The sequence below is a fragment of the Megalobrama amblycephala genome, linkage group LG14 (genome assembly GCF_018812025.1).
Source record: "Megalobrama amblycephala isolate DHTTF-2021 linkage group LG14, ASM1881202v1, whole genome shotgun sequence".
Classification (NCBI taxonomy): Eukaryota; Metazoa; Chordata; class Actinopteri; order Cypriniformes; family Xenocyprididae; genus Megalobrama; species Megalobrama amblycephala.
In genome coordinates, this window is record NC_063057.1 from 15,211,091 (window position 1) to 15,332,986 (window position 121,896).

General features: G+C 37.7%; 5 protein-coding genes across 9 annotated transcripts in view; 3 read left to right on the plus strand and 2 right to left on the minus strand.

The window, feature by feature from the left end:
• pah (phenylalanine hydroxylase) overlaps positions 1-11,944 on the minus strand; it is a 14,699-nt gene extending 2,755 nt beyond the window's left edge. Inside the window, exons 1-10 of the mRNA XM_048155353.1 lie at positions 11,788-11,944; positions 10,599-10,715; positions 5,653-5,836; positions 3,139-3,227; positions 2,564-2,631; positions 1,669-1,865; positions 665-800; positions 472-541; positions 322-378; positions 93-188 (exon numbers count right to left, since the gene is read on the minus strand). Of these exons, the coding sequence (XP_048011310.1) occupies positions 93-188; positions 322-378; positions 472-541; positions 665-800; positions 1,669-1,865; positions 2,564-2,631; positions 3,139-3,227; positions 5,653-5,836; positions 10,599-10,715; positions 11,788-11,832 (1,059 nt within the window). The 5' untranslated portion in view covers positions 11,833-11,944. The remainder of the gene's footprint in view (positions 1-92; positions 189-321; positions 379-471; positions 542-664; positions 801-1,668; positions 1,866-2,563; positions 2,632-3,138; positions 3,228-5,652; positions 5,837-10,598; positions 10,716-11,787) is intronic.
• Positions 11,945-14,793: 2,849 nt separating this feature from the next.
• On the plus strand, positions 14,794-18,967 carry ascl1a (achaete-scute family bHLH transcription factor 1a). Of its 2 annotated transcripts, XM_048157371.1 has the most exons (3): positions 14,794-14,881; positions 17,503-18,028; positions 18,137-18,967. In XM_048157371.1, exons 1-2 carry the CDS (start codon positions 14,795-14,797, stop codon positions 18,013-18,015), a joined length of 600 nt encoding a protein of 199 aa, XP_048013328.1. In that variant the 5' UTR covers position 14,794; the 3' UTR covers positions 18,016-18,028; positions 18,137-18,967. The 2 variants fall into 2 exon arrangements, with proteins under 2 accessions (XP_048013328.1, XP_048013329.1); XM_048157372.1 differs by lacking the exon at positions 14,794-14,881 and having other exon boundaries at positions 16,502-18,028.
• Positions 18,968-19,932: 965 nt separating this feature from the next.
• Positions 19,933-106,591, plus strand: recql (RecQ helicase-like). Of its 3 annotated transcripts, XM_048155482.1 has the most exons (16): positions 19,933-20,077; positions 23,403-23,673; positions 99,799-99,849; positions 100,272-100,490; positions 100,655-100,834; positions 100,927-101,033; positions 101,104-101,302; positions 101,379-101,545; positions 101,636-101,711; positions 102,069-102,217; positions 102,311-102,428; positions 103,002-103,140; positions 103,587-103,678; positions 103,800-104,016; positions 104,094-104,223; positions 105,870-106,591. In XM_048155482.1, the coding sequence occupies exons 3-16, from the start codon at positions 99,834-99,836 to the stop codon at positions 106,479-106,481; spliced, it is 2,421 nt and encodes an 806-aa protein (XP_048011439.1). In that variant the 5' UTR covers positions 19,933-20,077; positions 23,403-23,673; positions 99,799-99,833; the 3' UTR covers positions 106,482-106,591. The 3 variants fall into 3 exon arrangements, with proteins under 3 accessions (XP_048011439.1, XP_048011438.1, XP_048011440.1); XM_048155481.1 differs by lacking the exons at positions 19,933-20,077; positions 23,403-23,673 and adding an exon at positions 98,980-99,280; XM_048155483.1 differs by lacking the exons at positions 19,933-20,077; positions 23,403-23,673; positions 105,870-106,591 and adding exons at positions 98,980-99,280; positions 105,376-105,496.
• On the minus strand, positions 23,163-83,084 carry LOC125245049. 2 transcript variants are annotated; one of them, XM_048155479.1, is made up of 16 exons: positions 82,820-83,084; positions 72,028-72,093; positions 64,322-64,508; positions 61,249-61,716; positions 60,680-61,132; positions 56,824-56,979; positions 52,833-53,048; positions 51,682-51,767; positions 50,978-51,074; positions 47,134-47,199; positions 41,179-41,403; positions 30,649-30,719; positions 30,410-30,520; positions 29,683-29,780; positions 27,458-27,527; positions 23,163-23,648 (listed from the first exon to the last, which is right to left on the minus strand). In XM_048155479.1, the coding sequence occupies exons 1-16, from the start codon at positions 82,970-82,972 to the stop codon at positions 23,397-23,399; spliced, it is 2,775 nt and encodes a 924-aa protein (XP_048011436.1). In that variant the 5' UTR covers positions 82,973-83,084; the 3' UTR covers positions 23,163-23,396. The 2 variants fall into 2 exon arrangements, with proteins under 2 accessions (XP_048011436.1, XP_048011435.1); XM_048155478.1 differs by having other exon boundaries at positions 50,966-51,074.
• Positions 106,592-107,294: 703 nt separating the features above from the next.
• itfg2 (integrin alpha FG-GAP repeat containing 2) lies at positions 107,295-120,945 on the plus strand. The gene is made up of 12 exons (XM_048156795.1): positions 107,295-107,571; positions 107,740-107,835; positions 107,934-107,975; positions 109,473-109,647; positions 109,729-109,868; positions 109,948-110,096; positions 110,186-110,280; positions 111,735-111,788; positions 112,115-112,206; positions 112,426-112,543; positions 117,313-117,486; positions 120,796-120,945. Exons 1-12 carry the CDS (start codon positions 107,476-107,478, stop codon positions 120,873-120,875), a joined length of 1,311 nt encoding a protein of 436 aa, XP_048012752.1. The 5' UTR covers positions 107,295-107,475; the 3' UTR covers positions 120,876-120,945.
• The last annotated feature ends 951 nt before the right edge of the window (positions 120,946-121,896 follow it).

Below are 121,896 nucleotides of genomic sequence, written 5' to 3' on the forward strand. Positions count from 1 at the left end.
GCTCACAGCAAGAACCTAGTTTACTTTATTGGGTTATACACTATAGCACAGGGCATGAACCAGGAACAAGTAGAAAAGCACCACGTGCGCACCTGCAGTTCGCCAAAAGATGAGAGCAGACCTGCACCATAAGCCTTAACTTCATTTCCTTGCTTGCACAGACCAAATTCCACAGTGAACCAGTAGACCTACAAATAATAATAAAAATAAACATTTTATAATAATGCAGTCCTTGAAAGAGCCAAATATACTGTGTGGTCTTATAACATGGTCTCAGTTAAAACATGGAAAATTATTCTTATTGTAATCTAAAGTACTTACTGTAGCCAGTTTCTCTATGAACTCATCAGGGGCGCCCAAAGAAGCAAGTCCAATTTCCTGATCAGAATGAAAACACAGTCATATTTTGATATTAAGTATTATATTATATTATATTATAGTACAGTTACATTAAAGAATGTAATATCAAACCTGTGAGAACAGGGCAAAACTTGGGTCAGCAAACAGTGGGACATGACCCAGCAGCTCATGACAGATGTCCCTGTGGAAATAAATACATATTTTAGCCACTTTTATGATCACTTTCCACAATTATGAAGTATATTTGTGACATTTATTTAAAAGATAGAGCTGTGTATAACAGCCTCTCGGTGTGTATACTCACGGTTCAGGTGTGTACATGGGTTTGGAGCTATGGCGAATGTACTGGGTCGAGTGAAACACACGGAAGGCGAGACCAGCTAAGAAGTCACGCGAGGAGAGGAGACCGGCCACGGGACGCAGACGGAAACCAGTGCATGCTGGGAAATCAACAAACGGTTTTATATATTTTATTTTATTTTATTTTATTACACACTAAATCCTCATTTTACATCCCCAAATAAAACTATTTCATTTAAAGGATTACGTTACTTTCGAATTAAAATTTCCTGATAATTTACTCACCCCCATGTCATCCAAGATGTTCTTTCTTTCTTCAGTCAAAAAGAAATTAAGGTTTTTGATGAAAACATTCCAGGATTATTCTCCTTATAGTGGACTTCAATGGACTCCAAACAGTTGAAGGTCAAAAGTTTCAGTGCAGCTTCAAAGGGCTCTAAATGATCCCAGACGAGGAATAAGGCTCTTATCTAGCGAAACAATTGTTCATTTTTTTAAAAAAATGTAAATTATATACATTATAACAATAACCGCTCGTCTTGAACTTGCTCTCTTCTTCTTCTCTATTAGAATTCCAGCAGTGTAGATGCTGCTAAGTGTATTACTAAAGACGAGCGTTTATGGTTAAAACATATATAATAAAATTTTCTTTTTTTGAAAATGACTGATCGTTTCGCTAGATAAGACCCTTATTCCTTATCTGGGATCACGTAGAGCCCTTTGAAGCTGCACTGAAACTGTAATTTTGACCTTCAACCGTTTGGAGTCCATTGAAGTCCACTATAAGGAGAATAATCCTGGAATGCTTCCATCAAAAACCTTCATTTCTTTTCAACTGAAGAAAGAAAGAACATCTTAGATGACATGGGGGGGTGAGTAAATTATCAGGAAAATTTAATTCAAAAGTGACCTAATCCTTTAATTTAAATAATGTTTTTACATGCTAAATCTTTATTTTTACACCTGACAGAATGACTTCAAACAAGCTCTACTGGAAGATGATCTTACACTGCAAGTAGCGTGAGATGTCCTCTAGCTGCGGGATGTTGTCCTCACGGTACCCGCAGTACTTCTCCAGCAGCGGAAAAACACGGTTGTGTTCACGGCAGGCATGTGTGGGGTACAGAGTCTTCAGCTCCCTAAAAACCTTCCCCCATGTGGCCTTCTCGTCAGCCGTGTATTCAACTTGTGGAATAATCTGTCCACTAACAGAACAGAGAGATGCTTAGCTCATTTTTAGGACACATACTTTTGTCTGAACAGTATCTATATTTTTATTATTATAACTCATACAGGTTTGGAACGACATGAGGGTGAATAAATAATGACAGAATTTTCATTTTTGGGTGAACTGTCCCTTTAAGATTCCAAATGCTTGTTGGATTTCATTGTATTTTTATACCAAAACCACACTGAAACAGGGGTGTAACTAACTAAACAAGCATAATGTTGTAGCAGTTTGTTCCTAATACAGTGTAATCAAATTTTAGCTTTAAAAATGTTATAAGCAACTGAAATGTCAGGTCATGTCAAAACACTAAGCATACACACGCAAGCTTGCACGTCATATCTGCGTGAGAATAAGTTCAGGAGTGATGAGTGGTGTTATTATTGATGGAGCGTGTATGTAAATGTGAGCTTCCTCAGGGGGCGTAGCATTCAACGCTCCTGCCCTTTGTAGTGGCCGTGTGAATAATGCATCTCAATTATGATGACAAAGCTCCCGGCGCTCCGGACTGCGCTGGGACCCTGTAATTTAGCCCTTTTGTTAGGCGGTAGGAGTAATTTTCCATAGAAAGCACAACAAAACAACAGGGAAAGCACTAGAGGTGGGGACGATCCCTGCAGCCCATGGGAAAATGGGGGAGAAAGAGAAAGAAAGAACGGTGAGGGCAATAGTTACTGTCTGTAGTTGTAGGCAATGTCAGCAAATTCCTTCCTCCTGGCGCGGTACACGGGGTCCGTAAAGCCCTGCGAATGAGAGCAAGGTTAGGGTGTGTGTGATCTGTGATCACAAAGTGGATCTATACGGCTAGTTCTGATCTCTCAGTAGCCTTTGACAGTATTACTCAGCCTCATGCAGAAGACTCATTCAAATGAAGCCTTTGTAGAGTGTTTACTGCTCATGATGAATGCATTTCAGTTTAATGACGGCTGGAAAGGGGCAATTATTTATAATTACAGGGGCTCAATTAAAGCGATGACATCAATTTGAGGGCCCCCGCCCGTTTCCATTAGAATAGAGAGTGATGCAGACTGTGGGCTTTTAGCGTCGCATGGACCAACTACGCGTCTACAAAAGTACACCCACGCACGCATGCGTTTGAAATAAAAATGAAGAAGTTCCTCTCACGCTCACTTTCGCTCTTTTCTCTGATCATACAGACGGTCACTTCAAAAACAGACGCGCACACACACACACACACACACACACACACACACACACACACACACACACACACACACACAGTGTCTTACAGGATGGTCTGCATCCAGCTCGGACCCGTAACTGAGAATCTGATTGGCAAAGCGGTCCAAGTCATGGATGACATTGGGAAACCATGGAACTTTAGATGAGAGGGGAAAAAAAGAAGAATGTTAATTAAAGGAATATTCAATGTGAGTTAAAGGATTAGTTCACTTTCAAATGAAATTTTCCTGATAATTTAGAGTTAAAGGATTAGTTCACTTTCAAATAAAATTTTCCTGATAATTTACTCACCCCAGTGTCATCCAAGATGTTCATGTCTTTCTTTCTTCAGTCGAAAAGAAATGAAGGTTTTTGATGAAAACATTCCAGGATTATTCTCCTTATAGTGGACTTCAATGGACTCCAAATGGTTGAAGGTCAAAATTACAGTTTCAGTGCAGCTTCAAAAGGCTTTAAACAATACCAGATGAGGAATAAGGGTCTTATCTAGCGAAATGATCGGTCATTTAAAAAAAAAATGTAAATGTATATGCTTTAGATAAACAAATGATCACCTTCCAAGTGGTTCCGCCAAAACCGCACTTTTGTATTCTTCACAAATCTTACGCTGTATGTCCTACACCTTCCCTATTCTACTTACGGAAAAAACGAAACTGGCGCTGCATTCATTCTGTACATTTTTTTAATTTTTTCCAAAAATAACCAATCTTTACACTAGATAAGACCCTTATTCCTCGTCTGGTATCGTTTAAAGCCCTTTGAAGCTGCACTGAAACTGTAATTTTGACCTTCAACCATTTGGGGTCCACTGAAGTCCACTATAAGCAGAATAATCCTGGCATGTTTTCATCAAAAACCTTAATTTCTTTCGACTGAAGAAAGAAAGACATGAACATCATGGATGACATGGGGGTGAGTAAATTATCAGGAAAATTTTATTTGAACGTGAACTAATCCTTTAAGCTCTATTGACAGCATCCTTGTGAAAAAAAGCACACTTTTAAAAAGAAATAATATTTAAACTGAAATAATATATGTGTACTTGTAAGTGTGAACTGAATGTAATGTTTCTTGGACACTTAACTGCATGCTAATACATAAAAAAAATGTATTATAACCTAAATTAAATTATTTTTTTGTCCAATTAAATACATATTTATGTGTAATTTCATCATTACCATTACCCATTGTCTTTTAAATATGTTTAGTATTTCATTTAGCTTGAGTCAACTTCTAAGTACACAAAAAAGGGTTATTAAAACATAATGATTTAAAATGTAATTTAAAGTAAAACTTTGACTTTTGCCCTTTTCAAAAGTGTACTTATGTGTGTTAAACAGTGATAAAAGTGTACTCTCTTTAAATACACTTAAGTGGTCTTTTATTCCATCAAAATTACATTATCTGCTTTTTTAAGCAGACTACAAGTGCACATTCAATACAATTAAGTGTACTTCTTTTTCACAAGGGTAATGAACTTACAATGCAAGTCTATGGGTTAAGACACTGCATAAGAATAAATGCTAAAATGAACTCTGCTTCAAATGTATTGCCATAAGACTAACATATTATACATGAAGAGTTTAATGAAATTACTGATTATATTCGTAACTATCCACAAATTTCACTCATTGGAGTCATGGGAAAATCCACTTAGAACACTAGTCCCACTACTAAAAAGACAACTTTACACCTCAAATAACACACGTTTCTGTATTGATGAAGTTGTCAACTGAAGAAGAAGCTGTCTTCCTCTTTTAAATCTTCCAATTACTCGCCCCAAACACTTCCACTGAAATTCCTGATTTCGGTTTCAGTGAGACCCATAGTGTTTCCATTCTCTGAGTTTTTATTAAATTGAGATTTATTAACTAAGTTCTGGATATGTGAACTTGCTAATATCGATTGGTCGCTAACATTGGCATGCTAACAGAGATGGATGACACAGTAGTAAACAGAAAGCATTGTGTGAAGAAAGAGCCAGTCCAGACTATGAGGCTAAATCTTGCTCTACAGCAGCCAGAGCTGTGTATCGTCTAGATTTATGACAGTTAAACTCTTTGGAGGTCCAGCCATCAGTACATAGTTCAACAGTGAGCCTGAGGCGGTCTGAACAAAAGGCCAACAACTGAAGACCCTGACTGGTTTTCCTCATCAGCCATAAATATCCATAAATGTCCCCTGCTCTGTGTTTTCTTATTGTATAGAGGGGGAAATTGTGATGGGTCTGTTGCTCTGTCAGTCTTTGTATTGAACTTTGACCCCCACCCTGCTGAACTGACTCTTGGAGAGAAACAAGACATTTCAGTCCATCTCTATGAGTCTGTTTGTCCTCAAAAACTAAACTAATGTAATTCTGGAAACAACCATAAGAGGGGCTGAGTGCAAGGGTCTTTGCCATCCATCTGCACAGTGACATTTATGAGCGATTACAACATGTGTTCTATTTCTGTTCTTCATATTCCATACTATCCTATTCTTGCTTGTTTCTCTCTGACCTCGAAACGCCTTTTCTCATAGGAAGTGATGAGTTATTCCTCAGACTGTAGACTTTGTCTCACCTGTGTCTTTCTGTTTGTTGCGAGATAACTCATGAACTTGGCCACTGATCTGAGTGCGCAGACTGTCAACAACTTCATCCATAGCTTTAGAGGAGGCTTGATCCACGCTGATGAAGAACTCATATTCTTCTTTGTTCTTGCGTGATGGACGGGACTCGATGTGCGTCAGGTTAATGCCTTTCTCCTGCAAAGTACAGACACTATGTTTATGTATAAATGTTTCATTATATTACATCATTTTAAATTATTCAATGTGCTATATTACAATATCTGAATATCTCTATTGTCTATTGCTCGTTTTGCTTATTTCAGAAGTTTCATATATTCTTGCTTTATGATGACATTATGATGATCATTTTTAATAAATATATTTATATGTGTGTGTGTGTTTGTATATATATATATATATATATATATATATATATATATATATATATATATATATATATATATATATATATATATATATATATATACAGTATATATATATTTTTTCAAAATGATCATGAGAATATATATATATACACAGTACAGTACAGTCCAAAAGTCCAAAAGTTTGGAACCACTAAGATTTTTAATGTTTTTAAAAGAAGTTTCGTCTGCTCACCAAGGCTACATTTATTTAATTAAAAATACAGTAAAAAACAGTAATATTGTGAAATATTATTACAATTTAAAATAACTGTTTTCTATTTGAATATATTTCACAAAGTAATTTATTCCTGTGATGCAAAGCTGAATTTTCAGCATCATTACTCCAGTCTTCAGTGTCACATGATCCTTCATTAATCATTCTAATATGATGATTTGCTGCTCAATAAACATTTATTGTGTACAATTGTACAAAATATTTGTGTACAATATTTTTTTTCAGGATTATTTGATGAATAGAAAGTTCAAAAGAACAGTGTTTATCTGAAATCTAATCTTTTGTAACATTATAAATGTCTTTACTGCCACTTTTGATTGATTTAATGCATCCTTGCTGAATAAAAGTATTCATTTCTTTAATTTCTTTTCAAAAAAATAAAAATAAAAATTCTTACTGACCCCAAACTTTTGAACGGTAGTGTATAATGCTACAGAAGCTTTGTATTTCAGATAAATGCTGTTCTTTTGAACTTTCTATTCATCAAGGAATCCTGAAAAAAAAAGTACACAACTGTTTTCAACATTGAAAATAATCATAAATGTTTATTGAGCAGCAAATCAGCATATTAGAATGATTTCTGAAGGATCATGTGACACTGAAGACTGGAGTAACGATGCTGAAAATTCAGCTTTGCATCACAGGAATAAATTACTTTGTCAAATATATTTAAATAGTACACAGTTATTTTAAATTGTAATAATATTTCACAATATTACTGTTTTTTACTGTATTTTTAATGAAATAAATGTAGCCTTGGTGAGCAGACGAAACTTCTTTTAAAAACATTAAAAATCTTAGTGGTTCCAAACTTTTGGACTGTACTGTATATATATATATATATATATATATATATATATATATATATATATATATATATATATAGTAGTGAATAAACTGTATTAATGAATGAAGTGTTCAAGGTTTGACACTATATATATATATATATATATATATATACACAGACATGTTCAATGTTCAAGGTGTCTTAATAAATTTTGTATACATATACACACACACACACACACACACACACACACACACATATATACACACATATATATATATATATATATATATATATATACATATATACATATATATATACATATATACATATATACATATATATATACATATATATATATATATATATATATATATATATATATATATATATATATATATATATATATATATATATATATATATATATATATATATATATATATATATATATATATATATATATATATATATATATATATATATATATATATATATATATATATATACACACACACACACTCATTTTTATTACAGTAAGTTTTAAGGGAATCTTTTTAATATTTACTGCTGTTTTAGAATGTTTGAATTTGTTTGATTTTACCTCAATTTTTAGTCACAATCAAATTGTATCGTCTCTATGCATATAGAGAATAAACACTAGGTGGCACTCCAAGCTAGTCCATCTAAGGAAAAAGCTATTTATTAAAAATGTGTAAGACATGCATGAACATGACATGATTAAGAGTGTTAGGCTTCTGTGCAGTGTCGTCCTCTCTTTTCATAACTAATTTGGCATTTAGTAAATTATCATAATGCATCAGTAACCACACTGTACTAAACTTGCATACACACACACACAGGTTTGTTTTTTGGGGACATTCCATAGACGTAATGGTTTTTATATTGTACAAACCGTATTTTCTATCGCCCTACACCAACCCTACCCCTAAACCATCACAGGAAACTGTGCACATTTTTACTTTCTCTCACAAAAACTCATTCTGTATGATTTATAAGCCTTTTGAAAAATGGGGACATGGGGTAATGTCCTCGTAAGTCACCCTCTCCTTGTAATACCTATATCATACCCATGTCATTACACAAATTTGTGTCCTGATATGTCACAAAAACACGCACACACTCAAATTTTGGCAGCAGCTAGGACTTACTTGTGCAGCTTTTCTTCAGCCAATAGGAGAGAGGGTGTTTTTGCGCTTTTTAAGCCAAAACATGTTTGTATTTATGTGATTTTACACACGCACACACAGAGGGAGGACACCCATTGCTGTTTGCCATAGGCCCGCAGAGGAGGCGGATAGGGTTTACAATGTTTTGGACCCTCTATGGTCCGTTTTCATCTTAAAAATTTTCCCTCCCTTTCCATGTGGTACTGATTGAGTCCATATGAATCCACATCCTTTACCACTCAAAACAAAACACAGCAGAGAATTGCAGCATTGTTTTTCTGCACGCTTGGCATTTGTTTTGCAATGCTGGGTTATTATAACTGTGTCCAGCTTGTCAACAGGTTCATTCAAAACATTTGTCGCATCAGTTTTAAGATCAACGTCAAGTGTCTGCATATGTTTTGTATATGTATAATGCCACAAAGCCTATTTCGTCCACATAAACTAGTTGATTCATGCTAGTCTATTTGTGGTTATTTCTGGTTTGTGTTTTATACTGTCCTAACCATCTAAAATATAAAGATATTAATGATATTAATTAATAGTATTATTGATATTGTGTTAATTTTGAATATAACAGCATTATATTATTAATTAATAATAACATTACTCACTATAATTATTCACTACAACTATAATCAACCAATCAGTCTTTCATAATGCATCCTTTCCCCTCACAGCAACTTCAATGTGGGCTGCAGGAAATTGCTTTTAATTAACTCTGAAGGAGAAGGGGGTGTTTTAAGGGGGTGGAGTAGGATGGTACAGAAGAACCAATCAGAATCCACAGGGCAAGCTTTTATCTTTATAGTAGCATTAGGGGGTGAGAATTTGGCCCATATCCATTATTGACTTGCACGAAAGCACCAGAGAAGATTCTAGACTCATTAGTTTGGTTGCTGAGTTTCAGGAACGTACTGCATACATTGGTATGCAACATGTTGTGTATACTGAAAAAAAAAAATTATAATAATAATTTGGACCAAATTACTCTTTTTCTGTTAATTTTTCTTACATTATATTTTATATTTATATGAATTTTGACTTAACATTAATCATAAATACAAATTTTCGCAAAGACAAAAAACATTTATTAATTATTATCAAGACCACCATACTTAATCAATCTTTAGACATAAGCCAGAATGTTAATGTAGGTCAATATAATAATATTTTGGCATTTTACAACTTGATTTCACCATAACCAAACACTAAATTAGCTATAATATTAAATAAAGGAGTTTTTACTTCAGATAAAACTAATAACATTTTGTTAGTTTAATTTAGTTTACTTATTAACTTCAAAAGACCTTAATGTGATGTCTGAAAATACTATGCATCATATTCTGTTATGTTTAAAACAATAAAAAAAAAACAGAAAAATGAATAAAACCCACAACAATTTCTGCACATCAACACTCTGGAGTCAACAGAAAACACTACTTGATTTTTTTATTTTTCTATGTGGCGCATTGTTCGCTTTTAATATAAAATAACTAGAATTAGACCACCTATTTCATTAGATTTAGACCACTGACTTAAACCAATTTACAGTGCAAATGCTTGCTTTACATAAATGGCACGGATGGTTGTTTCACTTTTTTTCAGTGTGCTTATATAGTTATAATTTCTTTAAATAAATTCAGTAAATAAAACCTGTCATCTGTTTCATTGCACGTAGGCAGAAGAAAAGTCAATATCAAAAAACAAAGTGTACTGAACTTTGATACAAGTAGGGAAGAACTTTGGAGATGATTCAAGAAATCTTGGCATTCTTACAGGACACATGTGCATGTCTATGTGTTTTTGTGTTCTGATAACTGCATCATTACTCCATTCTTTAGTGTCACATGATCCTTCAGAAATCATTCTAATATGTTATTATATATATATATACTCTTAGGACTTCTGCTGACAATGTGCAATTAACATGGAGAAAGAGTACACATTGGTCATGTACATGTACTAATGGCATTTTAATGATACCGCAAATTTGTCTTTTAATATATCACTGTGAGATCAACATTCCCTTGCTGTTTTATCAACTGAGGGCATGTCATAAACTTCATTAACCCTGCTAAAGTTACATCATGTACACAGTATTGCCTAATCCCCCACAAATACGTCTGTTCAGTGTTTTGCATTTCTACAAATGTCCTACTATCATTCCGCGGTCCTTGACCCTCACGTTTTGGCTTTAGATAAATGCAAGTGTATATTAGAGAGAAAAAGAGTGAGAGAGGTACACAACCAGACAAAGAGACACTGAAAGAAAAAGGGACAAATTATGCAATTCAAATGTGTTGTGTCAAGATACTAACCCCAAACAGTCTCAGAGCTTTTACAAGAGCGCCAACCTCCTCTTTCAGAGAGAAAATGCAGGACACCACTCCTGATTTGTTTAATGGTTCTTCCAGGTAGGACGAGGTCAGAGAGCCCTGGTAAACAAGCAGAAGTCGAGACACTCTTCATTATCAACACGTATCAAAAGAGTGCAGAATTGTCATATGTAATATTATGGGATTATGGGATTTTTGAGGGCTTTGCACTTGTTTTGTTTGATCAGTGCCCACATTAGTTAATCTTTCCCATAATGCCAACTGTCAAGGGACCCAGAATGACCCATCTCTGTTTGTGAATATTACCGCGTGTTTTTTTGGTTTTTTTGCAACCGTGTCTGTTACACATTAGCAACTACTCTACTGATGACTAACTTTCAAGGCACACTCACCTTTCTAAGGAATTGCCCACAATGGAAATTAATGTAGAAATAATAAATGCAAATATTGTTTGTTCCAAATCAAATAATGTAAATAGTATAATTATATTACTATGAAAACATTGCATGATCCTAATGTTGCATCAAAAGTGTGTGCGTGTGTGTCTGAGCAGAAGGACTTTAAAAACTCATGACTAAAGTCACACTCACATTCCTGTGAACCCACATTCCTGTGAATCAAAGTGTCGATATCATAATGTTCAGCCATATTTTGCCATAATACATATAAAATAGAATATACCTTCAAATAAAAATAAAACAAATATTAAAGCAATTACTGTATTATTGACTTGTTTGACAACATCAGATTAATATTTCTGATACTTCATAACTTTCAACCCTATTTTGCCATAATACTCTTTCAAGTACAGAATAGGCTGCTACACCTTGAGGCACCCAAATATACCTTCAAATAAAAATTCATATTTCTGATTGCTTAAAATTTGATCATTTTTAACCAATTTAATAACTGTTTCATGGACTTGCCTTTATTTTTGTGGTCTGGAGAGAAATTTCCAGTCAGGTCTGACAATAATAAGAGTGAACTGGACTGTCATTGACCAGATCCACACAGAATTTACACTTTGACTTGTTTTCTGCATTACATAACCAATTCTAATTTGCAACCATTTTCTCATGGAAGTGCTATAACAAATACATTATTTTTTAAATAGGCCTAATATAAGCATAACAATACTTTTAGAACAGTCTAGCAATAGAAATTCGCTCACCTTTCTCTCCAGATCCCCGTTCATCGGCTTGAGACCTGCGTCCATTCTTGCTTCAGTCCTCAGGTGATGTTGATTTGTTGGATGCTTCTGTGCACTTTGTGCAGCCCATCCAAAACTCCAGCAATTTAAAAGTACCACGTGACACCACACCCCCTGAACGGCCCGTGTGCCTGTCACGCGACGAGATGCCCATAAACCACTAGGATGTTTGGGAAGCTGCCACCACAGCGCATCTGGTTTGTGTTGTCCAGTAGGAAAGAGTCTCCCAGAGGGAGTTTTGGGTGAGGATGAGTGAGTTCAAAGACCAGTATTTCATAACGATTACTTTGCTTGTTTGTTTTTCTTCTTACTTGATGTAACAATTTTATTAGTTACATAATTGATTTAATAATTAATAAAAGTAGAAGGAACTGAGTTTTCAAGAATGGAAAAACTTTTGCAGGATCCCGTTATAAATAATAAAATCTCCTCAACTATCTATACATTGATGTTCTGTTTATGACCACAAGATGGCGCCATGTTAATTGAGTCCAGCAGGTGAGTGAACATTAGTTTTCTACATTGATTTTAGAGAGGTCTACTTAATAAGAGGCTTATATATAGCACAGCTATTTAACCGTCAATTAGGTAAAATACTTTCTAAAACCTACACTTGGTTATATATTTATAATGTAGCTTGTCAGGTTTTGTCGACGTATTGCATAAACTAGGCCTCTATACCCAGCAAGCAATTTTATGTCTAATAGACGTCTAATAGCCGTCAAAACATAGCCCGGCCCTCTAGGCTACAACGAGGCAAAATTTGGGCTGTCAGTGAAAATCTAATAGACGTCTAACCATAACCCAAGAGTAGACTAGTCATCAAATATACAGCTAATGAATGACTACATCTATACACGTAATAGACAACAAAATAATGGCTAAAGGATTCTTTTCACTTAAATATAACAGGTTCACATAAATGACAATCCGTCCAAACAAATTAAATATAAAGGTTTTATTTAGAAAAAGAACTCAAGATAATACAAAATGATAAAAAAAATAATGACAATTAAATTTTACAAATACAATACAAATAAACGTTTATTTAAAAAAAAAAAAAAAAATGGAACATTTTACAACTTAAAATAATAAAAATATAAAAAATTGACAAAAAAGGTTAACAATGTTTTTTGGTTTATAAAACAACCTGATTAATTTCCGGTTCCATAAACCCCATGTTTTATGTAAAGCACTTTGAATTACATTGAAAATTGTTGATGAAATGTGCTATAAAAATCAAAAACTCATATTTTCATATCATAATAATCAAAAGATTAAAAGATATATGAGGCTTCCGTAACAAATAATAATAGGGTGCACATGTTTCATGTTTACCCCCTTGTATTTAGATAATTAGAGAGTTTTAGGGCACAAGTAAACATGTACATGTGCATGTAGCATGTTAATCTAACCACAAAATGGCTTACTCTGAGTCCCGTTAAAATGTCATGGTTCCTACACATGATAACACATGATGTACGCATGTACTATAATGAACGCATGTCAAAATGAAAAACACAGATACTTACAAGACCAAAATCAGGAAAGAATTTGCTTTAACATTTGCTGTTGCTTGCTCTCCAACAGTTGTAAAATGCCGGAAATGTTTATCGCGAGATCTGGCAACAGTGATCGAGAGCTAACGTTCAAGTCTCGCGTTGCCAGTGGTCATGTCTCAGTAGAGCCACAGTTGCCATCTAGCGGTTGAGAATTGTAATTGTAAATTTTTATTTAACTTAAAATTAAAGACAGTCATATATGTGTGTGGTATATATATATATATATATATATATATATATATATATTATCATAGAATGTGTAGGACTGTGTGACAGCAAAAATATGCTGTTTCAAATCAAATTTTTTAAAAAAAAATCAAGAAATCATTAAGTAAAAAGGGAAAAACACTTGAAAGAGATTGATATATTGAATTTGATACATGCATAGCTCTGTATCCTGTAGTGTGCTATGCAATATAATGTACTATAAGATTTCATTCCGTACGAAACTTCAAAAAGCAGTTCTTGTCTGCTGTGAAATTATGGTGTATGTTACAATTTTTGCACATCACTTTGGGTGTTCCTGCGCACACAGGAACCCTGCATCTTCCCTTCTTATAATACATTGTTACCAATTTGAGGTATTGTCCAAAACATCCTCGAAAAGTACCCCTTATCGCACAACGTTGCCCTAAGGCAACAAAAAGAGAAACTGAATTTCTTAACATGCAAAATAAAATAAAAACTTCATAAAACCTGACAAAAGGCTTCTCTACACCTTCACACACACACACACACACACACACACACACACACACACACACACACACACACACACACACACACACACACACACACACACACATTTTTTATGTACAGTTCATGTTTTTTTAAATAATATTACTAAAGCAAATAATATTGCCTTTTTCTCACACCATGTGCTCCTGTGACCATGTGTCAGAACAGGATGTCCCACCTTTAAATGGTGCTTGATATTGACTCCAACACCATACTCAACTGTTCTTTGGTACTTTCTCGACCTTTCTAATTGGCTGTAATCATTTAAAGAAAAATTTACTAAACATGGGGCTTAAGAAAACTTTCCGTAGCCTGAGGACAACGCTGTGCTGTCATTGTATTGACACCTTTGGCACACACACGTCTTATACTAAAGCTTATACAAACCGTCCACTAGATGGCAGTAGGTGTCTGTACAATTTACGAACCATTCTGATAACTATTATAGCCTACTGTTCAAAATATAATAGCCTAAAGATAATTAGATCTACACTATAAGTAAAAAAAAAAATAGTACCATAAACTCAGACCAATACAAAAACACTATTCATTTCGTCACTACAACCGAAATTGACATTAGATTAGTTTTGATCACTGGATATAGGAATATTGCAATAGAATGTCTATTTACACAGTGACCCATCTTCTACCTGATCTACTTAGACATGATGAAGTCCTCAGAAAGTGCACAACAGCAGACAAAGAACGAACATCTGGACACCACCATTCAACATCTGCAAATGTTTTCAGTTAGGGTAAGTTTAGGATACAGTATATTTCATCTGTAAAGAAATGTTATCACAATAACACAATAAGGTATGGTGGTAGTTAAGCACATACTCAAGCGGAATGAAATGAATGGATATGACCAACACATCTGGCCTTTGCCTTATTGGGTGTTTTCTCGAAAAATCATAACCGTGGTTTGTTTATTTCAAGGGGTTTACATGGAAATCATGCATTTAAAAAGAAAAATATGTCACTTTATGCACTTTTACATAAAAAAATTTGTACAAACTTTCTGATCTTAAAAACAAAAGTTCTTTGTGGTTCCATGAAGAACATTTAACATCCATGTAACATACAAACAGTTCTTTATAGTGGGGAAAAGGGTTCTTTAGATCATTCAAATTTTCTTCACAATAAAAAATTGACCTATTAACAACTATTCAGAAACTTGTAGATCTTCTATACCGCGAACAGTGTGTTTTCCTATGTATGCATTGTCTATACAGTCGCTGCATGACTGCAGTGGATCGCGCGCTGCAGACTTTCACGCTCGTGCACATGGCTGTGATGAAGCATGCGCACGCAGTTAACAAGGAATCATCGGTGTTCGATTCTTTCACGAATCGTTTCATTTGCTTTAACATGCTCTCATCCACTAACATCAGAAATAGTTGTGCATAAACGCCACGCATCTTCTCCAAACAGCAGCAATGAATCATTGAAGCGACAGAAAACAACTTTACAATGTAGTTTTAACAGCTTACAAATTGAAATATAATCCTGCATATCAAAACCGGGCTTATAGGAGAAAACAAAACGGCTTTGTATGGAGTTGTTTTGTTTTTATTATTTTACAGCAGCTCTCCGAGTTGTAAGATAGGCAGAGGTGTTTCAATAGAAGTTCAGACGCCCAGATGTCATATTAATTATTACACCCGGGAATGACTGGAACCTTCCCTGAGCCTAGAGTATCATGAAAAAAAGAGGGGCTTACAAAACGCTAATTGGACTCTGCAAATGCACTGACAGAGCATGGTGGATATGTTTCAGAGAGTCCCAGCCGGAGTGAATAGAACCCACGCTTCTTTTCTAAACGCCCTTGCTGCGCTAAAAAAGGAGAAGGGGAAAAAAGAGAGAGGGAGAGAAAAGAAAGTTGGAGGGGGCTGGGTGCTTGAATGCTGGCCTGATCTTGAATGCCTCAGCCAACTAAGAGAAATTACACAATTTATTGCCCCCCTCCCTCTCCACTCCACATGCATCGCGCGCGCACACACACAACACTGGCGCAGGCAAAGTCATTCAAACAAAGTTGGTTGAAAGTAATGTGCCATTATCATGCTCTATGAAAGAGGCGAAATTAATCGAGAGATATAATGTAAGTAAAGGGAGTGAATAAGGTGTCAGGCGCTTTTCTTAATGCGCGTCCACAAAATAACCCATCCGTTCCGCCTTTCCAGCTGTGATGATTTCTAATAATGACTGGCCAAATTCATCTTGCTCTGATTCCCTATATGGAACAATCTTATATGGCTGTAACGCGTTAACAATATAACCGTTACCGTGACAAGCGTGAATTCATAACTAAACTATGCATTTGAGTCCAATGAAAGCAAAGTGCTTTGAATGAGTTTATTCGCCTCTGAATGGACGTGAACGCGTGGGTCTTATTCACAACAGTATATATACAAATTGTTTGCTATATTTGCTTAAGATCTGATTTATTTGATGATGATCGACATTTTAGAGCAGGATTCTGTGATTTTAAAGCAGGATTCTGTGAAAGTGATTTCAAGTTCTCCAAACTACAATTCCTGTTTTATTTTACTTTTTTTCCGTAAATTTCAGGTCAGGGCAAGTTGTCAAATATGTTTCAAATATTATGAATTGTTATTATTGGTGCCAGTATTTGATGGTCAAAACAATAGTTTGATATTTTCTCTGTTTCTAAACGTTTTCATCGTTTAATTTTTCTATTCTGCCATTATTATAAAAGAATTTGAACAATTTCATGCTATTTCGAATATATATTTAGCTGTAAATACAGTCCAATGTCTCGGTAAACATGCTTGGTTCTTGTATTTTTCTTGCAGCTTTTTCCGTGTTTTAAAATTATTAATCGAAAGTTTAATGACTCGTTTCTCAAAGCGCCATGAAGAAAAATCGAAATGCGCCCTTGTTAAATTGGACAAGGTCACGGGATGCCTTCATTGCAGCTCGAAGTTCGATGTCTGCGTGTGTTTGTTCTTCGAGAAACACTTGTCATAACCGAAAAACACCTCTAGTCATCCTTTACTAGAAGTTGTTTACTCAGTGGCAGGAGCGGCACGCGCCTGGCGTACGCAACGCAAGCGCATCTCAGGGGGCGTGGTCAGGGGAACGCGCGGCGGGCCGTCGGCGTATTGAAAAGGCCGCGCTGTTTCCATCTCCCAACTCAGAACAGGTCGAGAGTCCGGAGCACCCCTGCCCATTGAAGCCACACGTGAACGCCACGAGCAAGACGCACGGCCACTGGGCAGTCCAAAGAAACCTTTAGTGCTTTTCCTCGCTCTTTTTTTTCCTCATCCGCGAAATGGACATCACTGCCAAGATGGAAATAAGCGTAAACCAGCAGCAGTTCATGCCACCTGCCTGCTTTTTTGCCTCTCAGAGCATCCAACTCAGTCCGACCGACAGCCAGTGCAGCAACAAGTCCGCATCGAAGCAGGCGAAGAGGCAGCGCTCATCCTCTCCGGAGCTGCTCCGGTGCAAAAGGAGGCTCAACTTCGCCGGCTTCGGGTACAGCTTGCCTCAGCAGCAGCCGCACGCGGTGGCCAGGCGGAACGAGAGAGAACGCAACCGGGTAAAGCTGGTGAACAACGGCTTTGCTACTCTCCGCGAACACGTTCCCAACGGAGCGGCGAACAAGAAGATGAGCAAAGTGGAGACGCTGCGCTCGGCTGTGGAGTACATCCGCGCGCTCCAGCAGCTTCTGGACGAGCATGACGCGGTGAGCGCGGCGTTCCAGTCGGGCGTCCTGTCACCCACCATCTCCCAGAACTACACTAATGACATGAACTCTATGGCCGGTTCGCCAGTTTCCTCTTACTCCTCAGATGAGGGCTCCTACGACCCTCTGAGTCCAGAAGAACAAGAGCTCCTGGACTTCACCAACTGGTTTTGAACGTTCGTGAAAGGTTCGTATGAATCAAAACCACATTATTCCAGCTATAAGTGTGCTTTTTTTTTTTTTTACGAGTTTGTTGTTCATGCAAGATATTCACCATGACATGTTCTCTTTCTAGGAATCTCATAAAAATCGCAGCACTCGCTTGGGAGGAACTCGGATGTCCTCCAAGAACACAGAGCACTGCGTTTGCGCTGCAGTCCGGTTCGGATAGACTCGAATCCACACCCAGAGATGGCCCATGCAAACCGGCAAACCACGGGTCCAGAGTGTCAAAGAGCCAAAGGACTAAAAGGGAAGAGCGGGAGACCAGTCCTTCCAGCGCATTCGCCCAAGAAATATATTTTAAAATGACTTTCCACGACACTGTGGCATAAAAACAACAATAAGCAAACGTTGTTCTTTACCTATGCTAATGTAATCAAAGAAAGTTTGCCCCCTCACAACTCTAATATGCTTCCAACTTGGCGAATTTTATTATATGAAGTTCTATTTGTATAAAATGTTGTTGTTTTTAAATATATTAAGCTATTTTTGTATGTAAGAGATTTATAGATGTTTTTGTACACATTCATTTTAATATGTATATATTTTTGATCTATAGCCTGCCGTAAATTGCTCATTACCTCTCGCTTATTCAGACTTATAGTCTCAAATGCATCGCAGCTGGCAATTCCCTTTACGGTTGTGGAGGTTTTAGAGGAGTTTAATACTCAAGAGTTTAAATTTCAACACCAACGTGTCTTATTTAATAGGAATAATAATTGCAATTGTAATATGACTCGAAGTGATCAAAGGTTATTATGCAGCTATTGTCCAAACGGAGGTGTTTTGTGTCTCCACACTGTTCCACTTTGCCTTTACAATGCTGGGGTTTGCAGCTTTCAGAATATGCCTTATCTCCATATTTTCTACAGTTTAGTCTCATAATAAAAGTTTCTAAAAGAAATGTGAGTCTCTTGAGTTTGCTTGTGCATTGCAACCTATTATCTTGTTGATTTACTGAAAGCAATTTTATGAGAACACAATCAAGTGTCAAGTATTTTCGTTGCACATTTTCTTTTTAATGGGCAACAAAAGTGATAAGCCTGCTAACCCTCGGCAGTCTGCCTGTTGTCAGGCAGGAGGAGACGTGACCAGCATACTGGACCGTTTCACAGACTGCGCTCATAATGAATGCCAATTTGGAGAAGACAGCACTTTTGGAAAATAAACATATTGTTTGCTCACCCAACTCACACTTTTGTGGGTGAGAATGGCAGAGAGAGAGCATACAGGAACAAGTAATCACACGAGAGTGTAAAAACGTAAGATGGCTATTATTATTTTTAATAATTATAAAAACAAAGTTTTACTTAAAACGAGGGAATAAAATTATTTAAATACTGAGAAATAAAAAGACATGCACAGGGCAAGATGTTAATAGATTTTTATATAATAAAATATTTGTTAAGAAAATATTGTTTACAAATATGATGGTTTTCTCTAAATTTTCCTCCAAGAATATAATTTTCTTTCTTTTACAATCTGGACAGTTACACAACATAGGGCATTTTTAACTTTACGCCACGCAAAAATAACAAAATAACTTTTAAATTAGAAACTACAAACGTGTTATTCATAGAAAATGTGTATTTAAGTCATTTTGTACAGTCTATTGCGTTTTAGCTAATAAAAGATCCGAAAATACGAGCGTGACGTCACTTACCCAAAATACAAACGTATTTTGTAAAGCACACTTTTGTTAAGATTACGCATAAATAACTCACAGTCTTGAAGTTTAAATAACAGTCGTGGAGTTTGACAGGTAAAGTGTGTGTGCGCGGGGCGGGCGCGTGCCTGCTGTAATGAATTGAAAGGCTGTGCGCGCGTGTGTGGCGCTCGAGTGGAGTCGGCTGAAGGCGCGTGTGCCTTTCTGACAACAGCTCGCGACACGCACTCAACAACTGCCCCTTTAAAAACACACGGCGTCTGGAAGCGAGTGCTGTATACAAGAGGCAGGTGTTGAAGAAGAAAAAAAAACTTGTCCCAGACGAAAGTAGCGCGAGCATTGTTTAGGGTAAGACTAAGTAGGCCTACCCCAGCTTATCAGTCAGTCAAAGTTTTACGCTTATCTTTGATTCAAAACGATATTTTTTACTCAACCAGACGGTTGTAGTAGCTTGTGGGTTTAAAGGTGGGAACACACTCTCATGGCAATTCGTAACTGTTTTATATTTTTGACTAATTGGTGGCTAACCGAATCTCGTTCTTACGTTTTCGTACTATCTAACGTTTAGGCTACGCTACTTTTAACGATTCAGAATTCAAAATTTCACAATACAAATTGATACGAAACTGCCACGTCGTAAAATAGTAGGTTGTCTCATGATATTGGTCCAGAGAAGCCAACAACAGTATTTAAATTTTGTTTTTAAAAAGATAAAGTTAGTTGTCCCAGAATTCCCTGCAACTGTGTGATTCACTGTGACCCACCTTCTATGACATGTTAACCCACCATCCAAATTGGAAGGGTCTGAACTGTCGACTAGCTTGGGAAATCAATTTTTGCGCTTTTCCATCAGTCGCTTGACCAAGCATCGTCTTATTGTAACGTACTGGACCCATTTGTTACATTTCAATATATCTCTGTTCTGGTGTGTAATTAATTTGGGGAAGATAGGCAATGCTTTTTTTTTTTTTTTTTTTTTTTTTCTCCAAATCCTAAAAAAAAAAAAAAAAAAAAAAAAAAAAAATCAATGAATCAGGATCTCTGAGCACATTTTCCACTTGATTTTCTGGCTTATTGTGCCTGTCGGTGAAAGATTAGCCGAGAAAACATAATAAATGATGGCTTCCCTCCAATAAGTTTGTTCAAGGACCTTGTTATTATCAAGAGGCATTGCGGAAATCATTACTAATTGTTCGTTTGTAGTTTACTTGGTAGTTTGTTTAGTTTTTTGTCCACAACTAAACACACATACAGAAAGCAATGGAAATTTCTTGCTTAAACTTTTCCATTCACCTGTTGTGAATGCGCTTTGTGTGTCTAACCTGAAAATACAATCCACCAATTCCCTTTACAAACTATTCATGCTCAATCTGAACTGTGTCCAAGGGAACGGTTGCAAGCAATGCAGTGTGTGTAGTTGTGCCCGTCCGCGTGTCCATCCCTTTGTGGCAGAATGTTGCCTCCTCATTATGCCATGCCTGAATAGAACAGGAGCGGCAGCATGTAACCCACACTGATTAGTGATCCGGGCCCCTCTGATGTTCTCCCTGTTGAAATTCATGGGGACTTCTTGTTATCACTCCTCTCCAACCTCCTTTCATTCTCTTTGAAAGTGCTGCCATCCTTGCCTCTCAACTTCTTCAACAGACTTTGTAAATCTAAAGACGCAGACTGTTAGACAGCACTCACTTCCTCATGAGTGCCCAGAGAGCTTTTCACAACTGTCCAATCTCGAACAGAGGGCTGCGGTCATTTCTTTAGGCTAAATGAGACCGGTCGGTTTTTCTCGCTACCTCGATCCTTTTCAGTTTTTCCCCCTCTCTCCTCTTTCTTATACAAATGATCACTTTTGTTATGTCTGAATGTGACGGTGCTCTCCATGCTTGTCAGAGCTCTTCTGTCCCCTTTTCCCTTGAGTCCTACAGTTATTATCAGTGATGATAGGATGTTTGACGACCGTGTTTGCACAAACTTTTCGCTCTCTGTGCACCGAATTGTGAATTACATTTAATAAGGGCTCTAGCCTGCATGAAATATGAGCTGCTTGACTGTGGCCCTGAGGAGTGCAGAGCAAACAGTGTTTCAGTACCACAGACAGCACTCCTCTATGTTCAGCATTGACGACTCTTTCCACTGATGCAGTCTTTTACAGTAAATGAAATCCATGGCCTATTTTTCATGAAACTCAGTGAAGTTTTGTCATTTTGACTACACAGTCAGTGTTTACTGACATGGATGATGAAAGAATAATTAACAAAGCATTGTTGTAGTTCATTTTTATTGAGGTTGATACAGGTTAAATGGGACACTTAAACATAATCATTTTTATCAGTATTTGTTACCATATTTATTACTTCTGTACTTAGTGCTGATTTTTATCAATATAATATAATATATGAAAAAAAATCGATATCTATGCATAAAATATAATTTATATAAACATAAATATTTTAATTCTATATTATTCTTGTATACACTACTGCTGAGAAGTTTAGGGTCAGTAAGATTTCTTTTTTTAAAGTATAAAATGAAGTGACAAGCATTTGGAATAATTTTCCAAAAGATTTCTATTTCAAATAAATGCTGTTCTTTTGAAATTTATGAAATGTTTCTTGAGCACCAAATCAGCTTATAATGATTTCAAAAGGATCATGTGACACTGAAGACTTGCGTGATAATGCTGAAAATTCAGTTTTGATATCACAGGAATAAATTACATTTTAAAATATATTTAAATACAAACACTTATTTTAAATTGTAATAATATAAAAAATGACCGTGATTTTAACAGTAAAAGACTGTCAATTGGTGTACAGAAAGTTTCCGTACTATATACGGTGAATAACTGTAATAGATCTAACGGTACATTTAATGTAATTTTACGGTAAAATACCGTTAAATTCACAGTTTTTGGAAGTGAAAAATAACAATTCATTGTAAAATTTACAGTGAAAAACCGTAAATTCCCACAATTCCCTCCGTGACACTTCACATTTGATATATTTTCATTGAAATAACTCTGTTTCTTCTTAGTTTTTCTCATTTTTTTCTAATCAGTTATGTACATTAGGGTTTTATGTTACATCTAATGTTGTTACATTAATGTTTATTGCATTTTTAAAATTTCATGCATGTTACCATGATGGTGTTTAGTGTGTGTGTGAATGACATTGTGTGCACCTTCTATATGTTAGTGTTGTTCTTCTCAGCTTGTGATGAACTTTGATTCATCATGTGACTCTTATCACCACTGTGTTTGGTGACTGTCAGTGTATTATAAAGGTACAAAACAGATATTAGTACTTCATTAGGTTGGTAAATTAACATTATATCAGTTAATGAAATACGTTATTTTACCGTCAATTTAACATATTTGTTTTTACGTTGCTACTGTATTTTTTACGGTAAAGTTCTGGCAACCACAGCTGTCGGTTTTTTACTGTAAATTTTACTGGGATTTTTTTTACAGTGTATTTTTATCAAGTAAATGCAGCTGTGGTGAGCATAAGAACGTCTTTCAAAAACATCCAAATCTTACCAACCCTAAACTTTTTCAGATATGTGTATTATTATGCATATATCTCCAATATATGTGTTTATTTTTTTATGTTTTGCACTGGAATTAATATGACATAACCATTGGTGCAAACAGTTCTTGTTGATACCATCACAGGTTGCTGGAGTCATCGAAGGGGTTGGCGATTACCGAGTTGTGGATGAGGATGAAGAGAGGCAGGTGAGCAAGGAAGTCGAGAAGGTCGAGGGAGCGCAGATTGCGAAGTTCTCGTCTTACCGACGCCTCGTGCTCTGGCCTGATGCCCCCTGCCTTGAGCTCCACTAGGAGTTGCTCTGCCTCAATGCAGCCCTCTGGTGCCACAGCACCCCCTGTCTGGGCCTCCAGCAAGAACAGGAACAACTGCTGTAGAACAAGCATGCATTCTCAGGTTAGTACAACAGTATCAATGTATTTAAAGGGTTAGTTCACCCAAAAATGAAATTTCTGTCATTAAGTACTCACCCTCATGTCATTCCAAACTCGTAAGACCTTCGTTTATCTTCGGAACACAAATTAAGATATTTTTGATGAAATCCGAGAGGTATCTGAACCACACATAGGCAGCAACTTCATTGCACTTTTCAAGGCCCAGAAAGGTAGCAAAGACATCATTAAAATAGCCCATGTGACTACAGTGGTTCAACCTTAATGTATGTCAGAACGCCGATTCAGTATTGGCCGACGCTGTTCACGTGAGTAGCAAGACGCATGCGTGTGATGCTGACGCAGGAGCCGGTTAATACTGAGTCGGCATTCTGGCGTAGAGCACTGCACTGTCTCTACAACATAAACATTGTAGGAAAATGACAGGGAAGAGAAGAAAATTGTTGAATAAAGTTGTTATTTTTGTTTTTGTGCACAAAAAGTATTCTCTTCGCTTAACATTAAGGTTGAACCACTGTAGTCACGCTGACTATTTTAATGATGTCTTTGCTACCTTTCTGGGCCTTGAAAAGTGAAATGACATTGCTGCCTATATGTGGTTCAGCAACCCACGGATTTCATCAAAAATATCTTAATTTGTGTTCCGAAGATGAACGAAGGTCTTACGGGTTTGGAACAACTGCACTACTTTAAAAGCCATTGCTGTCTCAGAAAAATATCAAAGACAAAGTTTTTGGCAGAATATGGGAAGTTGTGTGTCGAAACACGAGTTGCATGGTTATGCTCCAGAGAGGTGTCTTTGAAAATCTGGTAAGAAATATAATAGTGAAATTCATCTCTACCACAATGAAAGCCTTTTTAGCTGCGGGTATAGGTGAGCTACTTTACTGTAAAAAGTTATTTAATGCTTTGGAGTACAGGAGAAGATTGCAGACAACCAAGAAGTGGCTTGAGAACAAGTCCACCAGGCTCATGTTTTGGCCTGCTCAGAGAACGCTATAGTGAATATTTGGTCTCGCATTAAACGAACTGGGAGACATTTTTCAACAACTCATGAACTATTTGAATCCATTGACATTGAGAGCAACACTGACTCTTTTTCCTGTAAAAAGCTGTCTGCAAGCTTACCCACATGGCTTAAACATTTAAAAAAAAAAAAAAAAAGAAAGGGGAAGGCTATTCCATGCTAAATGACTTTATTTACAGTATTCATGCAATTCTTGCTAATTTCCTGACCAATGATTTGTGATTAAAATCGTTAAGACCATTTAAAGATCACTAAATATTTGGCCACTTTTGGCTTGGCCCATTTTTTCTTTTTAGAGTGTAGTACTGCTAAAATGAAATAAAATAACAATAATTAAAAAAAAAAATTATTAAAGGGTTAGTTCACCCAAAAATGAAAATTCTGTAATTTATTACTTACTCTCATGCCGTTCCACACCCATAAGACCTTCGTTAATCTTCGGAACACAAATTAAGATATTTTAGTTGAAATCCGATGACTCCGTGAGTCCTCCATAGGGAGCAATGGACATTTCCTCTCTCAAGATCCATAAAGGTACTAAAATCATATTTAAATCAGTTCATGTGAGTACGGTTCAATATTAATATTATAAAGCGACGAGAATACTTTTGGTGCGCCAAAAAAAACAAAATAACGACTTATATAGTGATGGCCGATTTCAAAACACTGCTTCAGGAAGCTTCGGAGCATAAACGAATCAGTGTATCGAATCATGATTCAGATCGCGTGTCAAACTGCCAACAGCTGAAATCATGTGACTTTGCTGCTCTGAACAGCAGATTCGATACACTGATTCAGTTATGATCCGATGCTTCATGAAGCAGTGTTTTGAAATCGGCCATCACTAAATAAGTCGTTATTTTGTTTTTTTTGGCACACCAAAAGTATTCTCGTCGCTTTATAATATTAAAGGTCCCGTTCTTCGTGATCCCATGTTTCAAACTTTAGTTAGTGTGTAATGTTGTTGTTAGAGTATAAATAAAATCTGTAAAATTTTAAAGCTCAAAGTTCAATGCCAAGCGAGATATTTTATTTAACAGAAGTCGCCTACATCGAACGGCCAGTTTGGACTACATCCCTCTACTTCCTTCTTTAATGATGTCACTAAAACAGTTTTTTTGACTAACCTCCGCCCACAGGAGTACACAAGAGTTGCGTTTGTAGAGTGTGTTTGTCGCCATGTCGTCGAAACGCTGTTATTTTCATCCCGCAGTCCAATCACCGGGTCTGATTCCGGCTCAAATTGATAGGGTAAAATTAAAGACATGTTTACAATAACACTGAGCGCGTGCATCTCCACGTTATGGTAAGAGGCGTGACCTTTCCGGGCAAGATGCGCTAAACTGCTGTCGAATCACAACACAGGAACCGCTGGCACAATCAGAACAGGTTACGTGTTTCTGAAGGAGGGACTTCATAGAACAAGGAAGTCATCAGCCCGTTTTTATGACAGTGGAAACAGCGGTATACAGATAAGTAAATTATGTGAAAAATACTGTGTTTTTTTACACGCGAAACATGAACACATGTTATATTGCACACTATAAACACAATCAAAGCTTCAAAAAAACACGAAAAACGGGACCTTTAATATTGAACCGTACTCACATGAACCGATTTAAATATGTTTTTAGTACCTTTATGGATCTTGAGAGAGGAAATGTCATTGCTCCCTATGGAGGCCTCACGGAGCCATCGGATTTCAACTAAATATCTTAATTTGTGTTCTGAAGATTAATGAAGGTCTTACGGGTGTGGAACGGCATGAGGGTAAGTAATAAATGACAGAATTTTCATTTTTGGGTGAACTAACCCTTTAAGTCTGATTATGGGCTTTAACTTGTGGAACATGGCAGCATGAGTCCACAATCCATTGTGAGTGAATACATTCATTTGGCCCCAATCATCACCTATTGCACTCTTCTGGATAGTCAGGGCACTGATGTCGGTATAACCTGTGTGTTTGTGTGTGCGCCTGAAAGCGTACGCTGGGTTCACACGTGTGCCAGAGGGGGCTCAAGTTACAGCGGCCTTTTCCTACTCTTCTGTGAGCGCACCTGTTTGCACAGTTAAATGCATCCGAGGTAATGACTAAAAGTGTGTGTATGTGTGTGTGTGTCCTGTAATCCCCTGGCAAAGTGCCCACTCCTCTCTCCTCTCCCTCGATAACAATTCAAGCCCAGCTCACTCTGTAATTAGCCTCCCCTCTCCACCTAACCCCTAGACCAGGCAGGGGCTCAGTTTCCCCAGCCTTTGCCATCAACTTTTATGTCTCCATGCTTTTCAGCAGCCGGCCCTCTCTGTTCAATGGGTCTGGTCGGGTCTTGCTACTGAATGGCCACCTTATACCTCTGCTTTATCCGAGATGAGCAATATGTCTTTGCCTGATTACAGAGCACGCTGCACTGGATGTACACTGCCGGCCACTTTAATGAGATTACAGCCTGTAATCCATGAATACAGGGGAGGGGGAAAGGCTGAAGGAAAAATGAGAGAAAACCCCATTTCTCTTTTCTACTCTGGCTCTCAATGGACAAGCAAGGTGTTTGACGGAAACAGCTAGTTTTACTAAGCCCGCGTTTGCGTTGGCCTTTAAAGTGTTTTATGGTCTCCATTTCACTGTAATTAGTTCCTACTGAGAGAGGGAGAGGGAGAAAGAGGGACAGAATTGCCAAATGAACAGGAACAATTTGCTAGGTAGCAAGTATGACAGATGTTCATTTTTTATGATAAATATCATCATTGTTGATAGAAAACAAACCTTGGCTTTATAAAGCTTCATCTCCAGAGATCTGAAATCCATCTTGCTGATGAGGGATCGCATGAAATCACTGTGAATCAAAAGAAAAGTCTCTGAGATTTCTGATATTTGATCAAATAATATATATATATATATATATATATATATATATATGTGTGTGTGTGTGTGTGTGTGTGTGTGTGTGTGTGTGTGTGTGTGTGTGTTCAAAATGAAAAATTATTAGAATAAAAAATAAAATAGAAATTCATCAGAGGACGATGGGGTTATGCAAGGATATGGTAAATGTTGGCGGATTTTGGCGGGTACTTTTCCAGTGAAATCGTGTGGCACATTGTTTTTGGTGGGGGTGGGGGGGGGGCAATGATGCTAAAGTGTTCTGAGCCCATTGTGGTTGCTCATTATGGTCTGTCCCCTAAAACAATGATCTCGGACACAAGGCCAACCCGCCACTATAACGGATAAATAAAATCCTGCCCCAGTGTGAGGAGGGTGTTTAGGGGACATGCTCTGGAGCACTGTGACCAATACACATTTGCACAAATATACACTTGCACGCGCACACACTGGGATAATTGCTCAGAGGCAGCAGCTATTCAGTCGGGACAGAACTCTACTGTCCAGCGTGTGGCACAGCGATGGTCATCCCTGTGCTAACGAGCCCCTCCATTCAGAGAGCATGCTGGGAGGAGAATAGCTGCTGGTACGCCACCCTCAGACAAACCGCTATTGGCCCGTTCGTCCGGGTTTGCAGTGAGGCAGGGGGTTTGATGGGAATGAGGGGAGACAGGCCAGCTAATGATCATTAATTGCACTTGGTTTGCGGTAAAAGAGCCCAAACTGCAGGGTGGATAATAGCTGGGGCAAAAGAGAGCACACCAGAGACAGATAGGAGGATAATAGCAGCTCTAACCTATTTCTATTGTTGCACCTCATCATCGCGGGCCTCGTGCTTATGTAATTGCCAAAGTTTTGGCGGTTCTGGTGGGGGGTTTGCAAGATATGGCTGGATTTTGGAGGGGGGCAGACGGGTGACCCACTTAAAGTTTGGGTGGAGTTGTTTTGACAAGCAGGTTTTGGCGGTAAGTGTGTTTATTTTTTGGACTGGGTCAGAGAGTGCAAAAGAGAGAGAGGCGGGATGCTAAAGGAGGTCGTTTCAGGTTTCCCTCCGTTTTTTCATTTTGTATTGGTGCAGTGAGTCACGCAGTGACTCGCAGAGTTGAATCAGTCCAATTAAGCCATAGATTTACTGTTCTCGTCACTGGAACTAAACCTGTGGACACTCAGGCCACACGCAGCCCACCCAGGATGCTTCTCCCTTCCAACCCACAAAAACACACACAGGTGGATGAAAACACTGTGTTTTGAGGGAATGCTGCTGATATCAGCCTCTGTATGGAAATGCAGTGGTTAATCACATGACCAGCTCCAGGAGAAAGTGCCAAAGCACAGACAGATGGCGAGAGCAAAAGGTGACAGGAGAGATTTTGGACAGGCACGCAAGAAAACAAGCCATCGGAGTGGAATTTGTCGTTCTACGAGGGTTATGCCCACTGTAATGAGTGAACATGGGTGTATATCAGCTAATGAATGGGGTCAAATCCATATCAGGGTTCAGAAGAGGTTGATGGAAAAGGTTAAAGCACATAAATGTCCCTATTGTGTCCATTTCAAAGAAACACCCTTGTTCCTTTTCATTTGTTGCATTTGTCCACTAGTGTAGGGAAAAGGCATTGCTCACATGCTCAAAGAGCAATGCCGTAAATCAGCGAAGAGGCGTGACCCCAAATCCCCTCGCACACATAACCCAGGAAACCCAGAATGGGCCCCTGCGTTGAGTGGAAGCTGTTAAAGATCCTAAAAAAAGTGAGTGGGAATGAAAGAGCCTGTGTGTGGGAATCTCTGGCATATGGGCTGTAATGTAGCATCACAGCCAAATGCCCCCAAACCCTCATCACAGTAATGGACTTCAACACGACACACGACCGCCCAGGCTGTCATGGGTCACCCTCGAATCGCACCATGTGCTGGTGTGCAGGGATACTGTGTCGTATTAGTGTAAAATTGAACGGTACATAGGTGCTACAAATGGATACACACAATTTTCTGTCCTCCGTGTGCTCTTACACACACAAACACTCATGAACTCCCCATCCTTATTTATGGAAGGTCAGTAACTCCTCTTCCAATGCTATTGTGTGTGTTGAAAGCTTGGCCTGTTGACTCACTCTAATGTGGCTATTTTCTGGGCCAGACTGGCCACTACAGCAAACAGGCGCAGGTCCGTAAGGCCTTCTGTCACTCTGAAATCAACCAGCTCCAGAATCTGAGAATAGATCATATAATTACATATAAATACATATTTAGATTTAGGCATTATTTTTTCAATGCAAAAACAACACAACTATAACATAAATAAAATAAAAATATAACAATTAAGACAGAACTTAATTGTTATATTTTATTATTTTTATTTTATTATATATAAAACATAATTCTGATACATTTAATAATCAAAATAAATAAATAAATTATATTTTTTATCATTACATTTTTTAGACAAAATTATGAAATGAAACGTGACCTATAAATAGATAAAATGGCAGTAGTAATTCATTAAATCAAAATGATCAAATGATGCAGAAAAGTCTCAAAACCAGGCTTATATTCAGATGTATGGTATAGACAAGTTTGATTGGTTTAGATAAGGGCCCTGCAATATGAGGAATTCCACTGTGCAAATTACGTTCGGCACAGATTTTCATGGTGTGTTTGCGCTGTTACTTGATTTGCATGATTCCTTTGGTGAATCGGGTGCTAATACAACACAGACAGTACATGCAAATAAACTGCGCTATCAGCAGTCACAAATCATTTTAGTGAATTGCCTCCAGACATTAAGATATAAAAAAGAGACGGGCAGATCGTATATTTTTCTGTGAAGGCAGCGTTCACCCTGTACACATATATTTCCTCTTCTTCAGTCAGAAGTTCTGGGGGAATGATCTCTTTCAGGGCCAGCAGCACTTGCAGACAGCTCAGATAACCATCTCCATCACTGTCAGCCTGCAGGCAGAGTATACAGTGTAAGAGTTAATGACAGTTAAGCGATTACTGTCATTACCAATATATGAAAATGAGCAAAACAGGTCTTTTTGATGAGGAAATTGTGGGATTTTTTTTTTTTTACTCACAGCCTCAAATGCCCTTTTGTACACTGACAGCTTCTCCTTACTGAGGATGCAGTACTTTGCCAGAAAATCGACTGCAAAACAAGCACACAAAGGTATTAAAATGTGGGTTGCCAGGCTGTATAACAATAATGAACACAATAGTTAACATGAACTATGATACATTTACAGCATTTATACATCTTGGTTAATTCATTGTTTTATTTATAATGTATTATTTGCTACATTTTTAGCAGTAAATTATTTAGTGCTGGTGGATTTACCATGGTATGAATTTTATTTTTCTAGAAAGTTTAGAGCGAAAGGGGAAAAAAAGGAGAGATTGTGATTTAAATATATCAGAAACACTATTACATAGATACACACTAGTTTGGGGTTGGTAAGATTTTTTTAATTTTTTTTATGTTTTTGAAAGAAGTGTCTTGTACTCACTAAAGCTGCATTTATTTGACCAAAAACAAAGTGAAATATTATATTTTGTACTCATACATTTTAATTGTTATTAAATGGAAATATTTGAGTAAATTAATTCATGCATTCAACTTAAAATGATCACTTATTCTCAACATTAACATTTTTATTGTGGAAACTTAGCTAGCTATAACAAGCTAATTCAGAAAAATGATAACTTGTTAATTTGCTAGCATGTTAGCAATAGCATGGCATAGCACTTGCTGAATGAGTGCAGCAATATAAAACATTTAACATAACTGTTCTCAAACCAAGCCACATACACCACTGGTCACCATGAAGTTAACTCTCCAAAAACCCACATAAACAGAAACCCTTCTAAATTAGCATAACAAAACATTAATCACTACTAAATCTCCCACCTAACATTAATCTTGCACAAAAAAAACAAACAAACAAAAAAAAAACAAACATTATATAACACTTAATTTTAGCATTTACTCTCCCTTTCGAGTGCCATGGGCAAAAAATTCTGGGAAATAGAAATCAGGCCAGCCCAGCCCAGGCCAGTTTCAGTTAAACTTAAGTTCATCTAAATGAAAAGAAATGAGTTCATAAAACTCAAACCAATGAAACAGTTCAGTTTATTTAAAATATATCAGTTCTGTGAACTCGAAAGTACGGAAGAGGATTAGGGCCAAGCAATAATAAAAAAAATAAAACCATCTCGAGATTAAAGTTGTTAAATTTCTAAAAAAAATCATTAAATTTCGAGAAAAAAGTTGAAATAAAATGTTGAGAATAAACTCATTAAATTACGAATTTGTTCTCATAATTTAACGACTTTTTTCTCGTAATTTAATGACTTTATTCTCATAATTTAATGAGTTTATTCTCAACATTTTATCTCGACTTTTTTCTCGAAATTTAACGACATTTTTCTCATAATTTAACAAATTTGTTCTCGTAATTTAACGACTTTTTTCTCGTAATTTAATGACTTTATTCTCAACATTTTATCTTGACTTTTTTCTCATAATTTAACGACTTTTTTCTCGTAATTTAATGACTTTATTCTCAGCATTTTATCTCGACTTTTTTCTCGAAATTTAACAAAATTTTTCTCGTAATTTAATGACTTTATTCTCAACATTTTATCTCGACTTTTTTCTCGAAATTTAACGACTTTTTTCTCGTAATTTAACAAGTTTATTCTCAACATTTTATCTCGACTTTTTTCTCGAAATTTAACACGTTTTTTCTCGCAATTTAACAACTTTAATCTCGAGATGGTTTTATTTTTTTATTATTGCTTGGCCCTAATCCTCTTCCGTACGAAAGAAAAAGAAAGTGCTAAATACTCATAAAAGTTAATTTGACTTAACTAATTTGTTTTGTCAGTGTTGAAAACTTCTTCTGGATGATTAATAAAAAGTTCAGAACTAGAGCATTTATTTGAAATAGAAATCTTTTGTAACACCGCAAATGTCTTTACTGTCACTTTTGATCAATTTAATTCAGCCTTACTGAACAAATAAAATAGTTAATAAAAGTATTAATTTCTTTCCAAAAACAAAAATCTTACTGAACAGTGGTGTATGTATGCTTAAGAACAATACCATGCAGAAGCTAAAGCCATGTATTTTACTATTTACCATCAATTGAGTCCAACCACATAATGAAGCATTAAGTACAGGGAGAGAAAATCAACCATTTGGCCACAGAGGGACAGACAGATGGGAATGACTAAGATGAGTTAGGAAAAGAGGATCAGAGCAGGAAAGTTAAAAAGAAAAAGAAGGAATAGGGAGGAAAGGAAGCTGTGGAGAGCTCATTTAAGCTGCTGCCACTCCAATACATGAAACAAACAAGAATGATAGACAGAATCCACTGAATAATGGATCTATTCATCAGCAAGGCAGAAGAATAGGGAGGAAAGAGTTGATATCAGTGTGGATTTAAAGCACTGGGCCCAATGAGCTGCGGCCTGCTCACAGGGGGCCGATTCAATCTGCCATTTATCAGCTTACCCCTAATCAAACCCGGGCCTTGCATGGCCTCTTCCATTCACATGCAAAGTGTTACATTCGCATGTAGTCAACTTGACTTGTTAAGGCCTGATTGATCAAAACCTCTCGGTCCAGGGACGCACATCTGTTTGCAAATAACTGTGGCTAGCGAGAGCTCTGGTGTCACCCCGGTCCCTCGGCAGCGCTTGGATTTAGCTTCAAATCTGAAACAGTGATCTGTTCGGATCATTGAACTGATCTGTATTCACTGACTCTCTCTTTATCTGCACTCATCTGTCTCAGATGCTCCCAAGACACTGAATCTGCCATCCTGGTCCTGCTGCCACTGTCTAGATCTGATCTGTCTGGGTCACACATGTGTATTGGTCTGGATTTGTGAGACGTGCAGCCAGGACACTTTGAGAAGTGTGTTCTCCATGTCTAGTAAAATATGTCTAGCCCATGAAAAAAGGTAGATCTATCTATCTGTCTATCGATCTATCTATCTGTCTGTCTGTCCGTCCGTCCGTCCATCCATCCATCCATCCATCCATCCATCCATCCATCCATCCACTTAGCATTTTTTCTTTTTTAGTATAAACCTCACATTTTTTTGTTAGATTTATGCTTAAAATGAGAAAAAAAAATTCCAATGAGGCAAGGAAAATAAATTTTAATATAGTCTATCTATCCATCCATCCATCCATCCATCCATCCACTTTGTATTTTTTCTTTTTTAGTATAAACCTCACAATTTTTTGTTAGATTTATGCTTAAAATGAGAAAAAAAAAAATTCCAATGAGGCAAGGAAAATACTTTTTAATATAGTCTATCTATCTATCATCCATCCATCCATCCATCCACTTTGTATTTTTTCTTTTCTAGTATAAACCTCACAATTTTTTTGTTAGATTTATGCTTAAAATGAGAAAAAAAAAATTCCAATGAGGCAAGGAAAATACATTTTAAAATAGTCTATCTATCTATCATCCATCCATCCATCCATCCATCCATCCATCCATCCACTTTGTATTTTTTCTTTTCCAGTATAAACCTCACAATTTTTTTGTTAGATTTATGCTTAAAATGAGAAAAAAAAAAATTCCAATGAGGCAAGGAAAATACATTTTAAAATAGTCTATCTATCTATCATCCATTCATCCAGCCATCCATCCATCCATCCACTTTGTATTTTTTTCTTTTTTAGTATAAACCTCACATTTTTTTGTCAGATTTATGCTTAAAATGAGAAAAAGAAATTCCAATGAGGCAAGGAAAATAAATTTTAATATAGTCTATCTATCCATCCATCCATCCATCCACTTAGCATTTTTTTCTTTTTTAGTATAAACCTCACAATTTTTTTGTTAGATTTATGCTTAAAACAAGAAAAAAAAAAGTATTAAAGAAAGTATTCATTTTTATTTAAAATGTATCTAGTGGATTATCTAAAATATTATTTAAGGATTTTTTCTTAAACAGATTAGGAAAAACTATTTTTGCTGATTTTTTTGTTTAAAGTAGATTACAGTAAAAATCACACTTTGTGGTGTTTTTGTAGGCATATCAGTTTACATTTTTCTCACTTAGTAAAATATTAAGTGTGTATTCATATCTATTTATGCCCACACCTCTTTCTGACTGTCTGTAGCTGCATCAAATTCCTTTTTTTACCTCCTCCTGAGGCCTTTGAACTTCACTATAGTCCTCTGTTAAACTCCACTATAGATGTCTCTTAGACCCCACCAGAGTGCTGCGTCCCACCTCAGGCCACCGGTCCACTCAGGGATTTGTGGCTCATGGTGTGTGTGTGTGTATGCGTGTGTTTTGGGGGGGCTCTATGCCGTGGAATCAAGGGAACAAAAGGTGCAGTGGAGTGAGAGATTGAGGGAGGAAGCACAGGCAAACGTGCGGGAAGGGGGATGGAGGGGGCACAAAGCTCCTGGGCTAACGCCTCCCGCCTGATAGCCTTATCTGATTCTGCTTCAGCGGCTGATGGCTTTTTTTTCCACTGTGGGCTTTGCTGCACACAGGTTGGGCCCTTTGGTGTGAAGCCTAGCAGAAAATGTTAATCAAGAGAAGAAGTCTTAAAAAAAAGAGGTGGAGAGAGAGAGACAGAAAGTGAGATTGCAAGAACAGAACTTCTCTCATAATCTGTAATGGGAGTGACGGCAATTCAGTAGCAAATGGAAGCCAGAGAAAAAGGGAAGTGTGACGGGGTGACAAGAGCCGGGCGACATGCACCGCGTCAACCACATTTGCACGTTTGTGCTTTGTTGCTCTCTTTTTTTTTGACAGAGTCACTCCTCTATGAGGGCTGACGGCCTCAAGCCGGTATCATTCTATGCAAAAGGCTGAAGACGCCATAGAAAACTGCAGTCACATCCCATTTAACACTCACTCTTCAGGACAGAACTTCACAGCTGTTTCACTGCAATGCACCGATTGCACGTCCTTTCACGTCTGTAGCCAGTGAATAATGGATGGTCATTTTTGCTATTCAGAATACTGTTATTTCTTACTGTCTTAGAACGTATAGGCCCAAATGTTTAACTTTTCTTTCTTTTGCCTTTCAGTTTAAATATGTTTGTCATGAAGGCCGATGATGCTACATTCTGACACACATACAAACATACATGCATTCCCGCTCAAAAATAACATCGTCCATACACAGAGACTCATTGTGCTTTATGGGGGCCGTTTTGTACCCATGTTTGTTTGTGTTCCATATTTAATCCTGTAGCTTTGTTTATGTTCATCATCATTCTGAAAGACTCCCTTACATAGTTTACTAACAAGGTCAAACTGAGTCTGCAGACTATGACCTCTTTTCTCAGATTGGGGTTGTTCTACATACAGTAAATGTCAAATAATGACAGTAGCTATCAAAAGCGTATGAGTGCAATAACGGTCAAAACCAAGAAAAACTGTTTCTTCTACTATAGGCACTTTCAGCCATTTTGGATTTTTGGAAAATAAACTTTCTTAATGCACATTTCACATTCACTAGTTTATTTTTCTCTTACAGTGGACATGCATGCAGGATTTGACATTTTACTTTGTGAACATTTCAACAGTGTCATTTCCACCATATATTGTGTATATATTGTGTTAAACAGCATTCTGGTGCAATATTATTATTATTATTATTTTTTTTTTTTTTTGTGGAAAAAATGGCAGGCTCTTTTGGCTTGCTAAGGCTAATTTCATTGCATTTTTTATAATTAAATAATATTTTCACACTTAAATGTACATTTACATTTACATAATAAAAGTATTCTATGCACAAGTGATATTTATCTTAATTTTTCCCCCATTTCATCTCACAGTTTCCTTTTGATAATACTTTAACTGGATGGAAATTATTCCAAAACTGACAGTATTTTTTTTTTTTTTTTTTTTTTTTTTTGTGGAAAAATTGGTAAATAATTTTATTTTACATTTATTTTAATAAATACTGAAAGGGTTTTTGACTTTAATTAAAGTAATAATTAGGTTTTTTTTATGATGGATCTTCATAATCTAATGTTGGTCTATAACAAGGATACAACAATTTTTTTTCATAGCAAAAAAAGAAAAAAAAAATTCTGTTAGTTCAACCTCTGGAACATATATAGTTGAAAAAAAAAAACAATGTTTTGCTACATCTTTTACACTTAATGGTTTCCAAGTATCAACCAGAGGCTTGTTTTTTGTCTTTTGTAGAATTTCACATTTCTAGGTGTAAAAACTGAAAAATTCAGTAAATAATTTCTTGTTTCATTAAACTTTGGTGTCTGATCTTAAAAATATGAGACACACTTCAAAAAGTATGAATTTGATTGCATTGGTTAAAAATATCAACATACAGTATAATGGCATTTACAGTATTTAAAAGAAATATACCACAAACCAATCTTTCAAGCAAATCATTTAAAAAAATAAATTGTTAGATTTATTCAAATGATAATATGCATATATATGTGTGTGTGTGCGTGTGCGTGTACATGTGTGTGTGTGTGTGTGTGTTTGCGTGTGTGCATGCATTTTTGTGATTTATGAGGACACACATTTGTATAATGACATGGTTATTACACTGGTATTACAACGTAAACATGAAATATGAGGACATTTCATGAGTCCTCATATTTAAAATAGCTTTAAAAAACGAAACTTTTAACATAATGTTTTATTAAAAATGTAAAAATGCAGAATGTTTTCTGTGATGGGTGGGTTTAGGGGTAGGGGTAGTGTAGGGGGATAGAATGTACATTATAAAACCCATTATGCCTATGGAATGTCCGCACTTTGATAGCAAAGCAAACCTGTGTGTATGCGTGTGTGTGTGTGTGTTTGTGTGTGTGTGTGTGTGTGGGTGGGTGTGTGTGTGTATGTGGGTGTGTTTGGACACTTTTTGGTTGTGAGATGTTACGAAAACATGTGTAATACCTGTGTAAACTTGAAGGGAGCTGGCATAATACATCCACAAAAATCTTTGGCCCAAGTTGAACGAAAGTATGTTTGATATGTGTATGGTAACACTTTATTTTAGGGTCTTTTAACTAGTTGCTTATTACAATGCATATTACTCTAATATTGGCTATTTATTAGTATCTATTAAGCACATATTAATGCCTTAATCTGCTTGACCTTATTCTACATTTTTAATCCTTCCCAATACCTAAACTTAACAACTACCTCACTAACTATTAATAAGCAGTAAATTAGGAGTTTATTGAGGGAAAAGTCGTAGTTAATAGTTTATATGTGTTCCCTATACTAAAGTGTTACCAAACTAAGTTTTGTGACCATTATAGCTGGTCTGTACCACGTCCTACACCACACACACTTTTTATGCACTCTGTATGCCACGTGCTGGCCGCTGTGGTGCTGACCCAACTGACAAATAACTTGCGCGGGCCGTCCAACTCTCTGCTGTGCTCTTTGATTTTTAAAAATTTGGCACTGTACTTTGGTCCCTTTGAACAAGTGCAGGGGGCAAATTTTGGCAAACCTCTCGAAGCAAGCTTTGTTGTTGGCCGCTGGACACGTGGCTCCGCCCCTTCATTGCCCATTAAAAGGAGGGGGGGAAAACAAACAAAGACACACGCAGGCACCACACTCCTCCTGCTGGCTGCATGCCATGTACTCTCAAACACACATACACACAGACCACAATCCCTCACAAACCACTACACCCTGATCTCCACTGATAACTCCACAAAGGGCAAATCATCTGTTATAACTTATCTACAGCGATAACCTCACAATGGCCAAATCATCTGCTATTATTGCCACCGTTCTCCTTGACATTGTCCCTTTATTAAGGGCATTGTGGAAAAGCCCACTCTGTTTGGACACGGCATAATAGAGTCTTTGACAGATTCACTTCTCTCCCTCTCGCTGTGAGCTTTGAAAACAGCGAGCATATTCCATGCTTCGTGCTTGTCAATAGCAGGACTGTTTGTTTGCCTAGTCACTCTGAGCTAATGGTAAACACACACAGCTATTCCATCCTTTAACACTGCGCAAATAGCACTTACATAAAGGCACTGTACTACACACACACATATACACGCACACTTTCTGGTCTTTCAGGATGCTGAGCTTTTGAAGAAGCCATTCATCAATGAGAAAACAAATGAGCCACATAGTCAGCCTCCTACATAGTCTGAACGCTAACTGCTAGCAGACTAGCAAACAAGTAGGGTGGGGCAGTTTCAGGTCTACCAGGTGTTCCCCGTCAATGCTAACATTTATCAGAGATCTCCACTTTCGCCAAGTGACCAGAAGAAACAGAGATAAGGGCTATGTTTGGAATAGCATACTACTCATACTATTTTTACAGAATGCAGTGTGTACTACTGTACTGTACTGTGCAGTATGCAAACTTTCTGCATCCAGAATCGCATACTGTTAGAGTATGTACTGCATATTAATAAAGAACATTTATAAAGTGTAAATGTAGTATGAATACAGTTCACACATAATACACATGCCATGTTGGCATTGTCTTGTTACCGAAAACATTAGCCATTTCGCTCTTCTCTAATATTTACAAATGTTATGACTCCTTTCCTGTAACCTCATGGGACATCCCATTGCACTTCAGGAACTAAGCGTAAATAGTAGGTCACCCAGGTATTTTTTGCCTACAGTATTTAATGAATACTGCACATTCAGACACAACTTTGGTAAACTATATAGTAGGGAAGTATGCATATATTTGGATTTATAAATAAGGGCTATGTTCAAAAATATCACACTATTAATATTATTTCTGCAGTGTATATATATATATATATGCACTATAAACATTTTCTGCGTCAAATACTTGGAATCCTACTACACATTTGTCCATGTCTATAAGTTCATACTCACAACGCAATTTACTTGAATTTACCCTTTATTTCCAGTGTGATGAAAGGAATACATGTAGTTTAAGTAATACTGGCCACAAATATCTCATTCTTGACACATTATTTTTGAAAGTTAAAGATACTGTCATAAAAGTAAAATGTCTTGGTCAAAAAAAGGTCCATTGTCTGTTAGCGAATTAGAAAGCACAACTCACACAGAAGTCAGTTTCAACCCAAGCACCTATTTGTTGGTCATTGTGGAGAACTCACATAAAAATGATTTGGATGGGAACTTTATCACCTTCTCATGAAACTCCCCATAGCACGGATTCCCATAGGAATGGCTGGATATGCCAGATTTTTAAATGATAAAATAAGGGAAAAAATGAATACACTGTGATCACAATTTTAACTAAAACAAGAGAATCCAATTGGTACAACATGGCCACTATTTCACTAAAATGAGGGAGCAAATTAATAAAACATGGCCACAAATTAATACATTGAGGAAACATATTCTTAATTCAAGGCCACAATATCTATTTTTTTCTCAATTTCACATTGTGAAACAGACTAATTCACCTTTTTTATTAAGCTAGAAGCCACTCACTGATTTAAACATGAGGCCAGATGAAAACAATGTATAAAATTAGTAAGCAATGCACAGTATATAAAGTACTGTACTATCCAGAATGTAGTGTGCTAGTATTCCATTCTGAATGCAGCCATGCACATTCAGAAACCAGTGCTATATATACAGACAAACACTGAATACCTGCTGCAGGTAGGGGCCACAGAAAGGGAAAGCACAAAGACAGAGAAGAAAGAAGGGAAAAACTGAAAGAACAGGGAAGGCCAGACCTATTTTGGGACACTTGTCATTTGTGCATTGATTTTCTGGTCAGTATGGAGAGAGTGGGTACAAATTATGTCCAATTAGGGCTTTTGAGTCCCTAATGAGGAGCCACACTCACACGTGTCTGAGAGGCCTCACAAATATTCATACACACAATTTATGGTGAATGCCGTCTTGTTCCGAGGGAATCCATAGAAATAATCGGTAGAGAAGTATGAGGGAACTTAAAACAGGGACAAATGTAAGTCATTCTAAAACAGATTCAAATTTTCAGCACATTGGGGCATTAAAAAATTCAAACAACGTTCTTTCTCTTTACTTTCTCCCTTTCAAACTCCTCTCACTTTCATCCACATACACACAAAGAGTAACACTCGTCTCTGATGTGAGCGACAGCTGCATGCTTCCTCCTCTTGTGCTTGATTAGGAGCTGAAGGGACCTGTCCAATCAGGCCTATTCACACAATGCCCCTGCATTCACAGAAGCCCTGTGACCTTCCATGGCCCCGCTGGGGCTCCGCCCCTTCACCTTGACCTTCAGTACACACCCTCTCTCTCCTCAGCACTCCAAACTGCATATCCAATCATGAAAAGGGCCGGCAAATTGGGACCATCGGCGTAGATCGGCAGAACGGCACTCGAAAGCACAGCTAATTAAAAAATCAAGTGCAAAGCTCCGAGCTCAAAACTAAACAAGAGGTGGTGGACCGACTGGAGTGTGTACACAGTGTCAAATTACAGCAGTGGGGTTCTCTGTTTGAATGGTGTGAGCGTTTTTGTTGTGGCCTACTGAAAGGACCTTATCAATCAACAGTTTAAATTGCCAGTTCACACTGGCAGATTGGTAAATAAGCGACTTAGAAATAATGGCTTAGTACATTCACCTTATTATAATAAAATATGGATTTGTGTACTTACAGTCCTCAAACTTAGAGCAAGGGCTCTGATGAGTGGGCTCTGCCAGGTCTTTTCCATCCTGGAGTTTGGAGTAAATCTCCAGGGCTTTATTCTTCCTCCTCTTGATCTCCTTCTTCCTCTTCCTCTTCTCTCGGAGTCTGTCGGACCTGTTCCTGTGTTTTTCAGCATGGTCACTGCTCTCTGGGCATTGCAGGACCAGTATGGTCCCCTCGTTTGTTGGGCTTTCTTTAATTTAGCAGACATCAAAGCATATAACATGCAAATTAGATTATTAAATAATGCAGCTGATTTGTAATTAGTGACTTAATATAAATTAATAATAATGTTTTTATATAATATAATAATATAAATAATTGAATTATATAATAATAAAATATGATACATTTAAATGTTTTTTTGCAAATTTTGAAACAAAAATATATGAAGAATTGTTTGTATATCTCACTTTTAAAAATAATGGCTGCAAGATCAAATAATAATAATAGTGATTCATCTTTAGAAAGCAGAAAGCAATAGTAATAATGGAAAATTCATTGAATGTTTGATTTCTTTTAAATTTCTTTTTTAATAGTTATTTACAGATCCCCCTAGCACTCTCCCGCTGCCCCCTGGGGGTCCCGGACCCTAGTTTGAAAACTCCTGCTTTATGGCCCAGGAAAGATGGGGACCACCCATAAATATGTTTTGCTGCGCTGACCTTTAATATTCTCTGTTTTCTTCTAAATGCTGCTGTTTCTAATCTATAATTAATTTTGTGCATTTTAAATCATATACAGTAGTCAATAGAATAAGATCTGTATCTGTTTAATTTATCATTATGTGAGACCACAAACAATGCTTTCTTTCTTTTTTTATACGTATTCTTGGCTTTTTCTGTGAATCGGATACTAATGGGTTTTCTGTGGCAGAATTCTCAAATGTTCCTCTTAACTCTTCCATACAAAATGTACTTATTCTGTTTCCTTCCTGCTTTACACTTCATAATCACATTTTCTGTCCTTCCTCAAAGACACCATTTAAAAGCAAAATGCTCTCTTGAGAGACCTGGAGGTCCATTAATTTACCAGCGGTCCCAAATTAGCAGCTTTCATTAGAACTCATTGAGAAGTCCTCACAAAGCACTTCCTGCGTTTAGAGACACAAAGAGTGAGATCGATTAGCACTGAACCTGTGGGGGTTTCTGGATTCAGCATTTAAATCTAAAACACTGGACTGTGATGTGGCTTTGTGCAACAGTGTGAGAGAGAGGAGAACAGGAAAATCAGCTCTCATTCTCATTAACACAACTGCACATGAATTCCAGGGGTCAGTTTGTTAATTATTGTCCCACAATGACACGTCTTGTTCTGTCTGTCTGCTTTTTTATCATTTCAACCTCATGTTTCTACACATGCAATTACATGATGGGCTAGTAAATGTACAATAGTAAATGTCTTTAATAGTTGGTTGAGATTCAGAAATTGGCTGCAAGTTTAAATAATAAAATCTCTGCAGAGATTAATATTTGTATTTGATTAAAAACATGACACTATTACATTACAATAATATTAATAACTACAATATCAAAAAGTATTATTAAATAATTTATTTAATATTCCAATATTTTTTTTAACAATTAAACATTTTTTTGTTTACTTTTGTGCAAAATATTTGTTTTCTCAAAACAATTAATAATATTAGTTGCACAAATGTCTCATGTCTGGTTACAGAATTTATTTATTTTAATGGTTTTGTATACTGTGATTAGACATATACTACGATCGTTTATCGGGACTGAACACAATTCAATGTGCTGATAAGAGCAGGTGTCTCCGCTTCTATTTTCTAATCCTGATCATATAGGCTAATGCTGCTATGGATCGCTCACCTTGACAGATACCAATACATCATGCTCAGCATGTAATGGTGTGAAAACACCAGCCATATTTTATGGTTTTTCAAAACGAGCAAATGAGACATGAAAATGGACAGTTAAGCACTTGCTCAGCTCTAAAAATGGGCCATAATGGATCTGTGATCAGCTCTGTGCAACGTGAGAATACTGACAACAAGGCACCTTTGCATAAATATTGCAAGGCCAAACGGGTTTACATAGTTTATGATTCATAGTTTATGATCCACAGACTGTTGGTCCTTGTAATCTAAGCAAGGAGACTGCTGCCGCCTGAACTTGATGTTGGAAAGTTTTCTGTTCATGCAAATTTTAATATCAGCTAATCATGGGAGGCTTTTGTTGTTTTTATTTTAGAAAAAGAAAAAATGCTAACAAGTCTTCACACGTGAGATCAGAGAATGTCAGGTTCTACTTCCCACTGGGAAAGCACATTTTATTGATTACTGGTCTAAAATAACATACTGAAAACACATTTGAATGGTTAATTAATTATATTAGTGACTTTTTTGGCCCATTTTATTTATACCGATTTAAATGCTTTAAAAACTTTGATTCAAAAAGACTGCACAGAATGATCTACGAAATCAATACATTGATTCAGAATGAGAACTGTATGTTTCTAAAAGCTAGGTGTATTTTTTAGTGGATTAAACATCTCTAGACCCTGACCGTTGTGTGAAATCAAGTTTCACAGGGTAATTTGCGAAACCCAACTAATTCCATTCAGCGCGGCCTATCTCTCCCTGTAAAACCTCCTTTTCTTACACTGCCTAATCCTCCAATGCAGAACAGTGATTACTGAACGGTCAAAGCTGGAAACAAGGCACTGACCTGCTTAGAAACCATCTTAAACCCACACACGCCAGGTTACCATACCAACTGGCCGGCCTGAAAGAGACAGATAGCTGGATTTGGCTGAGAGTGGCAGAGTCAAATCCTACATCTAGCCCTCCCCTGGTGCTCACAAGGCCATAGAAGACAAAACACAAACCTCCCCTGGTCCGCCTTGGTTAACACACACCCTGCCCACCCTCCCATGTGGAAATCCGAGCATCCAGCGCACCAGAAAGAAGCAAGAAGGTCGACCGTGTATCTCTTTCTTTGTGTGTTTGAGAAAGGGATGAGCGTCAACAACACAATCGGACGGCGAGAGGCTTTCAGCAGTACCACCCAGAGCCATTCTCCTCCATCTTTTGGCAAAATAGAGGGAGGGGTGGAGGAATAAGGGAAAATCCCTCCTTGATTATTATTCATGGTGCTGATTGTCCTTTCTGGATCTTCAGTTTCCCAACACGTCATTCCATTCTAGCAGCGCTGACAAGTGCCAATCAAAGAGTCGGTATCCGGATTTCAGCGCTGTCCAAACGATTGAGGATTTGGCAAACAATGGCTTCCGAGCCCTCGGTGACAGTGAGAGAAAGACAATGGTGGCAAAGTGACTGTGTCAGTGTGTGGTCCTGTTTTAGGGTGAAACGATCCTGCTACGAACACGGCTAATCTCTCCTTCCCCATCTCTTTCATTCACGCCCTTAATCTGTTCGCCGGTGCCTGGTGTCTTCCAGAACAATCCGCCTGGGTCAGTCTGGCTTAGGCCCTTGTTTTTGTCCGGGATGATGGCACATTCATGTCCCTCTGTGACATCTTCAGTTTCAGCTGAATGCTAAAGACTATAATAAACACTTTCAGGGGTCACCCGAGTGACCAGGAGAAAAGCAATAGTAGCCATTCCGTCACAAAAAGGGATTAGGACACCTATGAATACATTATGAGTCAGGAGGACAAAGGAGTGGTCAGGGAGCCGAAACTGGTGGGAATCGGGACCGTGTCATGTGTCATCTTGAAAAGTGACCGAAAAACACCTTTATTAGTGGATGCGAATCATGATTTGAAAATGAATTGTTTCTTCGAGCTGATAAATAATTAATGGTGTCTTGCAGAACCATGACACATCGTATTATTTTTATAAGAAAAAAAGGTAAACACATTTAAATCGGACACAAAACCACACACAAATAAGCAGATTATGTCATAATTGATGGCTTTAACCCTGTAAAGCCTGACATATTAAATAATAGTCTGAAATATTGATTTTTTTTATTTTTTTTATGGAACTGTTAATTGAACCTTTAGTCAAAATCTAAAATAAAAAAATATTTACATTATATTTAATACACCAGGCTACTACGGCTCATATAGTGTGATAATAGGAGAATATGGAGCTCATACTCAAGGAGGAAAAAACACCTCAATTTTATTCAGAGGCCCAAACTGAGCAGAAATATGCACTTTAGTACAGTTGCTGATATTTATATGTCTAAAAAGTTGAAATTTTAGCTTTTATTGTGGAGGGCAGAACATATAATGCAATAAATTAACGTTCCTCAGAAGCCTCATATTTGACACACATATTTTAACATGATTTTTCTAAAAAAAATATGTACGGATAATCAAGTAAACCTAAGTTGCTTCAGTCCAGTAAGTGTTCATCTTGAAATGTTACTAAAAATATATTCTTACATTTACTTTATATAAATCCGTAAAGATTTTACAGCAAAAAAACACGTGTACTACAACCTGAAGAGGGACGTTTTTAGAAGGCTTGTAGCAGATTGTGTACAACAGATTTTTCAGCAAAATGTTTATAATTTCAATCATTTACTCACCCTCATGTTTTTCCAAACCTGTATGACTTTCTTTCTTATATGGAACACAATTTTTTTTTTTTGAGGAACTGTATATGTGTCCATATAACGAAAGTAATTGGGGTCCGAACCAGCATTGGACCCCACTGACCTCTATTATATGAACAAAGAAAGTCATACAGGTTTGGAATTACATGAGGGTGAGTAAATGATGAAAGAATTATTTTTTTTTGCTGAACTATCCCTTTAACATCAGTGGTTTTGATGGTGAGTAGTGTGCTTTCATTCCTTTCTCCGACTTTCCTCTATAAAATTGAGATTTTTTCTTATTTTTGAGTCCCAATCAGTGATAATCCAAATGGTCTTCTCAGCGGGAAGCCTTAATCTCATGTCCACTGTTTTAGACACATTGAAGCTTCTTCAATACCTACTGGCCCTGGGATGACCTCGCATTGACCCCACACTGACCCTCTCCCCAGGAGTGACCATGTCTTTGGACTTTGAGGAGGGTCGTTGTGCTCAGACACTCCCACCATCTCCTAGGTTACATGAGTAAAGGGACTCACACTGAGCGTGATTAAGCAACATTAATGTACGAATTGATGATGCTCTTGAATCAAAACAATATATCCCTATCTGTTCACACCGAGCTTGTTATTATTGGTGTCTGAGAACTGATTTATTCTCACATTTACTTCATATTTCTTTACACAGAATATTATATTAATTTTACACTAAGCACTGAAACAGCATACAGAGCGCTGTGTGTCTGTTTTCTTCCGGGTGCACATGTGTTATGAGTCAGAGAGCGCACATTCGGTCTTGATCTGTCAATCATATTACATGATCATAACTCCTGCCCTTCCGGATGACGACGTCCTGTACACTTCCTCATTCTAAATTACATACATAAACAACTAAGAGAAATGTTTCTACAGAAACATCCACTTTAGATCGCACTCGAAGTTATTAAAAGCACTCGAATGTGGTTTAAAGTAGGTTTTGAGCAAACAGTAATAATCTCATAAATTGTGGTTGATGCTAACTGTAGTTCTAATGCACCAGTTAACCAGCTGCGATTATATTTTATGGGCATGAATTAGGCACGAATTAGCCGGAGGTGATCAATTGTTTTGTGTTGGTTGGGAAAACACTGATCGTCTGTGATTCGCTTCGCTTTATTGTGTCACACTCAGTGTGAAAGGGCCTTAACATCTCTTTTGAGGTGAATTACTTTTATTTGCCATCTTGTTGAAATAACTGAACCTAAGGTCCCTTATTCATTTTGTTATGGTAAGTCTCGAATGACTAACCGAGTCTTTAAGTGTTGGGACTATGACTTAGCTTGTAAAATGAAGAATAACAAAATGGGATTTTTTAGTCACTATCCCATTGGTGTTATAGTAAAATACCACTCACCTGTCCGCAAAGCACTGGGAGAGAGTGGCGACAAATAGAGCGGGACATCATCTTGCAACTCGCAACCTTGGGGTGAAACAGGAAAAAATTTTACAGATTAAGAACCACAAACATTCACCGACTTAAAAAAAAAAAAAAAAAAAAAAAAAAAAAAAACTCTCAGTGCTGGGTTGCGGTGACGTTTTGCTTGATGCCTGGTCACCATCTACTTTCATTGTATGGAAAAGAGCAGCGTTAACATTCGGCTAAATTTCTCTTTTTGTGTTTCACAGAAGTAAAAGGTTTGAAATTACATGGGGATGAGTAAAAAATACATTTTTGGAATGTTTTAACTGAACTAAACGAAAAGACTAAAGAAATTATTGTAAATGCCCTTGAGCTTTAGAACAGGGTTGTTTTGGGGGCAACATTGTGCCTTGCATATATGCCAGTCTGAGCCGCTAATGGAGGTGGGCGACTGATTGAGTAACATGGAACATTACTTCCTCAACACAATGACGGATGTTGGTCATTAATGTTATTCTTCAAAGCTATGACAGATGCAATACAGCTCAACTTCACTGCAGTGCCACAGCTGAATGGGCTTGTGTTGGATATTTCCATTCTGGTTAAGATTACATCATGAGATATAGGATGAGAGTAGGCTACATTATAGAAGCAGACTCTTAATTTTCTCTCTGGGCACTAATTTCATTTATGTACATAAGATGGCCACACAGGGAAGACAGGCTTGGCATCAGGCAGCTGCCTCTCAGAGGGATTATGTGGCTTAACTGTACCAGAGGCACAAGGATACCAAACACTGGCCTGGCAGCAATGAGAGCTCCATGAAGTGGCACCTTAGGCCAGTTGCATAAACATACAGTAGCCACTATGTTAAGACTGTGTCTTAAGAATTTGTCTGACCAACTAGCAGTTAGTCAAGGGATAATCAGTCTTACTTTTGAATTCAAATCTACTTTTTTATGTAACTGTCACAACAAAAAGTTATTACTAGTCTTCAAAAAGAAAAAGAAAAATGATGATGACTCACTTGTAAGACAAGTTTATGTAACCAGCCACTTCAGTCTACACTCTCAGCACTTGCAGGTATTTATTCTTTAGGTGGACATTATGAAAGGTGTGTTATACCACACACATACTGGAAATTACTGGTCCGTGTCTGAAAGCTGTTAGGATCACATCAAAGGATGTGTATTCTGCATATTTATTTATGGTCAAAACGGTTTCATTTTTTGGTTAATGTTTAAAGGAATATTTTGGATTCAATACAAGTTGATCTCAATAACATCAGTTGGAGGATAATGTTGATACTACAAAAATATTATTTTCACTATCTCGTACTCTTAAAAAAGGTTACAGTGAGGCAATTTATATAATCACTTAAACTTTCAAAAATTTGTGGTCAGTAAGATTTTTTAAATATATACATTAATACTTTTATTCAGCAAGGATAACAGTAAAGACCTTTCCACTGTTACAAAAAAAAAAAAAAAAAATGCTGTTCTTTTAAATTTTCGAATCATTAAAGAATCCTTTCCACAAAAATAGTAACAATACAAAATGTGGTCAAAAAATCAGCATATTATAATGATTTCTGAAGAATCGTGTGACACGGAAGACTGGAGTAATGATGCTGAAAATTTAGCTTTGCCATAACAGGACAAAATTACATTTTTAAAAATATTTAAAAAGAAAACAGTTATTTTAACTATTTTAATGATAAGAAATTCCACAAAATTACTGTTTTTGCTGTATTTTTGACCAAATAAATGCTTAATATAAAGACTTTTTTCAAAATCATAAAAAAAATCTTACCAACCCCAAACCTTTAGATACTTGAATTCTTCTGTTAAAATCTGTGTATTATTTGGTCTGTAAAACTGTTACAGTAATCATTTTTACAGGTGTTTAGGGTTTATGATGTTAGGTTGTGAAGTTGTAAAATTGGATATAACTTCACACAGAAAATAATAAGTAAGAATTGTTCAGGTCTTGTGACTATACATTTGAAACAGTGAGTATTTTGATATTTCTGGATTGCACCCATTCACTTCCTCAGTAAGTGCATCACTGAAGTTTTTTTTTTTTTTTTTAAGGGGCAAGTCAGTATCTCACAGAAGTGAGTACACCCCTCACATTTTTGTAAATATTTTATTATATCTTTTTATGTGACAACACTGAAGAAATGACACTTTGCTACAATGTAGTGAAAGTAGTGAGTGTACAGCTTGTATAACAGTGTAAATTTGCTGTCCTCTCAAAATAATTCAACACACAGCCATTAATGTCTAAACCGCTGGCCACAAAAGTGAGTACACCCCTAAGTGAAAATGTCCAAATTGGGCCCAAAGTGTCAATATTTTGTGTGGCCACCATTATTGTCCAGCACTGCCTTAACCTTCTTGGGCATGGAGTTCACCAGAGCTTCACAGGTTGCCACTGGAGTCCTCTTCCATGTTAGAATGTTAGAGACCTTGCACTCCTCCACCCTCCGTTTGAGGATGCCCCACAGATGCTCAATAGGGTTTAGGTCTGGAGACATGCTTGGCCAGTCCATCACCTTTACCCTCAGCTTCTTTAGCAAGTCATAAATCATATTGGAATACTACCCTGTGGCCCAGTCTCCGAAGGGAGGGGATCATGCTCTGCTTCAGTATGTCACAGTACATGTTGGCATTCATGGTTCCCTCAATGAACTGTAGCTCGCCATTGCCGGCATCACTCATGCAGCCCCAGACCATGACACTGCCATCACCATGCTTGACTGTAGGCAAGACACACTTGTCTTTGTACTTCTCATCTGGTTGCTGCCACACACACTTGACACCATCTGAACCAAATAAGTTTATCTTGGTCTCATCAGACCACAGGACATGGTTCCTTAGTCTGCTTGTCTTCAGCAAACTGTTTGCAGGCTTTCTTGTGCATTATCTTTAGAAGAGGCGTCCTTCTGGGATGACAGCCATGCAGACCAATTTGATGCATTGTGCGGCGTATGGTCTGAGCACTGACAGGCTGACCCCCCACCTCTTCAACCTCTGCAGCAATGCTGGCAGCACTCATACATCTATTTCCCAAACACAACCTCTGGATATGACACTGAGCATGTGCACTCAACTTCTTTGGTCGACCATGGCGAGGCCTGTTCTGAGTGGAACCTGTCCTGTTAAATCGCTGTATGGTCTTGGCCACCGTGCTGCAGCTCAGATTCAGGGTTTTGGCAATCTTCTTATAGCCTACACCATCTTTATGTAGAGCAACAATTCTTTTTTTCGGATCCTCAGAGAGTTCTTTGCCATGAGGTGCCATGTTGAACTTCCAGTGACCAGTGTGCATCTCAATCAGCTCCCTAGTTCAGTAGTCAGGGCACTGATCAGGGAATCGGCCACATTCATTTACATGATATACTGATTCACGACCTAGGGAGCTAGGGAGCTGATTGAGATGCAGGGAGAGTGAGAGCAATACCACAAAATTTAACACACCTGCTCCCCATTCACACCTGAGACCTTGTAATACTAAGGAGTCACATGACACCGGGGAGAGAAAATGGCTAATTGGGCCAAATTTGGACATTTTCACTTAGGGGTGTCCTCACTTTTGTTTTTTGTTTTTTTGTGGTTATCAATATTATGCCACGAATGCTATGAACTGAGCTTAATGTAGGCTACTGAACCTGGAATATCCATTAAAGCAAAAAAAAAAATAAATAATAATAATATATATATATCAGCAGTGAAAGAGTTTGGAGACAGTGTGAGCATTGATATAATTTCCATCTATGTCATTTCTCGACTGTAATCAAATGGTGGTGTGAGTGATTGTACACCTTGGTCCTCACAGGTGGGTTTCTTTTGGTTCTTAGAGCTGCTCTCAGACACTCTTGAGCTGACAGAACAAGAGGATGATGTCCTTGATCCACTCTCCACACTGATGAGCTAAAAGCACCAAAATGAACACACAAACAGGTCAACACAAGCAGGACAGAAGTGTATAACCACCAAATGTGAATGTGTGTTTGCGGCCATGGTCATGCTAAATGTGGGCCCTGCTGTGCTGCAAAGAAGCAATGGCCTCCCTTGTGCCAACAGTAATCAGTCCTGGGGAAAATCTATTGTACCAGAACTTAATTGACAGCAGCTTACAACACATTCATGTTTCGGCCACTATACCCCTCCCCTTGCCTTCCTCCTTCCTTCATAAAAGAAAGATTAATGCCTCCATCACTTTGCACCTGCATCCAGTGTTTTGTGTCCTCGTACCCCTTGCTGACACTGTTTACCTCCTAAACCTTGCCCTCTGGCCCCACTGTGGCACATCCATGCCCTAAAATTCAGCCCCCTTATCAGCGTGGCAAGTCAGAGGAGCCCAACTTCCTTGTGGCTGCACCTTTTTCTCGTCCGTATTGACTGATTAGCCCCACACCTGCTGCCCAGCAGCAAGCAGAAATCCCCCAGGCGCCTCCATATAGAAATGACAGCCATAAAGTCGCTTGCAGATTCCTCTCTGTGTGTGTTGAAATGGTTTTATGAGCAAGGTACTCACCCCAGGGCACTTTTTGCGTTCCTTGAAAGTTGCCAAAGAATCTTGGCCACTGTTTCTGCCACTTAATGGTTTGCGGTTGTCTAGGACTGCAAATAGACACATGCATGCTTGAAAACAAGGGCAGACAATATATATAAAAGTGCAAAAGAAATACATTAAGAGGGACGATAGTGAGTGATTAATGCCTTGTATCTGACATGACTGAAGGTCCATAATCTCTCTGCAAATACTGATAGAAATGGTGCCTAACAAACCTGCAGCAGCACCTGTCTACTTGGAGCATGCCAGGTGCAGACACACCTAGCGAGGAGCCTGGCCTCCACGCGCAGCCGTGCATGTTTGTGCCAGACTTTAGAAACACATTAACACTATTTCAAAACACATCCCATCAAGATTGCACCCAGATCTGATCCGGCGCACGTGGGCTTCCTTTGTAGTGCCTTTATCTGTGGATTGCGTCTGAACAATGCACAATAGTCGCATCGCAGGATCAAGTCCTGATACGGGGGCCGTTGTGACCAGACGTGTGGATGAACTGAGGTTTTAGGTTAATGATAAACTTGACCCGTTTTTTATCTTGATTAATATGACTTTTTCATAACTCCATAAAGCGTTTTTTGGAGGAGCAACAAACCGCTACATGTTTATGGCTTCAGTTAAGGACTTGTAGCCGCGCGCCCTGGAACAGATGAGAGGCATGCCGGCTTTGGTTCAAAGGTAACAGCAATGGGGTCACACACACACATGCACACACAGACAAATACTTAAAACATTACTCTCAAGGACGGCCAACAATCGGCACACCCGTAACGTTATTCCCCGACGCCCTCTCTTTTACACAGCGCAATTGCCAAATTTCCCCAACTCAAATCAACCGTTCCTCTTGGGATTTTTCCCCCCCCTCCTAACTGTTATTTTTCAGAGTTATTTAAAGGCAATCAAGGCGCTGTTGCTCGTGAATGTAAACATCACAATCTGATGTGAGGTGACGGGGAGAGATAGCAGGGCCCAATGCGTCTGCCTTTTTACGCGCAAATACGCGCATAGACAGGCAAGCTTATACGTGCACACACCCACACATAAACGGACGCACACATCTACCGCTACACTGGACAGGTGCTTGGCAGCTTGCTATATGATATGTATTGTACCTGTGGACTGATAATATTGGGAAATGCCCGAGCTCCAGACTCTAAGGCCAGGTTCATACTCCTCCCCGTCTGGAGTGCTACACCATTTGGGGCTTGGGATGGAACCAGGGCTTTCGGATCCTTTTCGGTCCAATAGCAAAAGCTGCACACGGGACAAAGATCCCAGATCACCCGAATCACATCCCACAGTCAGTGCCGCAAGTCCAGGGCTCAGATCTGTGAAAAAATAGAAAAAAAAGCATATCAGCCATAGCTAATTTGATGTGAATGTGAAATAAAAGCACTTTTGTTGACTTGTTTTTAATGAAAATTGAATTATTGAGTTTTTTGTGGGCTCTGGTTGAGCAAAATAATATCATAATTAATATTCTAATATAAAATATATCTAATGTTTATATAATTTATGTATATAATATATATTTCAAATACATTTAATAATGTATTTTTTTATTATTCATATGCATGTATCCAAAATGATACATGCATATGAATCCAAAGTTTATGAAGATCACATTTTGTTATCACATTTAAAAAAAAATTCCCTTTAGGCTGTTCCATGTGACTGCTTTTTGAAGAAAACTTGTTTTTCTATAAAATAATAACTCTAAAAGATAATATAATATAATATCATATAATATAATATAATATAATATAATATAATATAATATAATATAATATAATATAATATAATATACAAACCCGATTCCAAAAAACTTGGGACACTGTACAAATTGTGAATAAAAAAGGAATGCAATAATTTACAAATCTCATAAACTTTAAAATTTTATTCACAATAGAATATAGATAACATATCAAATATTGAAAGTGAGACATTTTGAAATGTCATGCCAAATATTGGCTCATTTTGGATTTCATGAGACCTACATATTCCAAAAAAGTTGTGACAGGTAGCAATAAAAGGCCGGAAAAGTTAAATGTACATATAAGGAACAGCTGGAGGACCAATTTGCAACTTATTAGGTCAATTGGCAACATGATTGGGTATAAAAAGAGCCTCTCAGAGTGGCAGTGTCTCTCAGAAGTCAAGATGGGCAGAGGATCTTCGGGCCCTTAGACGGCACTGCATCACATACAGGAATGCTACTGTAATGGAAATCACAACATGGGCTCAGGAATACTTCCAGAAAACATTGTTGGTGAACACAATCCACCGTGCCATTCGCCGTTGCCGGCTAAAACTCTATAGGTCAAAAAAGAAGCCATATTTAAACATGATCCAGAAGTGCAGGTGTTTTCTCTGGGCCAAGGCTCATTTAAAATGGACTGTGGCAAAGTGGAAAACTGTTCTGTGGTCAGACGAATCAAAATTTGAAGTTCTTTTTGGAAAACTGGGACGCCATGTCATCCAGACTAAAGAGGACAAGGACAACCCAAGTTGTTATCAGCGCCTAGTTCAGAAGCCTGCATCTCTGATGGTATGGGGTTGCATGAGTGAGTGTGGCATGAGCAGCTTACACATCTGGAAAGGCACCATCAATGCTGAAAGGTATATCCAAGTTCAGGAACAACATATGCTCCCATCCAGATGTCGTCTCTTTCAGGGAAGACCTTGCATTTTCCAACAAGACAATGCCAGACCACATACTGCATCAATTACAACATCATGGCTGCGTAGAAGAAGGATCCGGGTACTGAAATGGCCAGCCTGCAGTCCAGATCTTTCACCCATAGAAAACATTTGGCGCATCATAAAGAGGAAGATGCGACAAAGAAGACCTGAGACAGTTGAGCAACTAGAAGCCTGTATTAGACAAGAATGGGACAACATTCCTATTCCTAAACTTGAGCAACTTGTCTCCTCAGTCCCCAGATGTTTGCAGACTGTTATAAAAAGAACAGGGGATGCCACACAGTGGTAAACATGGCCTTGTCCCAACTTTTTTGAGATGTGTTGATGCCATGAAATTTAAAATTAACTTATTTTTCCCTTAAAATGATACATTTTCTCAGTTTAAACATTTGATATGTCATCTATGTTGTATTCTGAATAAAATATTGAAATTTGAAACTTCCACATCATTGCATTCTGTTTTTATTCAAATTTGTACAGTGTCCCAACTTTTTTGGAATCGGGTTTGTAATATAATATAATATTCAGGGCTTCAAGAGTCTTCCATATGAATTTCAAAAAGACACACCTGTGTGAACCATGCCCATGTCTGAAATCTATGTACATGCCTTTCTTTTTTCTTTCTTTCTTTCTTTTTTTTTTTTTTTTTTTTTTTTTGCGGGTTAAGGATCACACTTTCATCATACCTCATAAGGGTCCTGCATTGCGGTCACACCCTGTGGAAATGGGATCACTATGGGCCACATATGCAAATCTTCAACCCACACTACTGAGGTGTGGCAATTCAGAGAATTCACTCTCTCACTCTGAGCGCTGAATCTCAGCACCTCACACGTTGTTATTTTTTTTTATAGGCATGATCACAGTTTACATTAGCCAGTGCCTTTTGGAGTTACGCCGCCATTTGAAAACACAGACAAAAGATGGAGAAATGTAAAAATGTGATGAAAAACAAACTGATTGAGGGATAATGTGTAATTTTCCCAGATGAAAAAAGTACTTATCTCAGGTGCTCTCAGTTATGTATGTCTAATTTTAGTATCAGTTTTTGTCTTAGATGTTTCTCCTACAACTCCTTTAGAGAAGAAACATGCAAAAACCAATCAGATGATCTTTCTATTGAACCTGTTTAACCATAGAAGTACACCAACATCTGACAAAACAAATATGCTGGTTTTAGGTGACAAATGTGAGATTATTCCTTTTTCAAAGGATAAAAATCAAAGAAATAAGAGTATTAAACTAAATTATTCATCTCATTGGAGCCTAGGAGAAAAAACTGAGATATCAGTGACATCTTAATGAGATTTTTCTATTACTATAGGTCAGCCTGTGTGTTGGTTCACAAATAACACCTTCTCATCTTTACTGTAGAAAAGACTCACTAACCTTTTAAGACATCAAAGCCTAGTTTTGAAACCTGGTCTAACACCGCCACCCAGATAGAAACTTTCTTTATATCATCTTTATTAAATCCCTGAGCTATCCAGTTTTCCTGAAGCACCCAAAACAAAACATTTCAAAAGAGGAAAAAAACTACTGGCAATTAGTCCATATGCATTTGAACGTAATGACATGCATTACAGTGGCTGGTGTCTATGCAGCTGGACATTGTGCATTACAAACACGTTAGTCGTCCAGAGGGAGCTAGAAAGGTTAGAGGGTCAGGTCATGCCGAAAACGCTTAACACCTTGTCAAGAGTCGGGAGGAAATCCTGAGGGAAAAATTCACTTGGGTAATGTTTCTGTGAACACAGGAACTGTGTCCAATTGAAGGATTAGGTTTTTGACAACAACAAACAGATTTGCAGGGCAACGTAATGAGACAATGCCGAGGCCGGTTAGTACACTGGTAAGTTTACACAGCGGCAAATTTGAATCTCTTGGACCTTACAATATTTGAACTTTCCATGCCTGACTTATTTACCAGTGGCCATTTCTGTTGAAACAGAGAGTAAATGAATATGTCGAACCAGTATGCAAGCTTTAAAGCAAACATGATTGTCTGTGCCATCCCCCTCTTTCACAATTAGCATAGATGATAAACTGATTACTTGGAACAACACTAGATATCGAGCAACTTCTGTTTGTAAAAAGCAAAAGACAATTATAATGCTGTTCTTTTTAACTTTCTATTATTCAAAGAAACATGTATTATGGTTTCCACAAACATATTGATTTCTGAAGGATCATGTGACACTGAAGACTGAAATAATAGCTGCTGAAAATTCAGCTTTGCATCACAGAAATAAATTGGATTTTTTAAAAACAAAACAAAAAGCAATAAACTTAATACAAAGTGAATCTTCCCGGCCATATTTAATCACTTTTGTTTGCATAGTATAATGACAATATAAAAAGCATCTGTTTGGATTGTGTCCATGGTTTTGACAATTTTACCTGTGGTAGGTGAGGATCGGTCAGTTTGACTCCCGGCTGGGTGGTCTGGGGACACACAGGAACTTGAGCAAGGGGCCAGATCATCCAGCTCAGCAAAGATATCAGACTGGGACCTGTTGGACTGGGAGTCAGGGGTCCCCTCCATTATACACTGACCTGAAATGGCCCAATTATGTGTAAATACAAACGCAATATACTGTGTAAACATTTATGTACTCTATGCACTCTTTTCAGGAATTTGCATTTTATCGCAATGGACGTTTTAACCTATTTCCTCAGCTGTCATACCAGCTTACAGTTTTATTATTGCCCCAGGCTGAATGTATTTTGTCAGCAAGGACCTCCAAGAACGAAACAACTACCAGCATCGCACCCTCCCCTGAAGCACTGTCTCAATTCCTCGGAATGACTTTTGGCCCATAGCTTCTGTGGTAAACGTGTAAACAGATACACACATTATGCTAACAGTCTTTTAACACCCTGAAGAGACAACGATTGCCTTTTAATAACTTGGCACTTTTAAACGTTACAAGTCACTTGTGCACACGCAACTTTAGGTTGTTTCATATTCTAATCTCAGGTTCTAATGGACAGACAATGTAAAAAGGGCAAAAAATGGAATTCAGCAACACTTGTGGTTAGGGGAGCTTTAATAAATTCTAAAAATTACCAACACGTTTCAGCTTGAGAGCTTTTGGTAATTTTTAGAATTTATTTTGGTAATTTTTAGAAAAATACAATGATTTCTGAAGGATCATGTGACACTGAAGACTGGAGTAATGATGCTGAAAATTCAACTTTGCATCACAGAAATAAATTATATTTTAAAGTATATTAAAATAGAAAACCCTAATTTTAAATTGTAATAATACGTCACAATATTATTGTTTTTTCTGTATTTATTATGAAATAAATGCAGCTTTAATGAGCATAGGAGACTAATGTTCAAAAACATTAAAAATAGTAATGTTTCCAAACTTTGGACTGGTAGTGTATATATATATATATATATATATATATATATATATATACACACATATATATACAAACAAGGCCTTTTTAAACAAAGCCTCCATATTCGCACACACACGCACACACACACACACACACACACAGCTATTGTAGGCTGGCCTCAGCTCACCACTCACACACACAATAGAGGGACTTGACTCAACACTTCAAAGCATATTGGTGCTGTCAAGCTTGCCGTCATCTTTAGCCAAGTGCTTCTTGAGATGGTCTATGTGTCTGTAAGGGAGTACGCATGGATTTTGTGTACACCAGCCTATAGGTTGGATGAAGGCAGGGTCAGAAATGCCCCGTGTGTGCTAAAATGCTCCATGCCTACCCTCCAAAAGTTTGGTGTTGTTAAAGGTATAGTTCACCCAAAAATGAAAATGCTGTCATCATTTACTCGCCCTCATGTTGTTCCAAACCTGTATGAGTTTCTTCTGTTGAACACAAAAGAAGATATTTTAAAGAATGTTGGTAAACAGACAGTTGACAGTAACCATTGATTTCCACAGTTTTTTTTTTTGTTTTTTTTTGCTACTATAGAAGTCAGTGGCTACTGTCAACTGTTTGATTACCAACATTCTTTAAAATATCTTCTTTTGTGTTCAACTGAACAAAGAAACTCATGTGGGTTTGGAACAACTTGAGGGTGAGTAAGTGTTGACAATTTTCATTTTTGGGTGAACTATCCTTTTAAGTGGGTTTTTTTTTTTTTTTTTATGTTTTTGAAAAAAAAAAAAAGTCTCTTATGGCCAACAAGCCTGAATATATTTATGTCTTTAAATATCAGTTGTCAATTTTGATCAATTTAATGCATAATTGCTGAATAAAAGTATTGTATTTTAGCTTTGATCGTTACACTCCATATGACCTCAAGCCTTTGTGGGACACTCCTTGCTAACCAATCAGAAATTAGATGTCATTTTTCTTGAGTGTACTTTCATCTTCATTCCAATTATTCTACTGGTGCTTTTCAAGTCAAAATTTGAAAGTAGACAATTATTTCAAACATTTTTAGCAGAAATTGAAGAACATTTCTGACACTGGTGGAAGGTGTTATAAAATTGTGTATTTGCCTGATCGTAAATATCAGGTTGTGTGTGTATATTTAAATGGTTGAGTGAGAATGTTTAGCGGCAGGGTCACTTTAGTTGGTGTCAGATCCATATGTGCTATATGTGTCTCAACTTTTTTTACTTTCCCTCTCTCTTTTCTCTTGCTGACCAAATGGAATGGAGAGTGTCAGGGCGAGGCAGTATGTGTGTGGTAGGGGGATCTCAGTGAGGCCTGGGGGTCCCACCCATTGTCAAGGACAGTTACATTCTTGAAATGGGACTAAGAGGTCGCCGTAGGGTCGGCCCATGAGTGCTGGACCATAGCATGGGGGGTGACAGAAAGCTGGGCAGTTTTACAAAAATACTAGACTACCCTAGTCTAGTCTACAGTGTTGTATACCAACCAACCACACACACAGAAAGGTCACCCCCCCAAGATATAATTTTCTGTCCTTCTGTTGCATTTTATTTCCCACTGAACCCCAGATTCACCATCATATCAGTGATATATTTATCTGTCTGGCCCCATGAATAAGTAAACATGTTATGGCACATATAGTCACTTTATCATTCCTTTGACAAAAAAGAGAGAAAAGACGAAGAAATCTCTCTGCAAATTCTGATTTGTTTGCTCTCTTTCATGAACTCTCAGTTTGAGTCAGATGTCAGTGGCCCCGGTTCTTTTTCCTGACTGGACGGTAAATTAGTGCATGGAGGGCATCTAAGAGATACGCATTGTAGCTGAGGCTCACTCACTGTTCACCCGTCAGAGAGGCGGCGGTCAGCTTGGATTTATGACCGCCGCTCCACACGTCTGCCTTTCAGGGAGCGGAGAGAATAGAGAGAGAAAAGAGGAAGAAAGAAGGGAACGCGGGAGGCTGAGGCTAAGAGGGAAGAACACGTCGCAGCCGGCATCACCGCCACCCCCCTCGTCCCCCATTGTAAAGGCCTTGGCCGCTTTGAACTGGGGAATCAAACGGTACCAGCCTGATTCCCTATCAAAAGAACCCCCTCGCTTTCCCTCTGCTTTCAGTAAAGAAGAGAAGAGAAAAGCTCCTTGCCATATTTATGACTTAGTCCCTCTGTAGAGAAAGCTGAAGCTCATGGTCGTGATGTAGGACTTTGATTTTCTTTTGTTCTCTTTCATGTTTGAGGTACGGTGAATGTTCAATTCTGTTTGGCCCAACTGACCCCCAGCGTGTGTGGATGAATACGCAAGACTCCATCTAATAAAGCGTACAGTGTCTGTAGGTGTGTGTGTATGAGATCAGATTTTGCCATTCTTTCTGTATTGTAATCTCTGCAAATATTCTCAAAAGAATGGCAAGTCATGTTCATCAATAGACTAATCTTAATTCATATAAAAAATGGCAATATGCATTATAATGCAAAAAAAAAAAAAAAAAAAAATTCCTAATCAGTATTTTGTCATGTTTTCCAGTAAAAATTTGCTAAACATCAAACATTTACTTGAGAAGAATTTTTTGTTATTACACTTTAATAGTACAATATTAATCTTTATTTCCAGACAACACATCTTGAATAAAAAAAACAGTTATATATAAAAAAGTTATATATATAGAAAGTTAAAAATATATATCTTGGCCCTCTTGGCCTTGTTGATTTTTTTCTTAAAAAACAAGAAAATAAAAACATTAATTCTTTAAAAACAATTCTAAATATTTGACACAATTTTCTGAAGTGCTTCTTGTTATTACGAAATAGTCATTATAGTTAGCTTATATTTAGATAAGAACAATAGATGTTTATTTCCCATTAAAACTCACCTTGCAGTTCATCTTCCTGAGGCATGATGGGAGGAAGCACGGGCCAAAGGTTCCATTCTGACCGACTGTCCGCTGCTGAGCAATCAGGTTTTTGTGACTGAATGCTCAGGCCAGACTGGCTTGATCCAGGCCGTCCATGCAGGGTTTCATATGTGGACCTTTGGGCGGCTGAGGTTTGCCGTGATTGAGGAGTTTTAGAGATGTAAAGTGGAGTGTCTGGCAAGCAAGTGGAAGGTGTTTCTTGTTTGCAGGATGTGAGAGATCTGGAGAGATGTGCTTGAAGGACTTCCATTCGTGAGCTGGCCTGGCTGCAACTTCCTGCAGAGCTGAAGTGAAGCTCGGGCAGAGAAGTAGAGCAGCCCTCTTGATAATCATTATTCTGGTTGAGGTCATAAGCATGATTGTCTTCGTCATCGGTACTATTATCAGCATAATGGTCAACACTGAAGTTCACTGTTAATGTAAAGAGAGTGCAGAGATAAGTCAATTAGGGATATCTTCATTGCATTTAATCATTTAATCTTGAAGATAACTGAGTGTGCAAAGTCATTATTAGGAGAACTGTGTACCTGACAGGGCGTCTGAGAAGCTACTGTTCAGGTCTGTGCTACGGCTGAACTGGCTGGACGAAGGGCGGCTGAAATCAGAAAGAGAATTTGGGGTCACAGAAGATGTTGGGGTGTCTGGAGTAATTGGGGTACTTGGGGTTCTTTGGGTGCCTGGAGTGGTTGGAGTGGCTGGTATGCCTGGGGTTGTCGGGGTGGACATTGGAGTCTTTGGTGTCAATGTCTCTTCTTCAGCCATTTCATGGTGCCCTTGATTCAGATCTTGTGGAGCAGTGTATACATCTTCTTCCTTATCTGTCAGCTGGAAGTGTGTATTGGGGGTTTGGGATCTCTGAGGGTGATCAACAAACTTGAGAGTCAGAGAAGGACTTGCTGGGGGTACTGGAGAAGCAGGAAATCCAGGTACATGGGGCAGAAACACACTGAATTGGTTTCTACTGGAATTATCCATGTTTTGGTGCCTTCTGACGTCTGGGGAAAGAAGAGGTTGAGATCATTTGAAATGAAAGTGGATATAAGGACAACCCAACTCTAAGGGGTAGCAGAGGTTCAGGGCAGGGGTGTCCATTTCTGCTTCTTAGCTTCAGTCTGCTCCAACACACCTGCCTGGAAGTTTGAAAATAATAGACCTTGATTAACTGGTTGGAGGGCTGGGCCTAAACTCTGCAGAATGGTGGTCCTCTTGGGGCAGGATTGGATATTACATCTGGGTCAAGGTTAGGGTTGTACTGGAGAGTGAGGTTTGGGAAATCTTTACTCAAAAATGCAAATGAAAAATTTCACTAAGAAATCCTTCACTAAGCAAACCATACCGCAGCACAGAGCACCCAGACTGCAGCTGTCTCATGAAGAGATGAACAAGACACACTCAAACACACACTCACATACATCCACACACACACAAGCTTAATGACAGGCATTGTTCAGGGCACACACAAAAAGAGGTCCTGAATAATTAACATGGGGGTCCTGCATGAGGGTCAGGCAGAAAGCGTATTCATCATCATTTACAGCTAAAAAGGAGAGCAGAGAGGCAAAGGCCACCCAGCCCAATAGCTGACGCTGCCCTACTCCACTGAGCCTCAGAGCAAACAGTCTTTTGCCTGTTGCGGGCCCCTGGTTCCTAACAAGGGCCCCGGACACCCCCCTTCCCCTTGAAAACTCTGCCCCTCTGCAGGAGCAGCTGTCCAGTTCCCAGCTCAGAATGCAGAGTGACTCTAAGATATGATAATTACCACTTGCAACCACTATATGAAGGAACTCATTCTCATAATTGGGATTAGAAACCCCATATAGCTAATTATGGATGCAATGACAGCAAAGCAAACAAATGAGCCAAGCCCCACTCTTTCTTCGATGGCCCTTGATGCTGATGCCTGCTGGGAGAGATTTTCACAGACTGTCCTGTTGCATGATGTGCAGTATTCCTTTCCGGGCTTTGTCTTACTGATGGAACCACTGTGAAAAATTATGTTTCAGTGAAGATGTCTTGTTATGACAAGGGATGTGGCTACATTTCACAGAGTTTGGCAATAACTATCTATCTATCATCATCATCTCATCTGTCTATCCTTTTATCGACTATAAACCTTCAAAATTCTTTTTTTTTCTTCAAAATTTTAAATAAAATAAAATGATAAAAAATTTTTCTAGTAAAAATTTGTTAATATAAAATTCTTTAAATTTCAATTTATTCTAAATTGAAAAGACATTCTCAATTAAACTGAATGCCGCACAACCCTGCCAGGTTGAAAGCTTCGTGCTGTGGAGATTTGTATTGTTTTTGGCCATGGAATTAACGGGAAAAACGTACACTAATAAACCAACCGTCTCTGGCTCTCGTCCCTTATCGTGTGTTGTCCCTCAGGCCAGTATGGTGTGAGTCCCCCAGCAGGGGCCTGTGTTGAAGCAGACCAGAGGCCCCTACACAATACGCTCTTGTTCCTCTCAGTCTGTGTCACTGAGGAGTCAGAGGACAGAACAGCGAGAGAAAAGGATTGAGTGAGGGGAAAGAGAAAAAACGAGAGAGAGGCTGGAAAGCACATAGCTGCACTGCTGTTCTTACAATACCATTGCCTAGTCCATCTGTCACAGTCTCACACACACACACACACACACAAACACACATACACACAATGCATGTGTGTGAACGACATGTGTCATATCGCACTGTTGCGGCCTCGCCCCCCTACTCTCTCCTTGGGGAGCTAAAGGCAGGTCGGGTTTGATTGTTAGAGTCTCCGAGCACCATATGGCTGTATAATTAGTTTTGGCCTGTGATGTAGAGTAATGCTCCCATCTCTGTTGACTCCCAAGCTTGCACTGAAAGACATGGTCCTGATGCACGTTAATGACCAATCCTGCCCAAATACCTTCACACCACAGCAGAGGCCTAATGGAAGTATCAAGCCACCAGGAGGGCGGCGCTATAGTAAACACACAAATATGAGCATAATGGATACATGACATTTATTTAGATTCATACTTTAAGTTTCAAACCATTTTGTTTTGATAAGGAAGATAATTTCAATACTGAAGGACAATTGCTGTTATTCAGTATGAATCGTTACTCTGAATATGAGTTAATAGGATTAACCAATATTAAAATTATATTACTAATAAGCCAATAATTATTTTCATGTTATGGCCAAAAACAGATAAAGAGCCAAAATTAAATTTCTGTACAATTTTGTCTAAATATAATAATAATAATAATAATAAAACAATAAAAACTACCAAAAAAAAGTGAATTTAAGCATCACAACATTGTATACAATATGAAAAATGGGTGTTCATTTTGAGATTGGCTAAAGAAATAAGCGTTAGATGATGATGATGATGATGGTAAAGCATTAGATGATAGATGAACAAAATAATCTAAATGGGGAAATCAGCATGCACAATTTTACATTCAGCATTGACCGATAATGGTAATTAAAGAATGATAACTGATATGTGTATCAGTGTCCTTCATTTTCATTGTAGAAAGGGTGCTTTGTTAAAGTGTGCCTGCTTTTAAGTGATGGTAGTTAACCGGGATGGGAAAAAATATCAGTAAAAGTATAGCAGTTCTAACCTGGCCATATTTGAGGTTGTGGAGCACTCAGGCTCTGCTGTTGTTGTTGTTCTTGCCCCAGACGATAAGTTCCTGGTCTGGAGTGCACATTTAGGAAATGTGGAGTTCTAAAACGGACAGGACAGGCCTCCATATGAGCATGAAAGCGAGAACACAAGGGTGGAGGGCCATTCTCACGCTTGATAACCTGAAAAGACAAAAAAAAAAAAAAAAATTTTGCATAAAATTTACATTTAGAAAGTTACTGCATTGCTTCAGCCTAGTTTCTAGTTTTGAATAAGAGCCTCTCTGTAGTGCCCCCTAGTGTAGACTCATTGAAACAGCTATTCAATATTGCCTTTCACTGTGACACACACTGTGACATACATATCGCATTCTTTCTGCAGGGCTAGCATGACCTCTCGCAGTTAATTTACTGAATTTTGGAAAATAGAGAGCAAGAAGCAGCAGTTAGTCAATATTGATATTTAGAAGGGTTAATTAAATTATCCTCTGCTTGCCTGATAGCAAAGACCAGCTAGCAAACATAGCTGTATCCTCAGGCTAATTCACAACCTGTTTTTTTTTTTTTTGTGTGTAAATTTAAATTTTTACAGGAATTTGTATGTGTGCTTGCACATTTTCTCTTTGCTTTGTGCAGCCAGATGGGTGCCACACTGCTTTAACCTGTCAGAGAGCAAGTCTTAACCTGTCCAGTGCCATAGGGCAATGTTAACAAGCACAAATACACACACGTCTTGATGTCTTTATCCCTTTTGAATTGACTGACAGTAAATTGCTGAGTAAACATGGCTATGTCTGAGCTGACAATGTTATCAAAGGGGACATGTGCTCCCTGTTCCCTGCGTTATTGGACCTCAGAGCAGTGACCTAAAACCGTTTTACACTCTCTCTCTGACACTAATGAAGCCTCTCCTCTGATACAAACAGATCTTTCTCACCTTTTATCTCCCTTCAATCATTCTTTCATTCATTAGATCTCTCTTTCTGTCCTCCTGTCCCAACACATCTGTTTTAAATGCCTAAAAGGGATCCCTATGCCCTTTTAAAAAAAAAAAAATGTTGTTAAGGTTAGTGAAACATGCAACACTTTATGTTTAGGATCACTTAAAGCCCATAATTGCAACAACAGCACAAACAATGATGGGAGGGGTGATTGAATTGTGTTTTTTGATAATAAAAAAATTAGCCCAATAATTTGTGATTACATATAAGTATGACTATAATAATAATAATAATAATGTATTTATTTTTGTATTACTGAATAAAATATTGAGCAAAATAAGAAATATTTCACTGTAAAATAAAAAACAAGTATTTTAAACTATAATAATAATAATTTAATGTTGTTAATAATAAATAAATACATTTATTTCATTATTACTAAAAATAAAAATATTAAACCAAATAAGTAATATTACTATTGTTGTATACTGTAGAATAAAAAATAATGTAATAATTAAGTTTATACAAGTTTGGGAAGATGGTTGCCACATGTTGCATTTCTAAATGCATGTTATAAGCGACCAAAACTCAGTCGGTACAGAAAAGAGTTTGTGTGGAGCCACATTTAGTGAACCGAGCCACTAAAGACATGATCATGAGCTGCTCGTGCCTAAAAGAACACAATGCCATGCTTTGCACTGAAACATGCATCAAATATATTTATTTAATTAAATCATAGCCTTTGCGATTTGATAATTATGCTAATCCTTTTATTCTGGTTAATCATGGAACCCATACTTACAATTGTTTTCCACATGTAGTAAAGTTTGGCATGTAACTTGTCTCATAATGTGTGTGCACAAATACTACCTCAAGTTGTGCAGCTTGTTGAAATCAGGTGCAAATTGTGTGTGAATTTGGCCTGGCATATGATAAACTGAACAAAAGAGTTAGATTGAAACCATATGTAGTGGACTTTTGGGCTTTTTTGATTTGGCCAGGCAACTCTAACATTGTGTATGTGAGTTTTACTCGGCAAACACTTGAAAATTAGGCCTTATTAGACTTGCACACATCCCTCAACATCCCCAAAACAAACTGTCAGGTTAATGTGCATCAGCTCTGACGCCAACATTCATGAAAGCGAAGCATTTACTTGCAGAAGTTGTTTGGAGTCCTCTGAGAGTGGCATTGTATATTAAACGCTGAGTGTCTTTGACCTTGTAATGGTGTTTGTAGCCCCATGTCGGGCCTGAGGGTCCTCTGCCCCAATGTGTGGGCTCTTCAGAGTCCTACAGGAAATGACATGACCCCCTGGCGTCAGGCAGCCAGCACTGCGGCACACACACGCACAACCGCCTGTACTAATGTCATTAACCTTGTGTGTTCATGCCGGACGGCCTTCTGACGGAGATGGGCAAGCGCACGCTCGTGAATGTAGGGAGTCTGTAAACCAGAGTCCCAGATGGCCCGCACCGAGAAGAGGCCTGCATACACTCCTCAGCCCCTTCACAAACACACGTACACATACACACGCACGCTTAATAGCACTGACTCTGTGTGAACCCTCCGCCGGGGGGAGGCGAGGCGATTGGGGGCCAAACAGAAGTGTGTCTCTGTGCCTCTGTCTGCAGGGGAACAGAGGATTCCTCTCAAAAAGGCCTGACGTCTAAGAAAGCCAGGCTTAGCACTAACAAGGTTAAACCCTGCTGAAAAAGAGTGACTTTTTCAATCAACCAGATTTGTGTTTCTGCCTGCGCCGTAATTAGCTTTGCTCTGGGACGGGGGGATGAGGAAGAGTGGAGCGGAGAAGAGGAGGGGAAGAGATGACAGTGGGAAGCATTGTGGAGTCTCTAGGATTGGGAGGACCAAATCTGATTAGCCGCTCGTGTCAGAAGCCAGGCTCAGATGCAGCTTAGCATTCTGAGCAACTTTCTACTTTCTGTCCCAGCAGACAATGAGGCTACTTTTTCGGTCTCCTCTATTTCTCTTCACCCCTTCACCTTCTCTTTTAAACTTTTTGGCCTGTCCAAAACTGCTTTCCCCATCCCGCAGAATACAGAGCAAGCAACTGTGAATGTTTATAAAGGATGTAGGCAGAAGTCGTAGTTTGTTTTGTACCTTTGATAATACAGTGAAAATGCTCATAATTTACATGAATAAAGTTAGTGAGTCGCATAGCATTTGCATGTAAAATAAAAATTATGTCATCATTTACTCACCCTCATGTCGACACTTTCAACTTAATAACTGGATTTATTATCAAAATATCAAATGTTAAATGCTCATGTTGATCACTGCTGTCAGTTGCAATTTAGCTTTGATTATTCAAAGCTACTGTTCAAAAGTTTGTGAAAAAATTGAAAACATTTTTTTTAATGATTATTGAGCAAGGATGCATTAAATACATCAAGAGAGACAGTAAAGACATTCATAATGTTACAAAAGTTATCAATATAAATTATGTTCTTTTTATCTTTACATTTATCAAAGAAACAAAAATATTCCATAAAACTATTAAGCAGCAACTGTTTTCAACAATAATAGTAAGAAATGATTCTTGATCAGCATATTAGAAGGATTTCTGACACTAAACACTGGCTGCTGAAAATTCAGCTTTGCCATCACAGGAATAATTAAAATATATTAAAGGTCCCGTTTTTCATGTTTTTTTGAAGCTTTGATTGTGTTTATAGTGTGCAATATAACATGTGTTCATGTTTCGCTTGTAAAAAAACACAGTATTTTTCACATAATTTACTTATCTGTATACCGCTGTTTCCACTGTCATAAAAACGGGCTGATGACTTCCTTGTTCTATGAAGTCCCTCCTTCAGAAATACGTAACGAGTTCTGATTGTGCCAGCGGTTCCTGTGTTGTGATTCGACAGCAGCTTAGCGCTCCTTGCCCGGAAAGGTCACGCCTCTTACCATAACGTGGAGATGCATGCGCTCAGTGTTATTGTAAACATGTCTTTAATTTTACCCTATCAATTTGAGCCGGAATCAGACCCGGTGATTGGACTGCGGGATGAAAATAACAGCGTTTTGACGACATGGCGACAAACACACTCTACAAACGCAACTCTTGTGTATTCCTGTGGGCGGAGGTTAGTCAAAAAACTGTTTTAGTGACGTCATTAAAGAAGGAAGTAGAGGGATGTAGTCCAAACTGGCCGTTCGATGTAGGCGATTTCTGTTAAATAAAATATCTCGCTTGGCATTGAACTTTGAGCTTTAACATTTTACAGATTTTATTTATACTCTAACAACAACATTACACACTAACTAAAGTTTGAAACATGGGATCACGAAGAACGGGACCTTTAAAATAGAATTTCACAATATTACATTTTTACTGTATTTTTTTATATCAAATTAATACAGCCTTGGTGAGCATCAGTGTTAATTTAATTAATTTCGTTGACGAATAATTTTCGTCAACGACATTTTTTCACGGACGAAAATGAGACGATGACTAAACAAAAATGCGTTTTGAATGACTAAAACTATGACTAAAATCTTCTTTAATTTTCGTCAACAAATAAAAACGAGACGAAAATGAAAGAGAGGGACGATTTGGGAAGATATCCACTCAGGGCTACTGTCCTGTGTGGAAGATGCGCACATTTGAAGTGTAACGTGCTGATCTAACCGCGGGAAAGGCGGCGGCTGTTAGTATATGGTAGTATGTTTTAGGCGGTTGTAAGAATGCATATTTATCACCCTCATGAGCAGCCTGCTACAGTGCATACTGCAGACATTTCAGAATAAGAGTCACGGTGTATTTCGGGATAGTTTATAATTATTATTTTTTCCTGGTCATTATCGTTATTTTGTTTACACAATAAATAGTATTTACTTAACTTAATTTCTATTTAATTCATAGTAAACTACTGTATCTTGTCACAGGAAGGAAAGACTAGGAACAATATTTGACACATTATTCAATATATTTTACAAGTATAAGGGTTATTATAGTTAACTAAACCTAAAACCAAAGAAATCTTCATTACTTGAAATAGATGTTAACTAAAATAAAACATAAATATATATAAAAAATTTAAACTTATTTTATTTCATCTAGTTTCAGCTTTAGCGTAACATGAGGTATTAAAATAACAAACAGAAATAAAAATCTTATAGACATTTAAAAGCAAAACCTAAAATACATAAACACACAAAAAATTACTAAAACTTTTAACTAAAATTACAATGAAAGCAGAAGAACTAAAAATCTAATCTAATAAAAATTTTAAATGAAAACTATTATAGACATCAATGATAAGTGTGTCAATCCCTGAAAAGTACTGAAATTTGCACTTTCGTGTCTTTTTGCACGTGAACGAGCAAAGTACAGTTGGGTGAACATAAACAGTTTGGGGAATATCAGATGTGCCTATATCAGTGTATAGGATCTGTGTATTGTTAGAGAAATGCTTAATGTATTACAATTTAACTAAATTAGATTTTAGTCTACTAAATCTACTGTAGATTTAGTCGACTAAAAATCTTATGATATTGAGTCGACTAAAAATCGTATGATATTGAGTCGACTAAAACTAGACTAAAACTAAAACAATTTCTGATGACTAAAATATGACTAAAACTAAATGGCATTTTAGTCAAAAGACTATGACTAAAACTAAATCAAAATTTGCTGTCAAAATTAAGAGACTTCTTTCAAAAACATTTAAAAAATTGGCCCCACTTTATATTAGGTGGTCTTAAATACCATGGACTCAAAAAATAAGTACAATGTACTTATTGTGTTCATATTGTATTGCAAAACACTTTTGCTGCTATTGAGGTGGGATACGGGTATGCTCCGAACAACTGATTCGAAACAAAATGGTAATAGAGGCCTCACATTCATCATAAATATCTTAATTTGTGTTCGGAAGATGAACAAAGGTCTTACAGGTGTAGAATGACATGAGGGTGAGTAATAAATTACATAATTTTCATTTTTGGGTGAACTAACCCTTTAAGGCAAGGGTGGGGTCCATGGGGAACGTTGATCCTGGAGGGCCATTGTCTTGCAGAGTTTAGCTCCAACCCTAAATAAACACACCTGAAGCTAATCAAGGTCTTCAGAATTTGAATTTGAACATGAGTTTTCACCTGTAAAATAAAAAAATAGAGTTTTCAGGGTTGGAGCTAAACTCTCCAGGATGGCCCTCCAGTATCAACGTTCCCCACCCCTGCTTTAAGGTGTAAAGGGATGGGTCAACAGTGTAATTACAAATGTAATTACAGAAATGAATAATTACCGATATAATTACATGCAGGTTTTTTTTTTTTTTTTAATATAAGTACAATGTAAAAACATGTTTACATAATAATTGCATTGTATCAAATGATTAATTTAAATTTAAATGTAAGTACATAGTAGTTAAGGCCACCTAATATAAAGTGGGACCAAAAAATCTTACCAACCCCAAACTTTTTGTGTATATTAGGTCAGAATTTAAACACTAGTCCCTGCACACTGCACATAACATTATTATGTCTTATACTTAAATAAAGTATACTTAAATAAACTTCTTTTTCTTCTCTTACCAAGGCCATCAATTAAAATTCTGGTCAAAACAGATAAGCCAATACGTATTGTCATGTTATGCCTGATATTATAAAATTCTATAATATTTAGTCTAAATAAATCAAAATTAAAACAAATAAAATGTTTAAATGCTACAAGGCACTAATTTTGCTTATTAAGCTGAAATAGTAAACGCATTTTAAAATAAAAATCACAACTCCAAACAATGTTTCACTAATCCAGAGTCAGAATTTAGCCTCTTATTGAGTGCTAACACAGACATGCCATTGTCTCCCCATCGGATGCCTGTATAGTTTCAATGCCGCTCGCCTTCCTGTGGCCACCCTCTTTTTTATGCACACAAAAATGGAAGTATAGCTCCACTCGCAGTTAAGAAAGGGCGTCATACCGAACAGAATGCAACCCAAACCAAACCATAAATCACAGTGTAAACACCAGTGTTTGTCTGCGGAGCGAGGCGGGCCCAGGAGTGTGTTTGCCCACCTGTGCATGTGTCATCGTTTGGGCGTACAGTATTCAGGGTTCTGACGGCACTCGTGATGTCGTCTCAGTGGCGACAATGTCCATGGAGACCGTGAGGTATGAAGCTAATGGGTGGGTTAATCGTCTCTTGTTCTCAATAGATGTTTGGACTGGGACGGCCCCATAAAGTTCAGATGGTTTGAATACGGTGATGCAGCCAGTGTTTTATAGCATACCGAGGTGATCCAGAGGGCAGAAAATGTGTGTGTGCCAGTGTGGGTGTGCGTTTTTGTGTTTAGCAAAGCATAAGTGTTTATTCATACTTGCCCGCTTTGGCTGATTGTGTGTACTGGTACATTTTGAAGATGTAAATTAGTCAGTAAGAGGCTGGTGGATCTTTGTCCCTTTTTTCTTGTTTGTTTAACCAGAGGCCAAGACAGGAAGCCAGCCCACACAACTCGCTGTCCCCATGGTAACCTCTCTGTTGCCTGTGGCACATTCAAAATCTCTGGCCTCTCTAAAACGGAGACAGTGAGGTGGATGGGCACAGGCCATTAGTGCATATGTGTTTCCAAGCGATAGTGTTTGTTTATAAGAGTCAGATTTGAATATTAGTCTTGACTTATTAGATTATGTCAATGTACAGCATGCTAAATCAATTGGAATTGTGCTTTGATGAAGTGTAATTACTTGTGTCAGTCTCGTGTCTACATAACTGAAGCGTAACTGTACTCACTGTATGATACTGTCCTCTGTTCCAAAGGATGGCTTGTCTCACAAAGCAAAAGTAATATGATGGTGCCTGGGGGACAGATAACATGTTTAGATATGACTGATATTGACAGTAATTAGTCATGTTTGCTAAGACAAACATGTCTGTTGTTATTGCTTATACTTTGGGTTATGGTGTTGTTCTGAACTTCAGGGCATAACTCATCCTGCATCATTCATAAATCATAAATCAAGCCTTGTGGCTTTTACTATCAAGTGTCAGGTGTTTTCAAACCGTTTGATGCCAAAGACCCCCAATTATGATGAATGATGGACCCTCTTCTTAAAATATTAAGCATAATATTATGAAGACAACCACACACAAAAACATTTCAAAAGTTTGGGGTATGTAAGATTTTTTTACACTGTCCTCCAAAAGTTTGGAAACACCCCTGGCAACGTGTGGTTTTGGACGATATCAGCATAAATCCTTATCGTTTTTTGGTGCAAATACATTAAAGTAACTTGACATTATCATTGAAGACCAGCAATAATAATTTTCATTTTGATTACATAATATTGGCAATATATACATGTCAAAGTCAGACCCCTTTGCCCCTTTGCCAGCTGTGATGCCTGGTTACTGGTTTAAACTTGGCCCAGGTTTTTGGGTCAGCACACCTTAATAGCTTCAACAATTGATTGCCAGTTAAGTTTAGAATACAATGAACCAAATAAAACCCAGTTTAGGTCAGAATGCTGCTAATGGTGGTAGTTTTTGTTGTCCCTTATCAGTGCAAAATTATCACAAATTAAAAAGGATTCATGCCAATATTGTCCAAAACCTCACTTTTCTAGGGTGTTTCCAAACTTTTAGAGGGCAATGTTTTTGAAAGAAGTCCCTTATACTCACCAAGACTGCATTTATTTGATCAAAATCTAGTAAGAACTGTAATATTATTACAATTTAAAATGATCAATGTTGAAAATAGTTGTGCTGTTTACTATTTTTTTCAAGATTCTTGAAATGGAAACTTATAAAAGAACAGCATTTATTTAGAAATCTTTTGTAACAATGAAAAGGTCCATTTTGATCAGTTTAATGTGTCCTTGCTGAATAAAAGTATAAAAAAAAAAACGTACTGACCCCAAACTTTTGAATAACTTCTGAATCTTGCGTTCAGTTTGGCCGTTGGTTTGAGGGTGATATGATGTCCTATGGTAATCCATTATTACGAAAAACATGATGAAACAGCTTCAGCAGTTTCCATGGCAGTGAGCAAGCCTTTGAATGGAACAAGCTTTACAGGCTTTGGAGAAGTGGTCAACAGATACAAGGATGGAGGTAACAAAGTCTATTCCCAGATGAGACCATGGTCAGTGGGAATGGGCAGTGGTTGGAGCTTGCTTTCCGGTAGGTGTCTAGGTGTTTTGGAGATAGCACAGATGGGACAACCGCAGGAGCATTCAAGAAGGAGTGAGAGGGTTTGCTGGTTACCTGGATGCCCAGATCGTGGAGACGAGTGAACTGAGTCCATTAGGGTTATGCACAGGTTGGATCATTCAGGGTTCTGTAGTCGATACACGGCCGCAAGGCTCCGTCCTTTTTTTCAACGAAGAATAGGCTGGAAGCAGCAGGGGAAGTAGATGGTTGGATGAAGCCTTGTTTAAGTGCCTCCTTGATGTATTCATCCATGGTCTGCGTCTCTGGGATCAACAGAGGATATATTCTACCTTTGGGTAGTGTGGCACCAGGCACCAGCTTGATGATGCATTCTCATGGCCGATGTGGTGGAAGTTTTGTTGCCAGCTGCTTGCTGAACACATCCTGGAATGCCCCATATTGCTCTGGCACACTCACAGTGGACTTCTGATGTTGGTGGAACTGCGACTGACAGTGAATTCAGGAGGTTGAGATGAAGATGTCTTCTGAGGTATATAATGATTGAAGCAATACTCACTCCACTTTGTTATTTCTTCTGTTGACCAGGAATCGGTAGGTGTGTGAATCTCTAGTCAGGGGCGTCCAAGGATGATGTCCACAGTTGAACCCTCCAGCACCAGAAGCGAGATCTCCTCCCTATGCAGGTTTCCAATACTGAGCATGATAGGTGGTGTACAGTGACTGATGATTCCTTGACTCACTGGCTTACCCAGGACAGAGTAAATACTCAGGATTTGTAAACAGGGAAGTTTCTTGATCTGGAGATGTTTGAGGAGTGCCTTTGAGATTAAATTCTCTGCTGAGCCGATGAGGGCCTGAACTGTAATAGAACATCGAGGAGCAGTCGCTGATACTGTGATGCAATTTAAGGTGGAAACAATCAAAGGAAGTTGAACGCTGGTTGAGGACAAACTGGGCAATCTGGGATGAGATAGATTATTGTGAATTCTTTGTTGGCCCCAGTTTGGGTGAGGTGAAATGAATCAACCTGCACAGGTTTGCTAGGCGCTGCTGATGGAGCTGCTGATGGCATGAATGGAAAGGATTGCAGCAACGATTTTTCCTGTTGGCATGCTGAAATGCATTGGGCTACACAGATGGATCATTGAATCAGATTTTCTAGACCCATGGTGTCATCGTAAATCACCATTTGCAGCCTCAAATGGTTATTTAGAGGAGGATTTAATAGACTGGTTTACAGAGGCTATTTCTGCAGATACCCCTATGTCTATTGCCCCTGTATCACTCCTGTGCTCCAAGTATCTCCAGCGCCCCCTGTATCTCCTGTGCTCCAAGTATCTCCAGCGCCCCCTGTATCTCCTGTGCTCCAAGTATCTCCAGCGCCTTCTGTGTCTTCAGATTGCCCGCCCAGCCTCTCTCTCCCCCCTCCTCTATTTAACCAGCATATTTCTACAGCTACTACTCCTCTGGTTCCCATCTGCCCCTCATCTCATCCTCAGCTGTCTCTATGCAGTCCCCAGCATGGCCTTGGCGTGAGGATCCCCTGTCTTCCTCTCCAGCCACAGAGCCCCAGACTCCACCTCGGTCCTTTGATCCATCGGTTTCTCCTTGGCTCAATGCGCCCTCAGCTCCACTGTGGCCCGTCATCCCACCCACTCCATCAGGCTTCCTCGTCCCTCGTCCTCAGGCATCACCCTGGTTCCTTCCATCCCTCCGGCTCCACCAGGCTTCACCTTCTGGTGTTAATTGTAACCTTTAATGTTACAGTAATGTGCAAGAAAAGACTTCCTATATATAGTTTATAGCATTAGTTGAGATTTTTTTATCCTTAAGAAAATGTTAATTATAACTGAATTTATTTGAAGAGAGAGACACAATTTGTTCAATAAACCACTGTTTAAATATGTTTAGTTTCTCCCCTCTGCTGTACCGAGCCTGTACCAAACTGTGACTTCAATACTGAGGTACATACTGAACCATTGACTCGGTTCAAGTCAGGAACATTTTTCGAGTCCCAAACGCTGAAGTCCGTGTCAAGTCTGAGTAAAAATGTATCGGAGTCTGTGACAAGTGCAAGTCTGCAAAAAATTGTACTCGAGTCCAAGTTTGAGTACCAACTCAATGTATCAAGTTGAAAACCCCCTCCAAACACCTTAGAAACTGCTTTGCATCACCCTGACAACCATCTACAATACCCTAACATGCAAGCATGAAGAAAAAAGATGAAGATGTTGGGACACATTTGTTGAAATGATCTTCAGTGTTTCTTACTCAATCTTCTCAGAGTTTGTGCACAAACACTGGCTAAATTAACATTAACACTACACATACACATACACATACACATACACACACACACACACACACACACACACACACACACACACACACACACACACTGTGATTCATAGACCTCCTTCTCAGAATGTCAATTGAACCTCTGTCTTTGCCTGAGAGCTGTGATGCATCTCAATAGTGAATACCCACCACTCCACCAGCCTTTCTGAGGAGTTCATCAAGCTCTCATCAGCTATCTTTGCCTTTAGCTGCGATACAACTAGCCTGTGGGAGTCTCAACTCCATCGCTCAGCTCTCTTTTTCTTTTCACTCACTCTTGGACACTCTCATCTATCTGACCTGTGGCCCAGGGCTCCAGCAGAGACTCATCCATCACCATAGACATCTCACCATCCCTCTGTCTATCCCTGTCCCTGTTCACTGAGGTCACGTATCTCGCTTCTCTAAGGTCATCAGTCTCACTGTGGCAGATGCCAGAGCTTCTGAGTCAGCTTCAGCCTGGCAGCCTGGTGGTTTTTCTCTCTTTCACAGTGGTCGCATACTGGGGCAGGGAATTGTGCAATCTGAAGCCACCAGCCCACCTGTGGGTGATGAGTGGGACCTGCAGAGTGGGACCAAAGGAAGTATATTGAACGCCTGCTTGAACCTGTCCAATGAGGAGCATTAGGAAAATCACTATTGACAGGTTGCGACATTGTTCTCTAAAAGCTTCATGATGGGACCATTTTAAATTTTTGTTTGAGGATCTTTTTTTAAAAATAAAACTGCCACATTCAAAGCCATTGTAAAATGCTGATAAATTTGCAAATGACCACCACCACCACAGATTTTAACCAGGCTAGTTCTAGGCTTTAGGACACATATTATTAATTGAGATGCAAGTATTTATCCAACAACAATTTGATTCATTTTTGATTCTCCCCATTTTAATAGTGATGCATTGTGAAATCTGAAATCAGTTCATGATTTGATCCAGTTATTTTGGACTGATTCATAATTATTTCCAAAAATAGGTTTCTAAATAGGTTATAAAGTGTAACTGAAAATGAGATAAAAAAAAAATAATAACAAAATATATAACTTGCACTATAGTTGAATATTTAAAAAATACTACATTCACAGTCTAAAAAAACTTATCAAACATTTACTACTGATTCGGTAAAAAAAAAAATAATATGGCAGTTTAATTTACTAAAAAATGTACTAAACCAATAATTAAATAAAGTCTGTCATGTACAGGGGATCTTAAAGTTATTAATTTAAGTTATAATATATTATAGTTATAAGTTATAATATATAATAATTTATATTTAGTTAAAATCTAAAATTATGCAGAGAATTATGTCACAGAATTAAAAACTATATTAATGTGGTAAACTACTATACGTAATGAAGAAATAATAAAAGTCAAGGCTCAGTATATTCCCCAATTATCCCAGAAAACATAATATATAACAGTTTAATAAACAGTTTAACAGTTCAAATGGATACACATAATTATGAATTATGAATAAATCTGTGCATTTTTTCTGCTTATTGTGGCTGTGGCTTATTGTATCTGTGATGACCTCTGTAACACGTTGGGTATTATAATAGTTATTATCATAAATTATTAATTCCATAATCAATAATTAAAATGTTTATTATCAGGTTGATGCATCTACACTCCTAATTATTGGTTTTACGATCTTTATAGCCTTTGATTACTTATCAAACTTAAGGAATCAGAGCTGTGCAGTAGAGTTGGAAATGTCTTTTTTACCTGCCTCTGAACATCACTGCAGACAGTATTTAATGTCTCTTACAGATAAAAAAAAAACCCTGCAATTGTTTTTATTATTATTTTTTTTTATTATCTTTTTATTATGCTCTTCACTTAATCGACTGCTGGACGATGCACAATGACCAACTCTCTCCGCTGAATTGTGGCCTCTTAGAGCACAATAACCTGCCTTCTCCCTAATAACTCCTTGAAACTGAATTCAAGTATGTTTGGATCCATATGGGTGATCCAGAGTTAGAAGAGCACAGAGATTAGGGAGACACAGGGGACAATAGAAACAAGAAGGAAATAGTGCTTGTGCTGTTGTGAATGAAAACAGTAATATTCAGTCTTCACAGATTGGCAAAGGGACGGACAAGACCATCAGACCTCATGAGACTCTAAGACTCATTAAAAGTCACAACACCACAGGCTGCTTTTAAACATCAGGAGAGCAGCTTGGTTGAACAACGGCCTTGATTAGATGTCATATTCATGCCGTAATCCAACACCCAGATTTAGAGGTCACAGGGTGACGGTCTAATTTCAATCTGAGCTCTCGAGCAAACATAAGCAGGTCTGTACCGAGGCTAGTCAGCCCACACCATTCTGATCTCCTCTCTGAACTTCTCATCATTGAGATCTGTAATGAAATTGGACAGGCGTGATTGGTGTTTTCTGTATCCCATCGTCCAATTCACCAGATGAGATTAGGCCAATTCCAGGCAGATGGGCTTTCCATTGCCTCAGTGTCTCAGGGGCGCAGCAGAGCCCCTGTCCTTTGGGCTTTTCCTGTCAGGGAGGCTGTTTACCATTGCATCACACAGACTGAGGCCAGACAGGAAATGCTCCTCCACTAGTCCAGGGACACAGGAAATGTGAAGCTTGTCAAAAACAAGTAGGTGGAAGAAGGAAGATCAAATTACTTGATGCACTAATAAGCAAAGTGGTCCTTTCTTCTCCTTCCTTGGCTTGTGGGCCATCTGTCTCTTTCTTAAGGAAACTTCTTGCATATTTTCCAATTATTACAAACTGTCTTACATAAGATTTAATCAATGTTTATGGAAGACCATTGATGCGATGAGTCAGAGACCAAATGATCACTCTGTTTTGGTCATTTCATAAGCACACTTTTATCATTTTAACAAATTTCAGTTGTCCCCTGTACATTCTATAATACTGAAACACACTATCAGAGGGAAAAAAGTGCAAGAAATTGTTTCTTTAAGGGTACAACATCTTGTCATTTGGGTAGTACCCTGAAAGGAACAACTATGTACTTTATTTACCCCTAAAAGTTTCATAGTAATACCTTAAAGGGGTAGTTCACAGCTGGGGAAATGGGCTTACAGTAAAACTTGGCTGCCTCTGCCAAAAATATATACATTATAATAATAATAATTGCTACCTGACCAGATAAAACAGAAAAAAAGACTTTTCCATTTTATCCAATAGATCGAAAACTTCAACACCCATAATACACTGGGCATGTTGCCGTCTAAGGCCACTCCAAGTCTGTTATGGATACAGTTCACCAGAGTCAAATACCGCTTTGCTTTTGTAGGAAATACTTCTTAGCAAACTTTTAGTCATAATGGTGTTGACTAGTTCCTGAGTTCAAGAAGTCAAAGAGTAAACGTTTAGCGGGAGTAAGTTATTTCCGGTTTCCAGTAAAGGATCCATGCAGTGACTTTCTAAACCAAAAAGAAACTCAGAGCCCCTGAAGTAAAACACCATCGCGTTCAGGTAAGAAAGCTGCTTCCATAATGTTCAATAATTACCACAATGCTGTTTAAATAATAGACAATTTTTAGTGACTTTTAAAATGCCCCTATTATGCCTTTTTTAAAGTTCCTAATATTGTTTTGGGGGTCTCCTACAACAGGTTTACATGCATGCAAGGTCAAAAAACACTTTAGTTTTCAATCTTTATCTGAATTTTCAATCTTTTGTAAAGATTTGTTTTAAGCCGTTCAGAGAATTAGTCTCTCTAGACATTGCTCTGATTGGTCAGATGGCCCAATCCTTTGTGATTGGTCTACTGCGCGCACTGCGCGCCCATTGCTATAACTGAATGACAGCTATCGATTTGCAAGACATTGTATATATATAGACAGTAAAGATAGAATCAATTTTACCGTATCAATTTTAGCCCGAGCCGACGATGAAACGTCTGAAGTAGTCGATCAACCAGAAACTGATTCACAATCACGACTGGAGTATGACGTTTCTATATGGTAAGTGTCTCCTTAGTTATGTATAAGAAGTGATAGCAGCGTCACTGTTAAACTTTATGTAGGTTTCGTCATACCTATTAACAAAGTAAAAAAATGGCTATATCATTGTTTGACATTACAATGAGTGTTTACTGTTTACAGAGAGAAAACTTCAACTAGTTACCGCGGACTAGCATCTTCACATCCTATTTCAATACAGATAGAGCTCCGCTCTACTGTAATAATAAAAACGAAAAAAAAAAAGTTTGTTTTGTATGTTGTAAACTCCCACATTAGCCGAGCACAAACGTGATTAGCTGATACTGCATTAGAATTTGTAAACAAAAGTCGTACTCCATCCTTGATCATTACTCCAAGTAATAAGACAGACAAGCTGCATTAATCAACACATTTTTAGACAATATTGGACCCACATCTGAATAGCAGAACTAAACGCGAGTTAGCCGGTTAGCAGGAGACATACAGACTAAGGGTGTACGTTACACAACATGACATACAAAACTACGAATTTTCGTTAGAAAATATAAACATCAATTTTTAATCATACTTACAGGTTGAGATTCAGAGGAGCAATCTGCTCCAAATAAACTGGACATTGATCCGTATTTTAAAACCAACCGTTTTGTGAATCCTGCGTTAAACTCCCCGAGGTTTGAAAAGCAGTCGTCAGTAAAATGACGAGAACACAAAAAAAGATTGTACTGCTGTGGTATTATTGAAAAAATGAATTTTCCCTGGCGTCACAATAAGTGGGCGGACAATATGCTAATGTTCGTTGTGACGTCACAACAAAACAGCTTGGGATTTGTTTTACAAACGACTCGTTTATTTGACTCTGAGTCGACTCTTACTTTTGAGAGATATGGTGCACTTTCAGATTTAAAACTTTGTCGGATGTTTTCATTCACTTAGAGCTATGTTACACACTACATGAAAGGTAATTTTCAAAAATCCTTAATAGGGGCACTTTAAAATAACTGTTCTGTTAATAACCCTCTGTCTATCTTACTATCTGTGGGTGGGGATACAAAATGTGGAAGTATAATCTGTAGTTTTCATGAAAGCCCTGGAGCTGTCAAAAGTCAAAACACATGATTCGGAGGACTTTGCTGACAAGTAACACGGAGAAAGAGTAAACATTGTTCATTTACATCTTATGACATTGTAACAATACAAAGCAGACTGAAAATCTGTGAAGCTTTAAGTATAGATTTTCATACATATTCAAAGGGCCATTTAGTTAATACAAATAGTTCCCCTTCCCAGATGACAAGCTGTTGTACCCTTAAAGGCAATTTTTTTTTCTGAGAGTGCAGGGCAGTAACCACGATCTCACAGTTATTCATATTAGTGGTTGACCAATGTAAGGTATGTTAAACATGTGGTTATATTCACTCTCAGAAAAAAAATGTACCTTTAGGGGTATAACATCTTGTGACTTGGAGAGTAAACCTCAAAGGGACATCTTTGTACCTTATTTACTATATTTATATAGTACCTTTTAAGGGTTCATATTATCACTGTAAGGTACTCATATGAACCTTTTAGGGGTAGATAAGGTAAAAAAAGTTGTCCCTTTAAGGGTACTGCCCCAGTGACAAGCTGTTGTACCCTTAAAGGTAGAATTTTCTAAAAATATGTTGTTGCTGAGAGATGAACAGTGAGTTTAGATATGGTTGTTGTAGAAAAAGAGGCTGGTTAGCGAGACAGATTTCCCAATCCAGTCAATTTGACCAGCAATTTGATTTGACAAGCTCTTGATGCGGGCAGAAAACATTGACACTGGAACTTTCTAACTTGGCACATTATGAAAATATTAATTATCAACAGCATCCAAAATATGCAGTTCAAAGAATTAGCAGTGATGTCCAGGATGGGAAGCTCTATATCACTATTTTTACCTAGCCCTAGAGAGGAAATTGTTGCATTGCTTTTGCTATTGATTCTTCAATGATCCTTGGGATCTTTGAACTTCTGTTCATCTTCTAAACACAAATGAAGTAATTTTTAATGACACCTGAGCAATTTCTGTCTCTCCATTGTTCATCATGCAAAGCAGTTGTGTGTCTTCAGAAGACCTTAAACCACTCGATTCATATTTTTAAGCCTGCATCACCCTGAACAACAAAACGGCAACAGCATATTCCCTATAGATGACTGATAGTAATTCAGCTTAGACAGGCGAACTATTCAGTCACAATTGAGTTAATATAAGCAGATCACTGTCTAAGCTTATAGAGCAATATCTGACAAACCACATTACACAGACGTCCGCAACAAGAGAATTACCAAGCTAATACACAACAAACACACACCCTAACATCATCCACACACAATCTTACAACACAGAACATCAATCAAATCACAAAGGCACCACGAACACATGAGGAAATCCTTTTTCCCCCAAAACAATAAGGTCTCCAAACTGCAACCCTATTAATAGTTTACAAAAGGAGCAGGCCTTGATCCCCAGCATGGAGGAGACCGGTGTAGAACACATACACAAAACCAACGGCCCACTGCCGCTCGCCGGGTCAGCTATGATGAGCCATGAATGTAACCGTCCAACCAATCAGGCTTAATAGTGTCCATCCTCGCCACCTTTGCAGATCCAATGGTGTGTGTACGTGTTGACTCGGAGGGTCAGATGGGCTTCACAGATCCTGTGACCCCGAAAGGAGACCAGAGAATCAGAAGCGGACCCCCACAGACAGGACAGAACCTTCTTTATGCCCTAATCTGCTAGCATCAGAGATCAATATGGTTAGTGGTACTGCTACAATAGCAGTAGCAGGAGTTAGCACCTTGCCCAATTTCTGAGGCTCTCTGGGGGGGCATAAAGCTGAGGTTTGCCATGCCCGTCACTGACCTCTGGCACAGCCACACCCCAGCAGCTAACCTGCTTAACATTCATTACGGAAACCTGGGCAGATGCTCCGATTTCAGGCCTGCTGTCGCCTGCTCTCTTGTCCCTGCTTCCTCATCCTCTCAATAGGGAGTCGATTTGAAGTGCTTTTTCATTTCTAAAGCAGAGATCAGAGATCCACTGACAGGCCGAGCTTAATGTTATCCGTGCTAAAGGATTTTGAAGAACCCTGGTGTGATGGAGACTCACCGTATTTCTCCAGTGCTGGGGTCTGGAGCTGAGATGCCATGCCTTGCTGTTGACACGTCTCCCAGGGTGACCGATACGGGGTTGAGTACCTCCAACGGATTGAGCTTTCCAGCTGTAAATGTGCTGTTTAGGTCCTTCCTCAGTTGTCAACATGCTAGGTTTTCTGTAATGCAACTTTTTTACTCTCAAACTCCAAGTTAGTCGCGTTTATTTGGAGACAATGAGCTGTCTCGGCTTCTGTTGTCCTCCAGCTATTTTGGTCTTGCTCTCTGGAATGAAACGTTCAAGAGCTCATTGCTTCTGTTAATGATTATACTAAACCAGTTAGGTGAGCCATTTTTTTCAAAAATTAAGAATTGTACACCCACAAGCCCAAAACAGTGGACAGAAGCGACAGACAAAGGGCTTTTCAGAGTGTGGAAAGAATAGGCAAGATCAGGTTCTGTTCTGCTGCATGCATAAATCTGCCATCTTGCTTAATTACATTACTGAGGATTTACAGAGTCGTTTTAAGGAAACCACACACACTATCAGTCCCACAAATCAAAGCTCATTAGTGGAAATGTGTGTTTCCCCTCGTGTATGTCAGTGGGACTGCTGTCTATCTGCCATTTTAATCATATCTCATTAGTGTGAGAGGATTGAAGTTGTCTTATGCTCGTTCACTCTTTAGCTGGAGCCAAAAAAATCAGGAGAAATACTAACCAAATGTGAGCTTGTTGCCCTGGTGACATGCTAGAAATGTCAACAGTATGCAAACATACAAACTCTTCTGTTTTTGGTTGGATACAAGAAAGAGAATATCACCAGGAAAACAATTCGGATGAGGGTCAGTGACATAAGTTATGTCAATGATAAATGAAAATAAAAATCTAGAGTAAAGTAATTTAAAAATGCACTCCTTGTATTCATGTTGGTTTCATTTGAATTTAAAGGGATACTCCACCGTTTTTTCATATTAAACTATGTTATTCCCTTAACTAAGACGAGTTGATACATACCTGTCTCGTCTCAGTGCGTGCACTAAATCGCTCTGTCTTGCGGCAAAACTTTGTTAGCACTTAGCTTAGCCCAGTTCATTCAATAGGGGCCAAGCAGAGAAGCTACCAAACACCTCCACGTTTTCCCTATTTAAATACAGTTACTCGAGTAGTGTAACTCGACCTAGGACGGTGACACAAAACAAAATGTTGCGCTTTTATAAGCGTGTAAAATGGATAACTATATTGTATGGCGGAATACCATAGCAAGTGCTCGGGAGCACTTTGACTTGGCGCAGTAATATCTTCACTCGTGAAAAGTCCTCTCACCGGCCCCCGCTCCCTCTCATTTCCATCAATGGAACCAACGTGACCTGCACCAGTAGTAATAGTTTGAGCAGAGTTGATGAAGTATCAGGTTGTAGGAAGATAGTTTGTGGACAATCATGGTTATAACGTGCATCGTAAAGGGTTGTGATAACAAGGAGAAGGTATATAGTGCCGTCATGTTTCACAGAATTCCAACTCACCACATACAGCGGAGAGCTTGGTTAGCTGCTTTGAACAAGAATCCAAAAACACCGTTGCTGTTCGCAACAGTCACACTTGCACCACCAATTGCTGTTTGCCCGTGTTCTTTCGCCGGCTCCGGTCTGTTCTGGTTCGTATCTTTTTTCCCTCTCACGGTCCATAAGAGCTAATTCCTCCTCCGTGTACTCGGGTTCAAACAGATATGGCTCTGGGTCTGCTACAAACAAGTCATAATCATCTACAAAGTCCGCCATTGCAAATGTTCTCTTGCAGTTTGCTAATAGCACAGGTGGTAAAAGTCACGTTGGTTTTATTGACGGAAATGAGAGGGAGCGGGGGCCGGTGAGAGGACTTTTCACGAGTGAAGATATTACTGCGCCAAGTCAAAGTGCTCCCGAGCACTTGCTATGGTATTCCGCCATACAATATAGTTATCCATTTTACACGTTTAGAAAAGCGCAACGTTTTGTTTTGTGTCACCGTCCTAGGTCGAGTTACACTACTCGAGTAACTGTATTTAAATAGGGAAAACGTGGAGGTGTTTGGTAGCTTCTCTGCTTGGCCCCTATTGAATGAACTGGGCTAAGCTAAGTGCTAACAAAGTTTCGCTGCAAGACAGAGCGATTTAGTGCACGCACTGAGACGAGACAGGTATGTATCAACTCGTCTTAGTTAAGGGAATAACATAGTTTAATATGAAAAAACGGTGGAGTATCCCTTTAAAATATTTTATACCTTTAAAAAAAAAGTTTCAATTTATTGACTCTATAAATATATGTGAGTATACACATCTTAATTATTTATTTATTTATTTTTTAAATCAGGGTGATTGATTTGGAGGACAGTTTTTTTTTTTTTTTTTTCAAATGTAAATTTCTTCATCATGGTATCAGGACAGTTGTATCACCTTGACATTTTTATATATTCAGTTCTTAGAGTGTGTGATCCTGTTTTAAAAATTGTTGCAAGATTGTTGCAAGCCATTCAGGGTAATCCAGATGCAACAAAGCCAGTTGCTAAGACACTGGCAGAAAAATGCTTTGTCAGATAAATGGTATAGAGAGAAAAGCAGCTTCTAGCTATCTAATGGCTCAGAGTAATATAGTTGTTGCCCTTCGTTTGTAGAGACATAACCTAACAAACCTAAGAATGAAATAGGAAAAAGAATCAGTGATAAGTGTTATCAAGCTTTGAACCTAAATTCACTAATCCTGGAATGTGCATGAAAGACTTTGAAATATGCATCCTAGAATCATATGAAAGCCTAAGTAAATGTCTTTAGTGAATAAGATCTAGCCATTCTGCCAGGTATTGTTAGCTTAAAAGCTGTGGCACAAAAGCTGGTGGTTCTGGGCTTATCCCATCTCAGCAGGACACCCGAACCCCCTGTGGGACTAACTCACTCTAGTCCTAAACTTCATCTTAGCTTGAGAGCCCACACTGGGCCGTTATACACCCATTCCATCAATCTGTCAAACCAGAACAGACACATGCAGTACAATAAGGCCTTCCTGCATCTCTGCTTTAATGTTCCCTCTTCACAATATGGTCCTTGCCACACTATATCAGTGGAGCTACTTCCACCCCACTGAGCGATGTTGCTTGGGAAAAATAATTGTGGCAAATATCTCGACCTCTGCTCTCTGAGCCTATAATGTGGCATTATAGGAATATTGGACCCAATAACATCTTGATTACCAAAAAAGAAAGAAAGAAAGAAAGAAAGAAAGAAAGAAAGAAAGAAAGAAAGAAAGAACAAAACATATACCAACCGAAACTGCATAACGGTGATGACCAAGCTAATATTTAATTACTACAATACTTTTCTTTTACTTTTTTTGTTGTTGCTTGAATTCAAGTCAAAGATGGAAAAAATGGGCAAAAACCTATATTTTCTGTATATTCAATACTGACAGCCAACCACAACTTTCAAAATCCATTTTATCATTCAGCTGAACCCGAAATATTCAATTAAAGGGACAGTTCACTAAAAATGTCTTCACCCCAAATCTGTCATCATGTTATTCCACACCTGTATGACTTTCTTTCTTCTGCAGAACACACACACACACATTTTTTTTTTTTTTTTATGTAACCAATGATGAATGTTGGATTTATTCAAAATATCTTCTTTTATGTTCCACAGAAGAATAAGGACATACAGTGTTGGAAAGACATGCAGGGTGAGTAAATGATGACAGGATTTGAATTTTTAGGTTAGTTATGCCTTTAACAAACTAGACACAGATTTTTTTTTTTTAAGAATGTAAATGAAGGCTGTCGCTATTAGCATGCATGCTACATGAAAAAAACATTATTTAAAAGCATTTAGTTTTCAAAAATGACAAAAACTGATTAAGTCTATCTCAAAAGAGATGTTAGCAGTGTTATTTAGTGTTTACAGATATGTGAGCGCATGTATGACCGAGAGGCACAGCTAATTGAGAGAGCGTACAGAGGCGAGAAACTGCGAACATCCAAACAATATCTGGACTCGGGCCTGTACTCACTCCTGGACAGGCTATTCACCCCATCTACAAGTAAAGAAGAAAAGAGAACTCCAAACTCTCTATAAAGCCCTTTCAATAGTGATTTGTTATTCTCCTCTTCCCCCCCCCTTACTCTCCTAAACAGTCAAAAGAAGAAGAAAAAAATGTGGGATGGGGCTTTTGTGGGAGGAGGCCTGAATAAATTTTACATACTCAAGGCAGCGTACATAGTGATTGCCGCTTCCCCTAAAACTTTCTTTTCTCTCTTTCGTTCATTCGCTCCCCTTCTTTTTTTTCAGAAAACACTTTCCTTGCTGAATGGGCACCTATTAGTGACTCCATTATGGAGGCAGAGCACTTCAATGGCTCCTGGCTGTGAGGCTGTATGGAAAAGCCTCAGGCTCAGCGTAGCCCACCCCGAACAGCGTCCCGCAGTCCACACTCACTGTATTGATAGGTAGACCTAGTGTGGAGTTGGTTGATGTGTGCGAATTGGGAGGGGTGGGGTGGGGGGTCTCTCATCCTCTTTTTTGTGATCTCCAGGTGCTTTGGGAGAAAGTGTGGCTTTGAAACAGGGAGAGAGAACGTAGGAAAAAAAGTTAGAGGTTGTGCATTGTGCTGTGCTTTCCACACTAGTCACTTAAAACCAGAATGCAATGTTCAACATGCATTAGCTGATCTCCATAATAATCCCTCCCAACCCCGCTGTACACACTCACATACAACATTTCCCAGCCTCCAAATACACTTTGACCTGAGGTAAATTATGCATATTATGCACTGCACTGAAAGAAGCCAACTCCACTAGGTAATTAGTTGTCTGTAGACATATAGTTCTTTGGATTCAACACAGCTCGTCAAGCAATTTCACAAAGGATTTAAAGGGATAGTTCACCCAAAAATGAAAATTCTGTCATCATTTACTCCCCCTCAAGTTGTTCCAAACCTGTATACATTTCTTTGTTCTGCTGTACGCAAAAGAAGATATTTGGAAGAATGTTTGTAACCAAGCAGATCTCGGCCCCTATTGACTACCATATGGTGCTTTTCCACTGCATGATACGGTTCGGTACGGCTCAGTACAGATCACTTTTTGGCACTTTTCCACTGCATAGAACGGCTCGGTACAGAACGGTACGGCTCGCTTTAATAGTACCTCCTCGGTTGAGGTTCCAAGCGATCGTACCGATACTAAATGTGACGTGTGAACACTGCAGACGTCACACTCAAACAAACATTCCTCTAAATATCTTCTTCCTTTGTGTACAGCAGAACAAAGAAATGTATACAGGTTTGGAACTTAAAGGGATAGTTCACCCAAAAATGAAAATTTGATGTTTATCTGCTTACCCCCAGGGCATCCAAGATGTAGGTGACTTTGTTTCTTCAGTAAAACACAAATTATGATTTTTAACTCCAACCGTTGCCATCTGTCAGCCGTATAATGTCAATGGGAACACCATCTATAAGAGTCAAAAAAACATGCACAGACAAATCCAAATGAAACCCTGCAGCTCGTGACGACACATTGATGTCCTAAGACACGAAACGATCGGTTTGTGTGAGAAAGCGAACAGTATTTTTTATCATTTTTTACCTCTAAAACACCACTATGTCCAACTGCCCTGCGCATTCGGTTAGTGAGGACTGAGTGCGCCGTGACAACGCAAGTGATCTCTGGCACTCATTGAAGCAAAGCGTGAGACATCACTTCCGTCATCAGAGCGCTTTTTCTGACCTCACACACTGGATGCTCAAAGCAGTTGGACATAGTGGTGTATTAGAGGTAAAAAATGATATAAATACTGTTCAGTTTCTCACACAAACCGATCGTTTCATGTCTTAGGACATCAATGTATCGTTACGAGCCGCAGGGTTTAATTTGGACTTGTCTGTGCATGTTTTATTTACTCTTATAGATGGAATTCCCATTGACATGCATTATTTGACTGACAGACCGCAACGGTTGGAGTTAAAAATCATAATTTGTGTTCTACTGAAGAAACAAAGTCACCTACATCTTGGATGCCCTGGGGGTAAGCAGATAAACATCAAATTTTCATTTTTGGGTGAACTATCCCTTTAAGGGGGGTAATGATGACAGAATTTATATCTTTGGGTGAACTATCCCTTTAATGTATTGTTATATCTTGTTAATTAGGGCGGAGAGTCAATCCCAAAAATTGATTCTTAAACAAGCTTTCCGGGTCAAAATGACCCGAACACAACATTCATTTTAGTTCAGAGAAATTCAACCTTCTCAAGATCCAAATTGCATTGAAAACTTACCCTTCGGATGCCAACTTATGCCTCATTGCACCACAAAACCACTTTTTGCAGCCTTAGTTTCTTTTCTCTACAATGTACTGTGCAGTAGCAGCCACAGGCTGAGGGTATTTTCTGCTGTGGTACCTTTTACACTATTCTACCCATAAGGCTTTGCTTCTGCTAACCTTGTTTTTTTCATACTTGGCTCTCTTACAAGATGTCTTTAAGAGATTGCTCTCTCTATGCAAATATAAATTTCATTGCCATATTCATCACTAAATTGCCTCATTCCTTTTGCAGTATCATTGGTTAAGTATTCTCACCGCATTGATTTTGCCGATTTTTTTAAGTATGTTGTATTACATCGCTGTTCTCCAAGATAAATCATGGATCGAATTTGTTATTGTCAATTTGTTCATACAGACCTGAAGCATTTGTTTCTTCAAAATGTAAACCGATTTTATGTTGAACATAAAATGGACGGAAAGATGAATTTCAGTCTCCAGACTGCACATACTCTTATTTCTGTCCTGACATGTTCAAAAAGCATTTCTGATGTGACTAGCATGCTAACAGCAGTGTTGATGGAATGTCAAACTCAAATTGGTAGCGTGAGGAGTTTTAGGCTGTGTGGAGTCGAGTCCCTCACAACATGTCTGTTTATTTCTAGGCTTCCTGTTGATATGCGGCCAGCAGCATTCTGGGTAAATCTAGAGGTGTCCTTGTGGCTAGCAAAAGCCACAAGGTCAGATATCACACATAAATAGGGACATATACCCACAAAAACTCACTCTCGCATTCACACACCAGTTAGTATGCAAACACGTTCACCGTTGCATCCTTGTATGATGTCAATAGAGATTAAACTAGTTTATTATTTTCAAAAAGGAAATCTGAAAAAAAATTACACAACAAAAAGCAAATCTGTTTTTTTGTTTTTGTTTTTATTTTTTAGCTTTATTTCATTGAATAAAATTGGTTTTTAATAGTTTAAGAAGTTTTAGTTAACAGTAACAACACTGGAAAAGCCTTAAGAGCTAGGTATTTGGTGACTCTTTCTGTAGGCTACTCATCATTCTTCATTCATTCACTCAACAGATTCACTCAACAGAAACCTCTAAATTTAATGTTAATTTTAAAAAGGCAGCAGCTACACAAAATCTTGACATAAATACACATACTATGAATAATCACAATAGGATAAAGTAAATAGGTATGTCAAGATCTCACTTTGCCTCCCTTTTTTCTTAAGAATTGAGAAAATTATTTATTCTATTCCTAGAGCATATATAAAATCATTTCTTTGTTTCCTTGTGTTTTTATCACAACTTTGTCAAACTCCTCTAATAAACCAGCCAAACATCTGCATGTTCTCCTCATCTCTTTACTCAGAACCTGATTGTGGTTACAGAATTAGTATCTCTGCTAAATAATAATCCATCTATACTGCATCTGTATTCTGCAACCCATGTCATATGCGCATGCCACAGAGAAAGCAGGACAACATTTCTTTAGTGTGCCTGTGATGAAAGGGGAGAGCATTAATGTTGTGTGTGAGTATGATCATGTTTTTGTGATTAGGGTAGTGTGATGGTGTGTGTGTTTGCTATAAAGGAATGGAGAGGGCTTCAGCTGGGTGAAAATGGAGGAAGGGGGGCTGTGTGTATGTTTTGGGGAAGTCTCTATGTGAGATTTCAAATGGGCTTGTGTGTGTTTACGTGTACGTGTTTGTGTGTGTGTGTGTGTGTGTGTGTGGTTTAGGAGAGAGACTAGAGTTTAGAAAGAAAAGCTCTATGTTGAGTATGGAGTTATTGTTTAGCCATGCTTACCTCCACGGGGAACCATCTGCTCCCTGTCAATGCGTCACCTGCTCGTCTGAGCCGTCGCCATGGAAACGGGGGGAGGAGGATTAGGAGAGGTTAGGCCTCTGAGGGGAGGGCCCATCCGGGAATATGGAGGAGGTTGCCCTGGGAAACAGCTAAAAGGAACTTGAAAAATGTCACCCTCTGCTGGTTAAATCACATGAAGAGGTTATTGCCAGGCCCGTACTGGTTGATGTGCACCAGGGGGCATTGCTTGTTGAAAAACTGGGGTTGCATGATGTCACATTTGCAAATCACATAATTACCAGGTGTTGATTGACAAGCACGTCTGTCTGTGATCGGAGTTTCCTAAAGGTGATATATTGGTGAGGACAGACCATTAGACAGTACAAACAAATGTCTTTATGTTTGTGCATTTCAGGAGGTGTGTCACTGTAAGCAGCCTATCATATCACAGAGCTGTAATAAACAGACACGGCTCCTGTGCATTCAGACCAGAGTCAAAGCAAACAGTCTGAAGCTTTACGTGGGAGAGACCACAATTCAACTACTGGATCAGTCTTATTACAAACACACACTAGATCCATTTCAACTAACTGTCTGTCTGTCAATATAATGTCTACCTCTCTGTCGTTCTATCTGTCTACCAACTTGTCTGTCATTCTATCGTTCTCTCTGGCTATATCTGTCTGTCTCATTCTGTGTTCTTGCCAAACTATCTATAATTTTATGGTCTATCTATCTATCTATCTATCTATCTATCTATCTATCTATCTATCTATCTATCTATCTATCTATCTATCTATCTATCTATCTATCTATCTATCTATCTGTCTGTCTGTCTGTCTGTCTGTCTGTCTGTCTACCGTCTCTGTCTTCCTTTAGTCTATTGACATGGCACTGTAAACTATTCATTTAAATGGTACAAATTAAATACAAAATAGGATCTATTACCACAGAAATTCATTTTGACTCATCCATCAGTGTGTAAAAGGAAACTATTCACAGATGGTTTTAAAAAAAATAGTAATAGTATGCTGTAAACTGTAATAAGTTTTGAAATCGGCCATCACTATATAAGTTGTTATTTTGTTTTTTTGGTGCACCAAAAATATTCTCGTCGCATTATAATATTAATATTGAACCACTGTACTCACACGAACTGATTTAAATATGTTTTTAGTACCTTTATGGATCTTGAGAGAGGAAGTGTCCATTGCTCCCTATGGAGGCCTCATGGAACCATCGGATTTCAACAAAAATATCTTAATTTGTGTTCCGAAGATTAACAAAGGTCTTATGGGTGTGGAACGGCATGAGGGTGAGTAATAAATGACATTAATTTCATTTTTGGGTGAACTAACCCTTTAACCCTTCATCTAAATTAAAAGAAATAAGTTCATAAAACTCAAAACAGTGAAACAGTTCAGTTTACGTAAAATATATCAGTTCTGTGAACTGAAAAAAGTTAATTTAACTAAACTAATTTGTTTAATTTAAGTTTTTCCTACTCAAAACAATTAATTATTTTGAGCGTTAGGATTTACAGTGTGGATGTCTATAGGACAACATCATATTGCCCCATAGATATCCATTGTAAGTGGATTTCTGTCAACACATTTTGTGTCATATGTTTTTATTCTCACAAACTGAAATTTTTTAACAAAACTAAATTATTTATTGTGATAAGCATGTCACAGATACAGTATATAGGTCAAGCTGATTTTAATCCAGAGCATCCCTTTATAGCTTTCAAATCTATTATGAACACAGAAATGTCATTGCTCTGATACTGCTTAGATGTGGTTTAAGGATAAGGGTGTGAAACCACTACTGCCCAGTCAAACATGAACACTCACCTGGAGACAATCAGGGATCCAAGGGGACTGTTTGAGTGACAGGAGAAAGTGACTGCAGTGTGCTGAGAAAACATGCTTTTGTGTTTGCTCAAGAGAGGATGGAGTGCTGTCCCTGGCCACCAAGCCATGTTCAGCAGCCCACGTCCCTTCACTGCTGGGCTCGTCAGGTAGCTGTCACGCTGAGCGCTCTCTAATACCCAGGGGAGTGTTTCGTCACTCATTCTGTATGCTGATTATTACGCAGACTGACCACAGAAGTGCTGCTGTTTCCTGTTAACATTCATGCCCTAAGGCTAGTAAACTCTGTGTCTTATCTCTCCTGATGTCTCATGCCTACACCAACGTTGTTACTTTCCAGCTACCAGATGGATCACAACTGAATAGAAGTTTTTTTTAAAGAAATGTTTTAACTCAACTTGCTGTGTTAAAAATGAAATGCTTTTGCCGACTTTGGTTATGCTAGTGGCCACAGTTTGAAAATCAAACTTAACACAGAATAATGAACTTCACTGTGATATTTCTTTTATAGATGTTCAATGGACAAAAAGTTAATGTTGAGTAACTTTAAGACAGATTATTTTCAGTTACTAAGTCTGTTTTTGCTCCACCAATTAAAATAGTTCTAAACTAAACAGAAGCAGAAAATGTTGCAAGTCTCTGAGCAGAAGTAGTGTTTCATTCCTTAATGAATCAGTGTTTTTATGAATGAATCAGTGAGTCATTTAAAAAGATTGTGGCTGAATTCAAAACAGTAATAATAATAATATTAATATCCTATTTCAAATTTAGCAAATCACTTGTTTCGCTTAAGAATGAACCAATGTTTTTAAACGAATCAGTTGAGTGAATCAATGACTCACTTAAAAAGACTGTGGCTGATTTCTGAATAACATACTTGCACACTGCTCTTGCTATTTCTTATAGTAAGATAAGATTAATATGCTATTCTGAATTCAGCAAGTCACTTGTTTTGTTGATGAATGAATTAGTATTTTTTAATAAATTGGTTAAGTGAATAATTAAATGGCTCACTCATAAAGCTAGATGCTTGTTTTATTCCTTAATGAATCAATGTTGTTGAAATTGTAAAAAGCACTGTATATCAGCACTGTTGGAATGCCACCAATCAAATTTAAGGAATGGAACAAGTTGTTACATCACTGTGTTTTCATATAGTGGAGATTCAGTGGGTGCCATAGATAGGTGCTGCAGACTAAATAGAGATCTGGAAAATTAAAGTAAATATGGCATTATTAATTGAGGGGAGGGGGGGGGGGGTAGTTCTAAATAAATATATTATGAACATTTTCTGGGTAATTTTCCATTGATTTCCCTAGTTTGATAAGCTTTATGTCGGTATGTGTCATGCTTTTGCACAAAACCACTTGTGCCTGCAGAAAATGTGCTCTATTTTAAAAGTTTTGTTCATCTTCATTAGCATTCCCTCTCTTCCTCTCTTCTGCGTGGCCTCTGGGTGAGCGTGATCCTGGGAGAGAGGCTGTCAGGGCCACGTGTAGTGGGGGGGCACCGCGCTGGGTGTAAAATTTGATTAAGCGGTGGGTGAGCGTGTCCGAGCGTGGCTGTTGTGTGGACCAGCTCGCGCGGCTGTGGGTTCCCAGCGTGCCGTTTGGAGGTTAAGTGCCGCAGAAAAGACTCTCATTATCCCGAGTGAGAACTGCCCATGTGGCTGCCCGCTCGACCCCCCGCTCTCTCTCTCTCTTTCCTTCTCTCCATGTCCCTCTCTGTCACTCCCTCACTCATTCATCCTTCCTTCTCGAGCTGCACCGCTGAAAGCCTCCAAAATGTTTCATTCACTCTCCCTTGACCCCTTTCGGCCCCCCTTTCCTCCGCTGTCTCTCTCTAGTCTTTATGTGTAAGAAAAGAACTTGTACAATAGCAGAGGAAGGGCCAGAGCAGATTCTTCAGCACCCCTGTGGACTCTGAGCCGAGGGCTGTGAGACAATCCACATGTGAAGCATGTGCAGAGGAGTTGTTCCTTGTCTATCAGTCAAAACAGAGTCCACTCAGTTCCTCTAATAGTCTTTCTGTCATTGAAGTGAGTTACGAACACACAGATCTACTGTCCATTAAGACGATCATGACTATTACTGTCGATTTGAACCTCAAACCTCTTACTCTAAGTATTACATTTTGGCACTTGAGCATGAATGGTATATCAAATTGTTGCAGAAAGTATTGTTATAACTTTATTACTTTTCTAAGGGATCAGGCTTACTTTTTTTTAGACCATAAAATGAGTGAAAATCCATACTAGCAACACTTTATAGGGTTCAATTTGTTAACATAATTTTTTACAGCATTTAATAATAATCTAAATAATAATTTTATAATCTAATTTTATTTTCGTAAAATATGATTTATTGTTAATTTATAATATATAAATGTAAATTTATACTGTAAATGAATTAGTACACTAGTACACTTCAAAAGTGTTGGGTTGGTAAGGTTTTTAAATGTTTTTAAAATAAGTCTCTTATGCTCACCAGTACTGAATTTATGATAAAAAATACAATAAAACTGTAAAATTGTGAAATATTATTACCATCAAAATAATATAGTTGAGTTATCAGAGCCATCACTCCAGTCTTCAGTTTCACCTGATCCTTCATTCTAATATACTTATGCTGGTGTTCAAGAAACATTATTATTATTGCTGAAAACTGCTGTGCTGCTTAATATTTCCGTGGAAACAAACAAAAAAAAAAAAAAAAGTTCAAAATTTAACAATGTGAACGTCTTCACTGTTACTTTTGATCAAAAATCATGTAACTACCATGTAACTACTATGTAAATGTTCAGGAACTATATCTAAGCATGACTTTAACATGCTTTTAACATGCTTTAACATGCCCCCCCATACACACACACACACACACACACAAAACCCTAAGATAGGGATAGATTTTCATCTCGGGTGTATTTAAGGCCTGTAAAACCGGTTTTATCTTCCGACGTACTGCGCTGTCATTGAGAGTAAAGCTCAAATTCAGCGCACCAATGACAGTTCATTTCATTTTTCATTTAACGTTGCGGTTCAGATCATTAGATGGGGGATTTTTTCTAAAGCAATGCTTAAATGTCACAGAGCACATCTGCTCAGGCCGAGGAACTTGTGAGAACAGATCCTTAGTGTTGGACCTCCATTGCTGCTCTCAATGCTGTTGTACATTCAGACGCCTCAACTATAGACACGCAATTGTCTGTTATTAATGACATTTGATTACACTGTACCCGAAAGTATATTTAATGGAAAAATAAGTGTTGCATTGACTGCATGTAACAGCTGGGCCTTGAGCTGAAAACACTGAAGTGGCCAGAAAGGGATACAGGGGTCTAGTCTCTCAAAGGAAAGCATATTGCTGGATTTTTATTAAAGCGCTGCCCTTTAAAGCAAGTTTGAAGAAGGGAAGTTGCTTTGTTCACTTACTGGCTCATGAAAATGTCTTAAAGGCATTTGTGTGATGCATATGGAACACATCTTGCCTGAATCATCAGTGCTCTTGAAAGCAGGTAATCCAGTCCAGAGTGCTTCTACAAGAAAACGGCAAAAGCCAGGCATTACTGTAATGTTTTCTGAAACATGGAAACATTAAACAAGCAATAATGAACAGATGTAAAACCACATTTTATACCTAAACGTATATCTAAATATTATTTTTTGCTTAGATATAAATGTATAAAAAAATGCAACCCAATTCCCACATGGAGTTAATAATGTACATATTTATATAGTTTGTTACATTTAATTTATGTTGACTGCATTTTCATGTTAATGGAATAGGGAGCAGAAAGACCCTCTTAAAAAGCAGGGCAGAGGGAAAAACTCATTTTGAGAAGAGATGTTTTTTTCAGGGTCTATGGATCAGGACAAGCATATGAAACTATTTCTTGGTTTATAGCAGCCTCTTGTGGAGATTGTTGTCATTACATTTTCATCAACAAAAATTTGAAAGAATTAAATGTTTAAAACTGTGAAGAAAACAATGTCAATATTATAAATTATGGAAAAACTTTGAAAATATTATTAAATTGCATCAGTTCAGGGTGTTTCCCTGACTTCTGTTCCAGCACTCCTGCGACACTTTTAGGACAAATTGTGTTAGTAAAACACATTGCATTGCAGTTTTTCCTCAGTTGCTTCAACTGTTTTTGTAATTGCCACAACTGTTTTATGGACATTACTGCAAAATCCAGTAACTCACCCAAAACATTCATGTTTCAAACAATTTGTGCTTCAAAAACCTGGCCAATGCAACCAAAATGAAAAGCTTTTTTCTTTTCTTTTTTTTGTCATTGTGTTATATACATTGTGTGTTATATACAAATGTCTTTTTTTTCTACTTTTTTCTTGAAACTGACTGTTCATTATACTATGCAAGAATGTCAGTTTTGTCTAGCTGTGTATCACACTGAGCTTTTAGATACAAAACCTTGGTAAAGGTTTACTGGGAAAGAATATGCACATTTGTGTGTATGTCTGACAGATTGTGATAGCTGTTTTTGTTTAGAAGTTGTGAAGAGATTGAGAGTTTCACTAAGAATCAACTCATCAGTTCTTATCAGCAAACCATGCACATTTAGTTACAAAAAAAACTGTACTTACTATTTTGCACATGTGCCAAATCACGCAGTTTGCTTATATTTAAATTAAAGGTGCCCTAGAACTTTTTTTAAAAGATGTAATATAAGTCTAAGGTGTCCCCTGAATGTGTCTGTGAAGTTTCAGCTCAAAATACCCCATAGATTTTTTTAAATTCATTTTTTTAACTGCCTATTTTGGGGCATCATTATAAATGAGCCGATTCAGGGTACGCGGCCCCTTTAAATTTGGTGCTCCACGCCCCAAGAGCTCGCGCTTGCCTTAAACAACATAAAAAAAAGTTCAAACAGCTAATATAACCCTCAAAATGGATCTTTACAAAGTGTTCGTCATGCAGCATGTCTAATCGCATAAGTACAGTGTTTATTTGAATGTTTACATTTGGTTATGAATGAGTTTGATAGTGCTCCGTGGCTAACGGCTAATGCTACACTGTTGGAGAGATTTATAAAGAATGAAGTTGTGTTTATGAATTATACAGACTGCAAGTGTTTAAAAATGAAAATAGCGACGGCTCTCTTGTCTCTGTGAATACAGTAAGAAACGATGGTAACTTTAACCACATTTAACAGTACATTAGCAACATGCTAACGAAACATTTAGAAAGCCAATTTACAAATATCACTAAAAATATCATGTTATCATGAATCATGTCAGTTATTATCGCTCCATCTGCCATTTTTCGCTATTGTCCTTGCTTGCTTACCTAGTTTGATGATTCAGCTGTGCACATCCAGACGTTCTGCCCTTGTCTAATGCCTTGAACATGGGCTGGCATATGCAAATATTGGGGGCGTACACCCCGACTGTTACGTAACAGTCGGTGATATGTTGAGATTCGCCTGTTCTTTGGAGGTCTTTTAAACAAATGAGATTTATATAAGAAGGAGGAAACAATGGAGTTTGAGACTCACTCTATGTCTTTTCCATGTACTGAACTATTGTTATTTAACTATGCCAAGGTAAATTCAATTTTTGAATCAAGGGCACCTTTAAAATATGGTCTGATATGAAAAGGAAACTAATCTTTCAGAGATTTGAAGCTATTGTTTTGAGAGAGAAAAAATCTCATTCAAGAATTGAGCCCAAAAAATTTACTCAAGTGTAATATTATATTCTGACTTTAACTGCAATGGGGTGCAGATACAGGATGTGTTTTTGGTTCAAAAGCAGCAAGTAAATGTTTTTAACTTGACACTTATAAAAATAGCTCATGGCGCAAGACACTGATAAAGGTAAGATGTAGGCTATCAAAGGGTTTACCTTACTTTAAAGTTCAGTTTTCAGTCAGTTTCAGTTTCTCGGGTCCAGTTTTCAATATCAAAACTAGCAAATAGACCAAGACCAATGATAACATGACTTGAAGCTGCTTTAGCAAGCAGTGCTATTATCACCACATGATAAAGATCAAACCAGTGGAAATTATGAGAATTCTGACATAAATCTGTATCCACAGCATCCACTGTTGGTAAACCAATTAAATAAACCAGTGAGCTTGTAAAAAGAGTGTGTAGTAGTGTTTTCAGCATTTAATGTCCACAGCACCAAACAGTTTATTGACTTTTATTATGAAAAATGAAATCTACTTCCTGGTCTCCAATGTTTAACTGTGTTGAGGATGTGTATAATTTGTAATACATTTATTACATAAAACCATGCTAACCCCAGTAAATAACTACATTTAGTTCCTCAGTATTTGTGAAGCGACAACAATAGGTTTATTTTTTTATTGCACAAGACTCTTGTCTCGTGGTCTCGTCTGGACTCTAGTATTTCCATGTCCGTGATTGGTCAGTTTCCCGTTTAATGGTCGCGTGGGGCAACGAGGACTTCATCTGGTGCAAACAAGAGAAAGTGAAAAGAAGGCAGCAGACTTATGATCACTCAGGGGTGAGTTAGCTGAAATGCGTTTTCATAAAGTTGATGTGTTATTCATAAATGTTGAACATGGCGCACTTTTGAACACGTTTTTGCTCGAGTCGTACAAAAATGGCATGTGTGTATTTCATTGCTCAGATCTATTAACCAATGCAACACTTATAATCCTAAATGCATCATGCAAAATCGTTTAATAATGGTAAAGATGGTCTGTGTATGAAAATGGTTGTCAGGTCTAATTGTCTAATAAATTGATGAAATCTATTATCGATGAAAACTATTGCATCTATAATAATAATAATAAAAAAAAGACATTTGTAAACATCCATAAAACAGCCTACATTTATTTGAAAAGCAAAATTGCAATACACCTCACTAAATTTGGTTTGTTTATGCTTTTAAACAAGAATGAAAATTTGCCATTTAAGAAAAATAAACTTAATTCAAGATATATTCTCTGAAAACAAATCATCTTTATTTAGTTTTTACTAACAAACTATGCTAACATACTAATTATCCCTCTCTTACAGTCATTCTAATCTGTGCCTTTGAAGAACTGCATAAAATGGCAAATAATATCGGTGAGTGTCTTTTGTCTTGTGCATCATATACGCTCAAATATAAATATATATGTAGTTATGCAGTATGTACACAAACTTGGTTATTTGTTCACTTGTAAAAGTTAATGTGATGTAAAAAGTTAAGTGAAAAGTGTGCATGTGAGTGGACGAATTAGACTGTCAGGATGTGTCTTAATATTCTCTTGAGAAATGAGGCAGGTAAACATACTGGTGTGACTTTCATCATTATATCTCTCTGTGAAGCTCAGCTCATCAGAGATGCAGACGTGAGAGACACTGGGAATATAAACAGCAGTCATACCTGGAATCTCAAGGGAATACTGCTCAGGGCTTGTGTGCTGTGTAGAAAATGAGTGCATGGACGAGCGCATAAGCTCAATAATAATTTCGTACCAGACTAAAGAAAGTCCTTTTCTTTGCAGTCGATGCTCAAGCGGAACTGGACTCGGTGGAGGCAGAGTTGGAGGTGGTGGAACTGCAGATCTCTGAGCTGCTGGAGAAACAGACAAAGCTGAACTCCAGGAAAAACAAACTCCTGAAGATCCTGGAGGGAGCCTGCAGCTCAGCCCAGCCCTCCGGATCCAGCAAAGCTCCCAAACCGTCATTCAGCAAACAGGACCTGCAGCACTATGAGGAGTCAGGTATCGCTCATTTTCTGATAAATTACTTATTATACTGCTTTTCACAATACATAATGTTCCAAAACTGTGACTGTTGCAAAGAAACTTATGTTATGTGTTAATTTATTCAACATCAGTCTATCCATATAGTATGTTATATGTATATGTTGTTGTTCTGTCACCAGATTTCTCATGGTCTAAAGAAGTTCAGGCGAAGCTGTGTAGCGTGTTCCAGCTTTCCAAATTTCGTCCCCTGCAACAGACGGCCATCAACCTTAGCATGTCAGGGAAGGACCTTTTCCTGGTAATGCCCACTGGAAGAGGAAAAAGCCTGTGTTACCAACTTCCAGCTCTCTGCTCTAAGGGTTTGTGCTTTCATTAACATATTTAGGTAGATATATTTTCAATTCTCTGATGTGAATTCCAGTGCATGTCTTTGTGTGGTCGCATTTACCAGGTTTTACGTTAGTTATCGCCCCGCTGGTGTCTTTGATGGAGGATCAGCTGATGTATCTGAAGTCCATTAATGTCTCAGCGGTGACCCTCAATGCCTCCAGTACAAAGGTACGGTATGACAGATGTACTAGACAGTTTTATGTCATGTTTAGGTGCTGATATTCATGTGCATCTGTAGGAGGACTCTAAGCAGATCCTGGCAGGGATGATAGATAAAAACAGCCCCTTCAAGTTGCTCTATGTAACCCCAGAGAAAATTGCCAAGAGCAAACTACTGATGTCCAAACTTGAAAAGGCCTACAACATGGGTCTGCTGGCACGCATCGCTGTGGATGAAGTTCACTGCTGCAGTCAGTGGGGGCATGACTTCAGACCAGGTGAGATTTTCGTTTCATCCAGGCTGAGTTAAGCTTCTAACCCTTGATTGAATTTGTACTTAATTCCTTTTCATAGATTACAAGCTCCTGGGTATCCTAAAGCGCCAGTTTCCCAATGTCCCATTGGTTGGACTGACTGCCACCGCAACCAGCAATGTTCTTAAAGATTGCCAGAAGATACTATGTGTTCAGGAACCCATCACTCTGACAGCACCGTTCAACAGACCAAACCTTTACTATGAGGTATACAGATCATTGATTCTTCTCTAAATGTCACCGCTAGAAGAGTGCTGAATAAGCAGATTCGAGTAATTTGTCATTTCACTTCTACAGGTTCGTTTCAAAGATAACGAAGACTGTACGGACCAAATTGCATCATTGATCAGGGGAAGATACAAAAACCAGTCAGGTTAATCAATTCAGTTGCTATGAAGAGTAACAGGCCCTTCACACCAAGGATTCAAAGTTTTAATAATTGTTCTAATTCTATGAGAATCACAGCTGTATTGAAAATGACACAGAGGAAAAAATTTTTCCAGTTGATGATCAATATAAACATTGACAGCCAATAAGAATCCACCTGAGATTGAGAATTTAAAGTGACAGTCGATATAACTGTGTGCTTAGAATAAACCGAATGTTATTGTGGACGCTAATATAGTTATCTTTATAGTTATTCTTGGTGTGAACAGGACTTTATGCTCTGCAAATCATTCACTATTTATTTGAAAACAACCTAAATAAAATTAATATTTTATATTTGCAGGGATTGTGTACGTGTTCTCCCAGAAGGATGCAGAAGTTGTGGCTACAGACCTGCAGAAGAGGGATATTCTTGCTCAGCCATACCATGCCAACATGGAGCCTTCAGATAAGTCTCTGGTGCATCAACGGTGGTCCTCCAAGAAGATTCAGGTTACACCTACAGATTTGCTATTGTTGTTGCCTGTTTTGTTTTTTTAATATATAATTGTGCCCTCATGTTATCTCATTTTTGTGTCTGTGCAGGTGGTCGTTGCCACTGTGGCTTTTGGAATGGGCATCGACAAGGCTGATGTGCGATTTGTTATCCATCACACCATCAGCAAATCTATTGAAAATTATTATCAGGAGAGTGGACGTGCAGGTAGGCATCATGCTGATACTTTTATGTTTACATTTTCTTTCACACAAGACAAACTAAACTACTGAAAGCTGAAATTCACTGAAAGCTGTCTATTTTCTGAACGTTTTTTTAATTGATCTTATTGTAAACGTCTCTCACAAGGAACGTCATGGCAGTGATTGACAAGCCAGAGGGCCAATCGTTTACGCGATGATCGCGTAAATGATTGGCTGATGTTTTTAAGGCCCTACCTCATGCACAGATGATGTATATTAATATTATTACTTTCAGTGCACCTAATAAATAGTCTTTTATCAGTTAGTAAAGACAGTTTCAAGTAATATTGCAAAAATCCCTTTAAGCACCTTTAAATCCCACACCATTCTTACAGTCAACTGAAATATTACATTTAGATCAGCCTCCATCCAATCAACAACCGATGGATGCCAATGAAGTCCATGCGTTACTTTTTTCTTTTTTTTTTAGTGTTTGATTATGTTTCACTCAGATGTATGTCACAATATGGAATAAAAGATCTGTTTACTGTTACTTAATGTTTGTACTCTGTCATTTTTATTTATTTATTTTTTCCAGGAAGGGATGACGGCCCAGCAGATTGTATTGTGTTCTTTGGGTTTATGGACATCTTCAGAATAAGCACAATGGTTGTGATGGAGAACACCGGGCAGCAGAAGCTACAGAATATGGTGGCATATTGTCAAAATGTGGACAGGTGAGTCAAAATACGGAGGATATGCAGAATACCAATGAATTGGGTCCTGGTTTTGGTTTCTAAATTTAGATTTTTTTCAGTTTGTGGAACATTGATCTGTTTTTCTCTACTTTTCAGAGTTACTCTATATGCTTTATAAAATCAGATTATTTTACTCTTTTGTTTCATCTCATTCAGCAAAATGAACTGAATTGAGTTTTTAAAATGTCCAAATTCCCCCTACACATCCACAGGCACATCTTTCAGGATGTGCAAAATTAGGAATTAATGCAGCCAAAGATAAATTATGCAACACAAATGGCTGGCTGAGTCTTTCGTTCTAGGTCATGTGACAGACGCAATGAACGACCCGTTACTATTGCCTCATACAGTAGTTCAACTCTATGTGGCCTGTTAAATCAGTGCCTTTGATTGTTTTAAGACAAGACTCTTGTTTGTGTGCATAGGTGTCGTCGTGCTATGATGGCCATTCATTTTGACGAAGTTTGGAATGATGAAGAGTGCAACCAAATGTGCGATGTCTGTCGGCATGGCAACGGTGAGCGTTTCAAACCTAACTAAAGTTGCATTTACATTTACCATTGCTTGGTGAATTTTCGCTGTCAAAGTCAGGCAATCAGGTCATTTATGCAATGGTGTGTGATCGATGTTTTTTTCAGACTATATAACAATGGACATCACCCAGCATGCTCGAGATGTTGTTGAGATAGTAGAAATGGCTGCCTCTATGGATGAAAAACTGACCCCCCTGAAAGTCTGCGAGGCTTGGATGGGGAAAGGGCCCGCTAAGCGGCGCAAAATGATAAAGGTCACGTCCTTGTCACGCTTGGAGGTGGAGTCCATTATCATCCACCTTTTGTTGCACGGCTACTTCAGGTACTTTGACAGATTATGAACTATTTCCTTTCCAGTTTTAGATTCATTCTCTAACTCTTTTCTCTTTTATACACAAGTGAGGACTTTAGCTTCACTCCCTACACAACCTACTTCTACTTGAAGTTGGGCCGTAAGGCATCTCTCTTGAAGAATAGCGGTCACTCAATCACTATGAAGATGAGAAGGAGAGTGGCGTCACAAGCTACTGTAAGACAGTCAACAAACTCAGCAGACATTTTTCATATTTCATATTTCATGTGAAAGTGGTCAGTGTTTTTCTTCTAGCAAATTCTAAACTTTTCCTAATAGTTGTTTGATTAATACTTTCCTGAACCTCTTTCAATGGTGATCACTGGCCAGATTCAAAAGAAAAATCTCCTCTTAATTCTTTTGTTACATTTTGCCACATGGTAATACAAATATTTATTGTATTTGCTCCATTTCAATTAGACTTAACTTAGTGTTGTGTATTAAAAAAATCAGATTATATTCATTGAATCTGGCCTTTGGTCTCTGTTCTGTAGTATCTACTGATCTTTTTTTGTTTATCTATTTTGTTGTGCCTCTTCCAGTCTTATTGTGTTTCAGGTAGATGCCATCAGAGGGGAGCATCACAGTTCACTTAGTTAAAATACTTTTTTACCCAGTAACACATTCATAAAGCGTTCGCTTAGTAATTTTTATTTTTTTTTTTAAAGATTTATTTGTGCCTGTTATTACGATAAGATGGTAGCTTGACAGGAAATGAAATTGGAGAGAGAGAAGGGGATGGGATCAGGACAGGTCCATGAGCTGGTACTCGAACTCGGGACGCCCGACGCGCAACTGCGCGCTGCCCACAAGGCTATTAGTAATTTTAACACCAAACTACAGATAGCTAATTAAATTAAGCAAAACATTTCCGCTCAAATAGTTTAGGTCGATACAACAAAAATAAAGCAAGTTTGTTTAAACAAATGTTTTGTTGAACCAACAAGTCTTTCACTTCATTGAAAATTGTCTCGGAAAAGTGAGGGATTTCAGAAGATCAGTGTGGCCCAGTTGAAGCAAAACCAAACTGGACTTCCACTCAGTTTAAATGGCTCACACAGATTATGCATTTAACACCCTCTAAACAACCCTGTCCCAGCAGTCATGGTAGAACTGGATCATCTACAAACAATGGCCCAACAATAATACAAGCGTTTTCCCATCATGAGTGAAACCTCTTCAGTTGGAGGTGTCACTTCAGCTACATGATCCCTCATTGAACATGCAGTAACCCCTCTTATTTCTTGTGTTCCTACAGTTTATAGTGACCACTCATCCAAATGACTTTTAAGACCCCAACAGGTAAAGAGCTGTTGTGCCGCCCCACAGGTAAAGAAAGTGTCAGAAAGTGCTGGGGAGAAAAGTAGTGCCAAAGTAGAAGGAAAAAGACCGGCTGACAGTGACAACAAAAAATCAGTGGCCAAGAAAGTCAAGACTCTTCTCTAGTCCGTAAGGAGAAGAAAGAAAAAGTACAGTTCATTTACTCCATATTCACAAAAGCATGTAGACATTGCCTAAGAAACATTTAAGCGTTTAATGAGGGGAACATCTACCACTTTCTTTTTTTTCCTGCTTGTGCTCTTGTTTATAGAAGTTAGTCACTTATCATGATGTTTATTGTACCCCTGAGTTTACATCAAACCTTATTTATCATTTCTTTGCTATGAAATATTTTAATATCTTCCGTTTCTTGTAGTTTTGATTTGCATGGTGTTTTGTAGAGATAATAAACTTGAAGCTAGCCATTAACCTTACTATAGCTCTGCATTCATCTTAAAGACAGATGTACTAATTATAAAAACTAATTTCTTCTCTTTCCTCAGGATGGTCAAGCAGTTGATACACAAGAGGAAGCAGAGACAGCATTGATTGATGTCTCCAACATTGAGAGACATAACAAAACTAAAATTTATAAGAATCACCAAAACATAGAGAAGAGACTCGCTCAAAACCACATTGAAAGTCTTGCTTCAGAAGCAAGCGAGTATGTAAAGCCAACCTCCGTATTTGAGGTTGATGTCGAGGTCAACCTCGTACAAGAACAGAATTGTGCTTGTGAAGAAGAAAAGGGTCTTACAAATGCCCCCGAACAGCAATCATCTTCACCGAAAAGGAGGCGAAAACAACCGCCAACTCAGAACTGTGCTGCTAATGCTAACCAAGTGAAAGCAGATCTGGTTAGCACCCCTTCTGAGGTGTCTATCATCTCTGCAGCTGCTGTAGAGGAGCTACACCATCTGCGCAGTTACTATAGCAAACAGTTAAGAAGAATCAACTACATTTCCCAAGAGCACTTGCAAAGCTCCCAGCCTGGGATGCTGACGTGTATGACGGAGCCCTTCAAAAGCCTCCGTTTCCCTTCAAGGACGACCATAGCCAGAGGTGCCAGGAATTTATGGACTCGTGTTAGTATGAGGAGAAAGCTCATACAGTGAATTATGTTTCCTTTCTGATTTCTGTTTTGTAAACCTGACCTGCATTTTTCAATAGTTTGAAGATGTAAATAATGTTTTTGTTAAATAAACTTAATTGGATGATTCTGTAACTGCTGTGGTGGTAATTAACAAGGCAAAACTCCCTCTCTAATAAAGGTGATAATTATTTTAATAATAATTTTGTTTTTACTTATCTATCAAACAACCAAGATTGGTTGGCTATTTGATTACATATAACTTATTAGGGGATTTTAGTCCTTTTTTTTTTTTTTTTTTTTTTTTTTGAGAATTCTTTGCTGTTCTAAAAATCATTATTTATCTGAAATAGAACATATAAAAATAGAATATATAATCTTTTATAACATTATTAATTTTGATAAATTTAAAGCATAATTCCTGAATAAATATTAATTTCTTAAGTGTATGTTTGGGGGCTCTTATTACGGTTACCACGGACTTTTATTTTGTGACAAACCCCAAACAAATCATGTGCATTTATAAATATTAATTTATTTATTGTATGTTTAGGGACTCTTATTACAGTTACCACGGACTTTTATTTTGAAAAAAAAAAAGCCCAAACAAATCATGTGCATTTATAAATATTAATTTATTTAGTGTATTTTAGGGACTCTTATTACAGTTACCACGGACTTTTATTTTGAAAAAAAAAGCCCAAACTAATCATGTGCTTTTATAAATATTAATTTATTTAGTGTATGTTTAGGGACTCTTATATTACGGTTACCACGGACTTTTATTTTGTGACAAAGCCCAAACAAATCATGTGCATTTATAAATATTAATTTATTTAGTGTATGTTTAGGGACTCTTGTTACAGTTACCACGGACTTTTATTTTGAAACGACGAAGCAGACAGATCATGTGCATTTGTTTGTAATGGAAGGAAGGTGTATCTGAAATATGAGAGTTTTTACTGTTGTTTAATACATTTCCACATAACTGTTAATCCTTAGTCTGCAGTTGAAAGGTCATGCGCTCGGTAAGTTATGTGCAGCGCGTGAGTTTAGACTTCACAGGAACACTCTTTCCTCATGCCATCTGTCTTGGAGATGCAGACAACGACTCTGTAAGTTACAGAAGTGTGCATGTGTGTATTAGACAGATGTGAATTTATGACTTGGTGTATCTATATGGCTAGTGTTTTTTTTTTTTTTTTTTAATCGCTGTCATATTCATTTTGAATTACTATAGCCATGTTTTCTGTGCATAAAGTAAACCAGATGTTTTTCTGCAGTTAAATGAGCTGGTGGTGGGAGACACTAGTGGGAAGCTGTTCATCTATAAAAATGATGACTGTAAGCCGTGGATCACGCGATCATGTGTTGGCATGGTGAGGAGCATCACATTCACCTTATGGATGTAAATGGTTGAACTTGACTGATGCCATGATGAATGTATTTGAATTAATGAAGCTGTTTTTATTCATAGTTAACATGTGTTGGAGTCGGAGATGTTTGCAACAAAGGAAGGGTAAGAATTATCTTTATATCTCTGGTGAAGGTATCAGATGGAAAATATCATGGTATTGATTAATGATTTGCCTACTTTATTCATGTGCCATGGTATTTACATATCTATTATGTATGGTATTTACATAATCCAAGATTCCTACAAGACTTTCCCCTGGTTTCACAGACTAGCTTATAAACTAGTCCTAGACTAAAATGCATATTTGAGCTGTTTTAACTGAAAGCAACTTGTACTGACATATCTTAAAATATGTCAGTGTCATTGTTTTGTCTCAAGATGCACATCAGTGATGTCTTTTTCTAGTGTACATTTATAACAGATACATAATTATCTTAATTGAACTAAGACCTAATACTGGTTTAGGATAAGCCCTGTCTGTGAAACCGTGCCTTTGTCTTTACAGGGGCCACAAACATGCTAAACAGTAAGCAGTGGACATGCAAATTTTCAATTCAACATATAGTATTATTAAAGGTGCTAAATAGGATGTTTTGTTTTAAACATTATTGCAATATTACTTGAAACTGTCTTTACTAACTGATAAAAGACTATTTATTAGGTGCACTGAAAGTAATAATATTAATATACATCATCTGTGCACGAGGTAGGGCCTTAAAAACATCAGCCAATCGATTGGCCCTCTGGCTTGTCAATCACTGCCATGACGTTCCTTGCGCGAGACGTGCGCGGCTGCGCGCTCCAGTAACTTTCCACACTCTACAGGCGCCGCATGCAATGTTTTTGTCAGGAGACAGGAGTAACAACTGCAGATTATGAGTTACCTGCGGTGAGTCCGACATAATGAATCCACTAACACGACACAGCGAATGTCGGTGGTAAACACTCGTGTTCCAATACTCGTGCACAAGTTTTGGGAGGCGTTCCCTTGAAATGAGCTGTGAAGGAGGGGGGTTGTTCTTACGCACGCGCTCATTTCAAAAACTCACTAACAGTCTTTGGTTTCTCAGTCGACGAAAGGATCCTATTTAGCACCTTTAATGTATAAAATTAAATAGAATTAATGTTTATTAATTATAATTTATAGATACAAATATTATATTTGTGTGTGTCTGTTTATTTTATTTATAGTACATACATTATTTAATATTAATATATACAAATTAATATTAATTATATTTTATAGTTTTTTTCCAGTCTAACATATGTCAAGATTTATAACTTTACATGCATTTTATATAATTATAAGTAAATACATAATTTGTTATTTAGTATATAACAATTCATATTTATCAATTCATTATACTTTCTACATATTATTATTATTATTATTATTATTATTAATTTATTTATTTTACTTTTTTGGCCATGGGCCAAAATTGGCCTATTCGTTATGTTAAGAAAAAAAAACATTGTATTACCATGGTACTTTTTGTTAGTGTTCTTTCGTTTTAATTTTTAAGAAATGTCACACATCTTATGTATATAAGTCTTTCATGGCTTCACATTTGTAACATGGCTTTCTTTCTACTCTTGCAGAACTTTGTTGTGGCAGTGGGTGCGGAGGGCTGGTTTCACCTGTTTGATATCAGTGCTGCTGCAGCCAAGTCAGACTCCTCAAGTCAGCAGGACGGTTCGATTGGTGACGAACAGAAGCCCAGTTACACCCAGCACATTCCCGCCAATACCAAAGTGATGCTCATCAGTGATATCGGTGAGGAGTTTGCAGATGTCACTCTCGAAGACCTTTTCATGTCATGTGAATATTGAAGCGTTTGTGTGCTGTGCATATAAGATGGAGACGGACGCTGTGAGCTTGTCGTTGGCTACACGGACCGGGTGGTTCGGGCCTTCAGGTGGGAGGAACCTTCTGATGCTTCAGATGTGAGCTCTGGTCAGCTGGTCTTACTAAAGAAATGGCTTCTGGAGGGTCAGGTACTAAACTAGATGCACCAAACATCAAGTCAACGTGAAGTCAAACTACTATTACAGCCTTTTTATCCGCTTTCAACAGGTTGACAGTCTATCGGTTAACCCAGGTCCAGAAGGTCTCCCTGAGCTCATGGTGTCTCAGCCTGGCTGTGGCTATGCTATTCTGATGTGCTCTTGGACACAAGAGGGCGCTGCAGGACCTGGGGATGAAAACACAGCATCTCCTAGCAAGTGAGAGAATCACAGTTAGGTACTAAATAATTCAAACTATATCCAAAACCGGATTTGGGAGTAATTAAGCTTATGTTATGTTTACACAGAGAGGGTCCTTCCAGAGACGTTGCACTTCATCTTACCTCCGGACGCATCCATAACAAGAACGTGTCCACTCATTTGATTGGAAGCATTAGCAGAGGTACTGAGAGAGCATGCTTACACGCATTTAGATTGCTTACTGTGTATGCAGCAACACATATCCTTACAAAGTTTGCACCTGGCAGAGTATAGTATGCAGAATCAATAATAGGATTCAATCACTAGTAGTTCAGATTTTTATTCGCTCTCCCAACATTTTCACTGGCTCACCACCACAAAAAACTTTAGTTTAATGGTATTGGTCGATATTTGATGCATAATTGTGTATTTTCCCTATTTTTACATTTACATAGATGCAAACTCCTCACCTTTTCATGAGAATTCACCTTTTTGAGATCAAAATAGGACACCTACGAGATTCGTGTAGATCCGATGAGAAAGTGTTTTGGGGAGGGGGGGTGCGTACCACCTCGCAACAAGGCCAGATATAAACACTGATTAACCAACTAATGTTATGCTTCAAATAAAGATTTTATTACATTGTTATGCCAGTAGGTGGCGACCAGTGACTTTTAAATTTAACGTTACTTGCTAGAGATTCGTTCAAAATCTCTGGACGAAACAAGTCAAACGATAATTTCAAACGATTGTTTTACACAATGAATTCATTTAAAATAATAAATATTTTTTATAACATTTTAGACATTTATAAATAGATTTATAACATTAAATACAACATTTTGTCAGAACATCAAGTAAATTACATGTTATTTTGTTTAGTTGTCTAAAATGCTTTGTTTTCAGAGTCATGGGAGAACCGTGATCTGTATATAAAAATTAAAAAAAAAAAAAAATCAGATTATCCAGAATCATAAATTATGTTTAAAAGAATATATTATATATTTGACATCTAACTTACACTATTAGCACTGTTTCTAATATTAAAGATAATATTATGGGATGTCTTGCATCTTTCTCACCTTTTTTACCCCTGGTGTTTGCATCCCTGAATTTAACTTTGCTGTCATCTAACCCTTACTAAAAAAATATCTTTAAAAATGTTTTAACTCCAATAATTATTTTTAATTTATTTAGACAATAATAAAGATTTTTAATATTGGCCATTTATTGCTTATTGGCAATAACATGAAAATGATAATCAAATTATAAAAAAGTATTTATAATATATAAAAAATGTATTTAATTATTTTAATCATTGTTTATTTTAATAAAATGTTTAAAAAAATGTGCGTGTGCTATATATATATATTAAAATTTATTTATAGTTAACATGAAAATAATCAAAAAGGTTTCATTTTTTAAAAAATGAATTATTTGCTTAGTTTTATTTTAATAATTTATAGAAAAAGTATTTATTTATTTTAATAAAAAATGTATAAATATAGTATACATATTAGAATGTATTTATATAATTATTTGTTTATTATGTTTATTTTAATAAAGTGTATGTAGTATATTTATATTAAAATGTATTTATAGTTAAATCATGATTTCAACAAATCTTATGCCGTAACTTGTTTCTGTTTTCTGCAGGTTCTAAGGATGATTCGTCTAAAGGTGGCCTGTTTGCTCTTTGCACTTTAGATGGTGAGTGTAATAGTCCACCACATGTCAGAGGTTATTTGATGTAGGGAAGACATGAGCCCAGCACACGCTGTGGTTTCTCTGTTCACTCTGTTCTTTGGTCACGCTGGGCTCAGGTGTGACTGAAGATTGGCTTCTTACTCTAAAAGTATAGGCTTGTTCTTCATGTCATTCTCCATGGCCACTCAGTTACACAGCACAAATACAACCCTGATGCAAGCTTTTGATAATTGTTTGGACATCAGTGGATTGATGTTATTGATTGGTTAGCTCTTGTTGTTTTTCATTAGCTGTTGTGGTTGTTTTTTCCTTGAATGGTGTTCTTCCAGGGACGCTGAAGCTTATGGACAGCTCTGAGAAGCTCTTGTGGTCTGTGCAGGTGGACCACCAGCTTTTTGCCCTCCAGAAGCTGGATGTCACTGTAAGTCTGGATGTACAGTGGCTCCTAAAAACTATTTAAGTGCATATTCCTGTATACAGTATATATAATTGAATCACATATAAAATATCAAACCATCTGCAAAGAAAAGAGATTTTCTATGTACATGTTTCATAAAAGTTTGACTACCAGAAATTGCACAAAAAAAGTGCACTACATGATGTGTATTAGAGTTTGGTGTGTTTTTGTACATGTGTTAAGGGTGATGGGAGAGAGGAAGTGGTGGCCTGTGCCTGGGACGGCCAGACTTATATCATCGATCATACCCGTATGGTGGTCCGATTCCAGTTTGATGAAAATGTAAATGCATTCTGTGCGGGTGAGTTTTTCTTATCGTCTCTATCAGGATGAATTTTATGTCATTTCCATCAAGAACACACACATATTATTTATATATATTATATATAATATACACTCAAATCAAAAAATAATTCAGACATTTTTTATATTTTATTATATATTTTTACTAGTGGGTGCAGGACACTATAGTTCATTTATGTAAGTGAGGATAGCAAAATAAAGTAAACTGTGACATATTATACACAAAAATATTCATACAGTGGACTACCAGTAAAATTGATAAAATTTTGGAACCAAAAATGATTCAGACACTTGCTTCAGACCTGACCATGTTTTGCTTATGTGTTTTCTGACACAATTAAGATTATTTTTTTCAGACACAGTATAATTCTGAGATCTTGTCATATTTTATTACCATTTTTAGTGAATAAACTGTATTAATGACTGAAATGTTCAAGGTGTCTGAATAAATTTTGGTTTGACTGTATGTGGGGTGTGACGTTACACTTAGCTCACGAGACGATATATGATATTGGGTTCACAAGAACGAGATGATATTTTTACACAATTTTTAGGAGACCTTCAATGACGAGATATATGACTGGAAAAATTGTATTTTATTTTACTGAAAGTCACAAAATGGCAAAAATATTGTAGCTGAAATGTTTTAAATGGTTAGTTCACCCAAAAATGAAAATTCTGTCATTCACTACTTACCCTCATGCCGTTCCACACCCGTAAGACCTTCGTTAATCTTCAGAACACAAATTAAGATATTTTAGTTGAAATCCGATGGCTCCGTGAGGCCTCCATAGGGAGCAATGGACACTTCCTCTCTCAAGATCCATAAAGGTACTAAAAACATATTTAAATCGGTTCATGTGAGTACAGTGGTTCAATATTAATATTATAAAGCGACGAGAATATTTTTGGAGCGCCAAAAAAAACCAAAATAACGACTTATTTAGTGAAGGCCGATTTCAAACACTGCTTCAGGAAGATTCGGAGCACAAATGAGTCAGTGTATCAAATCATGTAAAAATAATTAATGTAATTGTAACCAAGTTAAAGGGAAGGAGGCTTGAACTGGCGAACGTTTAACATAACTTTAATCACAAAATAAACAAACATGAACAACAAAACGAAAGTGGCAGCCCCTCACAGACAACTGCCACATATAACTGTAATAACACAAAATAAAATCCCGGCCTGGTTCTCTCTTGTCCGTCACTGTCATCACTCCTTTTATTCTTTCAGATTTGACACTAGTGTGGCACGCAGGTGATTCCTTATTAGTTGTGCCACCAGCCTTGCTCCATTCCTTTCCTAAGGGTCTCAGCCCTGCCCTCGTGCCAATGGCCTGATGATTGTTGTTGTTACACTTTACAGCATGATCAAATCCTTGTTTAATATTGGCTAACCAACATTTGATACAATGTGAATGTTCACTATGAAACACAAAGCGCATCAGACTTTATATGCATTCCCAAATGCAAGTTATTGGAAACCCAAACAAACAGCACATGCAGAGACTGAGTTCATGTGGAGCAGCATTTGCTGTGAACGGAGCCACTCTGAAATGCTGGAAGAAACACGTAACCTGCACACTCACGTCGTGCTTCACTCTGAAACCCGCAGTGCATATATTTACTTAAAGATGCCCTAGAACTTCTTTTTAAAAGATGTAATATAAGTCTTAGGTGTCCCCTGAATGTGTCTGTGAAGTTTCAGCTCAAAATACCCCATAGATTTTTTTAAATTCATTTTTAACTGCCTATTTTGGGGCATCATTAACTATGCACCGATATATAGGTTGCAGCCCATTTAATTCTCGTGCTCCCCCTCCCCCGGAGCTCGCGCTTGCCTTGAACAGCATAAACACAGTTTACACAGCTAATATAACCCTCAAAATGGATCTTTACAAGATGTTCATCATGCATGCTGCATGCATACGTCATGTGAGTATAGTATTTATTTGGATGTTTACATTTGATTCTGAAAGAGTTTGAGGCTATGCTGCATGGCTAAAGCTAACATTACACACTGTTGGAGAGATTTATAGAGAATGAAGTTGTGTTTATGCATTATACAGACTGCAAGTGTTTAAAAATGAAAATAGTGACGGCTCTCTTGTCTCCGTGAATACAGTAAGAAACGATGGTAACTATAACCATATTTAACAGTACATTAGCAACATGCTAACGAAACATTTAGAAAGACAATTCACAAATATCACTAAAAATATCATGTTATCATGGATCATGTCAGTTATTATTGCTCCATCTGCCATTTTTCGCTGTTGTTCTTGCTTGCTTACCTAGTCTGATGATTCAGCTGTGCACAGATCCAGACATTAATACTGGCTGCCCTTGTCTAATGCCTTGAACATGGGCTGGCATATGCAAATATTGGGGCGTACATATTAATGATCCCGACTGTTACGTAACAGTCGGTGTTATGTTGAGATTCGCCTGTTCTTCGGAGGTCTTTTAAACAAATGAGATTTATATAAGAAGGAGGAAACAATGGAGTTTGAAACTCAGTGTATGTCTTTTCCATGTACTGAACTCTTGTTATTCAACTATGCCAATATAAATTCAATATTTAATTCTAGGGCACCTTTATTTGAATCACAGCATTTGTGATATCACAATAGCGCTATGCTATATTATGATTTGTAATGTTTATATTGTGAGACAGCTTTTCACCTCGAAGAGAATTATCACATTCCCACGAGATCTTACATATAAAATAAAGATAAAAAGACTATTTTCCCTTTAAAATTAATTTATTTGTGAGTAGAAGGACCTGCAGGGTTGGAAATTGTCTCATTTCTATACCTTCCATATAGTCTCTTTCACTTTCGCTTGCATCTTCCTGTTCCTTTTATCACCTTTTTTCTCTCTCTTTCATCGCAGTGCACATTAGTGAAGTATTGAAACTGTTACATTAAGAGGATTAAAATGATAGAGAGATGTGATGCACACAAAAACATCATGACTTGCATTCATGTTGACATTGAAAGGCACTGACTCACATACAACAAAGGCTCACACACTACATAGTGTTTATCAGCTCATACACCTGTGTCTTCATTTTCATCTTGTGAAAATGCAGAAAGCAAATGTGGAGGGTGCGTGCGCTCATTAAAATTCAGCCCCAGTCTCTGTGAGTCTGCTGTATGATGGGAATGTCGAGGAGAGGTGCTGCGCTTTCACGCAAGGCCTCTCTGGAGAAAAACATATTCTAATGCTAAACGGATCAGACGCCGTGTGAAACGTTATGTGGTCTTGTCCATACAGCACCAGTGAATTCCTGATCAGTAATTTCTATTTGAAAGTGTAAACAAAATTGCAGAGGTGTAATTTGATGTAATAAGCATTCATTCAAGCTTATCAGTGTTGATCGACAATGTTTTTATATTAGCAATTATACTAAAAAGAGCCTTCGCATAAATTTCCATGTTTGATGCTATGGTTTGTGTCCAGTCTAAACTTTAAGTCAAATGGTTGCATAAAGCACCTTAAGTGTAATTTTCCCTTAAGTTCGCCCTTATGTTTCCCTTAAACTTAAGGGTGTTGCAGAAAATAACCGTTAAGTGTTACTTAAGGGTTTCTTTAGGTGAAACGTCATAAACCCTAAGAATTTCCCTTAAGTATATATTTTTCACTTAAGTAATCCCTTAAAAAACCGTAAGTGTTGCATAAAGCCCCTTAACCGTCATTTCCCTAAGTATAACGTAAGGTTCGTAAAACTTCACCTTAAGTGTTACACGGAGTGAGCAGGTTCAATCCAAGTCTTCTAACGAGACACGATCGACCGCTTTATATGATAAACAAATTGTACTTTAGCAGTTTATTCACATAAACGTTAATGAAATCACATATGTTGCACATATCTTATATAGTCAACGGAAGCGCAAACGTGCGTGCATCACACGCAAAAACAAACCTGGGGTGCGTTTCCCGAAAGCATCGTTGGTGAACCATGGTCGTAAGTCCCATTGAACTCTATTGGTAACGACGGAACTTGCGACCATAGTTCGCTTTGGGAAACGCACCCCTGATTGGTTCTTGCACGCTCGTTTGAGCTCCCGACACAGCCGTAATCATATGGATGTCTTTCAATAAATGGAAATAAATGATGAAAGAATATTAAAAATATATTTATTTGTTATCCAAAGATGAATGAACGTGTTATGGGTTTGGAACGACATGAGGGTGAGTGAATGACGGCAGAATTCTCAATTTTGAGTAAACTATCAATTTGAGTTTCTCGTCTGGTCTTTCTCTTTCATATTTGGTTTTATTTATTGCTTTCTTTATCCATCGTAAGTTGTTTTCTGTGAAAACATGTCGCGATCGGTATTAACAAATAACGTGTCCATGGCAACAGTAGAATTTTTCAACGGCAAATCCTGGGATGCTGTCGTTAAACACTTAACAGTTTCCCTTACCTAAGTGAACAGTTTAAGAGATTATATGCAACACCCTTAAATCATTCCCTTAGTTAAGGGGAAATCACGCCTTAAGTGTCATACTTAAGGGAAAAACTTAAGATGCTTTATGCAACCGGGCACAGGTGGCAACTCAAATACCTTTCAATGAATTAAACCACTTCACAATTAGTTTCATGATTTATGTTATATTGTTGTGTCTCTGTGATTTCCGGTCAGAAATTCACCATTTATAGATATTATTTTTTTAATGAAATGTTCATTTTAACATTTAGTAATCTAGTCTTTAATGTGCTATGTCCTCTTTGTCATGTTCTTATTTTCTCCATTAGGCCAGTATGCCTGTAAGGACGGGAGGAACAGCCCCTGCCTGGTCTATGTGAGCTTTAACCATAAGATCTATGTGTACTGGAGGGTGGAGCTGGAGAGGATGGAGCCCACTAACCTGCTGAGTGTGCTGGAAGAGAGACCCGAGTATCCAGATCTGCTTCACAGACTGGGAGTGGGTGAGCGGACGTCTGTGTGTGTGTGATAGTTTGTAGAGCTCAACATTGCCCACAATGACCATCTGGAGGAGCTGGGAAGAAGATAGGATGTATAGGAAAAATCAAGTTTCTGAATGCATTTATAACCCTGCAGACTTTATATTATGTTTTAGTGTTGAAATTAGGGATATTTTGGCTGTTATTTAGCTTATATTTATTGAGTTATGGCTGATAAAATCCAGTCTAGAATTTTACTGTGGAAAAAATGGTACATCTTGCAACAATGCTGTTCTTCTGAAAGTGTTTTCATGCAAATTCAGTCACATAGGCTGAAGAGACTCTTGAACTCAAGTTCTTGCTCCCCGTCATTTCAATTTCTTGGGATGCGGCACAATTTGCCTTCGTATTCAAAAGCGTTTGACTGGGCCGAAGGGGGGTCAGGTCATTCTGCTCACTCAGACTCCTGCCACATGCACAGTTGTTAATGAAAAGCCAGCTTGACTTCCTGGGGCCACTGTTAATTATTCATCCTCCGAGTCTGATGTGCACCCACAACGTGATTTTCAAAGCATGATTAGCTAACCGTGCCACGGGACGCAGCCGCCCTGAACTCCTGCAGGTGAGAGAAATCACGAGATGTTTGTAGGAGAAAAGTGGAGATATAAATGGAGATTCATGCCAAATGAGGCATTTAAAGCCGATGTGTTCGCCAATAAATGGGGAATGTTTGGATTTGTCACTGATTATTAAAAGTCCCCCTGAAATCAAAATTTAAGTTTTTAAGCTTTCAGTATGAATATGTTAGCGTTAAGGTTATGAATAATCTGGTGTGTTCCAAAACAATGACAAAATTCGCATTTAAGAGATATAAGCATTCAAAACTTACAGTCTCTCACTTCCGCTAAAACGGATCACGGATTTTCACGACATCACATCTAGGGTTGCAAAGGGGCGGAAAGTTTATGTTAAATTTCCACGGGAACTTAAGCGGGGGAATTTTGGAAATGTTCCAATTTGGAAACTTAACAAGATTTTACGGGAATTTATGGAAATTTATGGGAATTAATTGGAAATTTTGGGAAATTTATATAAATTTATAATATTTATATAAAATGTATTATATACAAACATAAATATAAACATTTTGTTTGGTCATAACATGAAATTTCTTTTTCGCATTCAGTTAATTCTAATTTAGTAAATATGTAAAATAAATATTTTTATTGCAGCAGTTGTTATGTGTTATTTATTTCAGTGTCACATGATCCTTCAGAAATCATTCTAATATGCAGATTTGATACTCAGTTACTGTCAATGTTGGAAACATCGCTGCTTAATATTTTTTTGGAACCTGTATTATTTTTTTTTTAGGATTCATTGATGAATAAAAAGTTAAAAAGAACAGCATTTATTCAAAATAGAAATCTTTTCTAACAATATCACTTTAATATCACTTTTTTTTTATCAATTTCACACATCCTTGCTGAATAAAAGTATTAATTTCTTTAAAAAAAAAAAAAAAAATATTACTGACCCCAAAATTTTGACTGGTAGTGTATATTGTTACAAAATATTTCTATTTTAAATAAATGCTGTTCTTTACATTTTTATTCATCAAAGAATCCTGAAAAAATATCTCAGGTTATAAAAAATATTAAGCAGCACAACTGTTTCCAACATTGATAATTGAGTATCAAATCTGCATATTTGAATAAATTCTGAAGGATCATGTGACACTGAAGACTGGAGTAATGATGCTGAAAATTCAGCTTTGCATCACAGAAATTAATTATATTTTAATGTATATTAAAATAGAAAACCATTATTTTGAATTAGTTATATTAGTAGTTATATTTCACAATATTACAGTTTTTTTTCTGTATTTTTGATCAAATGTGCATGTTATGGACTGGGGGAATGCACAGTGCATGCAGGGGGGTGTGGCCTCAATAGCCCTGCAGTAAGTAGTGTGCTGTGTGAATGTCAGGGTAAAAATTCAACTGAAATTGCATTAAATCTGGTTATTTTAACCAAAATTATGCTGCAATATGTTTTTTTCAACTATATTTAAGTACCCTGTTATAGGCTAACCTGCAATTTTGCAAATTCCCTGTTTATTCCCATTAATTCCCGTTAATTCCTATATATTCCCGTTAATTCCCACGGAAAGTTTCCAGCTTTGAAAATTCCCGGAATTTTGCAACCCTAATCACATCACACTTCAGCTTCTCATCAAATCTTCTGTCCAATCAAATGCCCTTTAAAATCTGAAGTCCTACACAGCACAATCTCCAGAGTTAAATCAACTCTGCTCAGAGTATATATGGTCCCTCTGTAAATAGTGTTAAAATAACACTGAAGCAGAGTTAAAGTTGATGAGATATTTAAGCAATTAATTAAGTAATGATTACACATTACTGATGAACACCTGCTGTTAACAAGCAGAATCAATGAATAAAAGAGAAACTACAACTGACTTCAGTCACAGCTTTATTAATTGTTTAATTATCTCATTAACTTTAACTCTGCTTCAGTGTTATTTTAACACTATTTAGAGAAGGACCATATGTACTCTGAGCAGAGTTGATTTAACTCTGGGGATTTTGCTGTGTGCCCCCTCCTACACTAAACAGAGACGCTGAAGCTGCGGCTGAAATCGGTCATTTGTTCACGCATTTTTAGTTTCTACACGTTGAATGGCACATAGTGCACTATATAGAGAATAGGGAACGATTCAGACAGTGTAAATAAAGCTGCGCGTTCCAAGGCACTTCAGTGGGCCTTTAACAAATGATTTTTTCTTGTTAGAGACAGCTTTTAATTCTAGGTTAATGGCTTTTTGATTCCTAGTGGGAAAATTAAAAAATGAGAGTTGATCAAATTTAAATTAATGGATTGAAGGGTTTGTTTTTATATATAAAAATATATAAAATTACTATTTTATGCAAATGTATTCAGAAGAATATTTAAAAGAGCATTAGAGGCATGAATTAATATTGAGGCTTTTTGGAGCTCTGATGCCCCTAACCTCCCACAATTAGTTTCTTTCTGCTCTTAGTTTCCAAAATATCTTACACGAGTCTAAACTGGATTCTGACAACAGAAAGGGCTCCTTTCGTACCCATTTTTGCATTTATAATTCATTTACTCAATGCCCTCGGCCCATTTCTATGCACAACACACACACATACACACAAGCATGCTTGAAATAAGCTTTTGTTTGCTTGCAAACACCATCTTTAGTGTTTTACATCCTGCAGGAAAGCTGAGAATTATTACCATATAAAAACCTAAAAACTATATGGGTGTGTTTGTTTGTGCACCTTACAGATATCAGTGACACAGTAGCGGTTCGGAAACTCATTGGAGACGTGCTCTACGAGAACATACCGAAAGATGGCACAGAGTGAATCACGACTCGCAAACACAGCTCTTCATTTCTGTAAATAGCCTTTAATAAAACTACATCTGGATATTTCATCTGTGTCTTTGCCTGCCATTTTCCTTTCTGACCATTTGGAACCATTTGTTGATCATGAGGTTCTCTTGAAATTGGTGGAATATACGAATCATTCTTATTGCATCCCATTTTATTAAAAAAGTACTATGTAACAGGAATGACTTGTATAGCTTTAGTTTGAGAGATATTGATTATTACTGAGTGGCGTTTAACTCCAGGTGAAGTGTAATGGCTATTAATATAGCAGAAGGCCTCCACTTTCCAGGGAAAGACTGGATTCCTTGTGTTTGTAATGTAGGAGAAGCCCAGGGGAGGATTCCGTGTCCCGCCACCTGCTCTGAGCCTGTGGAGCTTCATGCATTATCGATGGATTATGGAGATACTTTGCTTTAGGGATTGGAGAAGACACATTGATTTCAGCTTTTGTGTTTATGTGTGTGTGTACTTCAGGACAAGAGCAATGTTTGGCTCAGGTGTCATCATGCATTATGGGGTTTCTTGCTGCTGAGGAGGGAGGACAGATTAAAGTGTGTCCGTGTCTGCAAATTCAGTTGTACTGAAACACTGTCAGTCCCCTGTGTGTGTGTCTGCCCTTGAGGCGTATCTGAGCTCTGCACTGCAGTTTACCGCAAAAACACGGGGGATATATGAGTTCTCCAGACACGGCTTATGTACTTCAGTGAACACAAACATTACTTTACCCTTTCAAGAGTTCACACCGCTGGTGTTCAGCAACTGTGAATGTTGTGAAGGTGAATGAAACTGATTATTAAAGTCAGTAAGTGCTAAACTTAATGTGTTTATTTTGCTTTTACCAAGCCAGAATGGGCTTTTTGGATTTCTCCCTTAAAGATTAGTTCACTTTAAAATGAAAATTAGCCCAAGCTTTACTCACCCTCGAGACATCCTAGGTGTATATGACTTTCTTCTTTCTGATGAACACAATTGGAGTTATATTAACCCATTTGTGC

Excerpts from the sequence above, each read along its gene's own strand:
- LOC125245049 (XM_048155478.1), bottom strand. The coding sequence starts at position 82,972 with ATGTTGACAACTGAGGAAGGACCTAAACAGCACATTTACAGCTGGAAA. Across the intron at positions 64,509-72,027 it reads ACAGAGGACAGTATCATACA|GTTATCAAGCGTGAGAATGG; the intron begins GTGAGTACAGTT and ends TTGTCTTTTCAG. Across the intron at positions 29,781-30,409 it reads AGGAAATATATGTGTACAGG|ATTCTGGAGCTGGTTGATTT; the intron begins GTGAACGCTGCC and ends ATCTATTCTCAG.
- ascl1a (XM_048157371.1), top strand. The coding sequence starts at position 14,795 with ATGAAGTCCTCAGAAAGTGCACAACAGCAGACAAAGAACGAACATCTG. Across the intron at positions 14,882-17,502 it reads TGCAAATGTTTTCAGTTAGG|AGCATCCAACTCAGTCCGAC; the intron begins GTAAGTTTAGGA and ends TTTGCCTCTCAG.
- recql (XM_048155482.1), top strand. Across the intron at positions 102,218-102,310 it reads GGTCCTCCAAGAAGATTCAG|GTGGTCGTTGCCACTGTGGC; the intron begins GTTACACCTACA and ends GTGTCTGTGCAG. Across the intron at positions 104,017-104,093 it reads TTGTTGCACGGCTACTTCAG|TGAGGACTTTAGCTTCACTC; the intron begins GTACTTTGACAG and ends TTTATACACAAG.
- itfg2 (XM_048156795.1), top strand. The coding sequence starts at position 107,476 with ATGCGCTCGGTAAGTTATGTGCAGCGCGTGAGTTTAGACTTCACAGGA. Across the intron at positions 109,648-109,728 it reads GATGCTCATCAGTGATATCG|ATGGAGACGGACGCTGTGAG; the intron begins GTGAGGAGTTTG and ends TGTGCATATAAG. Across the intron at positions 110,097-110,185 it reads AACACAGCATCTCCTAGCAA|AGAGGGTCCTTCCAGAGACG; the intron begins GTGAGAGAATCA and ends ATGTTTACACAG.